Here is a 121,896-nt window from a genome sequence, read left to right on the forward strand (position 1 = left end):
CACTGCCCCAATTCAAAGTTAGTCTCCTATCTTATCACTGTGGTGCTAAGGAGCCCCGCTTTTTTTCTGTTAATAATTAAATAACTGCCAGCTCTGTTTCTGAGGAGATCTGATTATGGTACTAAATGTGAAAAACATACATAATCAGAGGGCTAGCAGTATTTCCTCTTTATTTTTTCTCCTTTAAAACATATCTCCCAACCATATCAGGAGTCAGCACTTTCTAAGAATTAGAACACCAGTTTGTGGTGTATATTTTACTTGAAGGAATCCCTTCAAGAATAAAAGAGCTTTTCTAGTTTAAAATGAATTGTACTTAGTATTGTCAAGTATCAGAGGGGTAGCCGTGTTAGTCTGGATCTGTAAAAGCAGCAAAGAATCCTGTGGCACCTTATAGACTAACAGACGTTTTGGAGCATGAGCTTTCGTGGGTGAATACCCACTTCCTCAGATGCACTTAGTATTGTATCCAGTTACAATAATGTTATGCTGGAAAATGTTAATGGCTGCCATCAAGCAGATTTTTGATCTATAGACAATCACAGACCTGGTTAGCGCTGATGGGTGTGCTAAGCAAAGTAAGCTCCTTTATGTAGTGAGATAGCTGGAAACAATAGAAGCCACTGCCCAAGGCCCTGGGCCACATGGCCAGGACAGATCACAAGCTAAGCTGTGTGGGCTGAGTGGTTCCTTGTTTGCGAACAGAGGCTAAGGAGATTGTTTGGCAAGATCTGTATATACTAGAGTGCAAAAGCAAGCAAACTGCAAGAGAGGCAGTCGTAAGCGTAGCCCTGAGAGATAGCAGAGAGACAGAGCTTCTTGGGGTACAGAAATGACGGGAGGGGCACACTTGGAAATAGGGTACTTTCTGCTGCTGTTTTTTTCTACTGTGTTCAGAGAAACAGGTTTTAGTAAACAAAGAGGATCATTGCAAAGTATGTATCTAACTTGTATTATCCATTTCTCCTCCTAATGGAAACAATCCTATAAGGCTCCAAATATTGGCTAACCACTTGGGCCACAGAAGCATGTAGCAAGGTGGAGTGGCCTCCCTCTGATGCTAACAGGGAAGAATCACTCCCTTCACCCTCGTGGGTGGAACCAGGATGGGACCACCCTTTGCACCAGAAGCAGAGGGGCAAAACAGGAAGGATAAGAGGCAGGGCCAACAGCTCAGTTCAGGGAGATCCAGGGAAGAGTCAGACACTACTGCCTGTCCACCATAGGTCAAACAGCCTGCATTTGTTTGCTGTCTGCCCAGCCAGGGGGCTCAGCCATAGACTGCTTCTGCTTAGTCACGCCAGAGGGATGAGCCTGTCCATGCTTGCTGCCTGCCTCAGCCAGAGGGCTTGAGCCTGACTGTAGTGGTTGCCTGCCCCAACCAAGGGGGTGGGCTAAAGACTGCCAATTGCCTGGTCCTACGGGGGGAGGGCCATAGACTTTTTACTGATTTACTGTGCTAATCTCCTGTTGATTGATTCTCAGTCACTAGGTAGTGTAGTGAGCCAGAGAGGCCTCCCTCTGATGCTGACAGAAGGTTGAACTGAATTTTGCATTTAGAGCAGAGATTCTCTTTGTTATGCAGGAAAAATACAACATACCATCCCTGAAGTTACAGCCCTTACTCTCTGAGTACACAATTAATTTTTTGAGCATTTACAAATAAATCTTTTAATTAGTTTGTTAAAATTAATTAGATGTTCTTAAATAATTTTAGCACCTGGTGTTGGCTATTTTTTTTTGCCCCTAGTAATCTTCATAACAGAATAATGTAGACTCTTTAAACTTCTCATATCATTAAAAGTCACTGAAATCTTGTGCTTTGTCTACATTTGAAGAATTTGTTTAATATTAATGGTAATTTTTAAATTCACAATTAAAAGTTTCTTCTTGAGCAGGGCTGTTACATAATCTTATTCTTCAGACAATTCCACAAAGAACTGCCATCTTTCAAAATGGCTGCCATCTCCTACTGTTCTCCATGGGAGGGAGGCCATGGGCTTCCCTCATTCAGAATTATCTTCTCAAAATAACCACCACCTCCTTTTGTCCTTAGTGGGACTAACACAACAGGCTGCCATCAACAAAGATGGCCACTGCCATCATTCATCTACTCTTCACAGTGTTTTTCTCTACCTTCTGACAGCATAGGGGACTACTGTTTTCCCTGAGGACAGCTTGGCTGTGACCATTTTGAAAGAAGACAGTTTAACTATGGGAAGCCTATGACCTCAGTCCCATTGAGGAAAATTATAGATGGCAGTAATTTTGAAAGGGTACAATTCTTCATGAGTTTCTCTGAATTGAAAAGTTATGTTAAAGTATGGAAATGCACAGTTAGTGCAGCCAAACCACCTTTATTTTGCCCTGTAGTAACAATATGAAGAAGGGGGAAATATAATGTCTTTAAAAAATCAGTTGATCTAATCTGGGATGACAAACACTAAAATGCCTTTGTAATCTTATGGTTATTGCGTGGTATCATCATGTCCCTGTGATGTATTTTTATCCTAAATTACTGCAATGTACTCTCAACCTTAACTCCATCTTAACACAGTTTTTGTCTGGAAATTATATTTAAATGTTCAGTAAAAAAAATCTTTATTTAGATTAAATATTCCCATACTGTCCTGTATTGCTGTGATGTACTGACTATTGTGCCCCAGGTAAATTGAAAAGAAGAGAAAGTGCCCTATTCTCATTTACGCTAAGACCCTTTTGCCCCATGCTGGTAGCGTAAAAGAGCCTTAAGTGGGAGTAAATCATTTACTCCCACTTTAAGGCCCCTTTCAAATGGCAAAGCAATGTAAAGGGGCCACAGGTTATATCTACACTGGGATAAAAAAAAACACAGCTGGCCCGGGTGTGACAGCATACACACTGAATTCACACACTCCTTACTACTGTAATAATCTTTGTACTAGGTATGCCTTGTGAGGTATCATTTGAAGTCTCATAACTTGCTGATCAGTAATATCCTGATAAAATATGTGTGGCAACATTGTATGTGAAGTCATAAAATTCCCCTGTATGATGTTAACAACATATGTTCCCAACCCCACAGCCCTGCCTAGGCAGAAGCCAGCAAACAGGTCAGTCCTAAACATAGGAATGTGTGCTTGCCTTAATTTGCATTTAAGCAGTAAACGGAGTCATCAAGCAGGAAGGGAAAACAAAGGAAGCTCAAACAGGTGAAAACAGCCATAGACTCCTTGTCTCCTGGTTTTCAGCTGGAAATGCTTTTCAAGAGAGGGACTGGAACTATAAAAAGGAGGGGCAAAGACCCCAAGAGGCACCCCCCCAGCCCATTGCATTCTCTGTACCTGAGAAGAAACAGAACACAGCTGTTGGACTCTAGGGGGAGGAGGGTCCTGACCTGAGGATTCTGATCAGTAATCTTGCTGAAAGTATGTGGTGAGAAATTTTGCTTGAATCTAATATAGTTTGTTAGGCACTAGAAAGCATTTTATCTTTATTTTTTTCTTATAGCCATTTCTGACTTTTATGCCTCATTACTTGTATTCACTTAAAATCTCTCTCTTTGCAGTTTATAAATGTGTTTTATGGTTTTATCTAATCCAGTGTGTTTAAATTGAAATGTCTGGGTAACTCTATTTAAGAGAACAGGTTAGTCTATATGATTCCCTTAAAGGAATAACAGATTTTATATATATGGACTGTCTAGGAGAGGGCTGGGAAGTACAAATCATACATTTCTGGGGGAAAGTCTGGGACTTGGAGTGCATTGGGGTCACCCTGCACCATAAATAGGGCTGGTGAGAGCCAAGCCATGACTGGCAGGCTGCAGTTACATAAACACATCTGGGAGTAGCCTGCATGCTGATGACTGGTTATGAGCAGTACAGGTTGGAGACCACAACAGCAAGGCATTTCAAGGCACACCAAGTTACAGGACAGGGGTGACACAGCCCCCCTGTTAGTCTGCATTGTACCCTGGTATGTCACACCCCAGGTTAGCTGACTCCAGCTTGTGGGTTTTGGGCTCTGGGTCTGAAAAATTGCTGTGTAGGTGTTCAGGTTTAGGCTGAGCCTGAGGTCTGGGACTCTGTGAGAGTGGAGGATCCTGGAGCTTGGGCTTCAGCCCATTCCCAAACATCTACACAGCAATTTTTAGCCCAGCAACCCAAATCCCACCAGCCTGAGTCAGCTGATTGGGCTGGCCATGGCTGTGCCACAAGGCTTTTATCTCCATGTAGACATACCCTTAGTGCTGGGATTGGCAACCTTTGACATGTGGCTCGCCAGGGTAAGCACCCTGGTGGGCCAGGCCGGTTTGTTTACCTGCTGCGTCCACAGCTTCAGCCGACTGTGGCTGCCACAGGTTGTGGTTCACCACTCCAGGCCAATGGGAGCAGCGGGAAGCAGCGCGGGCTAAGGGATGTGCTGGCCACTGCTTCCCGCTGCCCCCATTGGCCTGGAGCGACGAACTGCAGCCAGTGGGAGCCGCGATCGGTCGAACCTCTGGACACAGCAGGTAAGCAAACCAGCCATGGCCCACCAGGGTGCTTACCCCGGTGAATCGCGTGCCAAAGGTTGCCAATCCCTGCCTTAGTGTACATAATATAAATAAAAGGAAAAAGGGTCATGATGGAATAGGACCAAGTGTTGGGATTAAACTGGGAGTTGTGAGGATTAGGTAGAAGGGACTGTTTGAGTGGGTGTGTCTGAGGAACAGAAAATGTCTGCTCCATGTGTTGTTTTATTGCCTCAGAGCACTAAAGCCCATCCATGATATACCGTCCATTAAAAGTAGAAACCCCTCAACAGCTGGCATGGTTATGTAACAGATATCTTTTAATGCTAGAATTAGGATGATTTTCTGACCATGTGAAATATTAAGGAGACAGATAAGTGTGGCTGAAAAAAAGGTTGATGAAAGTGAGCTGTATTTTTAAATTTGTATTTTCCAGTATTTTATAGCCCCACAGAGGTGCATAATACTTTCCAGACACATAAGAATAGACTGGCCTTACTCTAACCCAGGGGTCGGCATCTTTTCGTAAGTGGTGTGCTGAGTCTTCATTTATTCACTCTAATTTAAGGTTTTGCATGCCAGTAATATATTTTAATGTTTTTAGGTCTCTAAGTCTATAATATATAACTAAACTATTGTTGTATGTTAAGTAAATAAGGTTTTTAAAATGTTTAAGAAGCTTCATTTAAAATTAAATTAAAATGCAGAGCCCTCCGGACCAGTGGCCAGGACCCAGGCAGTGTGAGTGCCACTGAAAATGGCGTGCCGCCTTTGGCACATGTGCCATAGGTTGCGTACCCCTGCTCTAACCTAATGGCATGATCCTGTAGTTTCTTTCCTATGCTACAAAAGTGATCCACTGATTTTTATGGGACTACTCATATACATAAGGCTTACTTTCATGAGTAAGATTTGTAGGGCTGGCTCCTAAATTAGAAAGAACACAATGCAAATAATAAAGGCATCAAAATGTATTTTTCTTCCCCAGTATCAGACTTTACAGATGAAGAAGGAATTTTCATGTTCTACTAAAAAGCTCAAATACACATTTTAAAAATAACACATAGGTCTGCTGCTGCTTACATTTAACACCATGCACACATGCTTACATTTAACACCATGCACACATGCACACAAGCTAAAAGATCCTATTGACTCTTCTTTTTCTCATGAAAAGCTTCTTAGATTTTGGAAAATACTCTTTCTTCCAACTTAGATTTTTGCATTCCAACTTTTCATCCCAATGTCTTCCTATTTTAGCTCAAAACCGCAGCTAAACAAAATATCTACAGAAAATCTTTGCATAACTTTTTATTACAGCCTTAAATGCACTTTTTGTAATCACTCTCTATTATGGAAATGGAGAGCACAGAATTGATTACTGCAGCTATAAATCAGTTTTGTGTTTTTGATAATCTAATGCATTTTTCAAGGGTTGCTTTCTCTATTTGGCATCCTCATAATGGCTCAGTTGGCACGCAGCTTTGCAGTCAGTCTCATTCCTTTCCCCCCACTCCTTGCTTCCTTCACAATATTGAACAGGTAAAAGAGTTTAGATTCCAAAAAAACATTCTACCTGGTGAACACTCTAAAGACTCCTCTCTAGTCATTGACATTTTCATGATCCAAAGATTAAAAACAATTAATGTGTATATTATATGAACAGATGAATGAATGTGAGTGTAATCATAACAATCCATGTGGGTATCCTGATGGGCTAAACTGAAATTCATCCTGGGGGGCATTGGAGGTGGGTTTGGCTAATAAAGAACTACAAAGCAGTCTCGACCATTCTTCTCAAGTACTCTGACAATCTCACCCGTTTTGAAAGCATTTTCACTCAAAGCAACAAAAGAAAAACCAGACTGCAGTCTTGAACCATTCACATAGAATGAAACTTGCAGGGCTAAATCTGTCATTTTAATGAGTCACAGGAGGAGTGGAAGTGGAGGAACAAATTAAAGACAACAGTTTTTTTTCTCCCCCCACAAAAGAAAGTGAGAATAGTTGCAATTTCATTTGCTTTTAAAGCACAGCACTTGGTAATAAATGTCCCCTGCAAATGTGCTGAGCAAACACCTCAGCATTCATCAATATGCAGGAGCTGTTTATTGCCTCATAAACTTGGAAGCAAGTGATATTATCTCTTAAATCAATGACTGTGTGGACATCCTTGGCACACTAGGAGAACAGTACATCCCGACAACATTGATACTTAAATTAATGGCTCTAGTAATGACTGAAAGGTGCTTAGTCACTGCTGAAAAAGTTAGGCTCAGTGCTGAAGTATGCATAACATACTTAATACATGGGTCATGACTGCGTGTGTGTGTGAGTATCTTTAACAGGGTTAAAACTAACCAGTTCGTGCTGTCTTGATTTAAACATGAGTTAGTCAGCCAATATGGAAAGGGCCAAACTCAGTTTAAAGTCAAATGTATGCTAAAATACAGTTTCTAAATTCTTTTGAAATTTGATTTGCCTGGTGAAGCTGTGTTTGACTTGAGGGATGAACTTAACTAGTTTAAACTGAATAGAAGAGCCCATAATTTTTTAAATGTAGGGATCGGAAGCTGGCCCCTTGCACATACTTTATTTAAGGTAGGAAAGCAATGTGTAGGGCAGATTGTGCGGTGGTTCCGGGGGTGGGGGGCGGGGGGCCGTGTCTGTAGGATCAATGGCTCTGAGCAGATAGCCACAGATAGAGTGATGTTCTCCCCTGTGCAGAGGGCAAGCGCAAGGGCTATGCACCACTTAAATCCTGTTTTGAGGGCTTAAATTGGATTTACATGGTGCATAGGCCTTTTTCAGTTCCTCTGCACAGGGGTGTATTTCATCTATAGTGCACAGTTACAGCAAGCTAGTACAGGAAATAATATTGCTTTGCAATTCCATAGCATCCTCCATCTGATTTATGAACATTAACTAATTAATCAACACCTAGATGTTCCTTAGCGGCAGTTTCCTATGTAAGAACTGTCCCAAGCTGATCCTGCTTAGATTATGAAATTGGACTGGATAACAGCACAAAAAAGTAGGGCTTGGGCATATTACGTTAGTCCAGGGGTTCTCAAACTTCATTGCACTGTGACCCTGTTCTGACAACAAAAATTACTGTATATACTTGTTCATAAGCCAAATTTTTTTAGTAAAAAAGGACAGCACCAGAGAAGGGGGTCGGCTTATGAATGAGTATAGAGAGGGAGAGGTGGGACACGGCTCCTCCCCCCAGCAGAGGGAGCAAGGAGAGACAGCACAGCCAGCAGAGACAGAAGGGAACAGGCGGGGCCAGAGCCTCTCGGCTTCTGGCCATGCTGCTCTCCCCGCAGCCTCCGAAGCAGCTGCAGCTCCGGGGCTGGCTGGCTGTAGCTGTGCTGCTTGGCTCCGCCCCCCAGAGCAGGTAGTGGCTGCGCCAGTCAGCCCACCCTGCTGGAACATGCTGCGGCAACGCCACCCAGTCTGGCCCACCAGAGCAGGCTGCGGCCGCGCTGCCCAGCCTGCCGGAGCAGCTCCAGCCAGGTCAGGGACATCTTCCTTTGGTCCTCCCCAGATAAAGTGGGAAGGGATGGAATGGGGAGAGTGTGGAGGTCCTGGGCTAGGGGTGGGGTCATGTGGGGTGAGTGGTCACAGGGGTTACTCCCCTGACTTCCAGCTTCTTCCCCCCAAAAAATTCCCCACCAATTGCTGTCCTGGCCTATCAGGGTAAGCCACTGGCATGCCAGGACACTTTGTTTACTTAGGTTTACCTCCTTGCCTGTGGACACTTGAGGTAAACAAACCATCTTGGCCCGCCAGCAGCTTATCTTGATGGGCCAGGAGCTAAAGTTTGCTGACCCCTGAATTATAGGGTCAGCTTATGAATGGGTCATAAACTGGTTCCATTTTTACTTATCCATCTTGTGGGGTCAGCTTATAAATGAACCAGCTTATGATTGAGTATATACGGTACTTCATGACCCCAAGAGGGGGGAACCGAAGCCTGAGCCTGCTTGAGCCTCACTGCTCTGGGCAGGGGGGCCAAAGCTGAAGCTCAAGAGCTTCTGTCGAGGCAAGGGGCCTGCAACCTGAGCCCCACCACCCAGGGCTGAAGCCCTCAGGCTTTGGCTTCAGCCCTGGGCAGTGGGGCTCGGGCTTCAGTCCTGGGCCACAGCAAGTCTATGCCAACCCTGGCGACCCCATTCAAAGGGGGTTGCGACCCATGGTTTGAGAACCGCTGCATTAGTCTACCTCACTGATCATTTCTTTATTACTTAACTAATGTTTTTCTTAATTTATTTTATTTAAAAATGCCAGTATTTTTCTTAACCAATATAGTATTACTGTATCTTTAGAGTTAAAACACTAGTGTAGTATCAGAGAGTTTTTTTAAAAAGGGAGATAAGTAAACAAAAACTAGAGGCATAAATGAGAAACAACAGCAGCAAGCAATGTATTTCATTCATGTTCGGAAAGATATTATTATTTTATATATTTTTGGTGTGGAAGCCCTTAGAAGCCCAAGTCCCACTGTGCTGGGAGCCACACAAACTCATAAAAAAAAGATGCCCCCTACCTCTAAGAGCTTCCAATCTTAGCAGGCTACTGTCTAAAAGGTGGGTCCAACAATGAGACGAGAGGGAAGAGAAAACCATAGGGTAACAATGACACTTATCCATGATAAGTGATGATCACAGCACACTAGTTACCTGACTATTGTCAAGTCTTGTGTAAGCATCACAGGACCAACATTAATTACTTAGAGTCAGTTGGGGCCTCAGCCTGTGTGGCTGCAGAATGCAGGATTGAGGCCTAAGTGTCGTAGCAGTCAAAAAGTTCTCCAATCGCATAAAACTTTTTCTATACATCCTTTAAAAGACTGGATTTATTTGTAATCTCTACAACATACTCTTAGATTCTATTCCATTTAGGTTCTTATACTGAGCCCATCATTATGGTATCTGAGTGTGGCTTTCTGGTACCCTCCTAGACCCCAATCCAGCAATGAGCTCTGTCTACGTGGAGCTCATAGCAGCATTAAGGCCTTGTTTAGGAGTGAAAGGCCCTTTCAGTAGCATGGTGTTAACTAGTTCCCATATTCAGACTTAGCAAAATGCGCAGTCTTTGCTCAGGTGACAGCACATTCCCCAATTTTAAGTTTTAAACCTGAACAACTTTTGAATTATCCAAGCCCAATAGAGTACCAGAAAACTTTCCAAATGGGAGACAGACACTATTTTCTTTTTGCTCAACTAGGTCAAAGATTTGAATGAATGGATTTTCTTCAAACTATGCAAAATTAAAAACTGTATTGGGGCTGAGATGAAGCCAGAGAAACTTCAGTCCAAAAGGTGCATATTTCTGTAAGGAATAAGTCTCTGAAAATATAGGAGCTTAAATGAATATTCTGTTGCAACTATAATTACTATGGTACATCCCTGATGGCAAAATGCAAACATAAACACATTCTTAATGACATCTTTATTACCATGAAAGCAATGCTCAAGTTAGGGCATTGAATGGGATTATATCATTGTCCTCTTTATTACTCAGGGGTGAGAGTGAACAGCAAATTAAATATGCTTGTGTAATGCAATACAGCTGGAAGGAAACCTACCTTAGCTTTTAGACTGCACAAGGAAAGGCATCACATCACACAGCCAGGACTTAATAGTCCCACTGTATGTGGCTCTGGTGTAACCACCCCTGGAACACTGTTATGTGTTTGAGTCACCATGTTACTAGGAAGGGTTGACAAAGTGAAGAGAGTTCAGAGAAGGGCAACAAAAATGGTCACCAGGCTGGAGAGATTAGAAGAGCCAAATATATATAGCTTGGTGAAGTGACAACTAAGGAGCAATAGAAGGGAGTAATGGGGCAAAATTAAGACAGGAAAATTTTCTGACAATGAGCTCTAGTGTGGAATAGTCTTCCAAGGGAAGTAGTGGCAGATCAATCCCTCAGGCTAGAATGCACAAAACAGTAGAAAATTCACTGCAAAGAACAGTCCTGCATAGGCAACAATAGGAGTTGGATGATCTAATAGACCCTTCCCATTTCCAACACCTATGACTATTTATTGAGTGTACATCCCAATGCTGTGTTTGTTCTGTTGAACAGAAAATAATTTAATAGATTTGTGTTGCCTACTTGCTCAATGGTTTAACATTTTTATTTCTAACTGGGGGAGTATTCCGATGCAATGGAATTTTTGATGGTAGGGAAAAAAAGCTTTTCAGTCTTCCAGAGCTGCTCTTGGGCTTTCTTCTTCCTCCTGAGGAAAAGTTCCAAAACAGTCACCAAGCCCAGTGTGACAGGAAGCTCAGAATCTGCTTGCAATTAAAAGATCAGCACTGTAAATAGTGAATGTTAGTCTCATCTGTGCCTGTGTTTCCTACTGTTTTTAAAGTTGTATTTCACAGCTATGATGTGACATGCAGGGATGTAACAGTGGCTATGTCTACACTTCAAGCTATAGCTTCCAGCTCAAGGAGACATACCTGCCTAGCTCTGATTTAGCTATCATGCTAAATATAGAGTGCAGCTGTGGTGGCAGGAGGGGCTAGCTGCTCTGAGTATTTACCTCTGGTCTCATACTCAGAGTGCCACCACAGCTATGCTCTGTTTTCAGCATGCTGACTTTTATTAGAGCTAGCGTGAGTACGTTTCCTTGATTTGGAAATGATATAGATCCACCTTGAAGTGTAAAATACCCAGTATTTGGATAAGACCCCACCAAGCACAAATCTGTAATGTGTCCCCTTCCCCTTTTATTCACAGACTGTCTCTGGTTCCTGGTCATTCTGTCTCCTTTCCCTCTCTCATCCATGCATCCACCAAACCCTGGTAGCTGTATCCTCTCTTTAAGCCACGTGTGGGTTCTCGTTTCACCTTCTCTTTTCACCCTCTCTGGGCCTCTCTCTTCACCCTCGATCCTCAGTGATTCTAATCCCAGTTCTTGGTGGCTAGACCCTTCTTTAGCCTCAGCTCCAGTCTGTGGCAGCTTTTCCCCTCTCCTCTTTCTCTTTCCACTTCCCGAGGGCTAAGCTTTCCCTGTCCTCTCATATACACACTTCAATTTTGCCCTCACCCTCACTGGCTCTGGCCCACTCCTCACATGCTGCAGCAGTTATGCCCCAGTGTCCAGGTCTATTAATTCCCTATTTCCCCTTCTCCTTTACTGCTTTTAAGCCATCATTTTCCCAGTTAGTATTTTGAACTGAGTGCATATTGTGTAAATAAAAACGGACTAGGTGAGATTATCCTGAGCCAGTCTCCACTAAATTCCCTACCAATGAAGAACTAACCCATTCCAAGAGAGAAATCCTGGCCCCATTGAAGCCAATGGGAGTTTGATGTCAATTGACTTCACAGGCATAAGGATTTCACCCCAAGAATCCAAACTCTTCTTGACTGCTCAGAAACTGAGGCATTATAAAGTCTTTAAGCAGAACAAATGCAGGAAGCCTGGGTCTTTCAGAACCTTGCGTGGTTGTGAGACTGTAGCTTGCTTGGCTTTTCAATGCTGTCCAAGTACATTGGCAGAATTTCAGGAAAGGTTAATGAAAGTTAAATAAATAAGAGCTTCCTGTTGTACTTAGATACTTCATCATTCCCTTATGTATCTTATTGTATTCAGGTCGTTTGCCAGAAATAATGTTGGCTATGGGCTGCATCTAATTTCTAAATGCCAGCAAACTAATTATAATCAAGGTATTCCTTTAACATTCCCTAGATGAATTTTAACAGGGATGATTTAGATTAAATGGAGCCTTGATCCATTCCAATTTCAGATCCCACAGAAAATGAGGGTAGAGTCAAATTGGAAATAAAAGCATTAGGATTCTCAGTCCCCTCTCGCCATACCGCTTCTCCATTTGTCTCCTTCTACCCCTTTTCTTCCCATAGTGACTTCCTTTATTCACCTCTCCCATGATTATTCCACTACTTTCCCCTTTATAGCAATTCAATTCCTTTCCCTTAATCCCTAATGTCAGAGAACAAAAGTGAGGACAGTTATTAAACTTTAAACTACAATCAGACTGAGGGAAAACAGACACTGGAAAATATAAAGAAATGGTGGCATCAAGATACAGCACAAGGATAATGGAGGGAAGGAATGGGAAAGAAGAAGAAAAAAGCAAGGCATGTTTGTGACCGACTGCACTCCTGTATTCACACCCTACACATTATTGTAATAATCTTTGTACTGAATATGCCTTGTGAGGTGTAATTTGAAAACTAAACTTGCGGGTCAGTAATATCAGGGTGAAATGTATATAGAAACATGATATGTGAAGTTATGAATTCCCCCTGTATGATGATGTTAGCACGTGTTCAAATCCACATAGCCCTGACTAGGCAAGAGTTCTTAAACAGGTCTTACTAGACAAGGGAATATATGTTTACCTCAATTTACATACAAGTTGTAAACAGGGTCCTTGAGACACCAAGGGGGGAAATAGCAGGAGACAAGGCAAATCTGTATTTCATTATACACAAGGGAGAAGAAAGAGCATGGGAACACCTTCACCACCAGACTCCACCTCGCCTTCTGAACTAATCCAGTGCTGTATTTAAACTGAACTGTTTGGTAAATCAAATTAAAGTAGCAAACTGTTGAATATTGATCCTTTACAAGGGCAACATACCTCTAATATCTGAACAGCCAAAGTGTGGACTGGATAGTGCAGAACACATTTGGGGGGAAACTGGGGACTCAGAGTGTGTTGGGGTCACCCTGCAAGTAGTAACCAAGACTGATGGAAGCCAAGTGTGACTGGAGTGTTGTTGACAGGCTGCTGGTGTCCGAGCTGCTGGACCAGGGCTGTAGCTACACCCAGACATTCTGGGGGTGACCTGCATGCTGTTAAGCTGCTTGTGAGTGGTCAAGATTGGGAGCTACAACAGCAAAGCATTGTGAGGTCCTCAGGGCTATAGACATGCAGTGACACAACCTGTCACTGGTCTGGATTGCACCCTGGAATGTGACAATCGTGAGGTGTTTTTTTTTTCCCCATTAGTTATGTTACAGAATTTGACGGGAAAAGTTACACATGTACGACACACACTCTGTGCACATATATTTTCATAAGAAATTTAGTCCAGAAAAGCACTCAAGCATGTGTTTGAATGCCACTGAAGTCAGGGACTTAAGCATATGTTTAAAGTCAAGCATGTCCTTAAGTATTTTGCAAATAGAGGCCTAACCCCTCAAAAGTACCTGAGAGGTGCCACTTGAGCAGGGCCGGTGCTACCATTTAGGAGGACTAGGCGGTTGCCTAGGGCGCCAGGATTTGGGGGTGCCAAAAAGCAGCGCCCTCCAATTTTTTTTAAGTATTTGAGCGGCCGCTGCCCTGGGAGGGAGAGGGAGTCTGAGCTGCCACCGGCAGCCCAGGGGTTCCCCTGGGTCAGTGCGCCGCCGGCGGCAGCCCAGGGGTTCCCTTAGGTCAGGGCACCGCAGCCGGCAGCCGGCAGCCCGGGGGTTCCCCTGGGTCAGGACACCGCTGGCAGCCCGGGGGTTCCACCGCACAGTCGCTGCTTCGCTTCTCTCACCTCCTAGGCTTGCGACGCCAATCAGCTGTTTGGAGGAGAATTAGAGCAGGGAGGAGAATTAGAGCAGGACAGCATGCTCGGAGAGGACGTGGAGCAGAGGTGAGCTAGGGTGGGGAGGTACCACAGGGCTCCCCAGGCCTGGAGGTGGGGAGCTGCCGCAGGGGGCGGGCGCCTCAGGGCAGAGGGGAGCTGCTGCAGGGCTGTGGGGGGCACAAGGTGGAAGTTTCGCCTAGGGCGCGAAACTTCCTTGCACCGGCCCTGCACTTGAATAGTTTCACTGAGGACACTGGATTTGCACTGCTCAGATGCTGTTTCCCAGCAACACCTGCCAATCTGACCTGGATTCTGTGACATGGCAGAGAAGCTATGGTCCAGCTCATGCAGACTAGTTAAACTCTTATTAAACTAAACTATCATTTATTTAACTTCCTTCCACATTTGTTCTTACCTTTACTCCAGATACAGCACTGAGGTCCATCCTCTTCATCTTCATGATTAATCTTTTCCCTTCCCTCGCCCATACTGAAATGTTTATATATACATTGGTATGGCACATGACAGGAGGTAAGCAATACATCATGTACCGGTTGTAGCTATACTGCATGTCAAACTATGTGGCCATGTTTTCATATTTCTGGGACTGATGTGATTTGTGAGTGTGTGTGTGTGTGTGGTGGGGGTTGTGCTGTATTGTTGTTTTTTACTCTGCAGTACTAACTTGCTGTTTTTTCACAGTTCATACTAAAGTGAGTAAATCATATTTCATCTCTTTCTGGCAAAAGAACAAAATTGAATAATGGCATCAATGGAGCATTCCTTTTGCTAAATCCCGCTTGTATCCCTTCTAAGGCTTTGCTGAGGACCCTTCTGTGAAGTAAACAAAGGGCCAGAGGTCCTATGCGCCTACAGCTCATATTGACATCCTTGAGAGTTGAGGGTAATGTGGCTTTCTGAGAATCAGACCAATATTGTCCTCCCACTGCCCACTCCAAAATCCATGTGACTAGTTATGTCAAGTAGTCACTAGTTGACTAGTTTGAAAAACCAAAGGCATTTTTTACATCTGCAGAGAAAGAGCTTTTGCTTTCAGTTTAGGAAAAAGAAAGATTTTCAATGGGAAGTCAGATAGATAAGAAATCTAATAAAGTCTTCATTTCCCAATGAAATAAGCATCCGTACAGTCAGGAAGCAGGGTGAAGCCATACAGCCAGCAGATAAATCCTCCAGCTCCACTTCCCTTATCCCATCTCAGCGGCACAATGCATTTAGTTGTCATCTGGCATTTGTGTATTCATTCTAATTCTTCCTGCCTTGTTATTCTGTCAATTTCTTAATCTATTTACACTGACTTCATTTTTAGTATGTCTATTGTGACAGCAAATCCTAGAATTGCCTTGGGTGTTGTCTGAAAATGGCCATTATCAAATCATAATGCCTACCCAGATGAAGTACTGTAAGGGCCTTAGGCAATCACTAGTAGTCCTTAACAGCTGCCTGCATTCTAGAGTTGCATATCAATTCCCACCTTAGAGGGTCTACTGCAGTAGTATAAAGTGAGGCATTGGAGGGAACTGCATATATTAAAATTTGGATTAGTAGCTCACCCAGAATGCTACTCGCTTTTTCTCTGACAGTTTTTTTTTTTTGGGGGGGGGTAGGTTGCCCATTAATAAACTTGTTATCTCCATCTTTTGTTGGTAAACTATATCAAAATGCAAATGATCCAGAATCCAATTAATTTCTGGAAGGTTGCAGCTGTTTTGGGCCCTATTCACAGAGACACGTGGCGTGTGTGTATATTGGTGTGTATATATATATATATGCATGCATGTGCGTCTGATTGTGAAGAAAATCAGGCCTTATTATTGAAGCCTTGACTCTCAAAAATTGAGCTATTGTTCATTACAAGTACTAATGCAAACAGATAATTTCAAAATTGCGTTCCACATTTATTAAAGTGGTGGAAAATGTGGCTAATTTCAGACAAAGCAGAGAAAGGGTAGGCCATGAGAGCTGGAAGAGGAGATGTGGGAAATCTGTTTCTATTACAACAAAGGAAATTTTATCTAATACAGGGGTCAGCAATCTTTCAGAAGTGCTGTGCTAAGTCTTCATTTATTCACTCTAATTTAAGGTTTAGCTTGCCAGTAATACATTTTAACATTTTTAGAAGGTCTCTTTCTATAAGTCTATAATATATAACTAAACTATTGTTGTATGTAAAGTAAATAAGGTTTTTTAAATGTTTAAGAAGCTTCATTTAACATTAAATTAAAATGCAGAACCCCCTGGACCGATGGCCAGGACCTAGGCAGTGTGAGTGCCACTGAAAATCAGTTTCAGAGGAGTAGCTGTGTTAGTCTGGATCTGTAAAAGCAGCAAAGAATCCTGTGGCACCTTATAGACTACCAGACATTTTGGAGCATGAGCTTTAGTGGGTGAATACCCACTTCGTCAGATGCATGTAGTGGAAATTTCCAGGGGCAGGTATATATATGCAAGCAAGAAGCAGGCTAGAGATAACGAGGTTAGTTCAGTCAAGGAGGATGAGGCCCTGTTCTAGCAGTTGAGGAGTGAAAACCAAGGGAGGAGAAACTGGTTTTGTAATTGGCAAGCCATTCACAGTCTTTGTTTAATCCTGAGCTGATGGTGTCAAATTTGCAGATGAACTGAAGCTCAGCAGTTTCTCTTTGAAGTCTGGTCCTGAAGTTTTTTCGCTGCAGGATGGCCACCTTAAGATCTGCTATTGTGTGGCCAGGGAGGTTGAAGTGTTCTCCTACAGGTTTTTGTATATTGCCATTCCTAATATCTGATTTGTGTCCGTTTATCCTTTTCCGTAGAGACTGTCCAGTTTGGCCGATGTACATAGCAGAGGGGCATTGCTGGCATATGATGGCGTATATTACATTGGTGGACGTGCAGGTGAATGAACCAGTGATGGTGTGGCTGATCTGGTTAGGTCCTGTGATGGTGCTGCTGGTGTAGATATGTGGGCAGAGTTGGCATCGAGGTTTGTTGCATGGATTGGTTCCTGAGCTAGAGTTACTATGGTGCGGTGTGCAGTTACTGATGAGAATATTTTTCAGGTTGTCAGGTCGTCTGTGGGCAAGGATTGGCCTGCCACCCAAGGCCTGTGAAAGTGTGGGGTCATTGTTCAGGATAGGTTGTAGATTCCTGATGATGCGCTGGAGGGGTTTTAGCTGGGGACTGTATGTGATGGCCAGTGGAGTCTTGTTGGTTTCTTTCTTGGGTTTGTCTTGCAGTGGGAGGCTTCTGGGTACACTTCTGGCTCTGTTGATCTGTTTCCTTATTTCCTCGTGCGGGTACTGTAGTTTTGAGAATGCTTGGTGGAGATTTTGTAGGTGTTGGTCTCTGTCTGAGGGGTTAGAGCAGATGCGGTTGTACCTCAGTGCTTGGCTGTAGACAATGGATCGTGTGATGTGCCCGGGATGGAAGCTGGAGGCATGAAGGTAGGCATAGTGGTTGGTAGGTTTTCGGCATAGGGTAGTGTTAATGTGACCATCACTTATTTGCACTGTGGTGTCTAGGAAGTGGACCTCCCGTGTTGATTGGTCCAGGCTGAGGTTGATGGTGGGGTGGAAGCTGTTGAAATGATGGTGGAATTTTTCCAGAGTCTCCTTCCCATGGGTCCAGATGATGATGTCATCGATGTAGCGTAGGTAGAGAAGGGGCGTGAGTGGACGAGAGATGAGGAAGCATTGTTCCAGATCAGCCATAAAAATATTGGCATATTGTGGGGCCATGCGGGTGCCCATAGCGGTGCCACTGATTTGGAGATATATATTTTCATCAAATTTGAAATAGTTGTGTGTGAGGATAAAGGCACAGAGCTCAGCAGCCAGTTGTGCTGTGGCATCATCAGGGATACTGTTCCTGACCGCTTGTATTCCATCTGTGTGTGGGATGTTTGTGTAAAGAGCCTCTACATCCATGGTGGCTAGGATGGTGTTTTCTGGAAGGTCACCAATGCATTGTAGTTTCCTCAGGAAATCAGTGGTGTCATGGAGATAGCTGGGAGAGCTGGTGGCATAGGGTCTGAGTAGAGAGTCCACATATCCAGACAGTCTTTCAGTGAGAGTGCCAATGCCCGAGATGATGGGGCGTCCAGGATTTCTGGGTGTGTCGATCTTGGATAGTAGATAGAATAACCCTGGTCGGGGCTCTAAGGGTATGTTGATTTGTTCCGGTGTTAGTGTAGGGAGTGTCCTGAGTAGATGGTGCAGTTTCTTAGTGTATTCCTCAGTGGGGTCTGAGGGAAGTGGCCTGTAGAATTTGGTATTGGAGAGTTGTCTGGCGGCCTCCTTTTGGTAGTCAGACCTGTTCATGATGACAACAGCACTTCCTTTATCAGCCTCTTTGATGATAATGTCAGGGTGGTTTCTGAGGCTGTGGATGGCATTGCGTTCTGCACGACTTAGGTTATGAGACAAGCGATGTTGTTTTTCCACAATTTCTGCCTGTGCACGTCGGTGGAATCATTCAATGTATAGGTCCAAACTGTCATTTCGGCCCTCAGGAGGAGTCCATGTGGAGTTCTTCTTCTTGTGCTGTTGGTGGGAAGGTACCTGTGTATTAGTGCGCTGTTCAGTGTTGTCCTGAAAGTATTCTTTGAGTCAGAGGCGGCAAAAGCAGGCTTCCAGATCGCCGCAGAACTGTATCATGTTGGTGGGGGTGGCAGGGCAGAAAGAGAGTCCCCAAGATAGGACAGACTTTTCTTCTGGGCTGAGTGTGTAGTTGGATAGATTGACGATATTGCTGGGTGGGTTGGGGGTACCACGGTTGTGGCCTCATGTGGCAGGTAGGAGTTTAGACAGCTTGTAGTCCTTTTTCCTTTGTATAGAGGTGAAATGAGTAATGTAGATCTCCTGTCTTATTTTAGTGAAGTCTGTTTGTATGGAAGTTTGGTTATTAATGAGAGTCTCCAGGTTGGAGAGCTCTTTTTTGATGTTTTCCTGTTTGCTGTATAGGTTGCTGATCAGGTGGTTCCTCAGTTTCCTTGATAGAGTATGGCATAATCTCTCACTGTGGTCTGTGTAGTATGTAGATAGCAGTGGATTTTTTACCTTTAGTCCATTTGGTATGATGTCCATCTGTTTGCATTTGGAAAGAAAGATGATATCTGTCTGTATTTGTGCAAGTTTCTTCATGAGGTTGATGGATTTCCACTCCATACGGCTAAATACAGTGCCTTGCATGATGTCAAGTATCAGAGGGGTAGCCGTGTTAGTCTGGATCTGTAAAAGCAGCAAAGAATCCTGTGGCACCTTATAGACTAACAGATGTTTTGGAGCATGAGCTTTCGTGGGTGAATACCCACTTCGTCAGATGCATGTAGTGGAAATTTCCAGGGGCAGGTATATATATGCAAGCAAGCTAGAGATAATGAGGTTAGTTCAATCAGTTTGTGTGCCACCTTCAGCACCCATGCCATAGGTTGCCTACTGCTGGTCTAATATCTCAAAAAGCATTAATTACCATGAGATATAGGCAGACACATTGTAGATTCCTGCATTGGCTTTGTCATTCTGCTCAGCTTCTTTCTACTGTTGAGAATTGTTTGGCTTGATTTTGGGTTTGTGTTTATTTGGGATATTTTGCCTGGGATCCCTCCAGAACTTATATCTACTATATAGTTATGAAACTGAGAACATCCTTGGAATATATTTTATGACCTCAGCTCATGCTGAGATTGGAAATTTATCTAGACCAGACAGGTTGGAGAAATGTAGAAATGTATGTTACTGTGCAGACACTGGGTGAACGTGGACAAAATTTATAAGGGTCTATTAATTTTAGGGGCCTCTATTTATGGCTGTCCAATTTGAGTCACTAATGTGTCTCCAACTGAGCACCCAAACACGAGGCACACAAAATTAAAAGATGATTGTGAAAATGTACGCCTTGATCTCTCGATGTATCAATCACCCCATCTGCAAAAAAGAGGGAATATAATCCCTAATTTGCACAGAAATTTTGAAACTTAAATAATTCATATTTGTAAAGGGCTTTGGGATCCTCCTACAAAAGGCACTAAAGAAGCACGGATGTTGCTATTAGTACCTATCTTCTTTTTCATACTCCAATTAGTTGGTGAAACTTTATCTGGAAAGGAAATCCTACATTTAAAAGGATATGGAGGAAAAGTCCCCCTCACTTTACTTATAGCCAGCTATTCCTGAAGAAAGGGTGAAACTCAGCCTCATGCAGAACACCAGGGCCCACATTAGGACTTAAGTGGTGCATAGACCTTGTACTGGTATCAGTCAGGGACAATGGGTGTCAAACCCTGGTCTACTGGGACCCAGTAATTCCAACCTGCTAACCATTGACCTGTTAATAATTGCTAGAACACTAGAAGGTCAGCTCTGACAGAGGACTTCAGTCCTGAGGGAGCACTGGGGGATCCTGATTGGTTCTTTACTTCTATTTAAACCAAGTAGAGGAACAGGCAATTGTTTATGCAACTGGGATTTTTTCCTGCTTAGGGTTTCCTGCCTGACTCTGATCTCCTGGCTCTGCCTTGTGGCAGTATTGCAGACTCTGATCCCCTGGTATCCAGCCTGGCCTGGCTCCTGGTCCGACAGTTAGGTCAGATAACCCACTTCTTGGTTGTGATAGCCTCTGGCACAATGGTGGATATAACACACAGAACAATTTTTGCTGGGATTTGGAAGCTAAACTATATGCAACCTGGTAAATGTTGCTAGAAAGTGTCAGCCATCAGGCCAGTTTTACGTTGAACAGCCATTTAATAAATAATACGCTGAGGCAGTTTTACTAATAATACGTTCTTCTGTGGGCAGTAAACTGAAGGCTGTTATCTCCTTGGAAAGGAGGCAAAGCTTTTGATTAAACAAGCTGGTATTTTATGTATAAGACTTCATAGGTTTTCAGTGTCTGGATGCATTTCCTTAGATTCTGTTATAGCTAGTAAAGCCCACAGATCAGTGCCAGGATTCTGGAACAAACTATAATCAAAATAATATCTTGAGGCCTGATCCTAGTCTGTAGTAATTTTGACGTTGACTTCACTGGGGCAGGACTGGGCCCTTAATTTGATAGTATTATGTATGGAAGGGCAGGATTTAATGTGTCGCCCCACTGCCAAGCAGCAGTAGATATAGAGGCCCTGCAGGTCAGCTCCTATAGATTCCAAGGCCAGAAGGGACTATTCTGATAACCTAGTCTGACCTCCCATAGGAGGAGAAATAAATGATACAGGCTCTGGAGAAAGCATTAGACTAGCTGGTTTTGTTTACACTATATACATCAGTCTTTGAATATGGGTGGTCAAACAGCATGTAAGCAATTTTGTCTGTCCAGGTACTCAGTTAAAACACCTATGCCCAGTTCCTGGGGAGCAACTCTGCTCCAAGAAGTGATTTCAGTTAGAGAGATTAGGGCAGAGGGAAAACTCTGCTGCTCACAACAGTTCCCACAAAAAGAAACCCCATCACAAAACTACAATACAGCATGTCTTTGAAGACTGAGCAGTGCTCACATGCTATGCAAAAAGACCTTGTCAGGCTTGGTGTAACAGCTCTGTCTAGTGATTTTGTCCATAATGCTGTATTTAAATCCCTTTTCTATAACCCCCGAGTCCTATTCTAGATGTACGCCTAGTTCTTCCTTCCTGATTGGCTTTGTATGAGTTTTGTTTGGTGGAGCTGAGTTTATTTAGTGGTCAGATACTACTGTGATAAGTTCAATAGCAATACTCAGCTAGGATAGAGAGATTACATTAGATGATTCCAATAAAGCCTGGTAAAAAATTTTCTAAGATTTTTCTTTTAGGGAGATTTATCACTGGTGACTTCTATTATAATTCAACTGAAGGTAGCAGAGGAAAGTATCTTTCTCTGGTGTAAGATTTTTTCTGTTAAATTAGTCAAAGAAAATAAAGGAAACAGCTGGCATAGGTTAGGGAGAAATAGTGTTCTTAAAGAGCCCAATCCTGCAAGGTGTTGGTTGCCTTCTGTGAGCTGCTTAGCACCCTCCTCTGGCATTGACCTCAGGAGCTGAGGATGCTCAGTACTTTTCAGAATTAAGCGCTGTGTTGCTTAGCCATTCCTTCTTCCCGTCCTCACTGCAGTCAGTAAACCATGCTCTGTCCCATCTGGGATAACGCAATCTATTATAGCCATACTTGTGGCCTATCCGTTATCATCAAATTAGTTGTTTATCTGTGGTCTGCGTTGTATTTATTTGGGTATTTGGAATGAAAGGATTGTAAGAAATCATTTGGTATCTATGCTCTCAGTTACTTGCCTGATTATATATATTTTCACTGGGTATCACAGCAAGTCGATGGTGGTAAGAGCTGATGTAAAGAACTACACATTTGCAGTGCACAACACCTTAAAGTTCTATTGTCCTACAAGACGCAGGCACTATGCTACATACACTTGAGTGCTATCTACTGGCATTTAGTCTGTTAACTATTTACAGATAGACAGACAGACTTTGCTCCTGTCTAGAGCTGGTTGAAAAATTTCCTTAAAACAATTCCTGCAAAAAATTTTCAGTTTTGACATTTTGTCTCCATTTAGAAAGAATTTTTTTTTCAAAAGCATGCACTTTTTTGTAGGATGGCTTTCCTGTTTTTTGCCAGCTCTACTTGTAGCACATGGGATAAGAGCTTGTGGATTTGTAATGTTTTATATCTGCATCTAGGCTTATGTCCTCTTCCTAAAAAATCTGTAATAACTTGGCTTAACTGGTAGGAAAAGGACCTTGGGGTGACGACAGTTAATACTGAGAAAGTGAATTGCCTCCCTAGATCATATTGTTTTTTGGTGCATCTTCACCCCATTAATATTATATCTGTTTCCAGGAGCCAGATTCATCTTCCATTTTATACAGAATTATAAAGTGATAGTAAATGGGCTTTTCTCTCCCAAGGCCAAGAAGGAGCTAAATATAGATTTACTTTAAATTCTAGGGAAAGGTGAACCTTGACTTAGACACAGTTGTCCTTTTGATTTTTGTCAGCATTACTATTGGCATTACATAGGATTTATTTTATAGGATGACAATTTTAAGTTTTAAAAGGCTCATGAACTGAGGTGGTGAGTGGAAAAGAGAGAAAAACGTCATGGGTGGAATTTACCCTGTCCCACCATGGGCGGTGAGTTCCATAGCCACGTGGTGCTCAGGCACCAGCAATATTTAGAGCCTAGGGGCCCAGCTCCACCAATATTTGGGGCCAGGTGTCCTCCCCGTGCCTCCCCTTGCCTTGCCTGGGGAGCATGGCTGCTACTCTGAAAACTGACACACTGTCTCTTCCGGGCAGCCCATGTTGCCTCCCTGCAGCAACTGCTGCCTCAGGGTCCTAGTGCCTCCCTTCTCCTAAACTGCCATGGAAGACTGACTCTGAGCCTGCCCTTCCCCTTCAGACCCTTCCCTTTTCCAGCAGGAACCTCCAGGAGCACAGGTGTCCCCTGCCCCACCTGCAGTCACCACTCCTGCTCCATGCTGGGCAAGGAGGCAGCCCCACCCCTCACCCCCCAGTGAAGCTACAGTCAAGAGCAACAGCAGGGGAGGAGGCCTATGCAGCACCCCCTGGCACCCACCATGGGGGAAGCAAGGGACATTCCTGGACCTGAGAGGGGCCCTAGGAGCACATGCAGTGACCGTGTGCTGCTGGGGGGGGAGCAAGAAAGGGGGGCTCTTCCCCCAGAGCTTGCTGCTGCCAGCAGGGAAAGGGCTGGGGGGGAGTCGTCCTCTCTGGTCCCTGTCCCAGAGCAGCCTGCATGCACCCCAAACTCATCCCCAGCCCTGCCTCACCCTAGAGCCCACACCCCCAGTCAGAGCTTTCACCCCCCACCACGCCCTCAACCCTCTGCCTGAGCCCTGAGCCCCTTCAGCACCCCAAACACCTTATCCCCAGTGTCAGCCAGAGCCCTCACCCCCTACACCCTAACACTCTGCCCTAGCCCTGAGCCCCTCCCAAACCTCAAACATCTTATCCCCAGTCCCAGCCAGAGCCCTCATCCTCCTGCACCCCAACCCCCTGCCCGAGCGCTGAGCCTCTCCAAACACCTGATTCCCAGCCCCAGACAGAGCCCTCACCCCCTACCCCCCAACCCTCTGCCCAAGCCCTGAGCCCCTTCCACACCCCAAACCCCTCATCTGCAGCCACACCCCACATCTCTGCACCCCATCCCATCCCCAAACTCCCTCCCAGAGCCTGCATTCTGTACCCCAATACCCTACCCCAGCCTAGGGCCTGCACCCCAGACCTCCTCCCCCACCCAAACTCCCTCCCAGAGCCTTGGGCAGGTGGGGGGCAGAGTTTGAGTGGGGGTGGTTTCTGGGCACGACCAAAATTTCTACAAACCTGCCACCCCTGTGTCCCACCACACACAACCTGGCTAAATGGGAAGAAATGTCTGGGCTAGGGAGAGATTATCCAACTTCCAACCTGTGGACAGAGTGTGGGTCATCTTTTCAGCAATTGCTTCATCCCTTGGGCCGGAAGAGGGGCTGCCACTCCAGCAAACCCTCTGTGCAGTTTGTGACCACTCGTTCTGTATAGTTGTGGATTAATTGGCAACACCCATTTCCCTCCCTTCTCCACACGCCTGTGCACCTCGAATTCCCCTCTTTGGACTGGCTTCTCCAGTTCCACTATACACAGAGTGTATGTAGCCACATTGGGTGCCTGTTCTATAGACACCTACCATCCCCACCTACACAGCAGAAGCTCCTTTCGTGTCTCCTACTGTGATGGGTGAATTTAATTTCATGATAAAGACCTTCACCAATCAAAGCATCTAGTGTTAGAGGAGAAACTGGTTTTTCATTCAGAGGTATGGGACTATTATGACCTCCCCCATTACTCTTGGTTCATTTGCAGTCAGCTCTTTCATTATCTTTCAGCTACACTGGACCAGAATTATGTTAATTGCCTATTAAATACAGCTGGGTGATTCATTTATTATTTAAATTTAGAGTATCAACATTAAATGGCATATAACCTCTATTTTGCTTTTAAAACTTTCTGATACTATCTTTGCTGTAACTAAGCTGAAAGTGAAAACAGGAGATCAATTGAGCCCCTGACTTTCACCACGTGCAGAGCCCACACGAGCAGCACAGACTTCTATATCTCTGGTCTCTCATTGTGCAGCTTAAAGTGTTCTGCAAAGGAGACACAATGAGTTTGTGTCTCTTTTTTTTTTTTTTTTTTTTTTTGAAGTGGGGAGATGTTATTTTTGCTTGTTAGGAAACCTCGTGTTTCAGGTTTAAATCAGTCTCTAACTATTAAGAATTAGAATGAGATCTTCATGGAGGCAGATTACCCTACTTCTGCCTACTTTCTTTCTTTTCTTTTCTTTTCTTTTCTTTTTTTCTTTTTTTTTTTTACCTTCTTCTCAGGCATTTGGTGCTGGCTACTTTCAGAGCCAGCATACTGGATGAGATGGACCTTGGTTCTGGTCCATTGGCGATTTGTATGTTGCTTTATCCTTAGAAATATTAGGTATGTTGAGTCTTTTCTTCCCTTGTTTGTTGGAAGACTTTTTGGATGCCTCAGAAATGTGGATTGGGAGCTATCTATTTCTGATTATAATGTAACAAGATTTCCCCTGTAACCAGTTAGTAGGCGCAGAACATTGTTTGTGATAATGCCAAGAATAAATTAATCTGGGGTGGGGGAGGGGGATGCCATCCTGCAAACATTTACACATATGTGTAATTTCACTTGTGTCAATTGTCTTCAACTGCACTACTCATGTGAATAAAACTATTATACATGATTAAGTGCTTGCAGGATTGGGCCCTTCTATACTAGTGTACATATGGGTGTGCAGACAAACTCCAACACTTTCTATGTGTCTCAAAGAGAGAAGCTATTGTTGTTGTTTCCAGTGGTATCTAGGAGCCCTAGTGATGAGGGCCCCATTGTACTAGGCAGTGGACAAACAGGTCAGAAGAAAAACAATACCTGCCTCAGAGAGCTCACAGCCTTGGTGCTGGGCAGGATACAAGAGGTGGACAAAATAGACAATCAGGGTAGGGGCTGATCCAAGGGCAAGGTCATAAAATTAACCAAATGTAGCAGAACAATAGGAGTCTCAGCTCATCACTTGTTCAACCTATGCCAGATGAGCTTTGTTTTTAGGTATCAGAGCATAGGCAGGTTTAAAAGAGAGATTTAAGAGCTAAGGTGACAGCATTGCCATTTTTGAAGGGGAGTTTTCCTGATGCATACGGGGCAGCTGGAGGGAAGGGGTAGAAGTACTTGAAGGAGGATCAGATGGAGTGATCAAGGCTGGCATCATTTGAAGAATGAAGGTGGGATTCAAATGGCAGAAAAAACTACTAGATCTGGTAGATACATGGTGAATGCCTTGAAGGCAAAGGCAAGGAACTTGTGTTTGATGTCATGGAGGAGGGAGAGCCAACAGAGTGACACAAAGGAAATGGTAAAAGCAATGAACCATGAAGACAATCTTAGCAGGAGCATTTTAAATTGCTTTGAGAGGTGCAGTATGGGTGGCATCCAGGGACGGCTCTGTTTTTTGCAGCCCCAAGCATGGCAGACAGGTGGCTTTTGGCAGCACCCCTGCGGATGGTCCGCTGGTCATACAGATTCGGCGGCATGCCTGTGGGAGGTCCGCCGGTGCTGTGCTATTGGCGTCCCCACTGTTGAATTGCCGCCGAAGCTGCAGGACCGGCAGACCTCCTGCAGGCGCGTTGCTGAAAGTAGCCTGCCTGCTGCCTTCACAGCGACTGGCAGGCCACCCCTGTGGCTTCCCACCCCAGGCACGCGCTTGCTGCACTGGTGCCTGGAGCCGCACCTGGTGGCATCAAGGCTGGAGAGGAGGATATTACAGTAATAGGCATGAGATGATGAGAGTCTGAACAAAAGCAGTCTGGACAGAAAAAAATGGCCAAATCTTTGAAGTGTGGTGTAGGTAGCAGTGGCAAGGCTTGGAGATGGTTTGCGTGTGTCACATGGAGAGAGTCAGGTCAAAAGTGACTCCTTGATTACAGGTCTGAATGATGGGGAGGAGGTATTATCCACAGCAGCAAAGAAATAGCAGAAAAGAGAAAGATTGTGGCGGGGTGGGAGAGAGATCAAAAGCCTGATTTTGGTCATGTTGCCTGCTGGACATCCACAAGGAGATGTCAGAAAGACAGGCCAAGAGGAGGGATTGGGTAGAAGGAGACAGGTCTTTAGTGGAATATATTTGTGAGTCACTGGTGTTAAGGTTGTATTTGAAGTCTTGACTGTAGATAAGAGCCCCTAAGAATGGGGTGTAGAAAGAGAAGAGCGTGCAGCCAAGGATGGAGCCTTGTGGGGTGGGGGGGTGCCCAATGAAAGAGAGAGGGAAAGAGGCAGCTCTGGCAAATAAAGTGCTGAAGTAGTGATTAGAGATGGAGGAGGAGCCCATGAGTGAATGGAGCCTCAAAAGCCAATGGAGAACAGGATTTGAGGAAACAGAGAGTGGTAAATGGTGCCCAAAGCTGCCAGTGTATCAAGGAGGATGAGGATGAAATTGAAGCTCTGGGGTCTGGACAGGAAGACATCATTTGAGACTTTAATGAGAGCCACTTCACTGGAGTGGAGAGGATGGAAACCAGATTGGAGAGCAGCAAGAACTGAATTGGAGGAAAGAAGTTAGTACATTCAATAAGCCTGGAGGTGAAAGGGAGAAGGAAGATGGGATGGTGGTTGGAGGGGGGTTTTCATCTTGAGGGAGAGTAAAGCATACATGTGCTGTGAAGGGAAGGGTCTGGAGGAGGGTGAGAGATTGAGGAAAAGTGCAAAGAAAGGGGTATAAATTAGGGGTTACATGAAATAATGCAGTGAGGTGGGATGGAGTGACTGTGGCAGGTGGAGGGACTAGAGCAGATGAGAAATTTGTGTCTGTGGGAAGGTGGGAAAGGAGGAGGAGAGTGGTGGGAAGGGAGAAGGTAAAAAGTCCTATTGAATCTTGCCAATTTTTTGAAAAAATCAGTGAGATACTGTGCAGAGAGAAGTAGAGGCAGGAGAGAAGGTGGTTTTCAGGAGGGTATGAAAGTGGCAAATCGGCAACTAAAAATGCTTTAATTTTATAATTTTAAATCCACGAGAAATTATATGTGTGTATAAGATGACTAATATTATACATAACTAACATAACTAATCTAATTTGCGGATTATCCTACACATATGAAATGCAATGAAAATGAATGTGCCTCTTGTGTTATATATATGTGTGTGTGTGTGTGTGTGTGTTTATGAATAATGCCTATATTTTACAATATAAATTGTAGGCAGCAAATTTTATTTTCTCCCCCTTTAGGGCTTTTTCTTTCTCTTTTCATTTCAGCCACTTCATTCTGTTCTCTTCTTTTCTGTCTGCATCTCTTCCCTCCCCCTCCCCTGCTTTTCAACATCTGTTTCCTTTCCAATTAACTTTTAATCCCCTCCCCTTTCTTTTTTCAGGACCTGATTCTGCAAATCCATTTGCACAGGCACAATTTTATGCATGTTGAGTTGTCAGATTGAAGTCAGTGGAACTTTACTCACATGCATAAAGTTGAACATGTGTGAATGTTTCCAGGACTGGAACCTAGAACTTCACCAACCCTGGGTATTCTTACCAGATGTGGCGCTTGCCAAGCCAATTTGCAGCAGCAGCAGCAAAATGCAGAACCGTCAGACCACCACCAAAACTGCTCGGGGGGCAGTCATCAGTGATGTATGATGTAGTCTGAATTTGACCAAAGCCATGTGTGGGATCATCTCATTGGCCCTAGGCGCGAAGGCTGGCTGCACATTGACCCAAGCCAGTTCAAAATCTGTTCAGAAGGGCCCATAAGTGGTGTGGCACATCAAAGCCAGGTACATGCTATGCATTCCATGATAAAATCCAGACCAGTGAGGGGCTGTGTTACCACTTGCTCTGCAGCCTGGGGAACCTCACCATGCTTTGCTGCTGTAGCTCTCAACCTGAGCTCCTCACAAACACCCAAACAGCATTCAGGTCACACCCTGAGTGTCTGTGTGTATAGCCACAGCCCTGGTCCAGCTGCTCTGACCCCAGCAACCTGTCAGCAAACACCAGCCACACTCTGGCTTCTAGCAGGGTGATCCCAACAAACTCCCAGTCCCAGATTTCCCCCCAAAATATGTGCTATGCATTGTCCAGCTCTCTCCTGAGCAGCCCAGATACACCTCTACCTCGATATAACGCAACCCAGTATAACACAAATTTGGATATAACGCGGTAAAGCAGTGCTTGGGGGGGGGCAGGGCTGTGCACTCCGGTGGATCAAAGCAAGTTCAATATAACGCGGTTTCATCTATAACGCGGTAAGATTTTTTGGCTCCCAAGGACAGCGTTATATTGAGGTAAAGATGTATATTAGATCCATTGCTCCTCTAAGGAGATCAACATACAGCAGCCTGCTACCTTAAATGGCGTTACCCAAACAATTCACAACACTGGATTAGTTTTAACAAAAGAATAAAACAAGTTTATTTAACTATAAAAAGAGAGATTTTAAGTGAGCACAAGCATAAGGCATTAAAGTCAGAAACGGTTGCAAGAGAAATGAAGGTAAAATGCTTTCTAAATTTAAAAAATTAGACTTGGTTCATGGTGTAACTCTTACCAGATGTTTCCAGCCACAGGGCTGACCAAATTTCAGGTCAGGATATGTTCCCAAAGTCCAGCAGCTGTTTCCTTTGTCATCTTTGGTTGAAAAGAGAGAGATGGATAGGGAGAGAGACCACCTGGGGTGTTTTTGCCCCTCACTTTTTCAGTTCAGTTACCCTTTGAAATATATTTTCCTAAGGATTATCCTGAGATAAAGTTCCTTCCAGCTGTGAGGATGGAGATAGGGGTCTGGTAGTGAAAGAGGTTGCATGCTGTTTCTCCTCACCTCTGTTTGTTGACATGCAGATATTCCTTGCCTCTTGTCTCACCCTCTCACTGTCTGAAAACCCTGTTTATAACTTATACTTATATTTGGGTAATCACACATTACTTTGTTTAAGATCTGCTTTACCAGTCCAGCCTATAGGGCTATGTGGGTTTGAACATGTGCCACCAACATCATTCAGGGGGAATTTATAACTTTACATATAATGTTGCAACATACATTTTATCATGATATTATTGACCAGCAACTTGTTAGTTTTCAAGTGATATTCACAAGGCATATTTTGTACCAAGAATTTACAATCATCCGTAGGATTTGAATACAGGACGCATTCAGTCAGATGCACGGTTTGGTCAATCTTAAGAGACTGGTTTCTGATGTTGGCTGCAGACCATTCTTCATGTCACATCAACGTCGCAGAGAAATCGGGGCAGGCAAGTGGGACCATGAGGGATGTTTAGAGGAGTGATGTTGCTTAACACAGGGAGCCATGGTACTGGTGTGGGTCAAATTGGCCCGGTTACAATATGCATGGTTTAGTGTAGTTGAGTCAACCAACTTGACATGAGATGAATGGAGCCAGACTGGAGCATAGTATTCTGCTGCAGAGTGACACAGAACTAAACCAGATGATCAGAGAGTTTGAACATTTGCTCCCCATGAAGTACTGGCCAATTTGTTTAGAAGGTTGTCACACGTCTTTACCTTACCCATGGTTTTCCTCAGGTGCCTAAGATATGTAAGAGCTCTATCTAGGTTTACTCTGAGGTAGACTGGGTGGGATTCGTGTTTCAAGCAATGTCCATTGAGAAAGATATTCAGTTCTTGGGCTGCTCTTAGGGTTGTAAAGATTGAAAAAACTTGAAACTGTCTTCGTCAAACTTGGTTGTAAGTACCGCTGACTACAGTACTTCCTGGATATTAAACCCATAGTTATCAACATATACATTTTTTCCCTCGGGAATAAATTTCCAAATAAAACCATCTGTGCGCCTTTATTTCCCCACCCATTGAAGGCTTGTGCATGCATTTTAGAGGGTTTTCTCATATAAGTATCTTAGTTATCAAAATGATACAATCACATTTTCCTGCCAGAATAGATATCCACTATGTTTCCAACCCCACAGGTTGCATTGTCATTTGTGTGTGCTTGATCATAATTATGCAGCATAGCAAAAACCATAAGATCAAACCCCACAGTAAATATAGCAAATATATATATAAACACACTGGGTCTGATCCTCTATGCATTAATTTCAGTGAAGTTATACATCTCCATAAAATTGGGTGTAATGGAATAAAAAATCAGACCCTATACGGGAGAACTCCAAAAGTTCGGAGTTCAGATAAGCATCTTAAAACACAGATGCTATGGAACCTATAGAAGTTCCTGCCAGACCCTTTAACCTCTTCTAACACAGCCTTCCCTTCCCAAAGCACCTCATGGTTCCTCCATAACTGTTGTCACCTTGAAGGCTGGTAGCCTCATGATATCTCCAATGTGATTGGGGGTGTCCATTAGATCTGTCCTATCCTTTGGTATCTTTATAGTGAACAGCACAACCCACATATATAAAGATAACATGTCTTATAGTAATAGACTCCAGGCAACATAAATTAATGTAACTGTGTTAAAATAAAATGAAAATTACGAAGTCGGGAAATGCAGAAGTTAAGACTTCAAGAGTTATGTTAACTCAGCCACCTTGCACATAGAGATTATCTCCTATTCCTTTTTTTTTTAAAAATCAATGTCTGATCCTGCAAGCACTTAGAAAAGTTACTCTTATGTGTAAGTATTTTCAGGATGAGGCCTTACTCCCTGCTCCAAGATACATGTTTATCTGTGGGGGCTGGGGTGTAGCACCTAGCACAATGGGCCCAGTCAAGAACTGGGGCCTCTAGACACTACCACAATCCAAATATTTGTTAACAGTACCAATGAGTAACATAATACTGTTTGTGTATATCCCATAAAGTATGAAGGATGTGGATCATGTTCAAGTTAACATTGGTGCTGAAAGCTCAATTTTTGCATTTCTAATGTTTTTAATTTAAATGTGTACTTGATGTTGCAGAGAATTCTTTCCTGAGTGCTGGCTGGTGAGTCTTGCCCACATGCTCAGGGTTTAGCTGATCACCATATTTGGGGTCGGGAAGGAATTTTCCTCCGGGACAGACTGGCAGAGGCCCTGGAGGTTTTTCGCCTTCCTCTGCAGCAGGGGCACAGGTCACTTGCTGGTGGATTCTCTGCAGCTTGAGGCTTTCAAACCACAATTTGAAGACTTCAATAACTCGGACATAGGTTAGGGGTTTGTTATAGAAGTGGATGGGTGAGATTCTGTGGCCTGCTTTGTGCAGGAGGTCAGACTAGATGATCACATTGGTCCCTTCTGACCTTAAAGGCTATGAGTCTATGAGTTGCCTTAACATTTTTTTTTTCTCTGTGTTTTAGCAATGAGCCTAAAATTTACACTGCAGGTCTCCGGGTCTTCTCGCTACCTAGACAATTATTTAAAAGAAAAAGACAGCGGATTCCACCATCTCTACCACAGTTCATAGCAGAAAGCATTGATTAGTGAAGTGCAAGACTGTTTCTTGTATACTTAGGCCACCCTCTGCTGGAGAAATGATAAGTTACTACTTAATTTTCTGTAAAACCTTATTCTTTCTTTCCCTGAGTAACTTTTTTTTTTTCAGGTTAGTGTCAGGTAAGACTCAATATTGTTTGAGTGCCCTGATTCTTAATGCTCCCTGCTTTACCAGAGATAACAGTACCCTAACCACAGGCTTGGGATATTTGAGAGGTGTCTGGGACTGCTTTGTAAGGCATTAAATCCAGGATTCTCTCTTACATTAATTGCTGCAGTTTTAATGTTAGTATTTTGTTTTCTAATGCTTTTACTGCTGTATTTTTCAGAGGTGTCAGTACTTTCCAACTTACCAAGGTCTTGGATAATAAATACCAGTATTCAAAATGAGCTGTACAACAAAGGGCAGTAAATTAGGAAACTTTGAACTATTGCTTCTTAGATGTAAAAGATGTTTTCCAGGCCCTTTAGCTTTGATCTAAGCGTCAAACACAACAAAGTATAGTGAAAACTTCACACTATGTTGAAAGTTGAGAAATTTTGATTCCCACTGTAGGGCTATCCCTAAAGGCATATCCTGTAATATTATGTTGCTGACTGCAAACATGTTCCCTGCAACCTCAAATACATATGCACATCAAATGCTACAATAACTTCAAAATACAGTACTCTCTACCTGTTTGATGCAAATAATTAATAATAATAGACCAGCTACAGGGAGATAAAAGGATATGATGTGATCATGAGTGAAGAAGCTTGTTGTGTGTAAAGTGCTACAAGAAACCAGAATAGGAAGTTTTCAATTCATTGCTGTTTGTTTTTTAAAAATGCATGATTTATAATCTTTGGCTCTGAAACGAGGTGAGGAAGGGACCCAATTTGAAATCCACAGGTACACTTGGTGCTAAATATGTTTCCATTATCAGTCTTATTAGGCTCAGGAATACAAATATCCAGAAAATAAATAAATGAAAACTCTCACTTCCAGTCTTAGGTCCAGATTTTCAGCTGATGCAAATCAGCACTGAAATCAGTGGAAGCTACGTCAGTTTATGCCAGCTGAGGATCCAGCCTATAGTGTTCTCTGCTGCTTTATTTTTAATTTTTAAAAGATGTTTTTAAAATTTTCAGTTTTTTTATTTTAAAGAAAACAAATACCTAAATCCATGATCCAAATACTGGAACATCACACCAGGAAAAAAACCCATCTCTGATACTTTCACTGCATATGTGTCAAGTATCAGGGGGTAGCCGTGTTAGTCTGTATCCACAAAAACAACGAGGAAAATTTTTCACTCCATGCATCTGAAGAAGTGGGGTTTTTACTCACGAAAGCTTATGCCCAAATAAATCTGTTAGTCTTTAAGGTGCCACCTGACTCCTCTTTGCTTTAGTGTATATGTGGTTTAGGCTGCAGGTTCTTCACATTTGAGCCACTGATGGCAGTTTAGGCCACTCAATCACCCCAGAAGATCTCCTCATGGGGGACTGACACGTGATGTTTCCCCTATGGGTGGTATGTGTCTTCCTCAAACTCGGGTCCTCTACCAGAGGCCTGGGAGTTTGAGGGTTCTGCGCAGTATCTTAGCTGTTCCTAGCACTGCACTCTTCTGGACAGAGAGCTCTGATGTTGTTCCTGGAATCTGTTGGAGCCACTCACCCAGCTTAGGAGTCACAGCCCCGAGTGCTCCTACCACCACTGGGACCACTTTGGCCTTCACTTTCCACATCCTCTCTAGTTCCTCTTTCAGGCCCTGGTACTTCTGCAGCTTCTCATACTCCTTCCTGATGTTGCTGTCACTTGGCACTGCTATATCTATCACCATCGCTGTCTTCTGGTCCTTATCTATTACCACGATGTCTGGTTGATTGGCCAGTACCTGCTTGTCCGTCTGGATCTGGAAGTCCCACAGAATCTTAGCCCTGCTATTCTCCACAACCTTCTGTGGAATCTCCCATCTGGTCTTGGGAGGATCTAGCCCATACGCTGTACAGATGTTCCTGTACACGATACCAGCCACTTGGTTGTGCCATTCAGTGTATGCTGTTCCTGCCTGCATATACATCCTGCCACTATGTGTTGGACTCTCTCTGAGGGCTCTCTGCACAGTCTGCACCTTGGGTCCTCTCTAGTATGGTAGATCCCTGCTTCAATGGATCTAGTGCTCAGTGCCTGTTCCTGTGCTGCTATGATCAGTGCCTCAGTGCTGTCTTTTAGTCCAGCCCTTTCCAGCCACCGGTAGGATTTCCCAATGTCAGCCACCTCAGCTATCTGTTGATAGTACATCCCATGCAGGATCTTGTCTTGCCATGGCACTTCTTCTGCTTGGTCTTCCTCCCATGTCTGCTGCTGCCTCAGGCATTCTCTCAGCAACTCATCTTTGGGGGCCATCTTACTGATGTACTCCTGGATGCTTCGGGTTTCGTCCAGGACAGTGGCTTTGACGCTCACCAAGCCCCGCCCGCCTTCTTTCCGGCTGGTATACAGTCTCTGGGTGTTGGACTTGGGGTGGAAACCTCCGTGCATTGTGAGGAGCTTCCGGGTCTTCACATCGGCAACCTCCATGTCCTCCTTTGGCCAGCTCACTATACCAGCAGGGTATCTGATAACTGGCAGGGCGTATCTGTTAATGGCGTGGATCTTGTTTTCCCCACTGAGCTGGCTCTTCAGGACCTGTCTTATCCTTTGATGATACTTGGATGTTGCTGTCTTCCTTGCCTCCTCATCGTGGTTTCCATGTGACTGTGGGACGCCAAGGTACTTGTAGCTGGTCTGTATGTCTGCTATGTGGCCCGCTGGTAGTTCCACCCCATCAGTCTTGACTACCTTCCCTCTCTTCACTACTATCTGGCCACACTTCTCCAGTCCGAATGACATCCCGATATCCTCACTGTAAATCCGCGTCAGGTGGATTAGCGAGTCGATGTCTCATTCATTCTTAGCATACAGCTTGATGTCATCCATGTAGAGGAGGTGGCTGATGGTAGTTCCACTCCTAAGCCCATACCCATATCCAGTCCTTGTATTATCTGGCTGAGGGGGTTTAAGCCTATGCAGAACAGCAGTGGAGACAGTGCATCACCTTGGTATATGCCGCACTTGATGGCCACTTGTGCAAGCTGCCTTGAGTTGATTTCCAGTGTTGTCTTCAATAGTCCCATTGAGTTCTTGAGGAAGGTCCTTAGTATCCTATTGACTTTGTATAGCAGCAGACATTCACAGATCCATGTGTGCGGCATTGAGTCGTAGGCTTTCCTGTAGTCAATTCAGGCTGTGCTCAGATTGGTCTGTCTAGACCTTGAGTCTTGGGTGACTGCTCTATCTATGAGCAACTGGTGTTTTGAGCCTCTGGTGTTGTTCCCAATGCCCTTCTGAGCTGTGCTCATGTACTGGCCCATATGGTCCTGTAGCTTGGCGGCTATGATACCTGATAGGATTTTCCATGTTGTGGGGAGGCAGGTTATTGGCTGGTAGTTGGATGGTTCTATTCCCTTGCAGGGGTCTTTCATGATCAGCACTGTCCTTCCTTGTGTTAGCCAGTTTGGGTGGGAGCCTGCTGCCAGCAGCTGGTTCATCTGAGCTGCTAGGCGTTCATGCACTGCTGTTAGTTTCTTTAGCCAGTAGATGTGGATCATGTCTGGTCCAGGTACTGTCCAGCTCTTCATGTTCTTGACCCGCTGCTGGATGTCTTCTACTGTGATGGTAACTGGTTTCTGTTTTGGGAGATTGCTGTGCTCTGTTCTCAGGTCCTGCAGCCACTTTGCACTGGTGTTATGAGTCTTCTTTTTCTCCCATATGTTCTTCCAGTACTGTTCAGTTTCTGCTGCTGGTGGCTCTGCTGTTATTGTGTTGCTGCACTGTAATTGGGAGTACACCTTAGTTGGTTCTTTAGAGAACAGGGCATTTATTTTTTTGGCCTCTGCTTCTCTAGTGTATCTCCTTAGCCTGGTAGCCAGTGCTGTGAGCCTTTGTTTAGCAGTCTCTAGGGCTTCAGATGGAGTCAGGCCCTTGTATTTTTTCAGTAGCCGAGTCTTATCCTTAATCTCTACACCCTTCTGTAGTTCCACCAGCTGACTAACTTCTCTCCGAGTCGCCTTGGTCTTATCCTCCAACCTCATTTTCCAGGGTGGGTATATACTGTTGTTCTTCTTGATTGTACAGCCAAGCATCTCCAGGATTACAGAGGCTGTAGTGTATACCAGTTCATTGGTTTGAGTTATGGTGGTACTAGGGATTGTCATGAGGGCCCTATTGGCATCTTCTAACATACTATCTGATGGTACTTCTCCACTGAGCCTTGGTAATTGGTCTCGAGGATTGACTGTAGCTAGTTTCTCCATGATCTTATGCCTCATATCAGCTGCTGTGCTCTGCAATGGAGGGGGTGGCAGTGAAGTTATATATATATAATCTTCCTACTGTATTTTCCACTCCATGCATCTGATTAAGTAGGTTTTAGCCCACAAAAGCTTACGCCCAAATAAATTTGTTAGTCTCTAAGGGTATGTCTACACTACCCGCTGGATCGGCGGGTAGCGATTGATCTATCGGGGATTGATTTATCGTGTGTAGTGTAGATGCGATAAATCGATCCCCGATCACTCTCCCGTCGGCTGCTGAAGTCCAGCTTGGCGAGAGGCGGAAGCAAAGTCGACGGGAGAGCTGTGGCAATCGACTCCATGCTGTGAGGAATCAAAGTAAGTTGAACTGAGATACATCAACTTCAACTGCACTATTCTCGTAGCTGAAGTTGCGTATCTTAGGTAGATTCCCCCCCACCAGTGTAGACCAGGCCTAAGGTGTCACAAATGTGCCTCATTCTTTTTGCTGATACAGACTAACATGGCTACCACTCTGGAACCTGTCATCATATTTGGGGTTTTCCTTAAAGCTCCAGCTCCTGGGGTCATGTCATTATGTGAGACTCTAGGTTTTTGTTACAAAAATCCCTAAGTTTCTAGCCTTCATTACTGTGGAGAAAAACTGGAAAACATTATTATTATTTGTTTATTATTAACCCTAAAGGCTCAAAGCCTGGATTTTCAGTAAACAAAAATCAAAAACTATTTTATAATGTTTTGATACAAATTTTGAAATAAATATTAAAAGGCACAATGTTTTCCATTTAAAAAAATACAAAATCTCAACATCAGCAATTTTTTGCAAAAAAAGTTTCAGAAAATTCCATTTTTCAACCAAGAAAACTCTGTTGAAAACATTTCAACAAGATAGTTTCTAATATTACTATCAAAGGTAAGTGAATCTTAAGGTAAATAGAACTGCACAAATTTTTGGTTCCTAACTTAGAAACCTACAGCCTGGTTTTCACAGATGCTTAATAGCATCTTCAACTCACATGAATTTCAGTTGGACTTGCGGGTGCTCAGTAACTCTGAAAACTATGCCACAGGTTTTTACAGTTGGGCATCCAAAACTAATGGACGCTTGAAAAATTATGCCTAAATGTATGGATATAACATAGTATCCCTTTAACACGAGAAGGGGGATAAGGGGAAGATGGTTCTAATATTTATAGCTGCTATTGCCCTAATACCACAGTTCTCAACCTTTTCCGAATCAGAACAACCCCAGAACCCCTCTTCTAGTTAGCAATAGGGCAAAGTTGTCGCAATCCTTTGACACCTGTGTGATATCTAGGTTGAGAACTCCTGTCCTAATGTCATAAATTGTAATCTATGTAAAAAGGAATCTGACATTGGTAGTGAAATTTCTCATAATTTCCTTCAAGGGTTTCTTTTAGTCCAAGAGGGATTAATGTAGCTCCTTCTGGAACCTATTGATGATATTCTGGGCACCGCCTGATAGAAGGGGCTCATGCTTGAGATCAATGCAAGTTGTTTCTTCCCTGCTTCCCTATGAGGTAAGCATGCTACTTCTGTGGTATTCCCAGCCCTTCTCATAGCAAACTCACGACCTTAAGTTGGCCCCCTGCCTAACAGAGTGAGATGTTAATTTCTCATCCTCTAAAGCACAAAATCAGCAAGATTTGTGTTAATGCAAACTGTTCAGCTCTTTGTACCTATGGGAAGTGCTGCTGTAAGAGGCATGCTTACATACCCCATGATTTATTGCTGTGAAACCTAGATGAGCTGTGGCTGCTTGGGTTAAATTTTCATTTCCTCCTGTGGGCCCTTTTCTGGTGACAGCAAGACACAGAAAGATGGTTCTGTCTTTATAATGTGACTCTCTTTCCTCATCTGTATTCTGCCAGATTCGAACAGGTCTAAAGGTCACTCTGCATGTGGCCACAGAAGCTTTTTAAAAATCTCTGAATGTTAATTCAGCTCTGAGCTGCTTTAGTATTTGCATATTTGCTTAATCAGAATGGGAAAGGTGAGAGCAGGATATTGTTAGGATATTCATGGCTGAGATTGCTCCTCTCCTCACTTCCACTTCTAGTGTACATATAGGCTCAGTTAGCTGCAAACACTCCTACCCGATTGGATTAAGGCAGAGGCTGGAAATTAGAGGACTGGCCCAAACACAACAGTGAGTCAAAACAACAAGTGGTGGTGACTGCTCTCTGCCAGTCACCTGATGGGGTATAGCCTGGGCTGTGCTGGGAAGATCCAAAAACCATATGGCGACTGTGGAAGCGGAGAGAGAGAATTTGCCTGAGGTAATGGCCCTAGAGTTTGTCTGTTGATTGTGAACAGATTAGTTTGGACCCTTTCCCTAGGAGAGATGTTCGGTGCTAGGCAGTAATGGATTTAGACAAGCAGATTGTGTAACTTTGCAAGAGCCCCTTCTACTGTGGTGTGTGTGCTTTCTCTGTGACTGAGATTGAGGACTGGCCCTTATCTCCTTGTACTGCAGATATGTCTGCCAGTAAAGCATAGACTCATAGACTCATAGACTCTAGGACTGGAAGGGACCTCGAGAGGTCATCGAGTCCAGTCCCCTTCCCTCATGGCAGGACCAAATACTGTCTAGACCATCCCTGATAGACATTTATCTAACCTACTCTTAAATATCTCCAGCGATGGAGATTCCACAACTTCCCTAAGCATAGAACATGGAGTGAAGGAAAAGTCAGAGTTAGGAGCACACACTCATAGAAATGTGATAGAATTAAACAGAACAAGGATCCTGAGCTCATTCCCAAGGTATCATATCAGGCAAGGCAGGAAGCCCACCAGATGCAGTGACTTGGGGAAGGTGGGGGAAAGAAGATAGCTCCTTGTCTCGCCCATTAGTGACGCCTTCTGGAAGAAGCATGAAGTGCATTGACATTATAGTTAATCATGTGCTTAAGAGGTCAGCTGATATGGGGTCTTAGTGAAGCTTTCATAACAAAGCTCAAGACAAGGTAAAACTCAGATTCTGAAATTAAGCCCAAAACTTTGTCCAGTCTTGACAACAGCTAAAACCATGAAATTATGGGCAAATATGGGCTGAGTTTACCCAGAGTGCCCTGTCTGCCCACAAGTGTTTTGCTTCAAAACAGAGTGAAAGTGTTGTATTTTGTTAAGCCTTGCTTGGATTTTTGAGGTCCATTTGAATTAAAAATTCAAAATGAATTGAGGAGGTGTGAACCAAATTGAGGTTTTTCTTCCAGTTCTAATAGCAATGTGTCAGTAGTGCTTACTATTTGTTTTTTCATGAATCTTCATTAATTTTTCATCTGTGCCTCCAATCTTCTTCTTGTTCCCTGATTTAGTAGCATTTAAGGGGTTGAAATTCATATTAAATGTTAATTTTTAATTAGAAGAGAGTTCAAAGAGGAGAAAGGGGCAATGATTTTTGCACATATATTCTGGGGCGCACACATTTTAGGAAACCCAAAAGTGGTGGATCTTTGGAAACAACTAAATTCTCATGTATCTAAAAACACTGAGGTGTTAAATCTTGAGTGTCTGTGGACATAGTCTAGATGAACATGGAGGAAGATATATATTTGTCTGGCATTGTGGGAAAATGACATTCTTCTATATTTTCACTTGCTTGTTTCCACATTGTAACAGGTGCATTGTCTTTGGTTAATTGATGTGAAACAGTGGTAAAACTACATTTTGTATCAGATGCAATTAGGGGCAGGCATAAATTCTACTCCCAAATCCTTTGTTAATATAATGTAATATAACCAGGGCAACAGATGTCTTTTACAAGATCTTGGAGTTATGGCTGAGATAGGTAAGGCTTTGGTTTAATATTTTAGAATGGATGCGGACCCAAGGGATTATAATTGTTGCCCTTTAGGGAAGCTGCAAAGCCTGTTTTATGAGGACATCTGAAAATCATTCCCTCTAAGCATTTGAAACCTGAAGATGTTTTATATTCAGAATTGAAGGGGAATGCTACAGATATTGTAGAAGTAACATAAGAAAACTCGTGGACCTGACATTACTAGACACATTATTAGCGTTATGGGGAATTACAGAACATACATATTGAAAGTCCTGAACATATGCTGAGGATGAAGAGGCTATTTTTAAATAATAAGAAGAATACGACTGACTGTCAGCATAGCAACTTAAAATAAAACAGGAAGTAAAAGTTAATTTCAAACGTATTACAGGACAACATTGCATGTTTTGGTGTTTTGTTCAGATTTATTTTTCATATACTTCCTAACAATTAGCACTGTACTCCACCACCATTCCCCACTCCCCTTTTTCTGTAGACTTATATTCTGATAAATTAGGCTTCACTGGTCTTCTGCACAGATCCTGTACTTCTGAAGAGATGCTGTATCAGACTCTCAGTGGAGTGAGGAGTACATCTTCATTATGCCTTCTTGCAGAAATTTAAACACATGACATTGTTTCATTGCTCAGTAATAGAGCCTCCTGTAGGTGAGAAGGAAAGAGATTGTGTTGCGTTAGTGTGCTGGGAAATATTTAAAACCTGCCATTCACAATATATTCATTTGTCCTGAAAGATGGATTTTATAAACATTTCAGGAAGGAGTTCTGCTTGTAGGGGGCTCTCAGAACCCCTTTCTTAAATTCAGTCACCAAACTGAAGAGAAGAGTTATTTACTTATTGTGGATGGAATATACACATTCATCTCTGGATTCTGCAGTTAGCCAATGTACAGTAACACAGCCAGGTGCTGTGATGTGCTGGAGGTTGCTCTTGGAAGTTCCTTTGTTAAAATTTAGTCAGCAGACTCAAGGGAGCATTGGATGACTTCTCTATCTCAGTTGGAGCTCATTCTTACATAGATGTAGCTAAATCATCCTTGTCTGAGACTTAGGGATCATAAAAATACTTCTAAAGAACAAGGGTTTTACCTGTGAAAGTATCAGAGGAGTAGCCGTGTTAGTCTGGATCTGTAAAAGCAGCAAAGAATCCTGTGGCACCTTATAGACTAACAGACATTTTGGAGCATGAGCTTTCGTGGGTAAATACCCACTTCGTCAGATGCATGACATGACATGCATCTGACGAAGTGGGTATTCACCCACGAAAGCTCATGCTCCAAAACGTCTGTTAGTCTATAAGGTGCCACAGGATTCTTTGCTGCTTTTACTTGTGAAAGGGGCTAGATTGTACCAAATGGCAGTATTTTTAGCAAAGGTTCCCAGGGAACTTGCACATAATGCTATGCTACCGATACAGTCGTATTTTTCAGGAATAAATTTCCAATGAAATGCATTTAGTTTGCCAAGGAATGTTGCCGCCTTCCTTTACAATGTTATTTTAATGGAAAAACAAGCTCATACAGGGTTTCTCAAACTTTTTTCATCATTTTAATACAGAGATGGTTTTGTATCCCATTAATAAACATATGCACCAGCTCCTTCAAACTGCAGTAGGGCAGTACCTTGTGGCAACTACAGCAATTGCAGTGGTTTAAATGGAAAACTAATATCAGGAAAATATATAATATATTTTCAATATTTCTTAATACAATTGAGTATTTGTTAAAATGGAGCCAATCCTATGTGACCAGGCCACTTTCCATGATCCGCCAGTATGTGCTCCTCAGAGCATCAGTGGTTTACAGGCCATAGATTGAGAACTTCTGAATGGATAGGACCAAATCCTCAGCAGCAAATCGCTAGTGAGAGGAGGCCTGATGATGAAAGAGAGAAACTTGTAGGGGAGAAAAAAAGACTTACAGACATGGAGGGAATGCGTCTCCTCCAGGTCTACTATTTGACAAAGCTATTTAACTAAAACTAGCAAAGTACACATACGGCTTCAACAGTTTATTTCAGTTTTTAAATCTATTTATTGGGGAGCATGTACTTAGAGCATCTACTTCTCCCCCCACACATACACTTTATTGTAATACAAATGGTACCCATCACACTCTTTATCTCCATTTTTCTCTTACATGTTCTTTTAGCCACCATCAACAAAAATTATTAAAGGTTTAGAAAACATGACCTATGAGGGAAGATTGAAAAAATTGGGTTTGTTTAGTCTGGAGACAAGAAGATTGAGAGGGGACATGATAACAGTTTGCAAGTACATAAAAGGTTGTTACAAGGAGGAGGGAGAAAAATTGTTCTTAACCTCTGAGGATAGGACAAGAAGCAATGAGCTTAAATTGCAGCGAGGGCGGTTTAGGTTGGACATTAGGAAAAACTTCCTGTCAGAGTGGTTAAGCACTGGATTAAATTGACTAGGGAGGTTGTCGAATCTCCATCATTGGGGATTTTTAAGGGCGGGTTAGACAAACACCTGTCAGGGATGGTCTGGATAATACTTAGCCGTGCCTTGAATGCAGGGGACTGGACTAGATGACCTCTCGAGGTCCCTTCCAGTTCTGTGATTCCAGGGTTGGCCTTACCATGAGGTAAACTGAGGTGGCTGCCTCAGGTGCCACACTGTCGGGGGCGCCACTAGGACCCAGAGTGTAGAAAATTGTGTCTGCTGCTGTTGCATATGTATTCTCTCTGCTCTGGATGCACAGAGATGGTGGAGTGCTGTGCTGGAGGAAGGAGGGCACAAGAGACATAACAGGCAGGCAGGAGTAAAGCTGAGAGGGAATAACAGAAAGCAGCAAGACTTTAGGGGGAGAGAGGAGGAGGAGCCTCTTATGTACCTCTCTAGTACCCCCAGGAGCAGCAGGGAGCTTCCTGTTTCCTGCTGCTTCCCTGAATCCCCTTAAGGAGAACAGGCAGTCAACTGAAGTATTAGGAGCCTGTTAGGCCCTTAAGATGCTGATATCTTCCCTCACTCAGGCCCTGCTACCAGCTCCACAATGACACAGGAGAGGATGGTTGGCCTTGCAACCAGCTCAACAGAGCACGAGCTGGCCCAGACTGTGGACTTTCAGGAAGCAGTTCAAATCTTTGTAACCAAGAAGGCATGGAAAGTACCACTTTGATCATTCAAATATAAAGGCAAGTGTTTACTATGGAGACAAGAAAAGTTACATTTGTTGTTCAGGCATTTGAAAGTTGTGTTACTTAAATTTTTTGAACAAGGCATTTTAAGTTGTTAGTTCTCCTTTATTGGGGTAGGTGACAGAGCAGTACCATGAGAGGAGTAGAACAGGAAGAAGGCAGAATTGAGACCTTTCAAATGTTGGCCCAAGCGAGAGAGTCTGGGGGCATCATTTGAGCCCCTCGCCTCAGGTGCCAAAATGTGGTGGGCCGGCCCTGTATGATTCAATGAGTTCTCTTCTACTTGAATCTATGTCTATCTAGCAAATGCTTGGTCTTAAAGTGACAAGCTCTGGAGGTCCCTCAATTTGTGAACTTTGGCCAGGAGAAATTGGGGCTATAATTAGAGATCATCCATTATATAAAACATTATTGAAAGCTGGAGTGATAGCTATTAAAAATCAACACACAAGGCTGAGCTCCACACACCTCAGGATATAATCTACAATCTGGAGTATATTTTTGACTAAATGCTGCCATCTTTACTTAAGCAAACTCTGACTGCAGCAGTTAAGAATGGCAGCATTTGCCATTAAGTAAAATATTAGATCCAAACTACATGATTATGCCGCTTTAAGCTTAGGTTTATTTTTTTAAGCTCTGAGCATGTCTTATACAGTGGTGCAGGATGGAAGAATATTAACACATTAGCCAAAGCTGTTATAAATGATGTTCTGCAACAAAGCTGCCTCACAGCAGACATCTAATAACCTAAGAAAAGAAGTGAGCTGGAGTTTAGTCATATTTGACCATTAATGTGTACTGGTTTCCAACCAAAATTAATTCAGAGATAGAGTAAAATATATGGAATAATCCTTAAGTTTATGTCAGAGGAAAATATTGAATATATTAGGATGCAGGATCTCTACCATTTCTGGAGTACATTACATTCTCTTAAGATCTGATACTCCGTGCATTTCTGCTTAGGCTTCACTGAGAATTTGTGTGATTGCTAAGAAATGTATTCCCCAATGTCTTTCTCTATAACACTCTTCCTATTCAGTTCCTGATTTTGTTTCAGAAGAAGCATTAATACTTATTAGCTATCTATCTATCTATCTAAAACCAACTTTTCTAGATGAAACATCTTTTCTAGATGATGCTAATGTTACCAGGTGGCAAAGCCTTCAAATGAGTGTGTATCACATCTGAAATATTATATAATGCTGAATTGGAAGACAGTGTTTTCTGGGATTTTAATTTTTTTTTAAGCTGCTGCCTTTAACTGAGCACAACCATCACTGTTATAAAATATTAAAGGCCTCATACATATCAAACAGAGTTACAGTTATTAGGGCAGACATTTTTGTGCATATCAGTTAAACACCTGGACCTGGAATTTTTCTAAGTCACTTACAGTAACTAATTTTAATGGATTTGTATTTCATATTGATTCATTCTTACTGAAGGCAGTGTGGAACCTTAAGCTTTCTTCGCTAGTTTTATTTTTTAATCATGCAGTCAGAGAAGCTACAGATGAAAAAGTTCTTCTGTATGAGATCATTAGCCTTTCCAGTTACTCTACTTTAACTCATCTCCCCATCCCTAATTGATCACATCATCAGTCAGACATTATGGTGATGGCTTACTCAGCTAATCGTTAGCTTTGAAATGCAGTAGAGCCTTAATTATTTGAGAGTCTTTAGAGATGCCTGAAACCTTCAGACATTGGGAGGTTCAGTTAATCAAGGGATCTGGGTGGTTGAAGGCAGGGTGGGGAGTTGCCTAAGCTACTTCTCTTCCCCTGAAGAGGGATTGGGAGAGAGGACTAAATCATGTACCTAAGGATTTATGTGCAGAAGTCTTTGAGGTAAATCTGTAACTATTTGCAGAGAATGTCGAAGACCCTAATTCTGTGTTGGGGAGCTTTGTGCCAGAGCTCTCTGCTATCTGATCCTGAGGACAATCAGATAGGCACAGTTGGGAGCATGGAATAGCTGCTTGGCCATTCCTAAGGTCAGGAGCTGTGGGGGATCGGAACATATAGTGTAAGGGTTCAAAAAGGGGCTTTTCGTCTCCCTGTGACTGGATCCTGTCCCATTTGTCTGTCTGACTGAGGTTCCCCTCACCATAATATCTGAACACCCTGCACAGGGACTATGGAGAGCTGCAGAATCAAGGGGGAGCCTCTAACAGGGAGTGGGGGGGCATCAGGATTTCAGACTGAGTCCTCCAGAACAGGTGCTTGTGCTCCTTTAGAGGGGTCTGCAGGACTTGTATTGCACTCCATGCTCTCTATTGCCTGCCATGGAAAATGTCTGCAAGCTAGTGGGGCCCCATCATTCCTGGCTGATAGCTGCTTTTCAACCTCACTAACCCTAGACGTGTTGGGAGTGGGCACATACAGAGCAGCTTTTCGGCTGCTTAATTTGGTGCCTCAGTTACTTGAGTACCCAACCTGAAACACTTTGCAGGAGCCTACTTCTCAGAAAGTACTGGGCACTCTTCTCTGAATATTAGCCCCTGTTATGGCTTCTCAAGTTTGACATTCAGAATCAAAACACTTAAAATCACTTGTCGCTTACTGAAAATCGTGGCCATTATTTTTATATTAAATTGGGTGGAAAAGGAAATTAAGGAGGGAAAGCAAAGTAAAAGTGTATGTGTGGGAATGGCAATTACACTACTTAACAGGGAACAAAATATGGAGTGCAGTGGGGGAGGGATAGCTCATTGGCCTGCTAAACCCAGGGTTGTGAGTTCAATCCTTAAGGGGGCCACTTAGGGATCTGGGGCAAAAATCAGTACTCGGTCCTGCTAGTGAAGGCAGGGGGCTGGACTCGATAACCTTTTGAGGTCCCTTCCAGTTCTAGGAGATAAGTATATCTCCTATTATTATTAATGAGGCATGAAGTTAAGGGCTAAAAGGCCAAAACACAGACACTCACCAAGAAAGTGGTGTGGGTTTCTTCTGCAAGAGTTAAATGACTGGATCCCAGATTTTTTTTGCATACCCCATCCACAGATTGTTCTTGAGATGAATGATCAAAATATCAAACAATAGACCATGTAACTGAGCAAATAGTCTGGTCCATAGTCTGAAGAAAGGAACCTCTGATTCAGTCCACTTTATCCAAATAGTTTCCTAGCCAACAAGTAAGGTGAAGGAGAGAAGTCACAAACCTACTTTAATCTAGGTGGTCAAGATCTATGGAGGCATCATTGAAGAGAAACAGGTAAATTAAGATCAGTTGCACTGGATAAGAATTTGCAGGCTTGAAATCAGAATTATCCTATATGGAAAGAGTCAGCAAAACAATGAAAAAAGGTTTCCATTGTGGTTTTACAAGTAAGGTAAAATTCAAAATTAAGTGTGAAGCATAATGCAGCAGAAATGAATACACTGCAAAGGATCACCTCCATTTCCTGTTTTTCACCAACTACCAACGTATCTCACTCTTAAACGCTCACAGAAAATGTGCTATTGCCCAGGAGATGATTAACAAATCGTGGGAGAGATTGTTAAAATGAAGTGATTGCTCACTCTATGTATTGTTATGTTTTTCCATATATAAAAAAAGCAAATAGATGCTTTCAGTCAGTATAGTCTTTAATTTAGTTTAAGAGAACTATACCAGTAAGAACCAATGTCTCCATGGTTAGAGGATGCAGGGTGTGTCTCATGTGATATGCTGCATTGAACATACACAAGAAGTGTGTCTTCAGAGTCCTTTGAGATCTAAAGGTGAAATACATAGAAAACAAGGCATAACCATTGCACAGCTAAGCAGTTACAATGTTAGAGTGGCACGGTAGCACCACTTTAATTAAGGTTGAGCCTTCAACAGCTGATTTTTTTCCCTAAGTGCTTTAATATCTACATGCATATTCAGATTGCTTTGAAATTTGCTATGCGTCATTAGGATTTGGAGCAGGGTTAATGGTCTAAATTTGGGGTCATTTAAGCAAGGGATTTCAGAAATAGCCTCCCCAAAAAACTATCATGACAGCAACATTTTATGGGTTGTATAGCTTATTTTATTCATGCCTGGGGCTGAGAGAATGTCTCTGGTTCTTCCCAAACTGATGTATCACCTCCTCAGATTTGATCTGAGCTAGTGTCTGGCAATATTTAAAAAGTTATTCAGGCTTTCCAGTGATGTTTGAGACAACCTGATGTGCTAGAGAAAGTTATTTGCATGTGTGCAGCAGAACTGGAACTCTGTAGCAAGCCAGAATGTTTGCAGGCAGCCAGCCACCATAGTAGCCAGGTGACTCAGGGTGATGTGCTATGGCCATTGGAGCTGAGCCACACCTATGTACTGAGAATTTGAGTCCTTTCCTTGATAGCTTTCTGAAAATGTGTTGTGCACATTAGTTACCCTCTGTCTGCATCAGCCAAGAAGGTACTGGAAGATTTGGAACTGGTACCTCAAAGTGCTCTAAAATTCTTAGGCATACCCAGATTGTTTTGAAAATTGCTGTACCTCATCAGGGTCAGTGGGTAGAATTAGTAGTGCAAGTTTGGAGTAATTTGGTCTGGGATGCCTCAGATATGCCCCTCCCTGAAGCTGCTTTTCAAATTCAAATTGCACTACATGCCATGTGCATAAGGAGATTGTCTTGAAAACTGGTATGCCACAACAGGGGCTGTGTTACAGTTTATGGTGCAAATTTGGGGTCATTTGGTCAAGGAGTTCCTGAGATTAACTACCATAAGCTTCACTCTCTCCTCTTCGAGCAATGACATACTGCCTGTGAGATCATAGGACTGCACCCTTCCTGAGCATTTGGAGGATAGTGTGAAAAGTGCACAGGAACAGTGTGTGTGTTGAGGGGGGGGTGACACTTAGTTTGTCTCTGCACTAGAATAAAGGTTGGGTTTAGGACAGGCTTAGCAAACACTAAATTTATGATGAGGGTGATGTAAGAACTTATATAAACTAGACTAGACTCAACCATTTCACCTACTCCAGGCAAACCACCAAAGTCCTGCCAGATGGTAACACCTATTCAGCCTTGTCAGAGGGATTCCCTCCAGGCCATCGTCTTCAGTTAGTCCTGACAGAGCATTTGGGGCAGACAGATGTGTGCCACCCAACCACTAGAACTCCTCAGGACAACAGTACTGTACAGAAGACGGAGCAAGCACTGTGGGAATGCCAATGCAGATGTGGAGTTCTGATGGGCACTGAGAACATGCAAGTTTTAAAAAAGGGTTGAAGCTCTCTTATCTTCCCTGGTTTTCTTGACATATGTAGTGGAATGCTGGCCTCTGGAAGTGACAGTTTCAGCCATTGTAGCAGCCAAAAAAATTTCATACATTCATAGATTTTACAGTCAAGAGATGCCCGTGTCCATCTACTTGGACAGCCTACATAGCACAGCCTAGGAAAAACACATCCTGATTCTTCTAGCTGCAGCTGCACTTCTCAGATGTCAGTGCAACCTCTGGCGACTCACTGCACCTAATCTCAGATCCAATACAGCTATACCTAGCAGAGGGAGGGCCAGGGTTTTATGAGAAGGCATGACAGTATAGCGTTGTGTGGAACACAACACAGAAAATAGCAGATTTTTGTTTGGCATAGCTCAGGCTTGGTTTAGTCCCCATGCCCAAAGCCAACTCCAGGAGGGCAGAGTTAAGGTGCATTTTTCAAAGGTTTAAATTTGTTTTACTGTAATGCATTATTTTCTGTTTTGCAAAGTTTTTAAGTATTGATGCACTTCACATTCTGGAAGGTACCAGGCACTCAACACAGTTTTGGGCAGTGAATATATATAGTTTGTTACAGTCAGGGTTGGTTCTGTCTCTCCTTAATTCTTTTCACCATTCTCTTGTGGTCTAGGGCTAGATAGCCATAGGAGGAATATTGTTTTATATACTAAAACTATTAATTATTGTGTCCTTCCCCATCGCCTGGATTATCAGAAAAACACATAGGATGAAACAAGGCCAAATGGCCTACTTACCAGTCTAATGAATAACTGACCTGTTCTCTTGAAACTTAAATTAACAGTAACCCTATTTGGTAGTAATAAATGGCCAAACAAAATTTGTATTTTGTATGCATGGAAAAATTAGTTCAAACCAAGTTCTCTTCTGCATTTTACAAAAGCTCTTTTGTGCATTCAAGTTCAGGGTTTCAGGATTAACCCCCTAAAATGGGCCTTGTTGACTAAAATCCCTCTTAATTTGGATGTAAAGGGGAAATACCTTGTCTCATTCAGCCCTTTTTATGTTTCTAGTACTCAGCACCCATGAAATGGATTGCTTTTGGGGAGATAATATCTGCTTTGTTCCTTTTTAAATCTGTGAAAAATGTCTTCCTGGTTAATAGGGTGATTGTGTGCTCCAGGCGATAAATGTGATTGTTTGTCATACTCTGCCCAAAATAATGACAATAAAGCAAAGTTGAAATTCCATATAATTTCTGCTCTTCCATAGCCAGGAAAATTCAGAACACAATACATAGATGGTGCTCACATAAAGGATAACAGTAGCTGTTAAATTAGTTAACGGGGGAGGGGGGGACGTTTAACAATATGCCCCTGGTATAAAATAAATTTCCGTCAGCTTAATTCCAAATGCTAATATAGACCATTTTACCCAGATGGGATTGCTTACTGGCCTGCGCATCAGGTTTGAGACATCTAGAATCTCCACAGCAACAGGTTCAAACTCAGCAGTGTTGATTCAGCTCTTCAGCCTTAACTGAAGTTCACACATTTAACTCTCTGGGGGCTTTTGAATGAAACCTTAAAAACCAAGGGCCAGTCCGCTCTGTGTGTATTTTCATGGCCTAAGTTTGCAGAGGTGCTCAGCACTCATGACTGGTTTAAATCAGTGGAAGGTGCCAAAATCAGGTCATTAAGGGCCCATCAATTCTTTCACAGGCTTCCTGCTTTTGAGACACTTAAAGAACTTTTTGTTTGTTTGTTTGTTTGTTTGTTTGCGTGTACACCATTAGCTACATATTCTTTGAAATCCATTAGCCCTTCTAATTATCTTCTTATGTATTGCCTGCTACAGTTTATGCTCCCTTTTATTTGCTTCACTAGTGTTAGCTTTTTCAAATTGTGTTTGGTTTGAATAACCTCTTGAGCCTTTCTGTTTAGCCACACTGATGTAATTCTTGCCCTCCTGCTCCTATTTTTGTGCAGAAGTATGCAAGCCTTCTGAGACGTTATTATGGTTTCAGGTAGCATCCATGCTAAATGTGATAACAAAAAGCAGTAAAATGGCATAGGAAGAGTGGCATGTATATCCAGTGGATTATAGCCACAGCATAAGTTAAAAGAGATGAGTAATCCACATTTTTGACATGGATTGGAATCTGATTTACAAATCATGCACTCTCTGTTTTTTTTACCCAAACTTTTCCTTGCAAGCAAAGCTGCATTAGGCAAAATGTGAATAAATGATGCAGAGTTATGGGGTTGTCATAAACATACAGCTACAAGTAACAAAAAATCCCTCCTGAGCAGCTGTACTGAATCTTTACCTGTAAGAGGTTAAGAAGCTCAAATAACCTGGTTGGCACCTGACCAAAAGGACCAATAAGGAAAGAAGATACTTTCAAATCTAGGGGGTGAGGTTTTGTTTGTGCTCTCTTTGTTGTTTCCACTAAAGAGAGAGAGACCAGGCAGGAAAAACATCTCCTAAAAACATACCTAAAATGATCTATCTAAGATTACAAAAATTGTAAGTAAGAGCAAACAAATGCATTAGATTATCTTTTATTTTAGCTTGTGAATTTTCCCTATACTAAGAGGGAGTTTTATTCTTGTTTTTTATAACTTTAAAGCTGAGTCTAAAGAGGAGTCCTCTGTGTTTTAAATCTTTTTATTACCTTGTAATGTTACCTTCCATCCTGATTTTGCAGAGGTGCTTCTTTTACTTTTGTCTTTATAATGAAATTCTTCTTTTAAGAACCTGATTGATTTTAGTGTCCTAAAGATAAAAGGTCTGGTCTGTACTTATATTAAAGGCAATTGGTTGGTATATTATCGTCAAGCCTCCCCAGGAAAGGGGGTGAAGGGGCTTGGGGAAATATTTTGGGGGAATAGGGACTCCAAGTGACCCTTTTCCTGAATTTTTGTTTAAATGACTTAGTGGTGGCAGCAATACTGTCCAAGGACAAGAAAAAGATTTGCGGCTTGGGGAAGTTTTTAACCTAAGCTGGTAGAAATAAGCATTGGGGGTCTTTTGTGTTGGTCCCCACATCTGTACCCCAAAGTTCAGAGTGGGGAGGGAACCCTAAAATGGATGGTCTAAGAAGTTGAACTATGTACTCCTTCATTTTCAGTAGTTGTTTCTCTTGATATTAGCTTTAATATCCTAAGACTGTGGTACCAGATTGCTGGATCATTATATATATAATTCAATTCTAGTTTAAATATTTGTCGGTAGATTTTCCCAGGTTTTTAATAAAATCTGATATATATTAGTATTTATACTGTGAAATATTCAAAAATGGCTCTGAAAGTGATATATGTGGAGCTTGTAGGCTTAGGCCATATCTACACTACAAAATTATATCAACCTAATTTATATCAGCATACAGCCACCGCAATAATTAAATCGCTTGTGTGTGTACACACTTCCCTGGTGTCAGCGGTGTGTGACCTCACAAGGAGTGTTTGTATCAATTGTATTGTCAGTGTGGGCATTGTGAGATGGCTCCTGAAAGCTGGTAACAATTGACGTTAGCAATGCTGTGTCTACACTGACACAGTGTCAACCTACTTACATTGACCATGGCTATATGTCGCCTGGGGAAGTGGTGTTTCTAAATCGGCGTAGAGAGGCACTTGTGTCTACGGGAGCCAAATTTAACTGAAGGCAATTCCACAGCTAAGCAGACACAAGGCAGCTTACATTGACCTAACCCTGTAGTGCAGACCAGGCCTTAGAAACACTGTGGTTACTGCTATGGGCTTAGAAGAACAGAAGTAATAAATGCTATTGAATTTAGGAACACCAAAGAAGTCTATCCAGAGTGTAGGTGCTTCTTAAGATCTGTGGTGGACTCTGGACCTTAGAAGTGCTACCACATATGGGAAGGTATATTCCTAAGAACGTTATTAGCTGTGTGGAAGCAAGAATGCAGTTCAACCAGAGCCTAGCCATCTTAAGGACATGATGCAACATGCAGTTATTTTGTTTAGCACTTGATTGTCTTTGGCTTTGCAAATGGCACATCCATCTTGTTAAATCTTGGCAAGTCAGCACCAAGCTGCCATAGCATTAGGCAATAATATAGTTAGTAAATACTATATATGAACTAACAGAAATAATGAAATAATGCCATCTTTGGATGTGGGTTGAAGAGTGCATTTACCATGATTTGTTTAATATTGAAATGCATAAGGTAAGCTATTTAAATGCTGTCAGTTATTACACTTCAGTTTCTTCAAAGATAATATCTTTGTGGTATATTACAATGAGAAACCATGCTACTCTATTATTCATTTGACCTTTATGATTTTTTAAAAATATTCTTTCCTAGAAATGAAAAGGTTTTAACACAAAGGTTACACTTCAACAGTACTTTATTAAACCTGATGGCTGGCTAATTGGACCGTGAGCAATTAATACAAGAAATCTGATAACTGATTGGGGAGATTGTTTCACTGGAAGAATTTACATATTAAAAATATTTTTTACAACTGTTTTAGATCTACAGTTATGCAAATACATTTGAATTAGACATTTTTCTTTCTTAGCTTAGACCCATACAATGAGATCATTTCAGCATGAAAAATAACACATTACTTAGGACTCATCAGGTAGCAGAGCCATAGGAACCACACAGATACTAAAAGCTATACCTGCCCACATGGCGTTTTAGCTGAAAAGTGTTTGTGGTATAGGGCAGACCGGACGTCGCACTGTTTTATAGTATCTTCATTTTCATGACAGGTTCTCGTGCAAGCTATCAGACCCGTTGTTACAGAGTCCCAATAAAAAAATAGACAATGATTCAAAAAATGTTTTTTATAGAGAAAACATCCTTCACTTTATAAAGAACACCAGATAGGTATTTCCTGTATATCCTTGGTATGCTGGATGTGTTCAGCCCTCTCTCCATAGGTATTGTTCAGTTATCTCCTCTATCCTCAGAAACTGAGGTAACCCATTACATGCCTTTGCTACAGACTAGATTAACTGATCTGATGTGATGGACTCAGCCCCCTTTATTCCTAATAAGACAGGTAAATGTCAATGAAATTACTGTTGTTCCTTATTTTCCAAACAACCTAGAATTTTATCCAAGAAGCAAGAGAGGGTAAGAGTTTGCAACTGTATTTTATTGTAAATGTCCACTCAAGATCAGTTTCTTGTTTGATTTTTGTTTTACTGAAACACGTTCTCAAACAGTTATATTCTTCTTTCAAGGTATCCCATAAGGTTCTTTTCTCCATAATTTAGCTCTCATGACAATGCTCAAAAAGTAACAGCAAAAACATAACAGTTCTCTTGCTGTTAAAATAATAACTGCCGTCCCCATGTTCAGCAAACAGTCACTAATTTGCTCATTTCCATGCGTTCAAATCAGTCTGATTTTCTTATTTTTTTAGACGGACTTTTCCCTCAATTCTGAATCCTTTCTGCTCCTTTCATTTGGATTTCAGTAAGTCTTCCCATTCGACTGAGTGCTCTGCACTTTTAGGAATTGCTGGAAATATTGATTGCATTTTATTACGAAATTCTTTCATCTGCAAGGGAGGTTAAAATATTAAATTAGTCAGCAGTTGTTGTAGAGGAAACAGATCAAGACAGATACACCTCGCAACCTTTGGTTACTCAACAAAATCTGGTTGCCTGAGGTGAGGAAGAGAGAGAGAGAGACCCCAAAAGCAATTAAAATCAAAGACTTTCCACCTGTGGACATTTTAATCTCAATTAACCAGCCAGAAAACAAACATATCTAAGGACAACCCTATGGGTTCATAACTCTGCAAGACTGTCCAGACTGTCTTCCTTAGATAATTTGCTCCCAAATGATTCACTACATAGACATAATATAACTAACAATGTTTACTTGGGGGAAGAAGGGCAATTACTTGAATGGCAGGAGTACAGATTTTGACTGTAGTGCATATTCCTCCGAAAGAAAGAAAGAAAGGATAAGAACATTTTAATGGGAGAAAGACACTTTAATGAAAGCCTGGTAGTCTATAAGTATGAATCAGGGACTCTAAAAAGTGTATACAAAATCCCTCAATTATATTACATAACTTTATTCTGTTTGATCCTACGATGTGAATATATGTGATGCAATAGGAAGCCTGGTTTTGATATTTTTTAAGGGGAGCATGTAAAGTGTACAGCAATAGCAAGAAAAATTTAGATCTGAAATTCCTATCCCTGTCTACAGAGTCAAGCTTCAATGGATAAAAATGTCTGCTGCAAGATTAAAATATAATCTGGTATCATACATTGCATATCAAAATAACAATAAGTACAATCAAATCTGTATTTGTCGTAACCCTGTTGTCACCATCTCCACGGTTAGTCTAATTCAGTGGTTTTCAACCTGTGGTCCACAGACCCCTGGGCGTCCACAGTCTAAGCCCTGGTTTACACTACGAGGTTACGTCAAATTTAGTTGAGCTAGGTCAATTTTATAAGCAATGAATCTACACAACCAACCCCATTCCATTGACCTAAAGGGCTCTTAAAATCAACTGCTGTACTCCTCCCTGGTGAGGGGAGTAACGCTAAAATCAACCTTGTTGGGTCGAATTTGGGGTAGTGCAGACGCAATTTGACAGTATTGACCTCTGGGAGCTATCTCAGGCCTGGTCTACAATACGCGTTTAAACTGATTTTAGCAGCGTTAAACTGATTTAACGCTGTACCCGTCCACACAATGAGGCCCTTTATATCGATATAAAGGGCTCTTTAAATCAGTTTCTGTACTCCTCCCCAATGAGAGGAGTAGCGCTAAAATTGGTATTACCATATTGGATTAGGGTTAGTGTGGCCGCAAATTGATGGTATTGGCCTCCGGGTGGTATCCCACAGTGCTTCACTGTGACCGCTCTGGACAGCAATCTGAACTCGGATGCAGTGGCCAGGTAGACAGGAAAAGCCCCGCAAACTTTTGAATTTCATTTCCTGTTTGTCCAGCGTGGAGCTCTGATTAGCACAAGTGGTGACGCAGTCCCAAATCCAAAAAGAGCTCCAGCATGGGCTGTACGGGAGATACTGGATCTGATCGCTGTATGGGGAGACAAATCTGTTCTATCAGAGCTCCGTTACAGAAGACAAAATGCCAAAGCATTTGAAAAAAATCTCCAGGCTATGATACAGAGTCCACAGCACAGTGCTGCGTGACATGCGTAATGGAAAGCCAAAGAATCAAATGGACGCTCATGGAGGGAGGGAGGGTGTACCGAGGACGCCAGCTATCCCACAGTCCCCGCAGTCTCCGAAAATAATTTGCATTCTTGGCTGAGCTCCCATTGCCTGTAGGGTCAAACACATTGTCCGGGGAGGTTCAGGGTCTATCTCGTCGATTTACCACCCCTCCCCCTCCATGACAGAAAAGGGGGAAAAATTGTTTCTTGACTTTTTTATATGGCACCCTATGTATACTGCATGCTGCTGGTAGACACGGTGCTGCAGCAGTAAACAGTAGCATCCTCTCTCCTCCCATCCCCGGTGGCAGACGGTACAGTGCAGTAGGACTGATAGCCGTCCTGGTCATGAGCCCGTGAATGCTCCTGGCTGGCCTCAGGTGAGGCCGGCCGGGGGCGCCTGGGTAAAAATAGGAATGATTCCCAGTCATTCCCAATAAATGGTACAGAACGGCTGGTAACCGTCCTCATCATAGCAACTAGGGGCTGAGTTCCATCAGCCCCCTCCCTTTCATGTGTAAAGAAAAGATTCTGTACTGCCTGGACTATCATAGCAGCGGGATGCTGGGCTCCTCTCCCCCACACCACTTCATGTCCTGCCTGGACTATCATAGCAGCTGGAGGCTGCGTCCCCCCCATTTTATCTCACTAACAAGTCAGTGTTTCTTATTCCTGCATTCTTTATTACTTCATCACACAAATGGGGGGACACTGCCACGGTAGCCCAGGAAGGTTTGGGGAGGAGGGAAGCAATGGGTGGGGTTGCTGCAGGGACACCCGCTAGAATGGCATGCAGCTCATCATTTCTGCAGGATCTGACACGGAGCAGCTGTGCTCTCTGGTTCTCTGATACACTGGTTCTCTAGTACACTTGCCCCATATTCTACGCAGGACTGACTCTATTTTTAGATACCATAACGGAGGGAATGACCCAGGGGGTCATTCCCATTTTTGTCTTTGCGCCCCCGGCCGACCTCAGCCAGGGGCACTCATGATAGCAGCAGACGGTACAGAATGACAGATAACCGTCATCTCATTGCCAATTTACAGTGGTGCAGCAGACAGTACAGAACGACTGATAACCGTCTCTGCTGTCATGCAAAGGCAAATGAATGTTGCTGTGTAGCGTTGCAGTATCGCCTATGTCAGCGGCATCCAGTACACATACGGTGACAGTAAAAAAAAAAGCTGAACGGGCTCCATGGTTGCTGTGCTATGGCGTCTGCCAGGGCAATCCAGGGAAAAAGGGCGCGAAATGATTGCTGTTGCTTTCCCGGAGGAAGGAAGGAATGACGACATTTACCCAGAACCACCCGTGACAATGATTTTTGCCCCATCAGGCACTGAGAACTAAACCCAGAATTCCAAGGGGCGGGGGAGACTGCGGAAACTATGGGATAGCTACGGAATAGCTACCCACAGTGCAACACTCCAGAAATCGACACTAGCCTTGGACCATGGACGCACACTGCCGAATTAATGTGCTTAGTGTGGCCGCGTGCACTCAAAATATACAATCTGTTTTACAAAACCGGTTTATGTAAAATCGGAATAATCCCATAGTGTAGACGTACCCCCAGAGTGCTCCAATGTGACCGCTCTGGACAGCACTTTCAACTCCTATGCACTAGCCAGGTACACAGGAAAAGCCCTGTAAAATTTTGAATTTCATTTCCTGTTTGGCGAACTTAGCAGCACAGATGACCATGCAGTCCCAGAATCACAAATGAGCTCCAGCATGGACTGAACGGGAGATGGATCTGATTGCTGTATGGAGAGAAGAATCTGTGCAGGTAGAACTCCGATCCAGCAGAAGAAATGCTAATATATATGCCAAAATCGCACAGGGCATGGTGGAGAGAGGCTACAACACGGACACAAAGCAGTGCCACGTGAAAGTTAAGGAGTTCAGGCAAGCCTACCAAAAGACAAGAGAGGCAAACGGTCGCTCCGGGTCAGAGCCCCATACATGCCGCGTCTATGATCAGCTGCATGGCATTCTAAGGGGGGACCCTACCACTACCCCACCATTGTCCGTGGATACCTGCAAAGGGGGTGTCTCACGCAACAGGTAGGAGGATTTTGTGCATGAGGAAGAGGAGGAGAATGCACAGCAGGCAAGCAGAGAATCCATTCTCCTCGGCTGCCAGGAGCTTTTCATCAACCTGGAGTCAATACCCTCCCAAGGCGGGTTCCCGGACCCTGAAGCCGGAGAAGGCACCTCTGGTGAGTGCACATTTGTAACTACACTACAGGGGTTAAAAGCAATTGTGTTTAATGTTTGATTTGCCCTGAAGAATCAGGATGCATTCGCGGCCAGTACAGCCATGATGTCCTAATTGCTACATCCTGTGCTTTCTGGAACGTCTGTGTCCATGTGCTCTACACACTCGTCCTCATGCTGGTGGCTCCTAGCCAGGTTCTGCACACACTGCAGGGTAATTCACGAGGTGTTTACAATGCTCACAACAGCAGCGGTGAGCTGAGCGGGCTCCATGCTTGCCATACTATGGCGTCCGCCCGGGTGACCCAGGAAAAAAGGCGCAAAATGATTGTCTGCCGTTCCTTTCACAGGGGGAGGAAAGGGAGACTGATGACATGTACCCATGTCATAAACAGATAGCTAAGGGTTAATGTTCTTTTACCTGTAAAGGGTTAACACAGGGAACCAAACACCTGACCAGAGGACCAATCAGGAAACAAGACTTTTTCAAATCTGGGTGAAGGAAAGTTTTGGGTGTGAGTCCTTTGTTCTTGGTCTGTTCTCTTTTCTCGGCTCTGAGAGTGACCACAGGAATCTCCAGGCTTTCTAATCTTCTGTTTCCAAGTTGTAAGTACAAGGATAGTAAGACAATAGGTTTATATTGTTTTTTTTTTGTATTTACATGTGTGTAGTTGCTGGAGTGTATTCTTTTTGGATAAGGCTGTTTATTCATTTTTCTTTTAAGCAATTGACCCTGTATATTGTCACCTTGATACAGAGATCCTTTTATGTCCTTTTTTCATTCTTTTTATATAAAGCTTTCTTTTTAAGACCTGTTGGAGTTTTTCTTTAGTGGGGACTCCAGGGAATTGAGTCTGCAGCTCACCAGGGAATTAGTGGGAGGAAGAAGTCAGGGGGAAAATCTCTTTGTGTTAGATTTACTAAGCCTGACTTTGCATACCCTCTGGGTGAGGGGGAAGAGAGATTAGATCTCTCAGTACTTGTGTTTCCAGGACTGGAAGCAGGGAATCTCCTAGGGTCGTCCAGGGAGGGGAGCCTGGGAGGAAGTAACAAGGAAACAAGGGGAGGGGGTTATTTCCCTTTGTTGTAAAACTCAAGGCATCTGAGTCTGGGGGTCCCCCAGGGAAGGTTTTGGGAAGACCACAGTGAGCTAGGCACTGTATAATTCCTAGCTGGTGGCAGCAATTACCAGGTCCAAGCTGGTAACTAAGCTTGGAGGTTTTCATGCTAACACCCATATTTTGGACGCTAAGGTCCAGATCTGGGAAGAAATGTTATGACAACCCAAAACCACCCGTGATAATGTTTTTGCCCCATCAGGCATTGGGAGCTTAACCCAGAATTACAATGGGCAGCGGAGATGTGGGGACTGTGGGATAGCTACCCACAGTGCACCGCTAGCCACGGTATTCAGGACACACTCCGCTGATTTAATGCGCTTATTGGGGACATACACAATCGACTGTATAAAACTGCTTTCTAAAGATCGACTTCTATAAAATCAACCTAATTTCGTAATGTAGACATACCCTACGATTTTCAAAGGGGTCTGCACCACAATTTGAAAGCTTTTTAGGGGTCCTCAAATGAAAAAAAGATTGAAAACCAGTGCTTTAATTTTATGGCAAATTTTGCAGGGCAGTAGCAATGTCCTATTTCTTTAAAGAAGACTTCTCTCTGTAGAAAATGTATATTTATATAGTACTTTTCATCCTAAACTAAGGCCTATTCTGACAACTATGTATTTATCCAGAAAGCACTAAATCTCTTGTGATGGCTGTGGCTTTAAGAATGCTGAATGTCTGTTTGTTTTCTGCAGATAAAGGGAACTCATTTCCTGGGAAAGCAATTTTTTCCTCACACCCGAACATAAAATTTGGAATATTGTCGACATCTTTTTCTTGCCTTTAAGGACCATCACAGATCTGTTGTGCTTCTCATCTACAGTATCATATTGCTTTTCCAGTGATGCTAGACTCAATGTCCCATTCTTTGCCTCCTTTCTTTGCAGCTTCGATGCCTTTTTCCATGCCACCCCCATGCATAAAATGCTCTTCTCATCCCACTGCACAAAATTACCAGTCTCTCTGCTTTCCAATCCCTTCTATAAGCGCACTTGTTCTGTAATGCCATTGGTGGTGGCGGCGATGATGATGATGATAATAAATTATAACTCCAAATTAATCTCTCCTGAAAGTTTACTACTGCATCTTGTCTTCTCCATATTATCTTTTAAATTGTCAGCTCTTCAAAGGAGAAATTGTCTATAATATTCTGTGACTGGTACAGTGTCCAGCCTGTTGTTGGCACTTAAATAGTAAACAATATATTATGTCGTTACAGCATTTCTAAAGAGCGGCAGTTTGCTTGAAGTAGAGATGTCACTGTCATAACATATTTCCCAGATTTGGACCTTAGCGTCCAAAATATGTGTGTTAGCATGAAAACCTCCAAGCTTAGTTACCAGCTTGGACCTGGTAAAGCTGCCACCACCCAAAAAATTAGAGTGTTTTGGGGCACACTGGTCCCCCCCAAAACCTTCCCTGGGGACCCCAAAGACCCAAATTCCTTGAGTCTTACAACAAAGGGGAATAAACCATTTCCCCCCATTCTCCCTTCCAGGTGTTCCCTCCCTGGGTTCCTGGAGAGATACACAGAAGCAAGCTCCGTGAATCTAAACAGAGGGACTCCACCCTCCCCGTTTCCAGTCCTGGAAACACAAGTACTTCCCTCTTCACCCAGAGGGTATGCAAAGTCAGGCTTAGTAAATCTAACACAAAGAGATTTTCCTCCTGACTTCTTCCTCCCACCAATTCCCTGGTGAGTTGCAGACTTAATTCCCTGGAATTCCCACTAAAGAAAAACTCCAACAGGTCTAAAAAAGAAAGCTTTATAAGAAGAAAGAAAAATACATAAAAATGGTCTCTCTGTATTAAGGTGACAAATACAGGGTCAATTGCTTAAAAGAAATATGAATAAACAGCCTTATCCAAAATGAATACAATTTAACACATTCCAACAACTATACACATGTAAATACAAAAGAAAACAATATAAACCTATGGTCTTCCTATCTTTGTACTTACAACTTGGAAACAGAAGATTAGAAAGCTGGAGCTAGAAAAATCACTCTCATAGCCGAGAGGGTCAGACACAAGACAAAGAACTCACACCCAAAACTTCCCTCCACCCAGATTTGAAAAAGTCTTGTTTCCTGATTGGTCCTCTGGTCAGGTGTTTCAGGTTACTCCTTTCCAGGTGAAAGAGACATTAACCCTTAGCTATCTGTTTATGACAATCACAGCTATTAACTTTTATTGAGAAGTTTTCATATCTGTATTATTCACAAGATAGTATACAATATTATTTCCTAAACCACCTTCATCACTGTACTATCTGGGCAACTTTCAGTAGTGCATTAAGCAATGTGGCTAATGTTTGTCATGAGTGGTTTGTTTTCTCTCTCTCCTTCCTGGGAAGAAAACTGTGTGTGCAGAATTGTGTTTTGTTTTGGGGTTCTTTACCTAATAATGTATTTCCCCTGTCCCTGCCATCCACCACTGATGCTCTCTTCTCCCACTTCCACTTCTGTGCCTGTTTCAATGCTGGAAAGCTCTTCCTAAACTTATATACAGAGCACTTTCACCCTGCACTCAAGTCTCCCCATAAAACTTACTTCAGCCATGTTCCCTATCAGAATTGAAATAACTTAGAAAACAAACCCTCTGATGTAAAGGAACCAAGATGTGCATATCTCAGTGACCGAATAATCTTATTATTGTAATCTTTGTCCCTTCTCTTCCAATATTTTTTGCCCACCTCTGAACTTTAACTTAAATTTTAAGCTCTTCTGGTCAGAGACTGTCACAAGGTGGCTAGACCCTTTAAATGAAGCAAGTCCAGCTCCTCTGTGCTAGAACAGATACTCTTAATGTGGCCAATTAAGAGGGCAGGGCAGCACCTGCAGCTATAAAGAGCCAGGCAATCAGTAAAGAAGGGGGAACAGGAACAGTAGGAAATTCTCTGGGAGCAGCTGCCAGTGTCTCCTGGGACAGGAGGCAGAAGGAACCTGCTGGGGAAAAAGAGCTTCCAGAGAGTGAGACCAGGGAGCCAGTGCTCAGTTAAAAGAGCAGAGAAGAATCCTACAATAGGTCCTGAAGCAGGAGGGACTGAGAGAGGCAAAGGAGAAAAGTGCCTGGGAGCTGTATCCCAGGGACTGGCTGGAAAACTATTTTGGGGGTGGGGAAGGTTCCCCCTATGTGTGGAAACTAGAATTGTGTCTGGAAAGAGTCTGGCTGTGGCAGTGGGTCTCGTCTGGCCCAGCTATGCTTGGCACAGGACTCAGTTCAATCCCCAAAGTAACTGACAGCAGCCTCAGGGCTCCTCTGACTTGCATCTAACTGCCAATTGGCCAAAAGGGCTGGTGAGCAGCTGGGGATCACTGTAGTGCTGCTGTACTCTGGCCGTGACCCCTATAAACCAGCCATACCCCCTATGCTGAGGCCCGGATGGCATACAGCCAGCTCTACATTAATCAGTGATTCCCCCATGCTGAGGAAATGTTCAGGGGGCTGGTCAGTCCAGCTGTACAACCCCTTTGTACCACTGATACCAAGAATTGGGCCCCATGCCTTTACTTGCTCTTTTGAGGTGACTAACATGCTTTTTACTTTATATCTAAACCCTCTTCTTCTCATTTAAAAATCACTGCTCTTCAGGTGGGAACCTAACCTAGCAAAGCCTAACCTAACAAATTACACAGTGATCTTTACCTTCCACATTCCGGCAATACATACCAATAGTCTCAAACTAAAATTAATTTCATAATAAAAGCTAATGTGCAGTGTACGGAGCTATGCAATGTTTTGAAATGGCTCTTTATTATTGTCAGCAACACTAGGGCACATAGTTCAATTGCAATGATATCTTCAATTAAGTCTAGTAAACTGAACACCAATAGAATGTATTGTACATTTCTCTTCTAGCTTCACTATCACAGGCCCCTCTCTAACATAGTCTTTCTTAACCTGACCATACGTGAACAACTTGTACCACGTTCCCTGATTTAACATCCCAGCATACTTAGTTCCTGGAGACAGCTCTCTGAAGTGAACTTCATGCAACTGAACTTTATATTTTTATCATAGATATTGCAAAACCTGATGCTGTTTTCTCTTACCAAAAAAACTGCAGTGACTTTCCACCTCTGACTGTCAGGCTTCTTTCTAAAAGGGTCTCATCTACCTCACTGCATTAAATAATCTCTAATAGCTACAGATAACTTTTTTTTTATCTTAACCTAATGATCTCATCTTGAGGAAAAAAGAGAGGACCTAAAAGATCTTCCATTAAATAAATGTCTTTTTAATGTACATTGTTGTCAGAACGTCCTACAAAAATGGGGATCGTACTATTACAGAGAGCACTAACGGGTTCGTTCATATTAAAATGAATGGAAAGAGGGTGGGGGTGGAGCGTCTCTGAAAAACTTTCATTCCAGGATTCATAAAGGAATGTTCTCTTTAATGTTTGACATTCATAAAAGGCAACCTAGATTCTGAGGATTATTAGTTTTCAATTTTAGTACTTGTGCCAGTTAAAATTGCTTACATTAGCTTCCATGTCAAATGAGGTTAGATACTCTGAAATAGAATAGTGACTGGCAGCAGAATACAGTATGCATACGTCTTATATTCTAATCATCCTTACTCAATTTTATATGACATACAGATGAGAGAGGTGGCCCTATACTGAATTCAGAGGCTTTGGATTTGTTAAGAGAATCACAGAGTGATGTTATTCTTACTGCCTTTCCCCAAATCTCAAAATTATTGCGGTCATATCAGTTAGCAAATGCAAATCTTGGTGAGCATACAGAAATAGTGAGTTATTCTTAGAAAATGACAAGCAGCAGCCACTCCAAATATTGTCAGAGCAGAGTGGACAGCCTGCTAGCTCAAGGTAATTCTCTAATTTTCTAGGTAAAGTGGAACACTCATTGTGGGTGATTTTATGCCAATGTGCAAAATGACATCTAAAATGAGCATTGAAAAATGCCCTTTTTCAAAGTCTCAGCTCTCATGCTGGATTGGAAAAGTACCATAAATCTTTCCTAATTATTCAAAAATTACAGGTGTAAGAAAATAGAATCTAAAGGGTCAGTCTAGGCAGCATATCATACTTAATCTTAACTACTCTATTCTGTATTGTCATAGGAATGTTTATTAACCTGTCTTCTGGATCATGTATTCCAGGTTTATGCAGAGAAGCAGAGAGAATTCTAACCTTTAGGAGGGTATAATGCACTGATCCTGCAAAGACTTGCATGTGTGCTTAACTTTATGCAATATGAGTAGTCTCACTGAAATCAACTGAACTCACAGTGCATAAAGTTAAGCATGAGTGTTTCCAGAATCTCAGCCATATTGTTTACATGATCGTAAATTAATATACGTGTACCATACTTTATATTACTTTAATATATTTCTTTTAAAATTTAAAATTCATGAAGAGGGAGGAAAATTTATTTTGTAAAGGGAATCCCAATGAAAATGAAGCTGTCCTGGCTTTAAAATTTCCTCAAAGTCACTCTATATTTAGGCTTGGCAGAATTCAAATTTTTTTTTTTTTTATAATTTTGATGGATAATATCAATGCTTATTTTAAGCATTTTTTTAGATTTTTGTCTATTTGCATTTTCACAGTTGTGGGAAGTTACTGGGGGATGTCAGAAAATTATTAAGTGACAGTAGATATTGAGAGTCAAAAAGTTATAAACCATTAAAACACTAATTGTCAACATCGCATGTCAAAATATACCAAGTAAATATCCTCAAATCAACAAATCATACCTGTTTTTACTGTTAATTTACAAGCCTAATACTTTTTTTTTTTAACTTTGCCTATCTGTAAATTTAGATTATCAATTAAAATATTTTTTTCATTGGGTTGCATGTATATGGAGAAATTAATATTTACCAACATTTACCAGTAGAAAAGCTTGGAAGGATTAGATTTTTATCTTCTAACCAGAGTAGATAAAAATCGATGATTTTCTTAAAAATGTATTTTTAAAAATTTTAATTAAATACAGATTTATCTCTTAAACACAAACCTATTTACAATTAAATATGAAATTTACAATGTATGTTAAGGCCTAAAGTTATAATCTATTAAAACCACTTAAATACAAAAAATATCAAGTAGTACACGTTTGCTGGTAAGTTTTAAAGAAAGTCAAACCTTTTAACTGGTGGAAGTCACTGCCAAACACCTGCATAGAGTTTGCTGAAGCACTAAACCAGCCTCTTTTGCAGGTGCAGAAAGAATATTTTCTTCATTTCATTTTATTCAAATAGTTCAGTGAATAATGAATAGTACAGTCAAAGTCAAGAAACCAACTGGCAGTTGAATAAGCAGAAAAGCTGGTTTTCCTCTTCCAAACTATGTATAAAAACTAGGTGTGAGATGAAAGACATGGTGACCAGAAACCATCACTTTAATGCACTAACTACAGAAAGAAGAACTTCCTTTGTTTAATAATCAGTTTTAAATCCAAAACATATTTTGATGCACTTTTTGATAAAACATTTTTCTTATGTATCCAGCACATTTAAAGTAGATTTAATTAAAAAAATTGTAAGTGCTGTTTTTGTGCATTTTTATTGAATTTGAATTGCTGTCCAAATTCAGCTTGACAGAAATTGCAAGTGAAAACATTAATTCTAGTAAATAAAAAGTTCATCATTCACCATTTTCTAACATAAAAATGTAAAGAATCTGAATAAATGTAAGTTAAGCTATATAACTACTTAAATAAATATGTACAGATATAGTGTATCCTCCTGGTTGGCAAAAAGAAGTACCAAATTTAGTGTAAAGGCTATATTTAGTTGCAAATCAACATGTTTTAACGGTTACTGACCATTTGAAATTCAATCTTTCTTTAGGAAAATAACTAAAAAATATAAATCAGAGCAAGCTTAAAATTGAGGATTTCCTGCCTGCTAATTTAAATGATTAAAAACAGTGATTTAAATTACTCTGATATAAAAAAAATCCACTCTGCTTTTTTCTCAAATTGTACTGGCGCACTGCAGAGAGCTGGGTGGTCAGGTGATTCTAGGTTTCCTTCTAGCTGGTGTATCACAATAACAGATACAAATACATAAAGACACTCTAATGTTACCTTTCCATGTAAACAATTGCTGTAGTTGCCACAGGATATTATGCAAATGAGAGAGAGAGTCCATGCAATTTTGAATGAGAGGGTAGATGACATATACCACAAAAAAATTTAGAAGCGTTGCTCTGTCTGGACGAATTTTTGTTGGTATATATTTAACTTCTTGTAGTAGCATTGGTAGCTTTAGTCTGGACGTTTGTATTTATACATATAAAGTCATACTTCCTTACATTTATAGCAACGGATGATTTTGGAGATTATTTTAAATCAGAAAAGAGATTAGAGATCTAACTCTGAGCAATGGTAAAAGAGAGGAATTTCTTTTTTTTTTTCCTTTTTCTTTCCAAGTGTAGATATATATATTTTTTATTTGTTTATAAAATTATTCCTTTCTCAGGTTCAGAGAAATCAAAGAAAATTGTATCTTAAAATACTAGAAATGTCTATCTTGTTTTTTCTAAAACAAAAGGAGCAGAGACTTAAATCTGGAAGGTACATATTATTCCCTTGAAGCAAACAATAAATGCTACTGCAAAATGTCAGTCTTTCTGCACCAATCTTACTTCCATTGAAGTCAATGGCAAAACACCCATTGATTTCAATGATGCTGAATCAGGAAGCAAAAGGAATTTTACTCCAAAAGCTGTGAGGGTTACAGCTTAATATGGCATGAGGCTTACATGCCATGGCTGAGAAGTTGTGACATACTGTATCTATTGGGTGTCTGGGAAGTGGGCGGGCAAAGCCCGCCCACTGCTAAAGGATCCCCCCCCAGCCTAAGGGGAGGACCCACAGGACCACAGAACCCACTGAGTTCGGGGGACAACTAATAAAAGAACAGGGACAGGAGTGAGGTCAAAGGGTCATAAGAAGGGAACCAGACGGGGACACCGAGCAGAGAACCCCGGACAGCGCCCACTGCTCCTCGAAGGCATCAAGGGAGCCAGTGGACGCTGCCCAGAGGAACTCCGCCCAGATGCGTGAACGGACCATGGATCGGAAACAAGCCCCACAGTCGCCGGGGTTTCCATCGGCCAACCTCCTCTCCCTGGTTGCGTAGATGGCCTTTTTAGTCAGGGCGAGGAGGAGGTTGACCAGGAGGTCCCGGGACTTTGTGGGGCCACGGATAGGGAGTGCGTAGAGAAGGAGGTGAGGGGAAAAGTGCAGCCAGAAACATAAAAGGATGTTAATGAGGAGCCAGTGTAGGGACTGCAACCGGGCGCACTCTAAGTAAACGTGCGCCAGGGTCTTCCTCACGCCGCAGAAGGGGCAGGTGTCCGGGACAAGGGTAAACCGCGCCAAGTACACGCCCATGCTCACGGCCCCATGAAGGAGCCGCCAACTGATATCCCCAGTGGGCCTTGGGACCAGGGTGGAGTAGAGGCTGACCCACCGGGGCTCCTCACCCTCCAGAGGTGGCAGGAGGTCCCGCCACTTCGTATCGGGGCGGGACACGAGGGTGAGGAAGTGAAGGGTGTGGAGCACGAGCGTGTAGAGCTGCTTCCTAGGCGCGGTTTGGAAACGGACCGGCTGCAGGTCGTGCAGCCGGCTTGCGGAGAAGGGGCGGGGGGGCCGGTCAGGCCTACGGGGCAGGGGCCCGATGAAAAGGTCCGGAGGGCTTGGGGTAGGGGGTGGGTGGGGTGTGCCCTCCCGCAGGACCCGGTCGAGGTAGGCCCGAGCAGCAGGCGGCAAAGCGGCCTCCACCTCCTGGAGTACGCGCCGGGGAGTACAAGGTCTGGAAAGCCCCATGCGTTGAGCGAGCGTCAGAGGATCCAGCCAGCCTCCCCGGTCATAGTCCAGGAGATCTCCGACCCTGGTAGCTTCCGCCAGGACCAACCTCTGGCGCACCGCGGGGGACTCCGCCACCTGCACACGAAGCTGGGGATTGTGTAGCAGGGGCTCCGCGAGGAGGTCGGCCCCCTCGGTGGCCGCCACGGACCTGGTCGCAGAGAACAGCTTCCAGGTCCGGAGGAGGTCCTGGTAGAAGACTGGCAGCCCGGAGAGATCTCGCGGAAGACCCCTCGGTTCGAGATAAAGGAGCTGCCGGTCCTATCGGAGCCCTCGGAAGCGGCGCAGGAAGGCGTGCGCCAGGGCTCTCCATGCTGGACTACCCGCACCATAAAGGAGCCTCTGCAGTGCCTGGAGGCGGAAGACGTGGACCTGAGTGCGCAGGCACTTCAGGCCCTGCCCTCCCTCCTCCAGGGGCAGGTAGAGTACCCCTGCAGGGACCCGGTGCAGTCCTGGCCAAAAGAACTCCAGAACCACCCTCCGGAGGTCGGCCAGGAGACCCGGGGCCGGGACCAGGGTGTTGAGCCGGTACCAGAGCATGGACAGGACCAGTTGGTTGAGCACCAGTGCCCTCCCTCGAAGGGAAAGGCACCGGAAGAGTCCTGTCCATTTCCGGAGCCGCTCTGCCACCCTGCCCTGCAAACCTTGCCAGTTCTCCGGCGGAGACGGATGCGTGGTGGAAAGGTAAACGCCGAGATAGAGCAGCGGACCCTCGCTCCACCGGATGGCCTGAAGCGTGGGTGGGAGGGAGCCTGCCTGCCACCTGTCCCCGACCACCAGGCCAGAGCTCTTGACCCAGTTGACCCGGGTGGAGGAGGCCGCCGAGTACACCGCCTGGCAAGCCTCCACCCGCGCCAAGTCGCCCGGGTCCTGGACCACGAGGAGCACATCGTCGGCGTACGCCGACAGGACCAGCCGCAGCTCCGGCTCCCGAAGCACCAACCCCGTCAACCTCCTGTGGAGGAGACAGAGGAAGGGCTCGATGGCCGGAGCGTACAGCTGGCCCGAGAGGGGGCACCCCTGCCGCACTCCCCGCCCGAAGCTGACCGGCTCGGTCAGGGTCCAGTTGAGCCTAACCAGACACTCTGCGGAAGCGTACAGCACCTGGAGAAAACCCACAAACTGGGACCCGAAGCCCAACGCTCGCAGAGTGCCCAGGAGATACCCGTGGTCCACCCTGTCGAACGCCTTCTCCTGATCCAGGGACAGGAGGGTGAATGACAGACCATCCCTGCACCCAAGCTCCAAGAGATCCCGGACCAGATAGAGGTTATCGAAGATGCTACGGCCCAGGACGGTGTAGGTCTGGTCTGGGTGGATCACATCCTCCAGCACGGACCCCAGCCGCAGCGAGATGGCCTTGGCAATGATTTTGTAGTCCGTGCTGAGGAGCAAGATGGGACGCCAATTCCGTAAATCGCGAAGGTCCCCCTTCTTCGGCAATAAAGCGAGCACAGCTCGCCTGCACGAGAGAGGGAGGACCCCGCCCTGCAAGGACTCGGCCCAGACGCTGGCCAGGTCTGGGCCGAGGACGTCCCAGAACACGCGGTAGAACTCCACGGTCAGCCCGTCCATGCCCGGAGACTTGTTGGTGGGCATGCAACGGAGGGCGTCCGAGAACTCGGCCAGAGAGAGAGGCAGCTCTAGCTGGTCCCGGGCGCCCGCGCTGAGCGTCGGGAGCCCGTCCCAAAGCACTCTGCGAGCGGCAGGATCGGTCGGATCCGCAGAGAAAAGGTGTGCGTAGAAGGTTCGGGCCCTCTCGCACATCTCCGCCGGATCCGTGAGGGGGGTGCCGTCCTCCGCCAGAAGGCAGGTGACGTGCTTCTTGGCCCCCCTCCGTTTCTCCAGGGCGTAGAAGAAGCGGGAGCTGCGATCCATCTCCCGAAGGAGGCGGATGCGGGAGCAAACAAAGGCGCCCCGAGCCCGATGGTCCTCGAGGACCCGGAGCTCCTCCTGCTGCTCCTGGCACGCTCCGCAAAGGGATGGATCCTCGGGGCTGGCGGCCAGACGCCTCTCCAGCTCTAAGACCTCCCATTCCAACTGCTCTATCGCTGCATCCCTCCGTCGGCTGACGCCCCGGGTGTAGTCACGGCAGAAGAGCCGGGCGCGCACCTTCCCCACATCCCACCAGCACCGTGCCGAGGGAAAGGTGCGCCGCTGCCCTCGCCAGGCCAGCCAGAACTCCCGGAAGGACGCCACGAAGCCCGCATCCTCCAGCAAGCTGTTGTTGAAGTGCCAATAGGCCGGCCCCGGCCTCTCCGCATTGAGGGAGGCCGTTACGGTGACGAGGTGGTGATCGGAAAAAGGGGCCGGCCGGACGCTGGAGGACTGGGCCCATGAAAGGTGGAAGCGTGACATGTAGACACGGTCCAACCGGGAGTGGTACGACTGGTGGGTCCCCACCCGGACATAGGTGAACGTGGAGATATCGTCCGGGTGGTGGTCACGCCAGACGTCCACCAGGGAGTGATGGTCGACGATCTCCTGGAGGACATCCGCGGTGGCCGGGCTCCGCTCGGTCCCCGAGCGGTCCCGCTCCTCTAGGACGATGTTGAAGTCCCCGCCCAGGACCAGGCACTCACGAGGATCCAAGGAGCCGAGGAAGGCGGATGCCTGCTGATAGAATGGCAGACGCTCCGGGGTCGATGTCGGGGCATAGACGTTCACGAGGTTGACCACGAGCCCCTCCATGCGGACCCGGAGGTGCAGCAGGCGGCCCGGCACAGCCTCGGCGACCCCCAGCACCTCGGGCCGTAGGTCGGGGGAGAACAGGGTAGCTACTCCAGCCCGACGGGTTGTGAGATGGCTGAAGTAGACCTCGTCCCCCCACTCCAGCCGCCAGCTGGCTTCGGCGGCCGGATCCGTGTGGGTCTCCTGCAGGAAAAGCACAGAGTACCCCCCCTCCCGAAGGAAGGAGAGCACCTGGCTCCTGTGGAAACCCACCCTACAGCTCCGGGTGTTCAAGGTGGCAAAGGTAACAAGTGCCATGAGGAGGGCTGGGGGGAATCCTCGCCAGCAGGGGCGCTCACGGCCCCCGTTGGGCCGCGCAGCAAACCGTGACCCACCCCGAAGGTGAGCAAGGAGTCACGGAAGCTGCGGACCCGGTGGTAAGCCGCGGCACCCTGATTCCCGGTCCTACTGCCCTCCCCCATGAGGGCCCTCGCGGCCTGGAGGATCTGGTGGAAATCCCCCCAGCGCTGGAGAGCAAGCGCTACCTTGTTGCGGGAGCCCCTGACGTCTTCCAGGAACTCCCGCAGCTCCTCTCGTAGCATATGGGGGGGTGGGGTCACTGGCCTCCGGTGATCCACCGACGGGGCCTCTGGGACAGCCCCGTGGCCTACTGAGATGGGCAGGCAAGGAGCGGACCCGCGACGTGGTGCCCGATGGGCCGGCGCCACACGCTCCGCCTCAGACCCCGGCTCGATGGGGGGCGGAGGAGGGAATAGTGCAGCCCCGAGGGGGTCGGGACTGTGAAAGGTAAAGGCCGCTCCCTGGGGGTCTCCCTCCGGGAAAGGGAAGGAGACAGCCCCAGGGGCGGCAATAACAGCGTGGGAGTTGGAGGAGACAGGGACGGGGTCAGGAGTAAGGGCATAGCTGGGGTCAGGAGCAGGGTCTGGAGGAGGGACAGACATGGGACTTTGGGCCGCAGGAGCTGAAACGTCAGGAGGCGGCTCCTCGCGGCCAGGCGCAGGGGTTTGAGGGGCAGGGAGGGGGTCCCCGGGGACACCAGGTTCAGGCTCAACCGCTGGCAGGGCAGCCTCAGCGGTGAGAGATGCAGAACCCTCAGTGAGACCCCCGCCCAGGAAGGAAACCGGTTGCCCCGCGCCACCGAGGGATACCCCTGGTGGCTCACCTCCCAGCCGTGAGGCACCGGCTCTCGCCTCAACAGGCTCGGCAGCCGTCAGCGGGGTGCCCTCCGCGGCCGGGCAGGCAGAAGAGTCCAGGGGGCCCCCGGAGGCGGGAGTGGACGCAGCAGTCGGGGCGATGGGACACAGGGAGGGGGAATCCGGGGTGAGGTTGGCTAGGTCGGGGCCCGCTGACAGAGGGTCGTGCTCCCCCAGGGTAACTGGGGTCAGACCCAGGGCCTCGATCTCCTCAAAGAGGGAGGGGAGCTCACCGCCCACCACCCCGGGGTCGTCCCCACTCGCACCCGAGGTGACGCTCACCACGGGTGTTGTAGGGGGCACAGGCGGCACGGGGATAGGAGGGGACTCATCAGGGGCCTCTGCTGGGAGGGACTCCGGAGGAGGGACGCTGGTACTCTCCAGTGCTGCCACGTCTTCCCCAGCTGGGACTGGCATATGGTCCGATCCTGCGGGCATGGCGGAAGGCTCGGGGTCTGCGGCCCCCTTCCTGGTCTTACGGGGGGCTTCCGCATCAGATGGCATGAGCGGAGCCCGAGCCTTCCGCTTGCCCCGCCTACCCTGTACTAGGGTCCAGCCCTCCATGGTGTCACTTGCGGGCTGGTCGACAGGGGTTGGGTCGGAGGGCAGGGATGTTGGTTCGTGGACTTGGAGGGGCACTGGTGGGACAGCCAGAGGAAGGGAAGATACCCCCTGGGGAGGGCCCTCTCCCACGCCCAGCGGTACCCCTACCGCACCCTCCTCCACAGGTCCCGCCAGGGCGCAGGCGGGGCTCTCCCGCTCGTCCGGGCATGCCGAGGGAGGTACCCCTGCAGCCTGAGCGGGAGCAGTGATGGATTGAGGAGGAGGAGGGGCGGCCCTGGGCACCGGGCGGCCAGGCGCGCTGGCGATGACGGGGCCGGCACTCTGCCGGGGCTCGGGGGTCCCGGGTGCTCCTCCGAGCTGGGCCAAGGGGCAGTCCCTCCGGACGTGCCCCGTCGCCCGGCAGAGGTAACACCGGCCCTCCCCCGTAGAATAGTGCACCCGGTAATGGGCCCCCTGATAGGGGACCAGGAAGGACCCCTCGAGCGCCTCTCCGCCATGCGCCGCCGGCGGCAGTTGAACCTGCACCTGCCAGTGGAATGAGAGGACATGACGGAGGGCGGGGTCCTTGCAGCCCAAGGGGAGCGGGCTCACTATAGAGATAGGCTTCCCCAGAGTCGAGAGGGCGGGTAGCAGGGCGGCATTGGGAAGGAAGGGAGGGGCAGACGTCAGAACAACACGGACACCCAGGTCCTCCAGCGGCTCTAGGGGGACGAACACGCCCCCCACCGCCAGGCCCTTCTCCACCGCCTCCTGGGCGGCAGCCTCCGAGGCAAGGAAGAAGACCACCTTGCCATACATCTTGGAGGCCGCCACGATGGCCGTGGGCCCCACCACCCTTGCTAACGCCCGCACGTAGGTCTCCACATGGGGCGAGGCGGGCACCAAGAGGCAACGGACGCCGTGCTTCCTGGTCAAGGTGGGGAACGGGCCCCGGCCACCGTAGGTGGTACTGGAGGCGGCGGTCGGGGGAGATGACGTAGCGGCGGGCTGGGGGGCCGCTGCCACCTGGGAGTATGCCCTGGGGGCCGGGGGAGGGTCACCCACAGAGCTGGTGGAGGGAACAGCAGGGAGGGGCGCCGCGGCCGATGGTGGAGCCGCGGCAGCGGTGGCAGCCACTGCCATGGAGGGCTTAGTCCTCCGAGCGGGGCCCTTCCCCTTCCTCTTGCCCTGGCCCTTTCTGCCAGCTGGGGGGGATCCCCCAGAATCGGAGGGGGCGAGGGACGTGGCAGCAGTGGAGGTCACCCCGGCGCCTGGCGCTGCCGGCGCTTTAGCGGGAGAGGTGGCAAGCGGTCCGGCAGCGGCAGTTGAGGCTGAGACTGGGGTTTTTGGGGGAAAGCAGGCGGGGGAGGGGGGACAGTGGTTGTCCCAAGAGTCCCACCCGCTGCGTCACCCGCCATGGTGAGTAGGGAGGGAGGGGAAATACCCGAGAAGGGGAGGGGAGGGAAAGCAGGTCAACCACTCCTCCCCGCTAGGCTGTAGGCAGGGGAGGAGGGGGCCAAAATGGGGGCGGGGGCAGAGAAGGGGACTATCAAGAACTTGCGGGGGGGTCAGGCACTGACACAAGATCGAAATCCGACTCCTCTAGCTGCACTAGGGGAGGGAGGGATACAACAGCAATTGGGTGGTGCAGTGCAAGAGGGGCAAACTCAAACAGGGGGGAAGCACAAGCGCACTAAAGGGGCATGGGCGTACGAGGGGGGGGCCGATCAGGACGAAGGGGCCGTAGGGAAGGGGAGCAACCAGGCTGGGAGTGGGGCAGAGGGACCAAGGGGCTAGCTGCAGGGCTGGGGCAGGACAAACAAAGCTGCAAAGGGAGACGGGAGGGGCAGGCAAACAAACTGAAGTTGGGGGAGGCAAAATGCTACAAGGGGCAATGGGGCAGGTAACAAGGGGCAAAGCTAGGGGGCCTGTTGCAGAGGGGAAGGGGTCAGTCCAGGGGAGGGGGGGTGCGTGCACCCACGAGCACTTGTGCAAAGTCAATATGGGTGGCTGGCTGCTGCTGGAGGCCCAAATGCTGGCAAAAGGGCGTGGCTGGCCAGGCAAGCAGCTGAGTCACAGAGGTGGGGACCAAGGCAGATGGCAAGCAGTCTGTGGGGGTGGTGGAGGGGGCAGCGGTGGTGGTGGGGGTTGGGGGGGGGACACAGATGGACCAAGGGGCAGGCTCCACGCCACACCCCGTGCCCCCACAAACACAGTCTACACCGCCACCACTAGAGCACAGTCAAAGAGTTACTCAGTTCCTGAGGGCCCCCTCCACAGTGGTCTCCAGAGTCTTTCTGTGTGCTCCCCCAGCAGCCGGTGGTCTTCTCAGTCCTCACCTTCCTCCAGGCTCCAGCAGCTCCCCAGGAAAACACAGCTCCAGCAGCAGCAGCAGCTCCTTCTCCAGCAACCCTGGTGGCCAGGCAGGAAGGACCCCACGTTGGTGGTAGCAACAGTGGTGGTGGTGATGGGGTCCTGGCTTCTCCCCCTGGAGGTGGAGGAGTGGGGGCTGGCCAGCAAGGCCCCCCCACCCCGCCTCGCCCAGCAGCAGTGGCAGCAAGCAGCAGCAGTCCAGCAAAGGAGCACTCCAGCCAGCAGCAGCAGCCCAAGCAGACACAGATCACTCCCGGTAGCAGAATGCTGACCCTGCTCCTGCCTTGAAGGGGTGAAAACAGCCCTGGCAGAGCACTGTGGCAGGGAAAGCAGCTACTAGGTTGATTGGGGAAGCAGCCACAGCTGGGCCACGCCCCAGTCAGGCCTCAGCTGGCCATATATAAGAGGCTGGGAGCCAGGAGCTCAACAGTCTCACTTTGACTGGAGAGAGAGACAGGCCTGGCTGCTGGGGAACTCACCTGGAGATGACCAGCAGGGGGTGCTGCAGCGGTGAGTCCCGCATGCTTACACCTACCTTTTACTTCACTGAGACATACTATACTTTGCTGTAGAACTTTTCTCCCTTTTGTATAAGCAGTTTCCACTCTAGTGTGTTCTCTCACAAATGTAGTCTAATTTTCTATCATGAGTGTCTTAAAAGTACATCCAAATGCTAAATCAGGGGTTTTCAAACTTCACTGAACTTCACTTCTGACAACAAATTACTACATGACACCAGGAGGGAGGACCAAAGCCTGAGCACTACCGCCCTGTATGGAGGGTGGGGGGGTCAAAGCCCAAGGGCTTCAGCCCCATGCAGGGGGCCTGTAACCTGAGTTCTGCCATCCAGAGCTGAAGCCCTCAGCCTTTGGCTTTGCACCTGGGTGGTGGGGCTTGGGCTTCGGCCCCGGGCCCCAGCAAGTCTAGTATCAGCCCTGGCAACCCCGTTAAAAAGAGGTCATGACCCACAGTTTGAGAACCATTGTGCTAAATGACCAAATATGAAAATTGGCTCATGGTGTCAATATTAGGCCTGGTCTACACTATGCGTTTAAACCGATTTTAGCAGCGTTAAACCGATTTAACGCTGTACCCGTCCACACTATGAGGCCCTTTTTATCGCTATAAAGGGCTCTTTAAATCGGTTTCTGTACTCCTCCCTGACAAGAGGAGTAGCGCTAAAATCGGTATTACCATATCGGATTAGGGTTAGTGTGGCCGCAAATCGACGGTATTGGCCTCCGAGCGGTATCCCACAGTGCACCACAGTGACAGCTCTGGACAGCAATCTGAACTCGGATGCACTGACCAGGTAAACAGGAAAAGCCCTGCGAAATTTTGATTTTCATTTCCTGTTTGCCCAGCGTAGAGCTCTGATCAGCATGGGTGGCAATGCAGTCCCAAATCCAAAAAGAGCTCCAGCATGGACTGTACGGGAGATACTGGATCTGATCGCTGTATGGGGAAACAAATCTGTTTTATAAGAGCTCCATTACAGAAGATGAAATGCCAAAGCGTTTGAAAAAAAAAATCTACAGGCTACACAGTGCTGCGTGACAAGCCTAACGGGAAGCCAAAGACTCAAATGGATGCTCATGGAGGGAGGGAGGGGGTACTGTGGCCTCCAGCTATCCCACAGTCCCCAACAGTCTCCGAAAAGTATTTGCATTCTTGGCTGAGCTCCCAATGCCTGTAGGTTCAAACACATTGTCCGGCATGGTTCAGGGAATAGCTCGTCAGTGTACCCCTCTCCCCCACCACGTGAAAGAAAACGGAAAAAAATCGTTTCTTGACTTTTTTTTAATGTCACCCTATGTCTACTGAATGCTGCTGGTAGACGCAGTGCTGCGGCAGTAAAGAGCAGTATCCACTCCTCTTCCCTCCCCGGTGGCAGATGGTACAACATGGTTGATAACTGCTGAATATCTCTGGCTGGCCTCGGGGCGCCTGGGTAAAAATAGGAATGATTCCTGGTCATTCCCAGTAGATGGGACAGAACGGCTGGTAACTGTCCTCATCACAGCCACTGGGGGCTGAGCTCCATCAGCCCCCTCCCTTTCCTGTGTAAAGAAAAGATTCTGTCCTGCCTGGACTAGCATAGCAGCGGCATGCTGGGCTCCTCTCCCCCGCACCGCTTAATGTCCTACCTGGACTGTCATAGCACGGGGAGGCTGCCTCCCCCTCATTTTATCTCACTAACAAGTCACTGTTTCTTATTCCTGCATTCTTTATAACTTCATGACACAAATGGCGGGGGCACTGCCATGGTAGCCCAGGAAGGTTGGGGGAGGAGGGAGGCAACGGGTGGGGTTGTTGCAGGGGCACGCCCCGTGAATGGCATGTAGCTCATCATTTCTGCGAGATTAACACGGAGCAGCTGTGCTCTCTGATACACTGCTTCTCTAGTACATTTGCCCCATATTCTAGGCAGGACTGACTCTATTTTTAGAAACCATAAAGGAGGGATTGACTTGTGGAGTCATTCCCAGTTTTGCTTTTGCGCACCCGGCTGATCTCAGCCAGGGGCACCCATGATAGCAGCAGACAGCACAGAAGGACGGATAACCGTCATCTCATTGCCAAATTGCACTGGCAGCAGACGGTACAGAACGACTGGTAACCATCTCTGCTATCATGCAAAAGCAAATGAATGCTGCTGTGTAGTGCTGGAGTTTCGCCTCTGTCCGCGGCATCCAGTATACATATGGTGACTGTGGAAAAAAAAAAAAAAAAAAAAAAGGCTGAACGGGCTCCATGGTTGCCGTGCTATAGTGTCTGCCAGGGCAATCCAGGGAAAAACGGCACGAAATGATTGTCTGCTGTTGCTTTCCCGGGGGGAAGGAATGACTGACAACATTTACCCAGAACCACCCGCGACAATGATTTTTGCCCCATCAGCCACTGGGCTCTCAACCCAGAATTCTAAGGGGTGGGGGAGACTGCGGGAACTATGGGATAGCTACGGAACAGCTACCCACAGTGCAACGCTCCGGAAATCGACGCTAGCCTCAGACCATGGACGCACACTGCCGAATTAATGTGCTTAGTGTGGCTGCGTGCACTCGACTTTATACAATCTGTTTTATAAAACCGGTTTATGTAAAATCGAAATTATCCTGTAGTGTAGACGTACCCTTAGTCATTGTTACTGAATCACACTGGATTGCTTATGCTATTGCTAATATTCTTAATTTCATAAACAAACGAAACAACCTAAATATACAAGACATATAAAACATATTGGTTAATGGACCCAAAATCAGAGCATGAGTGTCATGCAATTGTAGTCCTTGAGTGCTGCTGTTTGGGTCTTTGACTTAAATGAAAAATCTGTAAAAATCACTTGTAGCTAGACACTTCCCAAAAAGGCTCGTCACTGTTTTTTTTTCTATTTATACACAATAATTTATACTTGTGTGTATAATCTACATGTGTAATTCACTCCTGTTCAGTAGATCAGCAAAAGGCATCTGTACCACATAAATCCCACCTTCCCATTTCAGTGGTGGATAAGCCCTGTGCTGACCCTCTACAGAAAGGTGAATTTCACCCAGTAGGTCCAGGAAAATAAATATATATGAGATGTGTGAAGACTGGGCACTTCTAGTTAAACAACAGAGCATCTGGGGATTTTTGACCATAAAAGTAGAAGACATGTTCAATTAAGATGACAATAGGATTCCATGGAGCTAAGCTTTAGCATTATAATTTTTCATGTTTCAGATACATCTTATTCAAATTTTTGGTAATACAAGTATGTATCTGAGGAGGCAGGATCAGACGTAAGGCCCATATCCTAAGCCATGCAACTGGCCCAAGTCCTGAATGTGGAGCTGCTACACAAACAGCTGATTGCTATTTTGTACTACCTCTTTTGTCTCCAGTCGTTGGTAACAAAGCTAGGACATTAGAATTATAATGTCTTTTGAGGACATTAGAGTCATAAAATTCCTAAAGAGACTTAATATCAATATGTGATCATATCTCCACCCTCCTATATTTCTAACATACTTCCCTTTGCTACAGTTGCTTCTGCTGTCAATGAGATTAAAAACTATTAGAATAGGATTCAGACCTCATTCCTTCAGCAAACGTCCTGTTGTGCTTTATTATTTGGAAGATGTATGGGGGAAGTTTATGGGCCATTCTTTTACTACTTCGGAGCAGTACTAGCATATACATACATCTATATGAAGACAAGGCCTATCAACTAAATTCTAACCAGTCAGCTTAAGTACTGTAGCAAAATCCTGAGTGTAAAAAGAAAGCTGATGAATTGCCAAACTATATCAATAAACCTACCTTATTTTTTAAAATTATGTAAAGTAATACTATAAAGATAAACATTAATCAATTTGCTTTATGTTAAGAAAACTAGATCAGAGAAAAAGTGGGAAGATTCAAATTGTTATTTAATTATGAAATAGCACAAAATAAAAGTTAAAGAATAGTCATGTATGTTTTTGTATACTTCATCTAGAAACATGATCAGAGAAAGGAAATGGTACCAATTTAAACTCAGTGAGGATTCAAACAAAACTAAAAAACGAAGAAATGGATTTAATGATTCTAAATAATTCACTGCTTTGATAACAGCAATTGTTCATTTATCATCAAAATTCAGCCCTTATCATAAAACGTGCTTGTGCTTGGTTCAGATCTATAAATCTTAGTGAAATTCAGAGGAGTAGCCGTGTTAGTCTGGATCTGTAAAAGCAGCAAAGAGTCCTGTGGCACCTTATAGACTAACAGACCTATTGGAGCATGAGCTTTCGTGGGTGAATATCCATGCATCCAACGAAGTGGGTATTCATCCACAAAAGCTCATGCTCCAATACGTCTGTTAGTCTATAAGGTGCCACAGGACTCTTTGCTGCTTTTACATCTACATTATGAGCTTGGGGTGTGATTCCCCAGCACGTGTATATATATGCATGCTAGCTCTCAGCGAACTAGCATGAGTATAAATAGCAGTGTGGCTGCCTCTGCTGCTGCTACCGATTCTGCCCTGGCTACACTACTATTTATACTCCTAGTACTTCTCAGCAAGCTAGCGCAAGTATATGTACAGGCGAATCACACCCCTAGCTTGTAGTGTTGATGTAGCCTAATGAATGCCCAAGGGATGCTTTCTTTGAGATCCTGTCTTTGTATTTATTTCCTTTTGAAGTTTATCCATATTTAATGCTACTTTTACTTTGTATTTACATGTACTTTTCAATGAGTTCTTCTAGAATTAAACCAAACACCTAACCCCCTAAAGAGGGAAAATATTATTGCTGTTCTACAGGTGGTTAAATGGTGATACAGAAGTTAAGTCACCTACCCAAGGCCACACAGCAAATCTGTGGAAGTGTCCTCATTAACAAATGATGGCATGCATGTCTTTTGTGTTTTAATTATTTTAGCTGTCCAGTGGTTTATACTGTTAAGATTTTCTAAAGGTTAAGATCAATGAAAAACAGAACAGTATGTTAGAAGTTGTCACAAGGGTGACAAACTCTAGTTAATAACTACATTAGTCACAAATTACCACGATTCTCACCAGAATTTTCCCTGCTTCCCATACAACAGATGTGTAAGCAACAAGAAAAAAGACACCACAAATATCCTTCATGAATCATCCTTGCCTTTTTCCTAGGAGAAAGAGAACATCTCTATTTCTGAGGTGATAAAAAACTGATGTATTGAAGGCAGCACAAGAAAAGGACTTTTATGACTCCGTTTATCTTGACTGTTAATTGTTGTACGTTTCAGCTCTACAAATGCTGGGGGCATTGTTCTGGCTTTAGAAGAAGAATCATAAACAGCTGGTGGTAGAAAAGGTATGTTTTGATAGTTGCCAAATGCTATAGCTGCATGTTTAATTAAAACAAAAATGTATTGCTTATTATCTCTAGTTTAAAATATGTGACCACAACTCAACCATAACTGCTAGAAAACTGCTAAACTATTACACATTTTTAAGTGTTTTGTGCTGTTGACATATTGTAGCTATTATAATTGTAAGGGAACTAGAATTAAAGCTAACAGAAAAGTTGTCATCACATATGTTCACTTAGAATAACTGATTCATGATGGTGCTTGGAATTGGCTTACAATTACATATAAAAAATGTTCTTTGCTCCATATGCTGACTCAAGACACAAGGACTCTTATGTGACAGAGCTCTCTTTTGATGTAGTAATCTCTGCTAGAACATAATGATTCTACTCAATTGTCACCATATGAATATTTCTAGTTAAGTATTTATGTTGGTACAGTATAAGAGGAAGTTTAAATGGGGCAGCCTGGCAGTCTGCCACATGGGAGTCAGACTTTGTGAGTCAAGCAAGCTTTCCAGGGCAGCAGGAGCGAGGAGAATGGAGTAAGTAGCATGCTTGACTGGACGGATGGGTCCTGGAGGACCTCTTCGAAATGAGAGGAAATTATTTCCTCTTCAAAATAAGTCCCTGTCTATACCAGCCTTTAAAGAGAGCTAGGAGCTATGTGGTGTGCATAATGCTATCCAGTGGTTCTCAGCCCATGGCCTATGGGTGCTTGCAGCTCAGTCAGCACACAGCTGCAGTCCATGTGACCTCCTCAGGGCCATACAGGGAGTATTGGAAGTGGCCCACAATGGTAAATAGGTTGAGAACCACAGTGCTATACAGACATAAGAAAACAAATTGCTGCTTCCAAATGCTTATAATTTATACAGACAAAGAAGGGGAAAGCAAAAGGATTGGTCAGATATGTTTGGCAAGTCATGTTGGTTCTAACAAATCAGCTTAGGTTTTAAACTTTTTTTTCCATTAGTATACTATAACTTAATTTAATTGAAGGGTTATAATATGAGGTAATGCCAAAGAAATAAAACTGTAGAATTTGGCCACATTCTGTAAGGTACTAAGTTTCTGTTTCAAGTTTCCAAGTGTTTACTAAGAACAAAAAGTCATCATAGTAATGATAAAGTATCCTGACAATAGGCTACATTTTACCCTCCATTACATGGACATAATTCCCATTGTCTTTAATGGCATTTACTCCAGTGCAGCCAAGAACGGAACTGAGCCCAGAATCCTTTTAAATTTTTTAGTTAGAAAACTAGTTTAAAGAAGAAAATCAGTTATACATTTTGTCAAAAGTGATCCGCCACCCAGGATATCCAGCTGTGTCACTGCAGGTTTATAGACATGGAAAGAAGTGGACTAAGATCCCATGAGAGTTTAATGGAATTACTTGTGTGCTTAAAATTACGGACACTGCTTAAGAGCTTTGCTGGATCAGGACTAGTCTAAAGTCTTATTCTGACTTATTCCCCAAATGCCTTAGTTAGCTTGAACTGACAAAGTATAATACATATTAGAGTTAATTTCAGATATAGATTTAGAAGATGGCTTAGGACCAATAAAAAGTGTTTGGTGGGTGAACTAGTTGCAGAATTGGAGAACACTGCAATTTAGAGAGCTGTGTGGGTTTTCCTGTCCTATGAAAATATTTGAGATTTCAAAAAAATTTCCCATCCTGAATCAGGATGAAAAAATCTCTAAAACTTTTGCAAACTAAAAAAAAAATTCAGTTCAAGTCAATCAAAACACTTCATCTCAATTTCAAAATGTTCAGCTTCAATTTTGACTTTTTTTTACTATAAATTTAATTAAGAAAGTCATTTAGAACTGAAAAACTTAACTTTTTTTAATTTGGAAAAAGTCAAAATGCAACATTTTGACAACTTCATCCCCCCCCTTAAACGTTGAAACAGGAAATTCATCTAAAATGACCCCTTCTCACAATGTTTAAGTTTTGACAAACCAGCATTTTCTGATTGAAAAAAACACTTCATCTAAAAATTCCTGACGAAATGTATAGGAATGCTGTGTTCTGACTGCTTTTTTTGAGCATGGAAGTAGGCAGAAATTAAATTGTTTTAAGGCAGAATAGTTTTTTCTCTGCATTATTCTGCAAAATAGATCTTCTTTCTCAAGGTTAAATATATTCGGTTGCAATGCATTGGCACCTGGAGCCTGATCCAAAGCCTGATCTGCCCCTTTAATAGCCCAGAGGCAGGGCTGGGGGACAGGGAGCAGCCAACCCTGCCCTGTAGAGAAGCTTAGCAAACAGGTGCTCTGAATCAGGTGATACAGCATCTCATGATTGGCCCATACTCTCAGCTGGACAATATAAAGGAGAACTCAGCTCCAAGAGGGGAACCAAGAGAGAGGCTACTCTGGTAACCAGAGCAGGAGGCTGCAGTAGCTGTAGAGGCCCCTGGGGTTGGAAAGGGCCCTGCTGGTAGCTATTGGAGGCCAGATGACCCCCATCTGAACCCCCTAACCAAGGTGTTGTATTACTTTTTACACTCTTTGTGAAGCCAACAAACAGAGCTCTGAAGAAAGTGACAGAAACCTAAGCTCCCTAAACCAGTAGTAGAGGGGTACTGATGAAATTCAGGGGTGGGGGGATGTCTTCTAACTAGCTTTACCTGCGATCAGGAAGGCCATGGGTATAAAGACAGTCCCTAGATGCAGTGTGACTAGACCCATGCCTGTGCTTTAGAATTCCTGGAGGAACCCTTGGGCCTGAAGGGGTATGGTGTGCCAGTCACAACAGAGAGGACCACAGTGCTGGGCTTACTGGATTCTGGCTTGGGACAGACATTTGTACAGGAGCAGTTTGTAGCTTCTGGGGCTCTATGGGGTGCAGAATGGGTGTAGGTGGGCTGCATTCAGGGACTGTCTTGCTTTACCCTACAATCAGTGTTAAATTGACCACGGGGGCCCAAGAAGCTGACTTGAGTATGGCTGCAGCTCAGCCACTGCCCTAGCCTACGGTGGTGTGAGGCTGAGTCTGGGGCCCTGTAGCCAGTATTTTAAGGGCAGTGATTAAAGCAGGATCAGAACCCCCTCTTGGTGCCCAGTGGGACTACAGTCTAGAGAAAGTCCTCCCCTTTTCTGACCCTATGCTGTTTGAGCTAAGACCCAAGTCACACTGGGAACAGCGTCAAGGCAGAAGGGAAGCCCTCAGAACCCAAGAGGAAGAGATAAGGGAAGGGCACTGGAGTGCCCTGTAATTTGGGCTCCCCTGGGGTTCACCTACCAGAAAAGGTAGACCCAAATTGCAGGGGAAGACCTGCCAGGCTTGAACCAGGGAAAAAAGTTCATTCAGAGACAGAGGGAGAATACTGTGTTCAGACTGTTATATGGTGACCAACTAGGGCGAATGGGGTACTGGTTGGCTCTGCTCAGGACTCTCTTTTTGAACTAGAGGGGGATCGCCTGATAAAGGTGACCCAAGACAAACAGACTAGAGCCCATAGAGCCTAGTTCCCAGGCCATATCAGAACCAGATATTAAAACTAGCTTATGATATACCTTGAGCCAGCAACTTGGGAGGGTGGACAAAACCAGGGAAAGGATACTGGCCTGGTTCTTTTGGTGGGGCATTTACCAAGATATCAAGGATTATTATGCATCCTGCCCAGAATTCCGATTAGTGGTCCACAGACTGGCTCATAGGGGCCCCCCTATAGGCACCCCATTTGAGTGGGTTGGGATAGGCCTTGTAGGACTCCTAGAACCGAGTTCAAGTGAATGTTGATTTTATTTTAGTAATTGGAGAGTACACCACCCAGTACCTGGAGGTTGTAGCCTTGCGCTCTGCAACCACACAGGCAACAGTTACTGAAAGTATTCTCCTGGGTAGAGAGCCTAAGCATCATCCTGACACATTGGGGCATGGCCTTCACATTATTGCTAATGCAGGAGGCCCATAGGTCCACTCAGTAAGAACCATTTTCTACCCCCTGCAAACAGATGGATTGATAGAAAGGTTTAACTGCATGTTAAAAGGAATGCTATGAAAATTTGTAATTGTGTCCCAGAACTTGAATAAGATATTACCCTATCTGTGGTTTGCGATCAGAGAAGTCCCGCAGTCTTCTATGGGCTTCTCTTCTTTTGAATCACTATATGGAAGGCAGCCCAGGTCAGCACCTCGTGATTGGCCCACACTCTCAGCTAGATAATACAAAGGAGAGTTCAGCTCCATGGAAGACTGGGGCAGGGAACCAGGAGAGAAGATACACTCTGGTAACCAGAGCAGGAGACTGCAGGCAGGCAAGCCCTGTGGAGGCTCCAAGGGTTGGAAAGGGTCCTAGCTGGTAACTACTGGAGGCCAGGGGATCCCAGTTTGAACTCCCAATCAGCCTGTTTGTGATACTTTGGCACACTTTTTCTGTCTTTGTGAAGATAATAAACAGAGCCCTAAAGAAAGGGACAAAAAACTAAGATGGGCATGGCTGACTGTCTGTCCCCAGCTGGTGACTAGGGCACCAGCATACAGTTGCAATGTTAGAAACAGACAATAACTATTCTATGGTTGCTCCTACAGCAGGCGCAAGTTGCGGTGGTATATAGTCTTGTTATTGGAGGCTTAAGGATATAACATCCAGAATAGGTGCTGGCTTTAATTATTTTGAAGCCAGTGAAGAAACATCACCACAAATGCTTTGCAGCTGCTTCTGAACCACATGAACACATCAATGAAAACAAATTATTGGAAAAGTTATAGTATAAAATACAGTAGAAGTAAATGTGCTAGATTTTCCATTGATTTAAATTCTGACTTTCTGTAGGTGATGCAATGCATTAAATTATCATAAACCTGACCATAACAGACACCTATACCCATCACACAAAAATTCAATACAATTGGCAACATGTACAGAAGAAACAGTACTGAACTAGCAAGGATGCTGAAAGTGACGATCAAGTTTCTTCAGCAGTTATTCAAGGAATACAAACCACTTGTCAATACTAGTACTATCCTACCATTACTACAATACTTAATAAAAGAAATCACTAAAACCCACAAAAATACTAAAGGTCAACGTGTGTGAAATGTAGGGTGACCAGATGTCCTGATTTTATAGGGACAGTCCCACTATTCGGGGCTCTTTTTTTATATAGGCTCCCCCCCCGTCCTGATTTTTCACACTTGCTGTCTGGTCACCCTAGTGAAATGTCTCTTTTTGTGTAAACATACAAAAAGAATCCCAGCAAGTAAAACTAAAATGTTTGTGAAATGTCTTTTTAAGTGTGTTTGTTTTATCTCCTGCCAGCAGATGTAGCTGTGGTGCAATACACAATGCAAACACATCAGCGATGTTCTCTCCAGTTCTGTGGTTAGATGGCATTATCCTTAGAAGGTGACTGTTAGACAAGTGTGCTCTTGCTCTTCTGAAGTCTCCTAGGGAAGATTTTGTTTTGCATGGAAGTAACTGCAACCTGGATGTTTGACAATTACATATAACAACCCAGTCTAATAAATGCCTCTGCCTTCATAGCTGTGCACTATAATAGATCACAGTAACTGCTGGCATAATTTCTACCCTTAATTATACCAATTCTGTCAGGACAACTCAAGTTTCACTGCTCTTATAAAAGACTATCACTGAGTCTCCTTTCCTTCATCCACCTCTGTTAACCCTTAAATAGCTCTTAAATATTGTAACATCCTACATTGTTTTTAATTTTATACTTCCAGGTAGAGCCCCGCACAGGGTAATGGTTTTTTTTAATGCCACTCACATCCTGCCATGCAATACCCACTCCCGCATTGTTTGTTGCATTTTTATCCTGCTCCTGCTATTGTGGTAGCAGGTCCTGGAGGACCTGGGGGATCCCAGTCCCGCTGCAGCACTTTACTTTCAGGCATGTGGTAGACAAGTTGCATGAGATGCTCACCACTTCCCATCGCATATTTTTGCACAAAAGAATTAGAATAGTTTTATGGCAGGTACATTACTATCAAGGCCAGATCAATGCAGTCCATAAGTCTTAACGTCTCAGTGTCACAGTTACTACTGAAGCCAGTGGGAGCTGAAGGTACACTTTTATTTAGGTGCCTAAGTATGCATGTAGGAATCTAACCTTAGGCACCCAGATTTGAAAATGTTGACCTCCGGGGTACAAACTATAATTGTGATTGTAGCTTTAATAGTTTTATGTGCAAAGGAACGTAAGTTCACTCCTAAAAGTAACTGTTAGTAGACAGCATTTCTATTAAAGTTGATTTTTGCCTGGTACTTCATCATTCCACAATTATATGTTAAACAAGCTAAAATATTTTTAACAGACAAGTTTGTAGGTCTGTACCTCTGCTCACATGTTAGCAATTGCTAACTTTCCAAAAAGCATGCACTTGTTTCCCTGGATACAGGGGAAAAAGAAAAATATCAGTAACTCCTGGTCAAAATGATTATGTCTAACACATGCAAGACTACAGCTAACAGAATGATAACAGTGTTACAATGTGAGTTTCTTGGAATACTTGGGAGCTAGCTCTGGAAACTAATTTCTAAACTCTAGATGATGCTATTTTGATATTCAACCTTGCTTCTGTGTATTATGTTAAAGGGCTGGCCAAAAAACACTAGCAGCAATACAAATACTACTTGTATTCAGAGGAAATTCTTTGTTCAGTTAGAAAACTTTTCATTTACAGTATACTTTAGGTTTTGTACCTGTAGATACTTTAAACATTTACAGTTCAGTAGGTGCATGATAAGATCAGGAGAGGAGAAACAAATACATGACAGTGGCTAGTATAAAATAGCAATTTTTGATTGTGCAAAAGACTCAGACTTTAATGCAGGAAGGCACAGTCATGATCATCTAGTCTGATCTCCTACATATTGCAGGTCACAGAACCTCACCCACTCACTCCTCTTGTAGGCCCATAACCTCTGGCTGAGTTACTGAAGTCTTCAAATCTTGATTTAAAGACTTCATGTTACAGAGAATCAACCATTTGCTCTAGTTCAAACCAGAAAGTGACCCATGCCCCTTGCTGCAGAGGAAGGCAAAAAAACCCTAGGGTCTCTGCAAATCTGACCTGGGGAAAAACTCCTTCATGACCCCCTGATGATCAGTCAGACCCTGAGCATGTGGGTGAGACCCACCCAATAATCTGTGCTAATCCACGTTATCAAATATGGGATATGCCAATTTCTCTAAGATCTGAAGATTTTAAAAAAGCTAACAGAACAATATACATCAGTGGCGAGTTGGTTGGCTATTGGGCCAGTGTCAGCATAGATCTGTACTTCTCAGGGAAATACAAACTAAGCTCAATAAAACAGAACTATCAGAAATTGCTGACTAGAGACAAAGCCTGCCATCCTTTGGTACAGCCAGAAGTGCTTTGACTGAATGGAAATAAGAATCAGCAATATACTGTGGAAAGCACCATTTTGGCTGCTGAGTGATGTGCTGGAGCTCAGCATGTAAAGGAGATAATTGGGTGTCCCCATCCTCTTTCCCTCACTGTACCCCACTGCTGCCTGATAAAGTGTTTGAGTTTAAAAAAAATTGCTTTGCATTTGTCTCACGTTCTAACTGAAGGCTCTGCCTCCCTTCACTTGTTCCTACTAAGAATAGAGTGTGTGTGTGTGTGTGTGTGTGTGGAGCACTATATGTTGGGGCCAAATGTTCTTCTAGGAAAAATGCCAGGGGAAGTAGGGCCATGACACACATGACTTACTAGTGGAAGGGTTATGAGGTAATTCACAGTGGGGCCAGAGGAAGGAGTAGAGATAGGGGTGTCGCTTAATAAGGAAAATGTCAGGCTGAAGTATGCTTTTGTTTTTTTTCAATTTGGTAACTAAGAGGGAAGTTCTTGCAGGCTATGGAGATTTATTTAGTTTGTTTAAAGAAGCCAAAAAAATGATCTATTCATTAAATTTCAGCTTGGGAAGCAGACAGCTCCACCAAACCTGCAGTCACAGGGAGCCCTGATGGCATGTCCCACTACCAGGGCCCAAATGAAATGCTTTTATGATCTTTACTGTTCAGATTCAATACTATGTGGCACTGGAGCATAAACACCTCTATGTTGAAGATAGCTTGAACTCCTTGTGGTATAAGGATGTTTCCCTAGCTCCTTGGCCCTGACTGACATCACAAGATTCCCCCTCCTTCTATTTCACAAGAAACCACCATCCACTGTCCCCTTACTCTCTACAGAAACACACCAGTGAGGAAATTGATATCTGAAAGAAAAACAAATGGCTCTTAAGTTGCTGAAGTACTAAAGCAAAACTTGGACATCTCATGCCTGAAGGGTGCTGAAAATAAACAGATGGTGCTAAAGGCAAAACTCAGACTCTATGGAGAGCTAAGCAAGGGATAGCTTGGAATTCACACCCTCTAACACAGAGAAAAATTGTGGCTACTATTCTAGTCTTACTGGAATAATGGCCCTATGTGAAAGCTCTGGAATACTGGTTCATATAAGTATGGTATAAATAGTTCCTCTCCCACATCACCCACAACAGCCCCTTCCAAAACAGCCTATTTGTGGCTAATATGAAGCCCCTGCTTTCTGGGGCACAGAGGCTGAGCAGCCATTCTCCCTTAGCATACATCCCTGCAGATGGCACTCCGTAGGGCTCAAGTGGTATGGCGGACCCATGAAAGACATTTCACACCTAGATCACAATTTGTGAGGAAATGATGTGTGGTACTCACACTGTGAACTCCCAAAGCCTTCCAGATGGCAAAACTGATCAGCCCAACTCCACACCAGGCATACAGCGAACCCCACCCCAAGGCTCGTAAGGCCAGCGATGAACCATTCTCTGGTAATGCAGCTGTGGCAGTAATACCCTAGAAACAAGATAACAAGGTCAAGATTCGGTAACACACGGATTTTAAAATATCCAAGCTAAGAAAAAAATTAGCTCTAGGCATTTGTCTCTTTAGCAAACTCTACTATTGAACTAAAGACTCAGCAGGATTTGACAGTAGCACCAGAGGGCAGAGCAAGGGGGTTAGTTGAATCCCTTCCTGTCCCCCCAAATTCCCACAGAGCGGGGCTAAAACCCTCCACAAAATTCCTCAGGATGAGTTGCTCTTAATCCTCCAGGAAGGAGACTCAGCAGCAGTCCTAGCAGTTGTCAATAGCACATGTGGGTAGCACACTTGCTATCTCAAGAACCCTAATGTCAGCTGCCATGTGGGGATCAATGACTGACTGGTTGGGGGCAGAAGATGCAGTAACTGAGTAGGAACCAGGAAAAACAGAAGGGCCCAGAAACACCTTCACAGCCCCAGATCACTAGGAGTCAGTGTGTAATAATGCTCTAAAACTCATCTTTGGACTTGATCCCCTCTTGCACAGGATATCTGCAGACCTCTACACTGGCCCTCTGGGTAACAGGAGAGAAAGCTGGAGAAACAGCAGGGCCCTGATGACCTTCAGCCCCATGTGGAGCAGGTACTTCAGAAGGAGAGGGACTAATGTGAGGATGGAGGGAGAGGAGCATCACCTGAAGGAATTCTGAAAATGGGCTTTTAAAAAACAAACAAACAAAAAAACAACAACTAATGTTCTCTGGAACTGCTTGCATCTCATTTCTCCAAAAATCCATTGACAGGCAAATGTAGAATCCTGTTCAGCCTCCATACTGTTCATGCTGAGTCATTTTTACCATTTGTCAAAATTCCGATACATCAGGGTTGACAAACCTAATAACACAGAAATCTTTCTTTGGAAAAATCATTTCATGCTGAGCCAAACAGGTTCCCAGTTGTGATTTGAGGACTTTGGGTGCTGTCCTAATATTAATGTACTATTACTAATATAGGAGTACACAGTACGGTTTACACTGAACAGTCAACATTTACCTACAGTTATCACACTGTGATATCTGATTAAGTGTACTTCATTCCTGTAGAATACGTGTTACCTACAGAATGTAACTGCAGTAAACCAGATACCACTGCAATCTGGTAACCATAGGAACCAATTCCCTGCGTGCTATGGGGCTGGAGCACTCATAGAAAAAAATAGTGGGTGCTCAGCACCCACTAGCCACAGCTCTTTGGCGGCTCATGGAGGGACTTGGGGGAGAGTGTAGAGCGGCCAGCAGCGGGCAGGGGCCTCTGGGAGGGAGTAGGGCAGGGGCAGGAAAAGGCAGAATGAGGGTGGGGCCTTGGAAGAGGCAGCGAGTTGGGAGGGAAGAGATGGGGAGAGGGCGGGACCTTGAGGGTGAGGTGGAGTGGGGGGACTTTGGTCGGATTGGGGGTGGAGCACCCCTGGGGAAAAGTAAAACTCAGACTGACTTCATTGGAACTACTCAGGTTCAGGTAAAGACTGCAGGCTTGGACCCTTAAAACTTTAATATGCTAACTATAATATGAGGCAAAATTCTTGGTCAGACCACATAAAAAGGTCATGATAAACCTTGGTAAGTTCCAAAGTTCACTACTCTGAAAATGCTCCCATTCAGGCCCTGATTCTAGAAATACTTTTATGTGCTTAAATGTATATACATGAGTTTTCCCTCTGAACCCAATGGGACTGTACATACATAAGTGCTTGCAGGACAGAAGACAAAGAACATATTGCTGTATGTAAATTAGCCCTTAGGTTAAAGAAAAGTATTCTAGAAATATTAAGATTCAAACCTGCACAATAAAGAAAACCAGTATCTATACACACTATTTAAAATTGTTTAACAGCAATTTTGTTTTGTACTCAGAATTCTGGAAGAACTGATTAAACACAGAAGAAATGAATTCTCAAGGTGAAGCCTTCTCCATGGAAACAGTATGTTGGTAGGTAAAATTCTGGGAGTATAACAAAAATTGCCATTTTATTTTTAAAGAGCATGAAACTTCAGTATGAAGGTAACAAATAGTCATTAGAAGTGTAAAGATGCAAAAAAATAGGTTCATTTGCAAAATTATTTAATCAAAAATATGTTCATTTGCAAAATGATTTAAATCCTGACAGAGAAAATTCATTTGCAAGAGAATTTAAAGAACCGTTTTTTCAGATATTCTAAAGAATAGCAAAGAGAAATATGCAGTTAAAACTAAGTATCAGGATTAGCTTGATTTCCAAACTTGTTTAAAGCATTTATAGGTCTTGGATTTTTGCTTTTAAAAGGTGACCTGTCATGGAAAAAGATTAGGTTTATGATATTGTATGATATATACAGAAGACCTGAAAGTATGTGGTGGTTTTATTTTTTTCCCTAAAAAAGTTTGTTACAAATTCCTGTCTTGTCTATCCTGTTTTTCCTGGAATGCTTTATAAATCCCTTCATGGTGATGGATGATATGATTAACTAGGATGATGTCTTCATAATTACCAATTAAAATAAACCCTGAGCAGTTGAGAGAGGGAGTTTTAGTCACAAACTTTAAAAATTCTAGGTTTTGGTTTGTTTTCATTAATACCTGTTTAACTCAAACATGTGCCAAACAGCTGTGAGAAAAGAGCTCATTGTTAAAAGATCAACATGGTTACCCTTACCCTAAAGTTAAGAAAATTCCCACACCAGTTCTTTAGCTCTCCAATGTCACCTCCAGCAAAATCAGAGAAGACAAGATTTTACACTATTGATATTGCAGCAGAATGTAAATCAGCAGAAAAAATATCTAAATTGACCCCACCCCACCCACTGATTTTCCTTTTGCAGGTCATCTTTAAATAATCTTCCTGAAAATTTTAATATAGATCCTGCTATTTGCCCTCCTACATTGCATTTCTATCTATTTTAGCATATGTAGAATGCCCACCACTTCCAATATCTACTGGACATTGGAATAGGATCAGAAACTTTTCATTCAACTTTGAATCTTCAAACAACTATATATTTAAATGATCCCAGAGACAATCATAAACATTAACCATTTTCATTCACTTTTTAAATTTCTAAGATTTAGTTCTGAGCATGGTTATCCAGCTGAAGTATATGTTCACAAAGGATATATTCAGTAGCAATCTGTCTTTTTATATAGCCTAATCTAATTCAAGAGTAGAAGCCATTAACAAAAGCCTATTAAACTAGGGGCAACTCAAACACTGTTGGCTCAGTTCTCACCTTAGAATTACGGGCGCACATCATTTAAAATCTGAGTGGCATGCAAGTATACATGCATTGTATATATGCATATTGGTGCACAAAGACACAAACTACAGTGATCATTATTCAGACTAAGTCCTTTATATAAAAATCCTATGATCTTTGTACAGTAACTAATTAATGCTCATAACAATGATTCTGTTGCTTTTAGAAATTCTATAACTTTTTTGTCTGACACTTTTCCTATCTAAATATTTCAAATATAATATAAAATCTAAAAATTTCCCTACTTTTGAACATGAAAAACCGTGCACAAAAAATGTCCACTTCACCGAATCTTTAAGTGGGAGACACAAGCATTATTTGTGAAAACGGCTGGCAAAATGAATTATATTTAAATGCTTCATTGCACTAGAAAAAGTGATAATGGAAGAAACTGATCTGGCTTTATTGGTAGTCATTCAAGAGAGTTGAGTCACAAGTTGACTCCTCTGGTAGGTATCCAAATAAATTGTGTTTACAGATATCTTTGTCATGGAATGTTCAGGCAAGCTATTTAAATCCTCAAGAGAAGTGATGAATGAATTGCTAGGAGAAACGCTTCTGAGACCACAATGCAATGGCATAGAAAAAATGTTTAATTAATTAAAACATAGAAATAGCTATGTGTTGTTCTTTTAAGTAAATGGGGTTTTACTCACACGTTTGTTACTTATTGTCAGTACACATTAGTTTCTCTTCATCACAGCTCCAAGGTTTGAAAATACCTCTCTGAATACAAAAATAAACTGCTAAAACACTTTTTAAAAACAGGCCAGGAAAATATGGAACAGAATTAGCCGACTTGATTCCCAAAACATATGTTCCAAATTTCTACTTTTTGGGGCCGGGATTGAGGGAGAGCGAAGTAGACTGGAGTAAGGGGGACACACACACTAGAGTTGAAGGTACCTTTTCCAAATGTATTAAGGACAAACAGGCCGCTCTAACTTTTTTGCTGCCTCAAGCAAAAAAAAGAGCGCTGCCCTGCTGTAACACCCCCGTCCCCCCCGAGCACCATGCCGTCCAAGCCCCTGCCCCCCCCCGAGCACCGTGCTGCCCAAGCCCCCATCCCCCGTGCCGCGCCGCCGAAACACACACCCCCTCCGAGCACTGCCAGGCCGAAACAAAAACAAACAAACAAACAAAACCCTCCAGTGCCACCCTGCCGAAGCAAAAAACAAAACAAAACAAAACAAAAACCTGAGCGCCGCCCCGCCCCAAGCATGTGCTTGGTCGGCTGCTGCCTGGAACCAGCCCTGGGGACAAAGGCCCCAAACTTGCAATTGTCTCCATGTGAGCAGCTTTCTATGTCTGCAAAGAAGCCCCACTGCCTTCAAGGTGCTTAAATTTAAGCACATGCTCACTGCTTTGCTGGATTGGGGCCAGAGTTCTCAGCACCTGGCATGATTGACCCCACTGTGAGTAAAGTTAAGCGCATGCACAAATCTTTGTAGGATTGGAGCCTAAATCACAAGAAAAAGAAATCACGAGTTTGTCATTTAATGGCACTAGATTTTATTTTTAAAAAATCTCTTAATTGACAGTTTCTGCCTTTGGGTGTTGCAAGTCAGAATTAAGGTACATTATCAGAGCTTGTCCTGCAGATACTCCATACATGCTTAACTTTACTCTCATGAGTAGTCACACTGATTCCTATTTCAATTCGTGGGAGTGAAGCGAAGCATTTACATAAGTATCTTCAGGATTAGGGCCTTGCCTTGTACTTTCCTAATCGAAAGGTGCAAACTTGTGTACTGTGGTCATGTCAGGCATAGAGATGGAAATAACCTTGAGAAAGTCATCATTAGGGTCCTACAAATTCACAGTCCATTTTGGTCAATTTCAGTGTCATAGCATTTTAAAAGTCATAAATTTCATGATTTCAGCTATTACAACACTGAAATTTCAGATTTAAACTGTAGGGTCCTGCCCCAAAAAGGAATTGGGGGAAGGGGTTGCAAAGTTATTGTAGGGGAGGTTTCAGTGCTATTACTCTTACTTCTGCACTGCTGCTGGTGGCAGTGCTGCTTTCACAGCTGAACAGCTGGAGAGTGGCGGCTGCTGGCCAGGACCCCATCTCTGAAGGCAGAGTCGCTGCCAGCAGCAGCACAGAGGTAAGGATGGCAAAGTACAGTGTTGCCATCCTTACTTCTGCGCTGCTGCTGGTGGGGCGCTGCCTTCAGAGCTGGGCCCCAGGCCACTAGCCACCACTCTCCAGCCACGAACCGCCGCTCTCCAGCCACCCAGCTCTGAAGTCAGCGCAGCACTAAGCTGGTATTACTATGACCCCCCTAAAATAAACTTGTGATGCCCCCTGCAACTCCTCTTGGGTCAGAACCCCCAATTTGAGAAATGCTGGTCTCCCCTGTGAAATCTGTATAGTATAGGGTAAAAGCACACAAAAGACCTGATTTCATGGTCTGAGACATGTTTTTCATAACCATGAATTTGGTAGGGCCCTAGTTATCATGTAAGGAATGGCGACAGGAGACGGATAGATGGTGTCTAGCAGATCACTGGGAGGTCTGCTGCTGAGTGCTTAAAGCTAGTGATGGATTGAGAAGATTTCTGAAAATTCTGCTATGGCTTCACCAAAAGTCAGACATGAATAAACGGATTTTACTTACTTACTTATTTACAGCAGTCCTTTCCTGCATCATGCCTGGCTTTTACCCCTGCTGTTAGTCTCTCACTTTTGTAAGCATAAAAACATTATTCATTTTAACTATGCATTTTACATTTATGATGACTGCATTTAACTTTAAAGCTAGTTATTCGTGGTTATGCTTTTATTTTTGTACAGTATCATTTAAAAGTTATATTATTACAAATGATAATGTTCAGTGCTCTAAATATACAATTCTAAATGAAATTAATAATGCTACTACAGAGCTAGTTTTCTGTTTTGGTGACTAGTCCTCAGCCATTCTTTTGTTGACAGTTATACCATTTTCAAAGTCTAGCCTCAGTCTTGTGAAACTGTTCACCAGCAATCCTCACAGTCAGCATGACAAAAAGCAGCACTTCCTTTTTATGCTCTCTAAAGTTCTAATTCTTGGTAGACACTGATGTTTGCTGATAAACTGTTTTAATTCAGTTGCAGGGCTAACAGCAAATATAGGCTTCAACTGAAAAGGAAAATCCTTCACTTCATTTGGTGCCATGTACAATCTACCTACTATTCATCAGTGTCATCTCAATGTCCTCTAGATTAATTTCATATTGAGTAGTAGGGCAGGTTAGCCAGTGAAGAGCATACAGATCTAAAATGGTGTTAATGTAATGTCCAGGAAACAGTTGTTTTAAAACATCATTGCAAGATGGTAAAAAATTATAGCCAGTCAGAATGAAACCAACTGTGCTATTGGTAACAGGATTTATATAATTTGTGGAATTACATTATTATACCGTGTGCTTACTTCTTAATATATTTAAAATCATAGATTATTAGGGTTGGAAGGGACCTCAAGAGATCATCTAGTCCAATCCCCTGCTCAATCCCCAAATCCCTAAGTGGGCCCCTCAAGGATTGAACTCACAACCCTGGGTTTAGCAGGCCAATGCTCAAACCACTGAGCTATCCCTCCCCCCAATGAGACAACTGTCTTAGTTTCTACATATCTTGCAAAACTTGAATGTCACAACATTAATTACAAATAATTACACACAAAAAAGTCAATGACACTATACTCACACACTCTAAGTAGAACAAAACAAAACATAATAAGTGATACTATAACTTTATATCCCTCAAACCCTCCTCTCCTCAAAAGCTGAGAGAGAAAGATGAGTTTTGCAGACAGCTTTGAAGGTTAAAAAATCTGGGCATTGTTAGACTAAGTAATTCTTTGTATATTTTCAAATCTAAATAGGCCATACAAAATACAATATTGCCACAAAATAATGTATAAATACATTCTACAACTAGCCTGGCTTTTTTATTTTTAAATCCACTGAAATGTAATATTCATCAAAATATTTAGCACTTGCTAAAGCCAGGTATAAGACAGAAAGGCACTCTGCAAGCTTTTCAAAAAAATCTCACCCAGTGTACCTTAATCCTCACCTACATCCAGGGCCGGCTCCAGGCCACAGCGCGCCAAGCGCGTGCTTGGGGCGGCACGCTGTGGGGAGCACTCTGCCAGTTGCTGGGAGGGCGGCAGATGGTTCTGGTGGAGCTGCCGCAGGCGTGGCTGCGGACGGTGTGCTGGTCCCACGGCTCTGGTGGATCTCCTGCAGACATGCCTGCGGCAGGTCCACCGGAGCCACGGGCCAGTGGACCCTCCGCAGAAACGCCTGCGGCAGCTCCACCAGAACCGCGGGACCAGCTGACCGTCTACAGAAATGCCTGCGGGAGATCCACCGGAGCCACATGTCATAAACAGATAGCTAAGGGTTAATGTCTCTTTCACCTGGAAAGAAGTAATCTGAAACACCTGACCAGAGGACCAATCAGGAAACCAGACTTTTTCAGGTCTGGGTGGAGGGAAGTTTGTGTGTGAGTCCTTTGTTCTTGGTCTTGTGCCTGTCTCTCTCGGCTATGGGAGGATTTCTGTCTCTTGCTTTCTAATCTTCTGTTTCCAAGTTGTGAGTACGGAGATCATAATACAATAGGAGTTATTGTTTTTTTCTTTTGTATTTACATGGTATAGTTGCTGGAGTGTTTTGAATTGTATTCTTTTTGAATAAGGCTGTTTATTCATATTTCTTTTAAGCAATTGACCCTGTATTTGTCACCTTAATACAGAGAGACCATTTTTTATGTATTTCTCTTTCTTTTTACATAAAGCTTTCTTTTAACACCTGTTGGAGATTTTCTTTAGTGGGGAACTCCAGGGAATTGAGTCTGTGCTCACCAGGGAATTGGTGGCAGAAGAAGTCAGGGGGAAATCTGTGTGTGTTAGATTTACTAGCCTGACTTTGCATTCCCTCTGGGTGAGGGGGGAAGAGAGATTAGCTCTCGGTACTTCTGTTTTCCAAGGCTGGAAACGGGGAGGGTGGAATCCCTCTGTTTAGATTCATGGAGCTTGCTTCTGTGCATCTCTCCAGGAACACCTGGGGGGAGGGGAGGGAAAAGGTTTATTTCCCTTTGTTGTGCAGGGAAGGTTTTTGGGGGGACCAGAGTGCCCCAAAACACTCTAATTTTTTGGGTGGTGGCAGCTTTACCAGGTCCAAGCTGGTAACTAAGCTTGGAGGTTTTCATGCTAACCCCCATATTTTGGACGCTAAGGTCCAAATCTGGGACTAGGTTATGATACCACGGGACTGGCGAGCAGCAGAGCGCCCCCCACGGTGTGCCGCCGTGCTTGGGGCGGCGAAATTGCTAGAACCAGCCCTGCCTACATCACACCTTTTCCAGTATTCTAGTAACACAAGGCTCTTCTGAACAGAATAATAATTGTGCTAAACCAGTCGTGGACAACCTGTGACCCGTGGGCCACATGCAGCCCCCATCAGGGTAATGTTCTGGTAGGCTGTGAGACATTTTGCTGATGTTGACTGCCCGCAGGCACGGCCGCCCGCACCTCCCAGTGGCTGCGGTTCGCCATTACCGGCCAATGGGAGTGGCGGGAAGTGGCGCAGGCCACAGGGATAGACTCATAGACTCATAGACTCTAGGACCGGAAGGGACCTCGAGAGGTCATCGAGTCCAGTCCCCTGCCCTCATGGCAGGACCAAATACTGTCTAGACCATCCCTGATAGACATTTATCTAACCTACTCTTAAATATCTCCAGCGATGGAGATTCCACAACTTCCCTAGGCAATCTATTCCAGTGTTTAACTACCCTGACAGTTAGGAACTTTTTCCTAATGTCCAACCTAAATCTCCCTTGCTGCAGTTTAAGTCCATTGCTTCTTGTTCTACCATTGGAGGCCAAGGTGAACAAGTTTTCTCCCTCCTCCTGATGACACCCTTTTAGATACCTGAAAACTGCTATCAGGTCCCCTCTCAGTCTTCTCTTTTCCAAACTAAACAAACCCAATTCCTTCAGCCTTCCTTCATAGGTCATGTTCTCAAGACCTTTAATCATTCTTGTTGCTCTTCTCTGGACCCTCTCCAATTTCTCCACATCTTTCTTGAAATGCGGTGCCCAGAACTGGACACAATACTCCAGTTGAGGCCTAACCAGCGCAGGATGTGCTGGCTGCCACTTCTTGCTGCTCCCATTGGCCAGGAACAGCAAACTGTGGCCACTGGGAGCTGCGGGCAGCCATGCCTGAGGGTGGTCAATGTAAACAACTGTCTCGCAGCCCACCAGTAGATTACCCTGATGAGCCACGTGCGGCCCCGGGCCACAGGTTGCCCACCACTGTGCTAAACTGTAAAAATGTTTTTCACTGTTGGAGAGGATGGGATGTTAAAAAACTGATCCCTGTTGGTTTTCTGCTACTAAAAGTACCCTGCTGTTTATTTTCTTATTTAAAATTATCTAGATTTTGATAATTTATTTTCTATTAGTTTGTCTTTAGAAGAATTATTACATTACTCACAGAAAAAAATGTGTACGCTGGATCTTACTGTTCACCTACCTGAAATTAGAGGGTGTTTGCATTTTTTGCTAGATATTCTAGTATTAGAGGTGACATGGGATCAGTATGGAACAGCCACAGAGTGATATGTCTCAGCCTAAAGTAAGGTTTTGCAAGATGGCTGGATCTCAGATATTCCCTCCTTCAAAAGAAGAGATTTTGAGGGTTCAGAATAAATGCTGTTATAAACTTAATGGAAAGTACAATGAATAAAATGATATGATTTTGTATGTCAGATCAAAAGGATTTAGAGGATGAGGTATCTCTTAGGTGCAATAGATATTATAGTAGGTTTAGTGTTTGATCAATTTTAAGTGTTTATTTTACAAATGCTCATTCAATGAAAAACTGATTAAGGAAAAACTCTTCTTGAATAGTTGTATTCTATTCCAAGATTAGATATACTTGCACGTACAGTCCCATCATAGGTTTGTCCTTGCAGTTAAAAATGCAAAATATTTATAGGTTTCTAGGTCTAAATGTTTATGGCACAGATGTTCTACTAGGTCAGGGGTCGGCAACCTTTTGGAAGTGGTGTGCCGAGTCTTCATTTATTCACTCTAATTTAAGGTTTCGCATGCCAGTCATACATTTTAATGTTTTTAGAAGGTCTCTTTTCATAAGTCTAAAATTATATAACTAAACGATTGTTGCATGTCAAGTAAATAAGGTTTTAAAAATGTTTAAGAAGCCTCATTTAAAATTAAATTAAAATGCAGAGTCCGCCCAGACGGGTGGCCAGGACCCAGGCAGTGTCAGTGCCCCTGAAAATCAGCTCGCGTGCTGCCTTCGGCATGTGTGCCATAGGTTGCCTACCCCTGTACTAGGTCAATATTATGTATTTACATAATCTTTATTTTAAAATTCCCTACTTACATTAATGATGCATACTAAATGTCCTCAACTTGAATACCTTTTAGAAACTTTTTGAATGATCTAACACTATATTTTTTATTTATCTTATTGCAAGTGTTACATACATGTGAGTCACAGACCAGTACATTTACCATGTGTTGTAATACCTAGGTGGCACGGGACAAGTTAAAAATGGAGTAAACACTTTAAGTTTGAATGTCCATGTTTTTCTCTGTATAATCTTACTAAAAGAGCTTTCTGCATATTTATTTATAACAGTGATCATTCACACACTAGGTTTATCTGTGACAGTGTATTTATCTACATGATATTCATTTAATCTTATAGGTTGTAATCTTGCAAACGTGTGTGCTTAACTTTAAACTTGTCAATGGGACCACTCACATGAGTAAAGTATACATATGTTTGCAGAATCAGGGCTTTAAACGGCAAATTTACTGTTTAACAGCTTTGTGTTTCAATCATTTTGTGACAGAGGGCAATTTCTTGCAACATCCCAGATAAACCGTACTGAGTTAAGTTAAATCTTGTTAAGTTTAAGGATCCATTTTATTAAAAATAGAATTGTTTGTGTAGTTGTAGGACTGTATGCAACTTTTCTAGGATACTGACTAATGTATACCTTGGGGAAATGTTAGGAACTTCAAAGAACTGTTTAGGACAGTATGTGTGAAGTGGACTTCCTAGGAGATACTTGGGAGGGCATTTGAAGCTGTGCCCTGGGGAGGAAAACCCATTGTCTACTGATTGATCTGGAGTTTCCAGAAGCAGGTAAAGAGCTCTGAACTATGAGAATGGACTAAACTTTTCATGAGTGCGCTAGTTCTGTGCTGAGGCTGTTATAAACATGTGACCATAGGCAAGAATCCTTTGTGGGGTCTGAAGGACTAATCACCTGTCAGAACCCATGTTGGAGTTGGGATGATCTCTCATGCATGTAGGTTTTTATTGTTTTTAATATGTTTTCTCTGTAATACTTGTACCCTAAGAATAAATAAGTTTGCACAGAAAGTGCTGTGAGCTCAGCTGTGGGCAGTAACATTTTTATTAGTCTCTGAAGAAAAAGCAAACAGGTCTGCTTAGGCGGTCTGACTTTGCTGGTGAATTTATAGTATAATTAGGGAGCTGTGTAGCCTGGAAATATCCTGGTCAGAAAAATGAGAGATGCATGTCTCCACCCAAGAGAGACAATGGCTGGAGAGCCAGAAGCCTAGCGTATGTGCCCTTGATGGACTATAGAGGGGGAATACAGATGTAGTCGCCCTGAACTGTGACACATTTATTTAATATTTTTCATTGGATTATAATAATATGATCACAGCAGACTGAATAAACTTTTTTATGGGTTTTATTATAACCAGCCCAGATCTGCCACTAGAGCAGTAAGGAACACTAACACGTAACTTAGAATTAACTCCTGCTCTCATTGACTTCATTGATGCAAAATCAGGCCTCCTGGTTATAAAACTACTATATCCTTAACAATTAATATAGCCAAAATGAGCATGCAATAATATACCATGAAGCAAAGATTTTATTTTTACTTTTGACTGGTTGTATAGTACTTTAAAAGAGACAAACCTTATTGAACCAGTTGGGGTTTTTCTTTTTAGCCATAGCAAGTGTTGTACCAAAACCAGCGATCATTCCTGCAGTAGCAACAGTACCTAGAAAAATTCCACCTGCCAACAAAATTTAAGAAAATAAAATAATGAATTTCTTTCCTAGAAAAAAAGTGTTCAAGCATTTAAAAAAAATCAGAAGTGCGAATCTATCAGCTGCTGCCTGAGGGAAAGGAATAGCTGTCAAACTGCTCATTTTCTCAATCTAGTGAATGACGAGGAAAGTTCTGTAATATAGTACTTTAAAAATCAATTATTAGTTTATATCAACAAATTAAAACTGATTTGCTACTTCACATTCCTGGAGAAGAAAAAGGGCACGCTGCCCGTAAATCCCGGTAGAGACTGATCATCTGTAGCAGTGTTTCTCAAACTAGGGCCACCACTTGTTCAGGGAAAGCCCCTGGCAGGCCGAGCCAGTTTATCTGCCGCGTCTGCAGGTTCAGCCAGCTGCGGCTCCCACTGGCTGCGGTTCACCACTCCAGACCAATGGGGGCTTCAGGAAGTGGTGCAGGCCAAGGGATGTGCTGGCCGCCCTTCCGCAGCCCCCATTGGCCTGGAGTGGCAAACTGCAGCCAGTGGGAGCCGCGATCGGCCAAACCTGCGGACGCGGCAGGTAAACAAACCAGCCCGGCCCCCTAGGGACTTTCCCTGAACAAGCGGCGGCCCTAGTTTGAAAACCATTGATCAATACGAAAGGTGGGTGAGGCAACTTCTGTTGTTGAGAGAAACTTTCAAGCCACTCAGAACTCTTCTTCTGGTCAGGTCTGTGTGGTTCAAAAGTTTGTCTCTCTCACCAACAGAAGTTGGTCCAATAAAAGATATTATCTCACCTACCTTGTGTCTCTAATATTCTGGGAATGACAGAACTACAACTATACTGCATTCATCTATTGGAAAGTCAGATAAAACTAAGCAGACTGCAGGCTTTCCCAGGTAAAGTCTTTCTCCTTTACAGTTCTCTCTGAACAATATCTCCCCACACCAGCCTAGGTCTCTCAAGAGCTATGTATCCCATGGCTGTACACTTCAGCACCATTTCTTCAAAGGGGAGACTTAACTGCTTTTTGCAGCACTCATCAGTTCAAATTGCCAATTGGAAATCTGCCCATATTTGAAGACATGTTCAGCAGCTGTTCTCCAGCTTTGTCTCTGTTGTTGCCTGGAGCACCATTTCCATATCATGGTGGTAGCTGAGGGGCTTCTGTGGGTCTTGGGGAGAAGGGGAAGTGCAACTTTCAGTTGCTTCACAGAGACAGGGTAGGTGAGGTAATATATTTTATTGGACCAATTGTGTTGATGGGAGAGACAAGCTTTTGAGCTACACAGAGTTCTTCACATCTGGGAAATGTACTCAAATTTCATTGATACACATAAGCTGCAACAGATTATTTAGCATAAATAGTTAACACATATTTCAAAGGACCATTCAAGGTACAGTGGCTCATTAACAACTTTCCAGTCACAGGCTGGTTATGAGGATAACAGATTGCTGTTACACTAGATTTATGGCTCATTATATCTGCTCAGTCTATATTTTGCAGTGTCTAGTAAAAGTGTGAATTTTAGCTCCCAGGCTCATCTTTTGAAGCTGTTGTGCAGGTTTCCTCTGCGGAGGCCTGAGAGGTCAGATACAGAGTGGTGGCTTTGTGACAAGTGCAGTAGCCTCAGAAGCATTTCCAAACCTGCTTGCACTCTCTTGCTGCCCTCTGAGCAAGCTGCAGAAGTAGGTTCCACCCAAAGGGATGGTCCCCTTGCTCCCTTTGGGGCTTAAATGGGGGGCTGGGGCAGCAGCAGTGCAGGGGTGGGGGTGGGTTGACAGAGGCTGTGAGTACCAAGATGTGGCTGAAGCCACAGCACCTGCTAGAGCAGCAATGACCTCTCCTGCAACCCATACGTCCTCCAAGGAGGCAAAGGGCAAAGAGTGGGGAATTTAGCTCAGCTGGGGAGGGAAGAAGCAGCAGCATCCTTGTGACCTTCCTGTTACAACCAAGGCTGTGGCCAGTGCCACCCCAGCCAGCCCCACTGCCCATCCTGGGACACAGCCTGTCTGCCCTGGAGACAAGGGGCTTTCTCACACTATTGCTGTGATTAGGAGAAGAGGGAATCTTCCTGCCTTGTGGAGACTAGGCAGAGCAGCAACAGCAGCAGCGCCCTCCCCTCGCTACCGGGCCTTTACCCCCCAGGCTCTCTGCACCTTTGATGAAGAAGAACTTGTCCTGGGCTGCTGCGGGGTGAGGGCCCGCCCGTGCCACGGGCGCTCCCAGCCCAGGGTTCCCCTCAGCTGGAGCAGCGGTGCCCTCGGGATCGCCCGCGCCCACAGCCGGCACCATGCTCGGGTTTGCGAGCCAGGCTCCTCCCTGCAACCCGGATGGAAACCGAGCTGGGCAGGGACTCGCTAGCCCAGCCCCCGCCTGTGCACCCGGCAGCGCTCGGCTCAGAGTGCCTCGAACGCCTCACACCACCACGGCCACGGCAGGGCTTCCCCAAGCCGCCCAGACCCGTCTGCGGAGGGGAGGCGCAGCGCCAGTCCCTTCTAGCGTCAGCTAAGGGGGTGCCCTGCCTCCCCCTTGATACACCTCCCCCCTAGGAGTCAAAACTGCCTTAAATAATGCCCCCCCAGCTGCAAGGGAGGTGTGCTCCGCGGGGCAGTTTATGGGGCTGGTTTGTAACAGAAAGTATTGAAACAATCAGCCAGAAGGGGCGACTTAAAAACAGCGGCTGAGGGGGTGTCTATAAATGTCGGGCTTGGCTACACTGGAGAGTTGCAGTGCTGGTGGTGGGTTTACAGCACTGCAACTTACCCACCGTCCACACTTGCAAGGCACATACAGCGCTGCATCTCCCTGGCTGCAGCGCTGGCTGTACTCCTGCTCTGCCTGGGGTATAACGATTGCAGCACTGGTGATGCAGCACTGCTCCGCCAGCGTGGGCACCAAAAGCGCTGTAATTGGCCTCCAGAGGTATTCGGAGGTATCCCAGAACGCCTGTTCAGCCACTCCCAACAGCGCTGCAAATGCTGCAAATGTGGCCACACTGCAGCGCTGGTAGTTGTCAGTGTAGCCACACTGCAGCGCTTTCCCTACACAGCTGTACGAAGACAGCTGTAATTCCCAACAATGTATAGCTGCAAGTGTAGCCATACCCTTGCTGACATAGGCAGGCTAATCCGCGGTGTGGATAAAGCGAGTGAAAGCTGTTTAAAATTCCCCCCCCCCATGTTGAGGGTGTGCTCCCTCCCACCCACTGAGGGGAGAGATGTGGCTGCAGATCGGCACCTTCCAGAGAGACCTCAGACTTGGTATTAACTTAGGGTTCAGAGGGCCTCCCACTTCTGATGTGTGCAGAGTTGGTCCTAGGGACATATAGACCCACAGGTCACATCTGGTGGCCCCTTGACCATGAGGTCCCTATAGGGGGCAAGCTGTTTGGGCTAGAACTGATGACAATAAAATATATTTTTTCTTTTGTAAAAGAAGGGACAAGCTGTGAGAGCAGCGGGAATCCCATGAAGATTGGTGATGTGTGGCTTAACGCTGCATGTGTATTATAGTCTGTCCATTTCTTGGGGCAGCCTTTGTTTCTTAAAAAATACTAAAGTATTCTGCAGTAATATAAACTATTTGGGACAGGGAATGTCTTTTTGTTCTGTGTTTGTATAGGGCTTAGCACAGTGGGGTCCTGGTCCTTGGCCAGACACATAATTTTACAATAATAATACTACAGTGTATTTTCCGTTGCTGCAAAATACACTTTTTAATAAAGGAAAAATATGTTTTATTCTATGTTTTGTAAAGCTCAATGTAAATATGCTCATTAGTAATAATACCTGAGAGACACCTTGCCTCTCTAATATTCTGGGACTAACACAGCTACAACACGGCAAATAATACCTAACTTTTTTAGTGCTTTTCATCAGTAGATCTCAAAGCGCATTACCATGCAGGTCAGTATGGTTAGCCCCATGGTATAGATGGGGAAACCAGGGCACAGAGAGCTTTTGTTGACTGTTTCAAGGACTCATTTAATATCTCTCTCTCTCTCATATTCCTAAACTGTACTATTGCTCTCACTCTTCAACATGTGATAGATACCTTTTCCTTTAGCAGATACTGTGCTTTATCTGCTTTTTTTAGACCGTTTTTAAGACACAGGTAGCATGCAGAGACCCGCTGGCACCCCCATACCTCCCATTGACCGCAGTTCCCAGTCAATGGGAGCTGCGGAGTGGGCAGGGGCTACAGCAGTGCGTGGACCTGCCTGGCCCCGCAGGGGCCGCAGAGACATGCCAGCTACTTCTGGGAGTGGCGTGGGGCCAGGGCAGGCAGGGAGCCTGCCTTAGACCTGCTGTGCTGCCAGACTTTTAGAAGCCAGAGATTGCTATAGACTGGCAGAGGCTCCAGGATCGATCAGTCAATCATGATCTACTGGTTAGTGACCAGTGGTCCAGATAATGCTTAGTCCTGCCATGAGTGCAGGGGACTGGACTGGATGACCTGTCAAGGTCCCTTCCAGTCCTATGATGTTATGATTTTCCATTTTAGCTATATCCCTAGCATCCAAGCAGTTCTTTTTTGGTAGTGTTTTGGAAGAGAAAGTTCACACTGGTCTTGCAAATTATATCATGCATGTAACTTCCTACACCCAAATAGAGCCCCACTAAAGTCACAGATCCACCCTGCTATGATCAAGTTGTAGGATAGGGCCTAAGATAGCTTGATAACACATAATTAATTAACATTCAGTCTATATGATCTCTCCATCTCAGTTTTTTGTTTTCCCCACCGATGGTTTATTTGCAAAATACTTAGGACAGGCAGATGGAAAGTCACATCAAGGTATCTACTCTGAAAAACAAAGTAAATAATGCCATAATACACTTGGTTAAAAAAAAATATACAGAAGAGGAGAGAAAACTGTGTTTCCTGAGGGGATGGGAAGCCATTGAATGATTAGTTAGGGAATGACTAGTTTAGAATGGAAATTTCTCAGACTTCCCCACCACGCACACAGGTCTCAACTTCCATATATCCCAAACATGCAAGTCATTGTAAATGGACAAGCAGTTGTCACTAACACCCCATGTCAGCAAAATTAATGTGCTGAAGTCCTACTGAAGTTAATGAGAATAAAGCATATATCTAAGCATATGTGTAATGCTTTGCTGAAGGAATCCATCTATGTGACACATACTGCTGTGCATTACCATAGTATGAGTACTGTCTATGTAAAAATCAATAGCAAATTTGCTAGTGGAAAACAAGGACTCTCAGACTCTCTCCCTTCTGTTTAGGGTTTGTTTTTTATTGGTTGTATGTTACAGATATTTATTTTTATTTGTGGGTAGTCTTATGTCTATTGTTCCTATCCCAAACTTATATATGTTACTAAAGTGGTCCAAATAAAATGTTTTGGAAAGTTTTAAGTGATTCTGTTGAATAAACTAAAAATGGGAACCATTTTTAAATGACCTATTTTGAAATATGTTACTGCTTTTATGCAGCTGGGATTCTCAGATTTTAATACTGTTGAATACATTTTATAGATAGGGCTTCACTCTCCACTGCCTTGTTCCTTGTGAAGTTATTTGCACCTGTAAAAAGAGAGTATAAAACACCACCATTTTGTTTTGGTGGTATATTGCATTGTAGCGCATAGGATTACTAATAATAATATATTCTAAGTCCAGTAGGGCCTATTGTGATCATCTAAGCTCGCCACTTGTGTAGAACTGGGCATAGGATTTCCCTGAAAAAATTCCTAGAGCATATCTTTCAGAAAAACATCCAATCTTGATTTAAAAATTGCCAGTGATGGAAAATTCACCACTAGTGGTTAATTACCCTCACTGTTAAAAAATTGGGCCTTTTTTGCCAGTCTGAATTTGTCTAGCTTCAACTTCCAGCAATTAGATCTTGTTATACATTTGTCTTCTAGAATGAAGAGCATTCTATTATCAAATATCTTTCCCCCATGTAGGTACTTATAGACTATAATCAAGTCACCCTTACTCTTCTCTTTGTTAAGCTAAAAAGATTGAGCTCCTTGAGTCTTTCACTATTAGGCATGTTTTTCAATTATTTAATAATTAGTTCTTGTGTCTCTTCTCTGAGTAGTTTCCAATTTACCAACATCTTTCTTGAATTGTGAACACCGGAACTGGATACAGTTTTCAAGGAGTGGTCACATCAGTGCCAAATACAGAGGCAGTATTATCTCCATATATCTACTTGATATTCCCATTTATACATCCAAGGATCACATAAGCCCTATTGGCCAAAGCTTTTGCCTGGAAGCTCACATTCAGCTGATTATCCACCATGACCTCAAATCTTTTTCAGAGTCACTGCTTCGTGGGATAGAGCTCCTAATCCTGTAAATATAGCCTATATTCTTTGTTCCAAGATGTATGACTTTACATTTCACTGTATTAAAACACATATTGTTTGTTTGTTTGTTTCCAGCTTACCAAATGTTCCAGATTGTTCTGTATCAGTGACCTCTCCTCACTTCTTCACTCTTTGTGGTATCTGCAAACTTTACCAATGGTGATTTTATGTTTTCTTCCAGATCATGGATAAAAAGGCTAAATAGGGTAAGGCACTAATAGTGTAGGGCAGTGATTTTCAACCTGTTCTCTGTTGACTATGTGTAAGATTTCCAAAGGGGTCCACACTCCATTTGAAACTTTTTAGAGATCCACAGATGAAAAAAGGTTGAAAAATAGTGGTGTAGGGCCAGCAACTGACCCCTAGGAACACACCCACTCAATGATGATTCCTCTTTTACAATTACATTTTTGAGACCATCAGTCAGTTTTTAATTCATTTAATGTATGCCGGTTAATTTCATATTGTTCTAGGTTTTCCCTTACCAAGTTGATGATAAAATACTCCTTTGACCACTCCTGGATTTTCTTTACAAGGTACTTGTCCTGAATGATGTGAAATCAGAAATAACCTTCTTTCAAACTTTCCCCAGAACTAGGAAGAAAAAATAAAGGAAATGAGTAATGGTGCTGTTTAATCCTAGTTTGCGCAAAGCCTCTAATCTATCTTTAAAGGATTCAGGAAAGATCAAGCTCTGTTAATTGTTAACAGGGCCACAAAACAAAACATGAAACCCATGAAATCTAGTCTCTTTGCTGAATAACATTTATATTTCTCGAGATTACAAAGTAAAGGTGCTTGTTCTAGTGAACAATACCAATCAAGATCTGCCAGAACCATGTCTATTTAGGCAGAAAGATATAGTGTCACTTCACTATAAACTAGCTACTTGGGCTTCATTTTGCACCATCAACCATGAATAAAAAAATTACACTTACATAAAAAGAAGAGAAATATCCCTTTATAGAAGGGGCTTGCATTTCCCAATTCACCTTTCTTTCTTCTGCCCTTCTCACTGTTAGGCTATACATGTAAATGTCAGTTTTCTTAAGCTTGTTTATCCAAAAAATGTTATCCAAAATTAATTTGTTCCCTTTTTCCAAAATTCATATAGAACCCAACATCTGTTTTTTCTGAAACACTGATTTTATTAATGTTTCAGATATCAGATACCTAGACAGTCATTAAATTAGGGCTTAAAATCCTATATGCACAAATGGTAACGATACAGTGTTGAGATAATTGAAAAACAAAAATAAATTAGTTTCTAGTGACATTTGCTAGTTGAGTTTGACTACAACCTGAGAACCAATAAACTGGAATTTGAGCTAATCAACTGTGTTTGCATGACCAAACTGCAAAATTGGAGGTACTCAGTTTGGGTCCATCAAATTTGGTTACAAAGTTGCTGTTTGCATGTGTTCGTGTGTGCATGTGTGTGTACACAAAAACACGGATATCCAGAATTTTACACAATAGTAATTCTGAGCACACAGTATAGAAACTACATTAAAAAATGTATACAATTGAATATAAATCAGTAGAACTTATTGTGTCAGTCACTATATAAAAACACAGACTATTATTTGTGATTTTTTAATGATAAAGATGTTACTGAATTTTAAAATATGTATTAGGGGGCAATCAAAATGTTTTGTTGTCAAGGTATGCATTGGTCTTTATCTTAGAAAAAGGGAAAACAGGCAGAAAGAGAATTTCAAGCAAAATACAAAAGGAACAGGTTTATGTAAATACATTGCTTAAATTTTTTTAATTTGGTGAATGTTAGTATTCCTGCCAGCAACAGACTGACAGCATTGAGAACAGCCAAGCACAGTGTGCAAGCTTCCAGCATAGCCCTGTGAATGGATCTGAATTCTGTCCTTCAATTCCCCTACTATTCTTGGCCTCTTCTGAGCAGAGATTGCTAATTGTGCAAGATCGTATAGTGGCTTGATAAGGTTGGCAAATCTCCACTGAAGACTAGTTTGAGGCCACCAAAATAATTTCATTCGTGACCTAAGACACATTGGAATCTAGGTCTTCAGAGGAGAAAAAGGTAATGTATAAGCCCACTGAGCCATGAGTAAGAAATACAAAAATTAGTAAATATATATACTAATTCATCTAACTGGCTAGCTGCATACACAGATAACTGATTTATGAATGTAACCACAATAATTGCAGCCAAAATTAGCTACAGAATTGTGCTTGTGGTTCTGGGCCTATTGGATTGGATATGATATATATACACTCCAATATATAGAAGGATGATTTGAATATTGGTCAAACTGCCAAGTTCAGCAACAGAAGTTGGTTATATAAATACTTCCAGGAGGGAGCCAGACACATTTTTGGAAAGGGAGGGAATATAGCAGTTAAGATAGAGTAAAACTGATGTGATTGTCATTTGCTGGGTTTTATAAATGCAGTCTTTGAAGGGGTCTTCACCTGGTCTCTTAATATTTTTGAAACTACAGGACACCCACTCTAATAAAGCTTTGTGGACAGAGGGAGACATGAACAAGCTGCTGTATAATCTTTCTCAAATCCCAAGTATTGCTATTTTCTGCGTGATAGTTAAATGCATTTAAATAGCTTTTTGGTCTGTTGGGCAAGAATTGAAGAACAGAGTAAGAATCTGTGATTAAGATTTCTACACCACCCTCAGGGTTTTAATGGAAAAACTGTTGAGAACAATGTCTTTCTTATAAAAATCCAGAAATAAAAATCTGCTGATTGTAATTCACATGTCAAGAACAGGTCCTCAGGTCACTGCGTTTTTTTCAATATCTATTGTAGAACACGACTCTCATTCATTGAATAATTATTTACCAATTGTACCATAGACAGAATGATACACTCTCACCTATTTTGACACTCTGCAGTTAGTTGTCAAATAAAGAAATAATTAAAATAAACCAGAGCTTTGAATCTGAGGATGTCAAGGCATTCTTCAAATATTAATTAAATTAGCTTCACAAATTCTGTTTATGGCATTTTCTTTATTTACAGATGTGAGAAATTGAGGAACAGAGAAATTAAACAACTTGCATAAAGTCACACTGGAGAAGTTTAGCAAAACCATGAGTAAAGCCCTGGATTCCTGATTCCAGGTCCTCTTCCTTAAACATAAATCTATTCTCCCTAAATTATAGTTTAGTTCGTTAGAAGATTAAATACATTTACTTTACCTTAATTTTGTCTCCAGCTATTCAGTAGGCCAGAGTTGGAATATGACATGGTTGTCTGTGCTTACATATTACAGAAATTGGCACCATATTAGCACCATCTTAGATATACTGGATGAAATCCTGGCCCCACTGTAGTCAATGGCTAAACACCCATTGTCAGTTGGGCCATAATTTCACTCATATCTTAAATTAGCATTGTTTTATCAATAGAATGTGGTCTACAAGAGGAATCCCAAGGGTTTTGCAACAGTTGACAGTGCATATGATTCAGGTTGCTATATACCCCATTGCTACCTTAGGGAAAATTGTCCCATCATTTAACTTGGGTTAAAATCATTTAAATAAATTGCTGTCATTGAAGGCTACATAGGAACCTATGTTGTGGTGTGCCTAGAGACCCAGATTGCCTTAATCTTGCTCTGTTGATGGCAGGATACTGTTACATAGCACCTGCCAAGAGCTGATTAACATTTTCATTCATGTTGCAGAAGGCACCTATTCTGATAAGAATAGAACCCAGTATCTTCAGGATATTTCTCATTTTAAAATTTCTTTTGTCCCTTGCTAACTTATATATTTCTAAAAGTTTTGTAATTTTGTTCCTGACTGCTATTTAAAATATCTACTTCTTCCTCAACTGCTATCAGTCTTTTAGATCTTTATACAGTACTTCCTTGGGCCTGTCTATGTTCCTTTCTTAAATAAGGAGGGAAAACTGCAAATCCCTCACCAAGTCCTGGAGTATTACTTTTGTGTTTAGTGAGCTAGCAAATATGTTTCCCAAAGGCTTTCCTAGTTCCCATTGGATATACAGTAGAACCTCAGGAATGGAGGTTGTTCATAACTCTGAACAAAACATTGTGGTTGTTCTTTCAAAAGCTTACTACTGAACATTGATTTAATACAGCTTTGAAACTTTACTATGCAGAAGAAAAGTGCTGCTTTTAACCATTTTAATTTAAATGAAACAAGCACAGAAACAGTTTCCCTATATCGTCATATATTTTTTAAACTTTCCTTTTATTTTTACTAGTTTACATTAACACAGTACTGTACTGTATTTGCTATTATTAATTATTATTATTATTTGTCTCTGCTGCTGTCTGATTGCGTACTTTGATTCCAAATGAGGTGCCTGGTTGACGGGTCAATTTGTAACTCTGGTGTTAATAACTCTGAGATTCTACTGTAGTATCTTTAAGATCTGAGGATGTATTTCACTTTGGCATAGTGCTCTGTAAAAGTTTAATAGTTCTAATTGCCTTGTTATTTTGCTTCAGTGTAATTGAAAAGCATTTTAATATGGCCCAAAGGAAATGTGTCTTTGACTGATTTCATGCAAGAAATGGAAAGAATAAATAACTATTTATATGTGGCCATCACAGGGTGGGCTGACCCTTTAAGAGAATTAGGCTCAACCCCCTTGTCACTGGTTATCCGTCTGTAGGTGATAGATTTAGGCTTGGATCAGCAGTTAGGTCAGGTGACCAAAATCACCTAATAGTAGCCTGGAGACAGGACTTCCCATAGGATGGAACCTGCTGTATCTGAGAGGGGAAGGAAATAGCTTTACAGGAGATGCTGAGGATAAGTAGGATAGGGATGGAACATGGGGCAGGACTTTCCACACCAGCCAGAGGAAATGGTCTGTCTGAAGCTACTTCCTGTACAATATTTGCGAGGAGTGGGAGCAAGAGCCATAGAGAGAAGAGGCTTGATGAAATTCTAAGCAACAAAGCCTTCTTTCAGCAAGGGGCTGAAGAAATTGTGGCATGATAGAAAGACTTGCGCTGGTTTAAGCTGACATTTGAACTGTTGTTTTAATAAACAGACACCAACTATGGGTGTTATTTAATTTCCCAGAAGGGGAAACTGTGGCAGCAATAAGGTCTGATGGGAGATCTGACCCCACCACAGGTGCCTTAAATGTGCACAGTACCCTACAGAAAAATAGAAGACACAATCCCTGCTGGGAGGTGCTATGGATGCTGTAGCCCTCACTTGAATACTCATGCAAGTAGACCTGATTAGGTTTCAATAGGATTATTTGCATAACTAAGAATTAATTGCACAAGGGCTACCCATAATAAGTAGAGCTGTGATATGATAAAGGGAAAGACGACATCAGGCAAGGTTAGTAGATAACAGAAGGGAGTTCTACATGGTACTGACAAACAGATTATCTAAACGTCTTGGAGAACCACTTGAAGAACCAATCTTCACATTATCTGAGATTTCAATAAATGAAATTTAGATTCTTTACCTTAGGGCTGCTCAGCCCCCACACTAGGACCTCTCTTTGTCTCAGACTCAAGACCCATCTGTAAGGGTGGCAGCAGCCATTTAAAGCCAGCTTCCTCACTTTTTATTTTCTCTATGCTCGATATTGCAGGCTAATGATATGGAACGGAAATGGCTTCAATCTCCTCCCCTGTCTCCAGGACAGTTCATTAAGCCTTTTATACCTGGTCCAGTGTGGACTCTGTCCACCAACATCACACATACTTAGAGTTTGTCTTCACTACACAGTTAGCACAGGTGATCGGTACTTGCGTTAGCCTAACCCACATGGGCAGATTCCCTACAACCCGTGTTACTTTGTTCTCATGGTTTCTGCATTTATCCATATGTGTCTGGTGACATATCCCATGGTTCTTTGTGCTGAGATGCTTGAGGATTCTTGAGGATCTTTTCCCAGTCGATTGTGGGAGCAGTTCTCTGCCCTTCAGTGAGAATTGTGGGAAGGACATTGGAGGACTGTTAGCACCTGAGTGATTTAGCCTGCAGCCTCACTGCAAAGAGAGTGAGTTCCAATTCAAGATAAAGTGGGAGCCATGGCTCTAACCTATCCACCCACTTGGGTAAACTACCCCACGCTTGAAGAATCTCCAAACCTGGTCAGAGGTTTTTCTGTATGGAAGGTAGGAGGGTCTAGACTAAAAGTCTGGGTTAACTGTTCAGTAAGTTGGAATTTCTTTACATTCAGATGTATATGCTGAAAAAAACACAGTGAGAACAAGTTGTATACCTGATGTTATTCCAGCCTACTAACTCTTTTTGAGAAATTTTATTTTTTATGTATGTGAAAATGACATGCAGTGAAATGTAAACCTCTAGTGTTTACATGCTGGTCGTTCCAGTTAAAATTGATTATAAGTGAGGAGATTTGATGGCTCAGGAGATTGATAAGGAATACAGCCTCATTCACCAGTTCAAATCCAACTCACTTTGGTAGAAAGTAAAAATCATAACTATGTGATGAAGGCTTGGTTGTCTATGTCAAATGAGTTGGTGACTTCGTTCCCGTTTCCAGTGGATCACTGTCCACATTATTCATCACAAAATCTACCTTCACAAATGGCATTAATTTGCAATCCTGTTGGCATTCTTGGTATTGCTACCAAGGAATGACTAGGTATCAAACCACTTCTGGGATATGAAAGAGCTATTTCAGAACAGGGTTGAGACACATTGGTAGGACAGTATCAGAAAAGATTGCACTGTTGCGTTCCTTGTTGAACTAGTTATGTAGATAAAAAGATGACTTTATCATTGTCACTATTAATCTAAATTGTGTAGCACTAAATTTGCTCCACCCCCACCAGCCTCTCCCCTCAAATATTTGTTGGAGCTGTCTGTAGAAGTATAAAATACATATAGTATCTACAGCAACAGAGCCATGTAGAGTTAGGGTTCCTTGGAATTCTACAGCTGCATCTGTGTGACAAAGTATACTATGCATTTGGGTCCCAGGAGACCCTGGACTAGTAGTTGGGCAAAGCAGAGCCAAGGACCAAACTTTAGTTTTCCCTGTTGTGTCTGGGTTTGGTTAAGTGACTGTAGAGCAGGTGCAGCTAGGTCCTGAAACCTAACTAGGCCATTGGAGCAGGGTGGTGGCACCACTCCCACCTTAAAGGGCTTAGAACAGCCTAGGAGAGGGCTGTGATTGGGGAAGCAGCCTCAGCTGGGGCCACGGCCCAAACAGAACACAGCTGGCCCTTATAAAAGGGCTGTGAGCCAGGTGCTCTGAGACTCTCTGCCTTTAGAGGGAGAAGGGCTTGGCTGCTGTGGAGTGTACCTGAGTACCTAAGGTGGAGTAGGGCTGTGGGAAGGCAAGAGAAGCTGGGGAACTCTGGCCTAGAGCCCCCCCCCCGGCTGCTGGCCTAGTGCAAGGCCAAAAGGTACTAGGGTTGCAGAGGGCAGCCCATGGGAAGGCAGAAGCAGCAGGCCCAAACCCTCCTTGCCAGTGATGAGTGGCAATCATACTGCAGTCTGCCGCAGTGAATGGGCTAGATGGGGACTGGCAGTAGCCAAGATTGAGGCAAGGTGAGGATAGGGGGTGGGAGACCCACTGAGACTTTGGGGGTACTGCAAGGGGCAGAACCCCAGTGGAAAGGGGCACTGGGGTCTGGGAGGGACATGAGGGCCCAGCAAGGCGAGATGGGCCTGCAGAGGGCACTCCAAGGCTGTGAAAGAGCTAATTCCCAGCATGACAGCGGGAGGTGCTGCAGCAGTGAGTCGTGCCCCATTACAGTCATATATAAAAAGAGAAAGTAGCAAGGAGTATCCCTCTGGGAGGCAAGAGACCAGATTCAGTTACACCAGAATATTCCTGCTTATACTGCCAGAAAAGGGAAGACTTGAGAGAGATATATTGTACCCTGTGACAATGCTTTAAACTATTAAATGCATTTTTTTTAACGCAAGCACCAAGTGCCACAGTTTTAAAGACACAAGTCCTTGACATCTCTCACCATGCTGAAGAATTGGACATGTGTCTGGATTGTAGTATTTGCACTTCATGTTTAGTCTCTGGACTGTGAAAATAGCATGAGAAAACTATCTTGCATTATTTCCATTCCATAAATGGCTTCATATTTTTTATTCATTAGTGTTATGGTAGCCCTAAAGGCTCCAATTAGGGCATGGGCTGCATTCTACTAGACACTACAAAACAAACAGGAAAATGTGGCTCCTCCCTAAAGAACTTGCAATCTGAACCTGAATTTAAAAAAAATATTGAAAAATATAAATAAGATTGAGACATTTGGGTTTATCTAGCTTCCTTTGGGGCCCAAGTGTAAGCCCAAACCTTCCAAAAGAATTTTTAAAAGCTAGATTGTTAAAGACAATGGTGGCTTAATGGTCACCTTACCTTTTTGCTAAAACTACTTAAAGGTCAGACTACACAGGAGGCCTCGTTAACAAGAGACACTGATCCTGAGATGGCAGCAAAATAACTAACTGTACATTTTACAGATGTAACGGGGACTCAACCTCTTCAATAGTAAATTTGGTCAGTTTTGTGACTGAAGTCTACAGTTGATGGAACATTGAAAGGCACTGAATATACTGAGGCACGTTTTGAAATTGTTGCATGTGGTTTTAGCCACTCAACAACTATAACTTTGCTCTGAGTAGATTGTGACCTATATCTTTGGCTTCATTTGAGAGCACACAGTACAACTCAGGAAGGGGGATGAATGAACATGGTTTTAAGCTGTATTAGCTACTTCGATCCTGACTTGGTGCATTAACTTACAACTGGCTACCAAAGTCCCAAAGGGCTGTCCTGGCACCAGGAAAACATAATTTTTCCCCACAACCTTTTAAGTACTGCTATGGTTGGTTTCCTGGATGGGACATGTAGGAGCTGCTATGCCACCTGGGGGATCCTCCCATGGCTGGCTAAAATTGGTTGTGGGCCACCTTCCACTGGCAATATGTTGCAAAGTAGTCCCAAAGATGAAGAAACTGGGCCAATTCATTCATCAAGAGGAAGTATCCACAACTTAATAAAGAGCATTATGTACTAAATACCAAATATCAAAATAATTGGCATAATGTGAAAGGGACCATCTCCTAAACGGCTTCAGTGAACATTTTATCCAAATGATCTTCATGTGGTCATTCTTGCAGCTTAATTACTGTGGTTTAAAATTGCAATTAAAAAAGGCCTGGAAGAAGTAGTTGATTCTCAGGCTCATACTGAAAGATAATTATCACTGTGGGTACATAGAGGAAAAGCACCTCTAATTAAATGATTCATGTAACATAAATTAATACTGTGATTTGAATAAAGTGCTTCTGATTTTCTATTTATACTATTTCCTATTTATACTGTTTATAAGAACAGCAAGTTGCATATTGAAATATCAATTTGCATGTTAAATAATCTTTAAAAAATACAGATTTTCATTGTGTTAACAGCTCAATAATTTCTGCAGGGTGAAAGTACTGCAGTATTTGATTGGCTCAAGCCCACCAGCGATAGCGCCGCCCCACACTCCCACTCCTCTCAAAAAGAAAAAGCAATGAGTATAACCTTGAACGTTGTCATCATGAAAAGGGTGTTCTGGCAGGGATTCATATAGAATACTCACATTTATTCCTGTTTTAATCTCATCTCAGTCCTCTGTGAGGTTTTTGACAAGACATTAGCCCATTATGGCCAATACCTTGAAAACAGGATGCTAATTAGCAGCTTGAGACATCCAGGGAAAGGGGTAAAGTAGGCAATTAATATCCAACTGCGTGAGGTTGGCGGTGTCCTTGAGCAAGAAGAAGAAAGTGTGAAAGTTACTGTAGTGATTACTGTCTATGAATTGTCTGGACTCCTTAGAAAATGCAATATTTTCTTCTACATTGGATTTGCTTTAAAGAATTCCTAATAGACAATACAGTGAATCAAGTAAACAAGAAAATTAGAACAGTCAGAACTGAAACATCAAGAAATGATCATGTTATGTTTTCAAGAAACACACTAAAGATAGTCAGTCCACCATTCCCAAGAGCAAGGGAGAGCTCCACAGCCTGATATATGCAGGCTGGATGGATTTGGTGTTGCTTTCAGGCCTCCCAAAAGACCAAATTATTTATTCATTTAGCACGTATATTCAACTCAGGGAGGGAGATTTCAAAGGCATAAGTGGGAGATGATAGATAACGAATTCCCATTGACAGACTATGGGAGTTTGGTTGCCTAAGCATTCCTGTGCCTTTGAAAATATCCCCTGCAATTCTTGGTCCTCTGGAAAAAATCTGGCTCTCCTGTAAATACCAAAAACATTCCATCTAATCTATCTATGCACTTCTAATCTTCCTGTCACCATAGTAACTAGGCTCCCTATCAATGGGCTAAATAGTAGCTACAGTACTGTACGTACATATGGTAGCTAACAGTATATGGTTAAAAATAAATGTGTAAACTGATACACTCTGAGAACTAAACCATGGAGTAATGACAGAATATCCTCATAGACTAACATCAGTTTTCTGTGGATCAGCTGCATTTCATCAATCACAGAACTGAGCTGAAGCTAAATACTCAGGTGACCCTCAGACTTAAGTTTTCTTTGGTTTGCTCACATCCTGTCGGTTGGTATTCTATACAGCTCAATATTCAAAACATGTATAATTTTGCATCAAGTTTACATGAAGCATAATTGTTACACGCTTCCATGGTACCAGTTTTTTCGGCAGGGAAGGGGGTTTGTTCCGAGGAGGAGGCAGAGGGGAGAAGAAAATAATAACATCAAGATCCCAAGTATGAAGCAGATTGGAATTGTTGATTAATATTTAATCTCCTCTAAGTCTTTTTCTGACATCTTGAAACATTGCGAAAATAAAATCAGTAAAAGTAAAGTGCACTAGTACATTAAAGGATCAATGACTAACTGAACAATGTTTAGTTAGCTTGATCAGATATTTTAGAGCACCATCATGTTTGAAAATTCGTAGAGACATGAAGTACTGTACTTTGTAAATCATACTTAGGAAATTAATTTCATTTTTCATTACAGTGGCGCCACTCATGCTGTTATCATTAAAGTAAGTCTGTAATTCCATATGCTGTAAATGGGGTTTCATTTTAGAGCAGAAATAAAGTTTAAAACTAAACACTGGCATCCTAATCACTTCTGCATTTAGTGGTCCATATTTATTCTCTAGAAAAGTGCTGTCAATTCTCTTGACCTTCTGTAGCTTTTATTTTAAACCTTTTTGCACTGGGTCCGGGTTGCACTAATTCGTATACGATGGCTAAAATGAAGCAAATAGACAAAAGAGCATGAACCCTTGTTTTAGAATGCTTTGATATACTCACAGCACTAAAATATGCTTAATTTTTCATCAGTTTACAGTTCCTTGATACTTGGAACAAACATGTCCCTGGTCCTGTAATGAGCTCTGTGTAAGCACAGAGGTATGGCTATGCAGTGCTCATTCCAAGGTTGAGGCCTGTGGTAGGTGTTGCCTACACTATGTTGCTGGTGGTCTTTTCATTCTTAGCTCGTTTCAGATTACCCAGGCCTTCCCAGAAATTGCAGACACAAACTCAGTTTCCCAAACTTCCTATGGTTAGGTAAGACTGCTTTGAGACCTTAAGAGAAAGTTGTTACACAGTACAATTCATTCTGCTGTCCCTAGTATTAATAGATTATATTATAGTGTTCTGTGCTCCTTTGACAAATGAATTTCATTCTAATCAATCTATTGAATGCAGCATCTGATAGTATTTTTATCTATTTAAAGGGATAGTGCTGTCAAACAAAGTTATGCTGTTTATTGCTTATTGTAAAAATAAAAAAGATTTACACAATATATTTTTAAAATATTACATCTCTACCTTAAATCTTAAAGAAAATGGTTACAAAAATAAGATAAGGAAGAAATCACAAAAATCTCTTCTTGTGACAAAACATCTTCTGAATTTATCTTTGCAAGAACGGGATAAATTCCTTCTGTCACTTCTTCCTTCTCCTGAAAACTCAATATTTTAAAGAATATTCTTTTTACCTAAGAAATATATATGTTTTAACAAAGGCTGGATTCAAATTCAACCTGGTGCAAGAAGGTACATCAGGTCTGAATTTGATCCAGTATGTTTTCCCCAATTTAATTTTCTTTTAAGTTTAAGAGAACTTTTTTTTCCAGTTGTACGCCTTCTATTCCACTCTCCTATTCCTAAATTTATTTTGATAAATAGTATGAACTGCAGAATACACACTGTCCATTTAAATTAAGTTTCTAGCCCTATTGGTTTCAGAAATAAACTTTCAAATGTTACAATAGTGCAGTCATCGCAGTGTTTCTTGAGTCTTCAGAGAGCTTGGAAAATAGCTCTGAGAGGTGTGACTGGATCCACTCTTCATTAATCCAACTGTCAGCATTAATGCTCATTGCTGATAATTTTAACAGATATAGGAGGGAAAAGATTGGGAGTGAAACCCACAAGGGAGACATCGGAGATGGCTGAAGGGAAGAAGATACAGAAGGGAAAAAAGGAGAGATACAAAGACAATGGAATGATAGAAAAAGGAGGCTGAGGAGGAAAAGGAAAAAAATGGCAGAAATGATAATGGTCCTAAAGGTGAAATTATTTTCCCAGTGAATGGTGCTGAATGTGACAATAAGACACTAAGGACAACATTTTCAAAGGCACCTAAGTCCGATTTTCCAAAAGTCATGTAGATATTTAAGGCCAAATTTTTAAAAGGTATGTAGGTGCCTAAGATGCAGATAGGTGCCTAGATATATTTGAAACCCCCATTAGACACCTAAGACCCATCGGAATAGTTTGAAAATTTTACTCTTTAAAATTTTTACCTTAAACAAATAATAATAGCTAAAAGTCATCATCTACCTTGATTTTTATGATATGCCTCTAATTGACAGAAATGGGAGTTCTGCTGTGCCTAGGTGGTAATATGTAGTCCTAAATATAAGCTACAGCCCACCTGTGAAGGGGCACACCCTTACTCTAGAAGAGAGGAAACAAGCCAGCTCTTCTGGGCTTGTTCAACATTAACCAGGCACACCTGTAAGGCTTGTGCTGCCTGGTGGAGGTGGTGAGCTTAAAAAGGAATATCCACCCCCCGCCCACACACCCCCAAAGGAAGTGGTGAATAGGAAGAAGGCTGCTGTATGTTAGAGATGGACTAGTCAAGAGGGAAACAGTCACAGGCCTCACTATTCCTGATGCTGCATGGACCAGCCTTGAAGCAGGGTGCCCCAAGAAGGCAGCTGATGGTAGATCTTAGTTAGAGATACTATACCAGCTGATAAGTTAAGCTCCAAGGGGGTGACCCCAAAAGACCACCTAAGATACAGACTTCTCTTGCCTTTCTTTTCCTCTGATTTTCCCCCCTCTCTCAAGGGAAAGGGAGAAAAAGACCTTTTTGTTTGTAGAACCCCTT

At 43.6% G+C, this 121,896-nt stretch overlaps 1 protein-coding gene across 5 annotated transcripts; it reads right to left on the reverse strand.

Annotated features, from left to right (window-relative positions):
* Positions 1-41,085: 41,085 nt before the first annotated feature.
* TMEM242 (transmembrane protein 242) lies at positions 41,086-104,466 on the reverse strand. 5 transcript variants are annotated; one of them, XM_030556648.1, is made up of 4 exons: positions 104,315-104,466; positions 102,077-102,177; positions 89,698-89,835; positions 41,086-41,328 (listed from the first exon to the last, which is right to left on the reverse strand). In XM_030556648.1, exons 1-4 carry the CDS (start codon positions 104,448-104,450, stop codon positions 41,287-41,289), a joined length of 417 nt encoding a protein of 138 aa, XP_030412508.1. In that variant the 5' UTR covers positions 104,451-104,466; the 3' UTR covers positions 41,086-41,286. The 5 variants fall into 5 exon arrangements, with proteins under 5 accessions (XP_030412508.1, XP_030412502.1, XP_030412503.1 ...); XM_030556642.1 differs by lacking the exon at positions 41,086-41,328 and adding an exon at positions 53,371-54,543; XM_030556643.1 differs by lacking the exon at positions 41,086-41,328 and adding an exon at positions 85,028-85,185.
* Positions 104,467-121,896: the final 17,430 nt, after the last annotated feature.

The sequence above is a fragment of the Gopherus evgoodei genome, chromosome 3 (genome assembly GCF_007399415.2).
Source record: "Gopherus evgoodei ecotype Sinaloan lineage chromosome 3, rGopEvg1_v1.p, whole genome shotgun sequence".
NCBI lineage: Eukaryota > Metazoa > Chordata > Testudines > Testudinidae > Gopherus > Gopherus evgoodei.

Bases quoted from the DNA above. Each gene is read 5' to 3' on its own strand.
- TMEM242 (XM_030556642.1), bottom strand. From the start codon at position 104,450: ATGGTGCCGGCTGTGGGCGCGGGCGATCCCGAGGGCACCGCTGCTCCA. The intron at 89,836-102,076 runs GTTTGTCTCTTT...TCTTGTTTCTAG, and splicing joins ACCCCAACTGGTTCAATAAG to GGTATTACTGCCACAGCTGC. The intron at 54,544-89,697 runs GTGAGTACCACA...CCTCCCTTGCAG, and splicing joins AGGCTTTGGGAGTTCACAGT to ATGAAAGAATTTCGTAATAA.